The sequence below is a fragment of the Silene latifolia genome, chromosome 8, assembly GCF_048544455.1.
Source record: "Silene latifolia isolate original U9 population chromosome 8, ASM4854445v1, whole genome shotgun sequence".
Classification (NCBI taxonomy): Eukaryota; Viridiplantae; Streptophyta; class Magnoliopsida; order Caryophyllales; family Caryophyllaceae; genus Silene; species Silene latifolia.
This window is the reverse complement of record NC_133533.1, coordinates 2840666-2983078: the sequence shown is the minus strand read 5'-3', so window position 1 is coordinate 2983078 and position 142413 is coordinate 2840666. Positions and strand designations below refer to the sequence as shown.

Below are 142413 nucleotides of genomic sequence, written 5' to 3'. Positions count from 1 at the left end.
GGGGGCCCTAGGTCACCTTCTCCTGAAGTTGATCCTCGAATTTTGGAGGAATGGGAGGATGACGATGATGTTGATGATGACGCAGACGATTTTGGTGATGATGCTGAAGAGGCTCGTCTCAAAGAGGGGAGGCAGTACGTTATGGATCACGGTGACGCCTTTAAGGTACGTGTTGACCGAGCTTGGACCCATAAGTTAGCCAGTTGTTCCGGTGAGACATTTTTCGAGGGCCATTTCTTCTTTGGCAGGGGATACAAGATTGTTATCCCTGAGGAGGGTCAGGCCGTCTGTTGCCCTCCACCGGGCCATACCGGCGTATACATGCGACACTTGGAGTACGGGCTCCGGTTTCCGTTGAATGAGTACGTCATGGCCATCATCAAAGCTATGAACGTCGATGTGGCCCAACTGCATCCGTTGGCCATGAGGACGATAGTCGGCTTTGTGTGGCTTTGTCTCTTCAAGGGGGAGGCCCCGACGGTGAATTTATTCCGCCGGCTTCATTATCTCCAGCCGTCGATCTCGGCGCGTCGGTTGGTACAAAGTGTGCACATGGAGAAGGGTTATGTCTCTGTTGACAAACTTACTTCTTGCAAAGACGGAGAGATCGGTGGGTGTACGTTAAGGTGCCGGATGACTATCCACGCCCTTCCATTGCTTTCAAAGCACCAAGTTAACTTGCGGTGTGAGACTAAGGCGGAACATGACAGATGGGTCACCCGGAAAAAGCTCAAGATGGATGCCAGCAAGGTCCTTCTTAAAGAGGATGAGAAGCTGGCGATGAGGCTTTTTGAGGCGGACAAGAGTGGGGTGCCGAAAAGATGGATTCCCCCAACGCAGATCATTCTTCAGGATGAGCCGCTCTGCCATGTCGGCCTCATACCGGCCCTAGCACAGGGTGAGTGGGGTCGGTATGAGGCCCATCACCGCTCTCAATGTTCCTGTTTTTCGAACTTCGATTTATTTCTTCTACTTAATTCTTGCTTTATTTCCTTCGCAGACTACTTTGAACCGGATTTGTCTGAGGATATCCTCCGGAGAATGGGGCTGCACAAAGACAAAACCGTTGCTAACTTGCATCCCAAGGCTCTGACCTATGACCGTAGGACGTCGCCGAATGATCTTATGGACCAGCAGCTGAAAAGCTTGAATGTGGTGGAGGCCCAGGCGAAGGTTGTTAGTAACATGCCGCGCCATACGCGAAAAACAAAGCCTTCGGCGGTGATGGCGTCGACATCGGCTCCGCCTTCCATCCCCCCTGTTCAGAAGGAGACGGTGGAGATCGTTTATATCTCCAATGAGGATGACTCCGATGAGGAGGAGGGGTCGCCCCTTGTCCGTAAAAGAAAGCAGACAGCCTTTACCGCTGTCGTTGCTTCTGCTGCTGACGAGGAAATGCGCCCTTCGGCCAAGAAGGCCAAGCATGGTATTGATCTATCCGGTGGCTCAGATTTAGCCGGTTCATCAGGCGCTGCTGATGACAGGCTCTTCGGCATGCCTATGTATGTTGACACTGATGCTCTTTTTTTTTTTTTTTTTTTTTTTTTTAATTTTGTAGATCGGCCATTGCTGCCGGCCGCCGCTCTTGTTGAGCGCAAGTGGAGGAGAACCCGCGCAGGTGGTGATCATAACGTCGCCATTGACTCTTCATCCCGAAGGTTCCCCTTTCCCGACCGCAGTTGGTGATCGAAACGTCGCCACCGGCTCTTCATCCCTGAAGGCTTCCCCTCCCGCCTTGTAGCGGAAAGCGCGAGGTTGATCAAGAGACTGGCGAGGTGGAACGAGCTGACCGGTGCTCGTATCATGGAGCAGGAGAAGGCCGTGGCTCAATCCGCTTTTGAGCTTAATGCCACTAAGAAGGTGGCCGCGAAGGCGAAGCTGGATCTTCTCAATGAGCAGAGGCTTAGGGGGGAGGCTGAGAAGGCGCTCTTGGCCGAGAGAAGCTCGGGGAGGACGCCGAAAAGGAGGTCCTTGCTTTGAGAGAGCCAAGGCCGAGGCGCTGCGGCCGAAGTTGAAAAGCTGCTGGCGAAGTGTGACCTTGTTCAGAGGCACGCCGACCTTTATCTCCAGCAGAGGAATGAATTTAGGGAACGGTTTCAGATCCAGGGGAAGGTGATTCGGAGCAAAGAGGCCATCATTAGGCAAAAGGAGGACGACATTGAGATGCTCCAAACCGACATGCTCCCTAACATGTGCTCCGAATTCCGGGATCTGGCCGAAGCAGCTGCCAGGGAAGTAATTGAGGAGCTCTTTCCTCTTGATGGTTCCTTTCCGTGGGGCAAATTTAACGAGCTGTTTGACGACAAGCTCGAAGCTAAGGAGAAGGCCGTGGAGGAGAAGGCCAAGGAGGCGGTGAGGGTGAAGATAGAGAAAGAGGCGGCCGAGGAGGCAGCAGCTCTTGCTGAGAAGGCTAAGGCGGCCAAGGAGGAAGCCGAGAGAATGAGGGCAGCTGAGGAGGCCGAGGCTAAGGCCGAGGTCGTGAAGCCGAGGCCGCTAGGGAAAATTTTTGGGTTGCCCATCGAAGAAGATGCTGCTACCGCTGCTGATGGCGAGCAGCAACAGATAGGGAGATGATATTTGTAACCTTTTGCCTTTCCTTTCTTTGTATTTTGTACAACTTTGGTAGGTGGTCTTTTGGCTCAATCCTTATGGGGACGGCCGTCGTTTGCGTTTCTTGTAATTTGTTGAACATATTTAATAAGAGCTCGTTTCTTCTGCCTTCGGCTTGGCCGAGGTCTTTACCTCATTCCTTTTTCGTGCTAACAGTTGAGCGTCTCAATCTATACTTAACGTTTTCACTTTATCTCTGGCTCGGCCGAGGTCTTTTCTCGTCCTTGTCTGAGTTTTTCTCTTATGTTATTAATTGGGCGTCTCCTTTGTTTCCGCCTTGGCTTGGCCGAGGCAGTCTAGAGTGCGTTCCTCAACTGTGTTTAACGCTTCTAAGGCATTCTGATCGCTTTGCGAGCATCAACTGCGCTGGTCGTGACCGTCGAGGTGTCTTTTTCCTGAGGGTGATTGCCTGCCGTGGCGTCTACCACTTGGGGTGACTGCGACGGCGCCTACTTCTTGATGGAGACTGCCGTGGCGTCTACCACTTGGAGTGACTGCGGCGGCGTCAAACCTCTTGGGGTGACTGCCGTGGCGTCTACTACTTGGGGTGACTGCGACGGCGCCTACTTCTTGATGGAGACTGCCGTGGCGTCTACCACTTGGAGTGACTGCGGCGGCGTCAAACCTCTTGGGGTGACTGCCGTGGCGTCTACTACTTGGGGTGACTGCGACGGCGCCTACTTCTTGATGGAGACTGCCGTGGCGTCTACCACTTGGAGTGACTGCGACGGCGTCAAACCTCTTGGGGTGACTGCCGTGGCGTCTACTACTTGGGGTGATTGCGACGGTGCCTACTTCTTGATGGAGACTGCCGTGGCGTCTACCACTTGGAGTGACTGCGACGGCATCAAACCTCTTGGGGTGACTGCCGTGGCGTCTACTACTTGGGGTAACTGCGACGGTGCCTACTTCTTGATGGAGACTGCCGTGGCGTCTACCACTTGGAGTGACTGCGACGGCGTCAAACCTCTTGGGGTGACTGCCGTGGCGTCTACTACTTGGGGTGACTGCGACGGTGCCTACTCCTTGATGGAGACTGCCGCTCTTGTCGTTATGACAGTGTGAGCCGACATCTGCTTACTGATAAAGACTGCCGCTCTTGTCGGTATGACAGTGTGAGCCGGCGTCTGCTGCTTCTTAGTGACTATGGGGAAAATGAACATTTTGATGGAAGACTTGGACGATTTTTCATTAGATAAAAACATGCGTCGGGGTGCCCACAGCTGTTTCGGACACCTCCTCCGCTACACAGAGTTTTCCCGAGATTACCAGTGTCCTAATGGTTTATCAAAGGCACTCCTTCCCAGTCAGCCGCTAGTTATATCCATGAGGTCGCCCTCCTGTTGTAAGGATAGACTTTTCCCTTTCTCTGATTTCTTTGCCACTTTGAGGGATTGCATGTTGCATCCTCTGGCAGCTATCTGGACGTTGACCACCTCGTCTTTCTCGTCTTTGGAGACGAGCTTATGCGCTTCCCCCCGGTCCGAGACATACATCAGTGTTAGGGCCCGGATGGACATCACTGCGTCGGCCTCGCTCAGGGTGACTCGGCCTATGAGAACGTTGTAGGCGGACGAGCCGTCGATGACCACGAACTCAGCTAGGACATTCTTAGCCGCATTCCTTTCGCCGAACGTCACCGGGAGTCTGATTGATCCCAGTGGTACCAGGCCGGCCCCAGAGAAGCTGTATAGTGGGTTGGTGCAGGGGCTCAAGTCCTTGACTTTCGGCCGAGGCCGAGGAAGCACTCCCGAACATGATGTTCGTGTACGCGCCTGTGTCAATCGGCACCTCTTGACCAGGTGGTTGGATATGTCCAAATTGACTACAAGTGGGTATTTTGTGAGGAGCGATGACTCCTTCGTAGTCCTTCCTTCCAATGGTCATATCGGGGATGTTGGAAGCGGGGATCGCTGTGTTGGGCACAAAGTTGATGGCCTGATATAGCTCGTTCAGGTGTCGTTTGTGCCCATGAGCGGACCCTCCGTTCTCGTTGCCCCCGATGACAACATGGATCACTCCTATCCGTTCGAAGACGGATTTCTTGCCTGAACTGCCGGCGTCAGTCTTTTGGCCTTTGGCAACGTACTTGCCGAGGCTCCCCTTCCGGATCAGCTCTTCAATGGCATTCTTCAGATGCCGGCAGTCGTTGGTTAAATGGCCGGTGTGGCCGTGGTACTCACAGTACTGGCTCGTGTCACCGTCACTTTTTGGCTTGGGGGGTCTCTCCCACTTCGGCCCTCGTTTTGCTCGGGCGAAGACCTCGGCGGCCGATACGACGAGAGGGGTTTTATCATTATACCGCCTCCGGTGGTACGTTCTGAACTCCACCCGCGCCCGTCGAGTCCCGTTTTCCGGGCAGATTTGTCCGACCGTGACCCCTTATTGTCACGGCGTCTTTCATCGGACCGTGATCCATTGTTGTCACGGCGTCTTTCATCCGGGTTGTCCTCCCGGCGCTCTTCTTTTTCGAGTGCTCGGCCTCGCCGGGGCCTACCCAGGTCTTGTGATAGTCTTCTACCTTGATGGCTTGGTCACCATCTTCTGGCGGCGTCCAAGCCCAGGCCTCCGCACTTGATGAGCTCATTTTTTAAGTCTCCCCTTGGGAGGCCTTTCATCGCGCAAAGCCGCCAATTCGGGATTAATTTCTCGAATCTGCTGGACCTTTCCGTCGAACCTCTTCACATAGCTTCGTAGAGACTCGCCCCCCTCCTGTTTGATAGTTAGGAGGTCCGACGTCTCCACGGCCCTCCTCTTATTGCAAGAGTATTGGGCTAGAAAGGCGTCCCTTAGGTCGGCCTAATAGTATACCGAGCCGTCGGGAAGCCCCTTGTACCAACTTTGAGCCATCCCATGCAAAGTTGTTGGGAAAACTCGGCACCAGACCTCATCGGGCTGCTCCCATACCGACATGTAAGACTCGAAAGCCTCGGCGTGGTCGGCTGGATCACTATCTCCTTTGTATGATATGGGTGGCAACTTGAGTTTAGTTGGCACCTGGACTTCTAGGACGTAGGCGCTGAGGGGCTGTCTGACCACGTGTCGAACGATACGCGGCGATCGGCTCCTCGCATTCCTAATCCGGCTCCTCCCCTCGTAGCGAGAAGGACTCCTTCTCCGATTCGGACTTCTTCTCCAACTCTGCTGAGTCGGACTCCTCTGGCTCCTTTGGGGTAAGCCTCGTTCGTGCTGCGGGGACGTTGTCCTCCCATGAGTGCGGGAAGGACTTAGGTCTACCACGCCCACTTTGGGCTCCCCCGGCGACTTGACTGGGTCAGCTTCTTCTAGTGCTCCGTTCAAATTTCTCGGAGTCACGTTTTGGGCCCTGGTCTCCTGGACGGTTTCCGCCGCTCTTGTCGGCGTGACAGTGTGAGCAGGCGTATTACCAATTAGGTCCAGGAGCATTTTCAGTTTTGCTACGTCAACCACATGTCCCATGATGGTGACCTGGTTGGCGGGTAGCGGCGTGTCTGGTATTATTGGCATCCTGAACTCCGGTTGGATTACTCCGCCGGTGGAGGGCTGCACGACTCCAGAATTGTTGAAGGTATCATCTTGGTAGAGTGCGGTTTCGTCGGTCACGACTGCGTCTTGTTGCTTCGACATCCTCTTAGCTTTTTGGGTGGGTTTTTGTTGTTTTTTTTGTTTGGGAATGAATGTGACTAGCTTCTAGTAGCGATTTCCCACAGACGGCGCCAATTGTTCCGGGTGTAATTCCAGAGCAGATATTCGTTACCACTCGTAGCTTGTAGAATGTCGTCTTTGGTTGAATCCTTCTTTCCTTAATTGTTCCTCTCGGCCTCTCCTGCAACAATGAACGAACTGAGGGCTTGGCTTTGTGCCAAGCGTACTCACTCCGACGCTCAAGTCAGTAAACTTAAGGGATAAGTTGTTACTTGGCTGAATGTATATTGTAGAGAGATAAGGAAGATTATACCAGATGAATAGTGTCTTTTAGGTTAAGTTCTGGATCCTTTCCTCAATGAAGGTTGAGGAGTATTTATAGACCTTTCACCTTTTGTCACGTAGTGGCCAAGTGGCCAAGTGGCTAGCGGGTGGAAAGACTGATCTACCCCTCCGAGGGACCTATGGCAGGCCGGCGGGCCCCGTTGACTCACCGCCGAGGGGTCTTGGATATGAGTACGCGGGTATGTGCCCTACCGGCAAGTTGCCATGCCGAGACCAGCCGACAGCCGATGGGTCGATCGGCTAGGGTCTAAGCCGTTGACTTTCTTTGTGGATATCTTTGACCTTGCTCAATATGTTGACTTGGTGGTGGTGCGAGAATATGCCCCATCAATGACATATTATGATATGTCATATTCCTAAATTAGGATATCTCGATATCTCGACATATTCCAACAATTTGAACCAAGAATCTTTAACGCCATACTCTTTCATAACCCACGTACTGTCCACTATTGTAACACATAGTAACCCGTCAAGTACGCCTAACTTGATCGATTCATGGACATTTATTTCAGGCATTGGAACATCAGTAATCCATTTTTCAGCAAGTATGTCGAAACAACCGATTCTCTTTTTGGCATTCGTATTATAAATTTCGAAAATTATATGGAGTAAATGTTCGATTACAGTGGTGACACTGCACCATACGTAACATTTATCCAACGTTTGCTCAATTAATCTCCACTTGTTAGTTCTGAGACTATAAACCATAACTTCAATTTTAGTTTCGAGATACATATTGTGTGATTAAGTTGGATTATATTTGGTACAACGTTAGAGAAAAGAAAGCTACTACGGCTACACGCAATGGAGTAAATCCTAAAGCGACTTATGGCTATATTTGCAAAGGAAGTCTTGTCGATTTTCCCGGTGGCCGAAACATACATGAAACTACATCAGCCTAAACAAGCAAAGGACGTCTATGTCGATTGACATAATATAAATCAAATTTTCTATCGGTTATCCTAAATTTATTTTCGATATGAAGTTATTCTATTTAATGAATTCATTTTGTTAGAGATTCAGATTAAAGTGTACTTAAGATTACCATGATATATGTCCCAGTCATTTGTTTACTTTCGATTAACTCACAAAAAATAAAAGAGTAAACAACTGAATGGAACCGAGTGAATATTAGTTATCGATAATTGATTCCTCCAAGTACAGGCGACACGTTACCCAATCCAATACATATGTGACTGTCTCAGATGGTAATTCGTTAAGAGTAGTTAATTGGAGCTCGGGCCTATGTCACTCAGACTCAAGTTTGGTTGTCGAATAGAGAAACATACCCCAGTATCTTACTCGTCGAGATTCAATTTTTTGAGACAGGGAGAAAGGGAGTAATTAGAAATTAGAATACATAATTTTGTGAATAAGAGCGCAATATATTCTTAATATATAACAAGATGAATTTATCAATTTGTGATGGGCGCTGCTAGTCCGTCACAGAAATAAGGCGTCATTGACCTGGCTAGTTTCAGGCCAGGTCACATGCATATAAAACATAAGCAGGACAGAATGGTAGCTTTCAGACGATCTAGTAATTTCGTAATTCCTTTCGCTTGTTTAGGCGGATGTAGTTTCATGTTTTCACCACCAGGAAAATCGACAAGGCTTCCTTTGCAAATATAACCTTGATGAATACCTTCAATTGTAGGATTTATAACCATAATAGCATTCTTGTCTTTAACATTGTACCAAATACATTTCTTGCTAGAAAATTGTCTACATAATAATACCTCGTCTCGTGATCCTTTCTGGTAAGCAATCGGATAAAAATCCAAATACAAAATATCGTCAGAAGCGATACTCATTAACTTAAACCAAGAATCTTCAACACCATACTCTTTCATAACCCACACACACCAACAATTACCCGATCCCATCTCTTCCGTCTCCAACGCTGTAACACATAGTAACCCGTCAAGTACGGTTAACAGGATCCATTCAAGGTTATTTAAGTGAGGGAAGGGAACATCATTTGTCCACTTTTCAGTCACAATGTCGAAACAACCGATACTTTTTTTTGCATTGGCATTTTTGTGTTCTACGATAATTATATGGAGTAAATGACGGATTAAAGCCGCGTAATAACTCCAACTTCTATAACACTTATCGTCAAACCGTCGCTCAATTACTCTCCACATGTTAGTTTTGAGACTGTAAACCATAACTTCCATGTTAGTTTCTTTAGGGTTAGAACTTTGAGGTATTCGAATAATTTTACAATCATGGTTGGCCTCGTCGAGATACGTCCCATAACATTCAAACTTGTCATTGTAAGACGGAGGATACGGAATTTTATAGTATCTACCGGTAGATGGATTCAGCAAGACGATTCTAAAGTCGCGGTACGCTTTTACTAATAGGAAAAATTCGCAAGAGGCGAGAATGGTTAGGGCGTAAGGTGCGAGTTCAGGGTTATACCAATGTACAGTTGGGGCTAATAAGGGAGAGTCGAGTTCGTGAAGGTGGAAGATTTTTAAGCCAATATCCACGTATACAAAGAAGCGATTGTCGTTTGAGGAGACGGCGTGTTGGTGGTGGAGGTGGATGAATTCACGGGAAGAGATTATTGTTTTCCAGGTTTTGGAGACGGATTTGAACCGAGTTAGGGTTTTGACGAGTAATCGAGGGAGTATGCATGAGTGTATTACGTCTATGGGAATGGTTGCCATTATTGAAGATTGAAGGGATGTTGACCGAATTATTTAGGGTTTTGACAATAAAAATAATAATATATGAAGTTTTTATGTTCCTCCGAAATTCTTCAATTTTACGGAGTATATATATCTCAATGATAAATGGTCTGTAATATTGATAGATTAGGAAAGCAATGTATTTCGGTTAGTATTAGGGGATTGTAAATATGAATCCTAGTTACCTAATATCGCTATAGGAGGAACGATAGTCTTTCCCGGTTTCTGATTTTAATAAAATAAAATTAATTAAAGATGTTATTGGATAAGTAATACTGACTCCGTTCCATTCATCGTCACTATAATAAAATTAATCAAAAATGTTATGTTAATAATATAATACGTTGTCATTGCTACAAATATTAAACGGTTGCACGGCCGTCCCAAATTAAAAAATGCAACTGATTTTCGACTCCTCGCAAAAAAACGTGTCCTAGTAATGAATAACGTCGTATATAAAAAATAGTTAGGACAATCAAAGCAAAAACTAATTTAAAGTAAATCTATCGATAAAAGGGTAGTTTTCAGACTCGTAGTAGTTTCTTCCGCTTGTTTAGGCTAATGTATGTAGTTTCATGTTTCGGCCACCAGGAAAATCGACAAGGCTTCCTTTGCAAATATAGCCATAAGTCGCTTTAGGAAGAACTCCATTGAGTGTAGCCATAGTAGCTTTCTTTTCTCTAACGTTGTACCAAATATATTCCAACTTAGAATTACGATATAGTGAACATAATACCTCGTCTTGTGATCCTTTGCGGAAAGCAATTGGAGTAATATTAGGCCAACCCCAAATATCGTCATAACCGATGCTCATTAATTTGAACCAAGAATCTTTAACGCCATACTCTTTCATAACCCACGTACCGTCCACTGTTGTAACACATAGTAACCCGCCAAGTACGACTAAGTTGATCGATCTATTGACATTTATTTCAGGCATTGGAACATCAGTAGTCCACTTTTCAGCAAGTATGTCGAAACAACCGATTATCTTTTTGGTTTTGGGATAGCTAAGTGAGAAAACTATATGGAGTAAATGTCCGATTACGACACTACTGCACCATGCGTAACATTTCTCCACCGTTCGCTCAATTAATCTCCACTTGTTAGTTTTGAGACTATAAACCATAACTTCCATGTTCATTTCTTCGTTTTCTTCTGAACGTAGAAAACAACTTTCTTGAGTTATTCTAACAACTTTGTAGTCATTGTTGGCCTCGTCGAGATATATCCCATAGCGTTCATTGCCTTTATCGTAAGAAGGAGGGTAAGGAATTTTGTAATACCTACCTGTAGATGGGTTCAGCAAGACGAGGCCAGCGATGCCATACACAAAGTCTACCAATAGGAAAAATTCGCAAGAGGCGAGGATGTACATGGAAATAAATTCGGGTTTAGGGTTATACAAGTGTAAAGATGGGGACAAGGGAGAGTCGAGTTCGTGAATGTTGAATTCTTGTAAGGCGCAATTCACGAATACGATGAGGCGATTGGCGTCCGAGGATAGGGTGTTGTGGTGGTAGAGGTGGATGAATTCAGGAGAAGAGATTATTGTTTGCCAGCTTTTGGAGACGGATTTGAACCGAGTTAGGGTTTTGACCGGTAATCTAGGGAATATGCATGAGTATAGTATGTCGATGGGTATGGTAGCCATTGGAGACTTGGAGGTGTTAGTTTGATGAGACGATAAGAAAATTTAGGGTTTAGTGTTAGACGACGATGATCCGAGTTGTTGACTACGTTCCTGTTGCTAGCTAGGGTTTTGGTACTTACAGTTTCTTTGTAAACAAGGTATTATAAATACTCGTCATTCTACTGAGATTAGGAAATCTCAAAGACGGAGTATATCTCAATGATAAACTGTCGGTAATATTGTTTGATTAGGAAAGCAATGTATTTTGGTAAGTATAGGATTGTATCCTAGTTACCTAATATCGTTATAGAAACGATAGTCTTTTCCGGCAGTGGAGGAGACAGGATTTTAATTCAGCGTGGGCAAAAATTTTCATTGAGAGCGACAGGGTAATATTATAAGGGGACCTCGACGTCAGCGAGGGCGAGCAGTCGAGCACCCCTGCTAGCCCCCTCGCTCCACCATTGTTTCCCGATTCTAATAAATTAATCAAAGATGTAAAGTTAATGCGAGTAATATATTTCATTGACTCACTACTACCTTTATCCTAACCACTAGACCAACACCTCATCGCCTTCATCAGTAATAAATTGATATGATACACACTTACTCCGTATTAGTTGGTAAAATTACTACTAAACTAATTCCCATGACCTTAATTCGAAGTTCGTCCTTTTTCAATTTTGTTCTTGTCTCTCTCTTTCCCCCACAAAAAAAAATGAATTAAAAGGTTATGACTCGTCGAGATTTAATTTTTGAGACAGGAATCTCTGTCCTGAATGTTTGACTCAATGATTACATGATTATTTTCCAATTTGAATTCTCTCAATTACTTTTTCTCTCCATTACCGCTCAACGGTCTAGATATCATCTTGAAACGACCTAACAGTCACAACATTAAACAATAAATGATGATGGGTATGAGAAAATAATATATTAAAATAGACCTATTAGAGATAATGGACCATCCATTATTTTTGAGGTAATGGAAAATGGTTGCATTACATAATTTGCATCTGATTATTTATAGATGATTCTTTTTGGATATGAAACCTAACATTATTAGCTTTTGTTGTTACCATATGTCTGGATCGAAAGAGTTTGATATAAAGTATGTCAATCGACAGAAATGTAGTTTTCGAAGGACCTAGCTAGTAGTTTCATTCTAGTTTCTTCCTATTGTTTAGGCTGATATAGTTTCATGCATGTTTCGGCCACCAGGAAAATCGACAAGGCTTCCTTTGCAAATATACCCATAATTACCTTCAATTGAAGCCGTAGTGGCTTTCTTTTCTCTAACGTTGTACCAAATATATTCCAACTTAGAATTACCATATTTTATACATAATACCTCGTCTTGTGATCCTTTGCGGAAAGCAATTGGAGTAGTTCTAGGCCAATCCCAAATATCGTCAGAAGCGATGATGCTCATTAATTTGAACCAAGAATCTTTAACGCCATACTCTTTCATAACCCACACACTGTCCACTGTTGTAACACATAGTAACCCGTCAAGTACGGCTAACTTGATCAATCTATTGACATTTATTTCAGGCATTGGAACATCAGTAGTCCACTTTTCAGCAAGTATGTCGAAACAACCGATTCTCTTTTTGGACATAGTATAGCCAAGTCCGAAAACTATATGGAGTAAATGTCCGATTACGACACTGCACCATGCGTAACATTTCTCCACCGTTCGCTCAATTAATCTCCACTTGTTAGTTTTGAGACTATAAACCATAACTTCCATAACTTCTATGTTTATTTCTACGTATTGAGTTATTCTAACAACTTTATAGTCATTGTTGGCCTCGTCGAGATATATCCCATAACGTTCAATGCCACTATCGTAAGGAGGAGGGTAAGGAATTTTGTAATACCTACTGGTAGATGGGTTCAGCAAGACGAGGCCAACGATGCCATACATAAAGTCTACCAATAGGAAAAATTCGCAAGAGCCGCGGATGGACATTGATCTAGATGCGGGTTTAGGGTTATACAAGTGTAAAGATGGGGACAAGGGAGAGTCAAGTTCCTGAATTTGGAATTCATGTAAGGCACAATTCACGAATACGATGAGGCGATTGGCGTCCGAGGATAGGGTGTTGTGGTGGTGGAGGTGGATGAATTCACGGGAAGAGATTATTGTTTGCCAGCTTTTGGAGACGGATTTGAAACGAGTTAGGGTTTTGACCGGTAATCTAGGGAATATGCATGAGTATAGTACGTCGATGGGTATGGTAGCCATTGGAGACTTGGAGGTGTTAGTTTGATGAGACGATAAGAAAATTTAGGGTTTAGTGTTAGACGACGATGATCCGAGTTGTTGACTACGTTCCTATTATTGCTAGTTAGGGTTTTGGTACTTACAATTTCTTTGTAAACAAGGTATTATAAATACTCGTCACTCTATTGAGATTAGGAAATCTCAATCTCTATCGATTATACTCCGTATACATAGTGTGTGATTAAGAAAGCACCGTATTTTAGTAAGTATAGGATTGTATGAATCCTAGTTTGCTTATGTCGTTGTGATTAACAATTGGCAAGGCTAACCCGACCCAAACCCGACCCACCAGGACCAGAAAATATTGCAACCTGAAAGGGCTGAAACAAAGAGGGGCTTAACTAATTGGTTGAAATTAGTGTTTTTTTTTTTGTGTCGTCAAATGAGCTACATATGAAACCTATATCTATTTCTACCTATAACGAGCTCATTTGACGGAAAAAAAAAAAAAAAAATTGAGCTATAGATATGATACAATATTGGAGGAGCGGAATTCGAACCTTAAACACCATATTCCCTTTCATACAGAAATACATTAGTATGAAGTATATATGTTACGTTACTTGATTTTTAAGTGCCTTGCTGTTATTATTATTACATCATTTTTTAGAATATTGTTACCTACTTTAAAAATTTGGTAGAGTTGGTTTATTTACTTGTTGATTGCAACTAAACCATAACTATATGTCAAACTATTGATTATTGTCGATAAACATATACTTTTAAGAAAATATGTGCTCTTGAATTAGCCACAAATCCTATAGATAATGAGATAACGACATTTACCCTTTCCTATGTAGTGGTGGAGCAAGGGGGTTAGTAGGGCACTCGGTCCCTACAGACACATGAAAACTTCGAAGAATTTGGATTTATTTTCAAGGTCGCCTTATACCATTACCTGTTGTCCCTACTAAGAATTTTCAACCTCCATTGATTTCAAATTCTAGCTTCACCACTGCTCATATGTATTTTTCAATCGTTAATTCATGGGATTTAACATCAAACCATCTAATAACATCAGAAAGAATGGTACCGAAATTAAGTATTATCAAATTCATCGATCTATTATTTATTTATTATTATATTTAATTTTCATTACCTTTTCTACATTCTTCCAAGTGTCGTTCTATGCTTACGTGAAATACAACAAATGCATAAAAGTCTAATATATTCCCTCTACCATGCAATTTTTCTTATTATAATTCGTTGATCATGATACACTATTATTTATTTATTTCATTATTATTTATTGGAGTAGTAGATAGGTGACTACGTAGAAATAAATAATTTTGCATGGATATCTTACGTATATAGTGTTATAACGATTTTGCATGATTAATAAAAAAAAATTGGATGATTTTATGGTCAATATTCAAATGTTTGTTGCAGACATTGAGCAGCTTACATAACAAGAAACTAACGACAATTTCTAATCGTACCTAATTTTATACACATAAGCTCGTATTATAAGATGCCCTAAATATTGGACAAGTTACCCCAATCAACCATATTGTATATCAACCATGCTTTACATAAAATCTAATTAAATGTAAAAATTACTCCGTATTACTTATCTTCATTCATACTCGTCATACACTTACTTGTTTTGGGACGGTTTATGATAATTATCTTATCACGAGACCTTTTACATATCATGTACTTGCTTTTTTTCCTTAGTTTTTAGTGTGTTCTAGGTAAAACAGTCTCTCAGAAAACTTATATTGACCAAAAACGTGATGAACTCTTTTGATTATATTTCAATCTCAACTTCGTCACACCCTTAATCCACATTTTTAGCCAAGTTCAAGTATTGTATAGCCATGGTATACATATAATTCATTATCAATAATGCATATAAGATTTGGGCCATCTAGAGCAGGAACAAAGCTAGTTAGGTTCAAATTTTACCTGAAACCGAAACATTAATTTTATCTATATCTCTAATCACAGATATTTTTCGAACAGAAAAGTTATTGTGTAATTTTTTTCCCAAAAAGCTAGCCAGTAACAAAACCTGAACGGCTTGTGATTCGTTCCATCTTTGATCTGGATTATATATAATACAATACTCGGTGGCCATTTAATTGCTTAGTGCTTAATAAACGAACTAAAAAATCACTTCTTAATTAAAAGAATTAGGAAGTTAAAAAACGGACAACTAGGAGATCATATAGGAAGGTAGTTATCACTTTAAGGTAGATAGAGTACAAATATTACAAAGTACTCGTAATAATTAGTGATATAATTAGTTTAATTTCATATGTCAACATATAGAAGCTAGAGAAGAAGTTCAATATGGACAAGTTAAAGCATGGATGGACATAGTGTGGAGGTTGGGGTTGTTACAATAGTAGAAAATCAAGGTCACTTCAATAGACATAAATTAAAATATTATTTGACTTTGGAATTTTTGTCTTTGGAATGAAAAGCCTAAATAACATGGACCCTTCTTGCTAATTAGACTACTTTATGGTAATTAGTACTCCGTATATCTTAATTAATTAGTACATCCTTACCTTAGTCTCGACCTTATTAGTTAATCAATACTCTAATTAAATATAGTATTAACCTTGATCATAAATTTCCTCTAAATATTTATGGAATTTGAATGCTTCACCGGTCCAACTATGTTCAGATGATTCTTTCTAGAAGGTTGTGACAAATAATGTAAATTAGTTAGGGTAAAATATTGATAAAAGTCAACATTATTTGACGATTAAAATTATATTCAAACAATATAGAAGAAATATGGAGTAAGAACTTAACACTAAAGTTTTAAAAAAAAAAATTATATTTATTTATTATGAAAACTCGTTCACCAGAAAATTTCAACTTTTAGCATAAGTATATATTAGGGGTGGTAAAAGCTCAGGGCCAGCCCGATCCACCCACCTCGAGCCCGCCAATCATGTCGTTTTTTATCCGACCCAGCTGGCCTGGGCCAGGCCAGGCCCGACCCGTCCTCTACCACGGGTCGTGCCTGGGTCCAGCATATCATACCCCAGCTCGCCCCTATAACCTAGCTACTTCATGTTGATCGGTTCCGGGGCCACCTTCACCAGGCCCGACCCGACTCATCCCTACTCAGGCTGTGTCTGGGTCCAGCAACTCCTTCTTGGCCCGCCCTTTGACCCGCCCAGCCCGAGATACATAACTTGGATAATATTGTCCTTGTAATAGTTACCCTATAGAATGATTGTAAGAAAACAACAAAATAAGGGCATCTTTGACTGATGATTATTGGTTGATTGGTGAATAATTACTTGATACGAGCTGCACAGTTGCTTATTCTCCCGTTAACAAGTGTACCGAACTGATGTAATAAGTGTTTTTTTAAAGGGTGACAAATCATCGTTAAAATGTTAACGGTACGGACTACGCACACAATAGTCAAAATGTTATGTTAGATTACCAAATTGATTCTGGAAACTTGAAAACGTGTGTTAAACTCTCAAGGAAGTAGATTAATTAATTACAAAATATTCGTATTTTGTCCTTGTAATAACTAACTATACACCAACGTGTACTCTTCAATTAGATAATTTGAGAATATATATGCCAACCCTTAGTCAGTTTTGTATAAGTCGGTTTTACACAAATATAGAGAATACTCATATAATGTGGTATATCAGACCCTTTTAGTAACTGAGCTAATTTGTATTTTTTTCGAGCAAAGTTTGTAAGTTACATTTTCATTTTTTGACGTCAAAACTCAAAATTAACTGAATTTATATAGTTTTTGAGTTATATTGTAGCTTTTTTTAGCTGAATATTTAGTTTTTAAGTGAACGATATCAGAAAAATTATAGTGAACCTTATACTAATCTTTAAAATAAAATTTGAAAACTTTATTATAAAACTCAGAAACTACACAATTAGTTGCACTATAACTGGTTGTAGAATCTATGAAATTACACTAATCATATTAATTGATAAAATTAGATCCTAATAAATCTCATGAAATATTGGAATACGAACCGGGGCATGCATACGTTAGAAAAACAGTTTTTTCTAATTACAACATTTAATTGTTAATTTTGCATACAAAAATCCATTTTAAGCAAAATGAAGTATAAGAGTTCTTCCCTAGTCTAGTGAGACGTATATACGACTACTCTATACGTATATCATAAAATGGCATCAATACGTATAATTGAACATTATTGAAAAATCATACTTTAATTGGAATGGTATGTTTGAGATAGTTAAGAAAAGAATAGAATTATGCTGAGATAACACAGATGATTAACGTTAATTCTAACTTGATTATCAATATAATAAGTCACTTAATTCTTCGTATTAATTAAAACAATGGCTACGAGATAGGGAACAATAGATCGTCATATGGTGCTGTCTCAATATCTTAAGCTAAATTAGTTTAATTGTTTTATCATACGTGTCTCGGATTAGTGTCGATTTGTACCCTAATTAATTTGATTATCATATTATGCCCTTCTAAATAATTACATTATTCATGTTGAACATATATGCAATTAAGCTTACGGTACGTACATTATTTGTACTATGGAGTATTTTTTAAAAGTTTTAAGGATTTTGTAAGCAATTAAGTGTCGTGAGTAACTTGATAAATAATCGTTAAACACCATTTTTGTAGCGAACTTCGTTGCTTATCAATTGTTAGCATTGTAAAAATATAATTGTTAGGATCGCTTGTTAATATTATCGTTTTTACCTCAATAGCAAATCCTAAGTAATTAAGATTGTACGGAGTAGTAAGTTAGAGTTCAAATGTCACAGTTTTATAATAAAAGATGATTATGTAAAAAAAAAAGTTAATAACTAAAATTATTATTACTTTTTAACAGTCAACTGGTAGAAACTTTTTATCAGGAAAGATTAACATTCTATGGTAAAATGATTATATTTTATTCATTTCAATTTTAACCAAATACTACCTGTCTGAAATGAGAATTTGCTTGTGATGTCGATATTATATGCTCCATAGAATATAACTTTTGTGCTAAACATGATAAAATCACTTTTTACACTACTAGACTAATAACATTTATAACAATAACAATACCTTGTTTTGCAGTAAAAGTTGACCTTTAGTGTGAAAACTTTACTCTTGGAATATACTGACTTTATAACATAAAAAATTGTAAAGTGAAGTTTTAAACTTTATAGTAATTGCATGATTGGATTAAGTGTAACTCTCTAACTTGATAATCAAAAAAGTCAAAATCATAATTTCTGGTCTTTGAATTAGAAAAAAAATAAAAAGTCAAAATGATAAGAGGCAACTTTATGATCGAGTCATTGTTATGATTAATAAGTTAATCCTAATAATTGGGTTGGTCGGCTTTACAGGGCTTATTTTTCTTTACTTGCCACCATAAATTGATTTTAGAGTGCATAATTGTATGTGATCAAGACTTTTATATGCTTTACAAACTGGTTACACTATGGTATGGAAGACTAAAAAGCTTCTAAAAGAGCTTGCAAGTTGTGATTTTAACTAGATTGGATAAGTATGTGTGTACTATCTTTCATACATTTGGATTTAATTCCATATGTTGCTCAAACTCGGTTAGATGTATCTAGGGGCGGTGTACGTCTAAATATTAGATTCGAATATTTTTAATATAAGAAAAAAGTTCATATTTTGAGCCCTAAAATGAAAAATCTTAGTATCTCACCAGAAAACGCGAGGTAATATTGAAAAATCCGAACATTAGGTTAATACAGTGCAATAGGTGTATATATGTATCTACTTCAGTTTTAAGTGAAAAATGTAAGATGGATGATAATCGGACTTTTTCAGACCTATTAAGCAAGTTTAATTTGTTAGCGAGTCCTCCACCGGGTGGAGTCAAATGAGATAGAACTCTCCCGCGGGTTTACACCGTTTTCTATCCCAAATTCTTGTTTAACACGGAAATTTTATGGTAAAATTAAATGGATCTTGAGGTGTCAATCTCAAACTGGGTCGGGTTGCTAAAAATGAGGTGGTTATTAACTATCGATTTAACTGGGCTCAATTCGGACCGATTTCGATTTATCCTATTTTTTGGTGCAATCGAGTGGGTTTGGTTTCAAGTTATTCAGTTCGGGTCAATTTTTACCGTCTCTACCGCTAAGTGACATAGGCTCATTGGCCTCTCTTCCAACTTCTATTATTAAATAACACTTATATATGTGTAAGTGTAACAATGATATACACCTATGCCAAAATCTATTACATGATGCTGCATTATCATGCATTCATACAGAAAATAATGCTTCAAGTATAAAATTATAGATTCGCTTACGTAAATTTGGCTAAATAGTTGTTAGTATTTGCACTTAAAAATAAACTTAAGTAATCCATATAAAGGTACATACGTGGCTTAAAATCATGTCTCTACTTTGTGTAATATGAAATGAAGAATTGTTCTTGCATGAAACATGTACTCTTTATAGCAAGTGTGACATAATATATACAACCACCATTACCATATCACCATTTTACGCTACTTTTAGGGCTCTAAAGATGTTGGACGATTCTTAGTAGCTTAGATAAATTGTTATTGAATATCGAAAATGTCTTAACCTAAACGTTACATAAGGAATTAAGGAGGTATAGTTGACCATAATATGTTACAGGTTCGAATCTTTCATGCCCAATATTGCACCGCCCTTATAGTCCATTTGAAAAAAAAAATTGTATTGAGATTGAATAGAATGACAAATAATTCACGATAGAAAGAAGCGCAAACAATTCAATTGAATTAATACATAAAATCAAAGAATAAAAGGTCTTTTGGTTATTTCAAATAAAAATTAATACAGTATATATAATTACATTAATTTATTCACGCGGCACACACCAACAAAGTATTATTGTAAGTCTATCATCTACAAAATTCTCATCGTCGATAATTTATATTTTTTTTTTTAAACTCTCCCTTTTATGAACATTTATCGTAAAATATTCTCATCTACAAAATTCTCATCGTCGAGTTTTGTGTTAATTTTTCCTATAATATTATCATATTCAAAATGGAAGTTCTAGAAAACTAATTATTGTAAAATATTCGAGTTTTGTGTTAATATATATTTTCTATACTATTATTAAGTTTGATTACGCTAAAAATTCACCTTATGACGTCCCAATTTTCCCAAAGAAGAAGGACACGTAACGTGTGTGACAAATAGAGGACGGCAACAAATCTTGTTGACTTCTATCTACAAGTTTTCTCAAATTTTTCACGTATATATATATACATTTTCCCATGCATACGAAACTTACACCACAAACTTTGAGCTTTCTTCTCTTACCTTGCTAAGAAAACTTGGGACATACTTAAACCAAACTATAGTAAAAAAAAAACTCTCGGTTTTACGACGAAAAATGGGACGAGCACCGTGTTGTGATAAAGACGGGTTGAAGAAAGGTCCATGGTTACCTGAGGAAGATCAAAAACTCATTGATTTTATTCAAGAACATGGAGCCGGTAATTGGAGAGTTCTCCCTAAGAAAGCCGGTAAGTTTGTGCATTTTTTTCGATATATTAACAGGTTTCAAACTCAAGTCATGAATATTAGCGTTTATTGACTTTTCATTTAGCTAAAATAATGTCTAATATGTTCAATTTGCGTTTATTCCTGAACTATATCATTGACTGAGTCTCAACCATTTGATACTACTGATACTCGTCGATCATTGTCATACTTATTGATCAATGAATAATAATAATGATGTTTATGTTTTTACATAGGTCTTCAAAGGTGTGGAAAGAGTTGTAGACTTCGATGGACCAACTATCTCAGACCCGATATCAAGAGAGGTAGATTTACATTTGAAGAAGAAGAAGCAATAATTCAGCTACATAGTGTTTTAGGCAATAAGTAAGTTCAATCATACTCTTTATAAATTTTGTATCTAAAAAGTACAATATGACTCATTTTTCTTATGCTTAATTTTTTCTTTGGCTCTTTCTATAGGTGGTCAGCAATTGCGGCTAAATTACCTGGGCGAACAGATAATGAGATTAAAAATTACTGGAATACCCACATCAGGAAAAGATTGCTTCGGATGGGAATCGACCCTGTGACCCATACCCGTCGTATCGACTTACTAAACCTTCCTTCTATTTTCAACTCCCCTCTTCAGAACTCTTCTCAGTTCAACTTGCTAAATTTACTTAATTTACAGAGTCTGGTTAATCCCGACCTCCTAAGGTTAGCCGCGCTTCTATCACCGAACCAAACACAACACCAAAACCAAAACCAAAACCAAAACCCGAACTTTATTTTACAAAACCTTCTAGCAAATCAAAATATCAATAATCCCGCCTCAACCCAAACTCAATTCGACCCAATCATGCAAACTAGCAACCATATTGAAGCTCCACAAGCGATTCAACCCAATTTCGATCAATACAATACAACAATCCCTCACTTCGACACACAAAACTTTGGACCGGAAACAAGTCCTATGGAACAACATTGTGATAATAACGTCCAACAACAAAACAACGGTCGATATGATACAAATTGTCAAATGATTGCTGACTACTTATTGAACACGCCGGACTTCCAATTAGATGACAACAACAACAACAATAACAACAACAACCACCAAGGGCTTCCTTCGCTTTTATCGACACCTTGTACAAGCCAAGAGACCCCATTAAACTCAAACTCGGAAATTCACAACAACAGCAGTAGTAACAGTAGTAGCAGCGAGAATGAGATTGATAGTTATTGTCAAAATTTGATGAATTTTGATATTCCACTTGATTTTTTTGATGTATGTTAGTCATATTATAATTAAAATGTAGTGGAAAAAAGTGTTGTACGTTGAATATGATCATTTTTTAAGAGGATCACGTCAAATTATGTTTGGTGTGTGGTATTTTTGCTTGGTACGTATGTACATTTGTAAAGTAAACATAAATATTTGTTTATTATACGTACGATTGAGTGCTTTTATTTTCTTGGATAATATTTCAATGTTAAGACAATTACCGGTCTTTTTTTTAATTATTGAGCACATATTCGAGTAATTGTAGTGAATGAAATTATATTTTTAGCCTCAAAACTTCAAAATAATGTATGCAAAAAATTATCTATAACGAAAAAAAAAGCATAAAAATAGTCACTTATGATTAAGCACAAGAAAATTGTTTGGTTATTAACATTAATCTAGCATATCCCTTCCAAAAAAACATTAAATTCGCATTATGAGAGAATAAGTTCTTAACAAATTATTTAACGTGTCCAGGACGTTTTCTTGTGTGTCCCACTCGTATCAGTGTATGTGTCGGACACAATGTTCAACACGCGACCACTAGTAAAAAGGCGTGTCCATCCGTATTTCCCAGGTTCTTGCCCAGCAATGGTTTTCCTATCCAACTATAGTACAAATTACACTTGTATCATAGTCAGTGGCGGAGCCAGGATTTGAACTTAGGGGGGGCGAAAAAATTTAGGGGGGGCGAACGACTAATTTCATAAGGTACATTCGAAAAAAATTCGAAAATTTAACTAAAAAATTCGAAAATTTCATCCGTCAGGGGGGGCGACCGCCTCTGCTAGCCCCCCCCTAGCTCCACCACTGATCATAGTATACTATAATCATATGAGTAATTCGTACTTTGTACTCTCTTTTAGATATAATTATCTCCTTTTTATAATTTTTTACTCATCTGAAAAAATGAATTCTCATAAAAATTATTCTAAAATACGGATATTTAAATATGAAACAGTTTCTTATTAATTTATAATTTAGCTATTGTAAAAAGTACTTAGCGAACCAAACCGATCAGAGCTGACTCGAATCGAACCGAACTTTTTATGTCCCCACTAGGCCACTAGACGTCTAGACACTAGACAGTTCAATATTTCTACGTCTATGTGACTGTGTGTTTGAATGAAGAGATGGGACCAGAAAAAAGAATAACGAGTTCCCGCCAATTTCCCCGAATTTGTATCCCCAATTATACCTTCCGATTATCGGCGAAACCCTAATTTCTTCCCCAATTTTTCTCAAAACCACTCTTATTCTTAATTATTTTTCCGAGTTCTTTGCGCCTCTGGTATGATTTTCCTGTCTTTAACTTGTTTATTCATGTTGGTGTCCGGAAAAATTGCTGCGTTTGGTATTTTCAATTGATTTTGCCCAATTCGCCTAAATTTCTTGGTAATTCAAGTTTTCACTTCAATCTATATAATTCATAATCATATAGCAACTTTGTGTTGCAAATTTTCAGGTCCGATTTTGGCGTTTTCCAGTGATGTACGTAATGATGCTGCTATCAATGGTGTCGATTAATTTAATTAATTGGATTTATCGGAATGATTTCGGATTCTTTTCGATTACGAATGGCACGTAATTGAAGCTTTCTTAATCACAAATTTTGTTGATTAAGGTAATTTAAATATAGTTTTATTTGTTGTTTAGTTAATGTTGTTTTATTGTTGGTGGTATGTGATGTGATAGTTGATGCATAATTTAGTTATGTACCAAATTATTTTTGTATTGATGCTTTTGGTGTTGGTGATTTAGTTTTTAAAATATTTTATTTTTGGTTGGTTTTTGTATGATTAAGTTGTGTAGCTTGAATTTTGTATTGTGTGATGTGATAGTTGAATGGTATGATTAAGAGTTCCTTAATTTAGGATGTATGTCTATGGTATGTTTTGAAGTGGATTTGAGACTTCACCCCTATTCTTTTAGGATGAAACTAATTGAAGTATTGAACGGAACCAAACTGAACGGATAGGACCTGAATTGAACTGAATTAGTGAATGAACCTTAACGGAACTAAACTGAACTGAACTGAGTTGATATTAGGTAAAAGGGCATTTGCGACTTTAGTATAGGGGAAACGGAGTGCACAAACATTTTATGGAGTGTAGAGATTAACATTAACTCCATTTATAAAGTTTGTGCAACTCATATTGAAGTTTGATTTGATCACACATTCACACATATAGAACAACGGAAGGTAGTATCGTGAAAATGCAAGGACCTCGACAATAAGGGGCAAGATTGTTTCTTTGTTTTGTTACTCTCGGTGCACAATGTCGATATGGGACAACGAAAGAGGGAAGAGTCCAAATGAAATGAAGTGTAATTGACTAATTGGAAAATGAACAAGATGTACTCCTCCCAATTTATATGAAGGCTTCACTACCTTATGGTAAATTCTCACATAGGCCTTAATGTTGCTAAGAGCAAGTCAGTTGTGAAGGTAAACCTTTGTAAGTATATGCTGGATTTATAGCATGTATACAACTGTCATAGTGAACTCGGTGAAGGAGATATATGAATATTTTGTAAACTTGATTAGGTACAAAATTCGTGTAGTATGGTGGTTGGAAACATAAACAATTCCAAGGATTAAAGAGGATACTCAGAACAAACTAACAAAATGATAAATCCAAGAAGAAGCTTCTGGTTATATTGATGTAGATTTTGTTATATGTTTCTTTTTTATGACATGATTTTTTATGGCTCGTGCACCTTATTTGTCCTTTTGAAGATATTGGGTGTGTAGCTTTCTGATTCACCTTCTAGCTTTTTGCTCAGAAATTGTAACCCTTTAGAAAGTTGTAAGACCATGAAGATGCTACCTGACCTTACCACATAACTCTCGAGAAGTGAAATATTATTATGTTTATTTTTGGATCGGCTTAATGATCTGTCGAATTTGATCATTAATCATGACCTCCCTGTCACCCTCAACTTTATTTGTTTCTAAGTTAACACAGTCTTATTACCACCAGTCCACCACTTTATTTGCACATGCTTATTTTTGCTCATATTAGTAAGCTACTAAGCTTATATGTTCTTTTACCACCACTTTCGACATATTGTCCAAGGGTTTGCAGGTTTAATGTTTTAAGGCAGCTTGTAATGTTTGCAGAATTACAGTTGGATTTTGTTAAGATGTAGGAACCATTTGTTTCGTCAGGATAGATTAGAGTGTGAAACATGTCCGCAGAAAAGATGATGATGTTCTTGTCATGGAAGCATACAAACTGCTATTTGAGATGGTGGGTTGAAATCGCTGAGCAAACCCATTATCCTTTGAAATGAGAACCAAATTTGTCTGCAAAAAAACAATATAGGAGTCAATGGAGTATGAGTTAATGTTTCTTGCTTCCACTCAAAAGGTTGAAATTTAATACAAATGTCACTAGAATAACTGAGAGGACTGTGTAAAAGGATAGTTGTTAATTCGTTTCTAAATTACAATAATCAAAGATGTGGTGGCAAATATGTGTTGCCCGGATGGTTAAAACTTAAAACGTGGGTTATCATGTATGTCGAACACCTCAATGAATCCTGGCTTGGTTTGAATTTATACGACCATGGTGCTTGCTTATAATTTTTGCATTTCACACTCAATATAAGAATTGTGTATCGGATATCACCTAGGCTAAACCATGAAATAATAACTCGGGGATCTTAGATTATACCTCTGTGAGTCAGCGTGTGTTACCCTGATAACTGTTACTAAAAAAAAGATACAGTAGTTCATCCTTACTACGGAGTACATTTTAGTACCCTGTAATGTCCAGCCAGAAGCTCCAACTTACCAGGACCATTCCGTGATTGTGCATCTGCCATTTGTCCAAGGTACCAAAAAACTATTCAAGAAGTGAATTAAGCATGCCTTTTGACCTTGCAGGTTTTAAGCTGTTATTCGTTTTAATAAGGTTGATTGTCTGATAATCAATGGAAGCATTAGGAAGCCCCTATCTACTTAATTAACGTGTCTCGGCCGTGCTTAGGTGCACAAATGAGTGGCTTCTAAGTCTTCATTATCATGAAAGTTCTTCTCAAGGTCAGTAAATTTTGTCTTTCTCTGCAAAACTCTATTTTAATTGCAGGCTAAGCTTCTGTCATTGCTGATTCCCCATTTGACTATTAGTTCATTGGACTAGATTGCATTTCTGACTACTTAGCAATAAACAATGTGCATGGATTGCTTATAATAGTATGAACTTGTAGTCTTGTACATCATTCATTGGTTGTTCGGATCTCATATCCCAATACAGCTCTATAATATAACTATAATGATCTTCAATAATTCACCATCAAAAAACAATCAACATCCGAAAAAAATAATCGACGATTCTTGAACGACGCTACTGAAAGCATCACTTTGATAATTCCCCTACTCTATACACCTCAGCTAGTCACTCTATAAAATATTGATAGCTTATTTGGGGTAAACCATACATAAGCAAGGTGGAGAGTTAAGACAAAGCTATTGCCGAATCAAGTATGAGATGTAAGCTTTGAGCAATGTGTTATTCCTCTTTAATTAAACTGGTATTGTCTTTGGATTAGTTTAGTCCTTAATGTCTCCCAAATCTCCGGCATCAAGGCATAAGTTAATTAAGCCAATTTGTACAATTAATTATGCTTAAGCCTGTAATTATCTTATGGTCATTCCAGTTATGTGAGGTTACTTCTTAAACACTCCGAAAGACAACGAGCCTAAGGTAAATGGTTATGGCTATGTAACTCGGACTCAGCTGTAAGTATTGGACACGGGTCCATTTGCTGATTGTCTGACTCCACCATTCCTTTAAAACTTTCATGGTTTTGGCCTAAAATTAAAGGACTAATTATGTGTCGTGTCAACACGAACCTAAAGTGATGTGTCGAAGTAACCTATCTAAAAAATAATGTTAAGATAAACAAATAAGGACATGGAGTTGTGGAGGAAATAATAGGAAGTAGATCCACATAAATCTCAGTAGACATTAAATAATGTTTGACTAAGATTGTCTTATCTTGGGATAAATCTCAGTGAATATAATATTTCAAAATTTTCTCAAATAATTACAGAAATTTAGAGGCTGAAGCCATCTTGAGCTGTGATGTTAGCCCATTACCTTCTACTACTCTCTGTTTGCCACCTGTCAAATTAATGCAATAATGTAATTTGTAAGGTGGCAAATCATTGCTGGTAAATTGACAAAACTGCTGTTTGATCACCAGTTTTTCTTTTAAGACTTTGGAAACTTAATGGAAGTAGAAGACTATTTACTTGGCAGTTCTATCACCTATGAACTGAGTGATGTATTGATGAAAATGATGTGATATTATTCAAAGTTAGAAATGTGTTTATGGACAAGGATAGAAAGTGACTATCAATAGAAAGAAGAAAGTAACAAGTATAGCTGTAAGCCTATAACGCTATGTTGCTCGGACTCGGTTCAAAGTATTTGACACGGGTGCATGTCCAAGTGTCAAATCCGGCTATTTTAAGGAAAAATTTATGTTTTTGATCTAAAATGAAATGTTTGAGTGTTTAGTGTCCTACATGGATATGCGAGGTAATGTTCAAGAGTTTTTTTTTTTTTTTTTTTTTTTATGACAGTTGGATAAATACTACGATTACAAACTAATGGCTCGTTTAGCAACATAGGTTGTAAGTAATTACTGAGACAACTAACAGTAGGCTCTGAAAGACACCTATATTGTGGAAACATATAACTGGTGTTCGGTCTCTCTCAAGATTGTTAAGTTAAGACCTCTCACAAAAAATCCTTTCGTTAAATGTTATTTTTGAACTTATTTAAATAGGCTGTGAGCTATGTTCACCCGACTCTTCTTATTGCCTCGCATACCCATGTCAGACACTCTACCATGACACTTGGACATTTCGTTTTAAGCCGAAACAAACGAAATTTTCATTAAAATGGCCACTTGGAAACACAGTCGTGTCCGGATACTTCTAAACGAGTCTGAGTAACATAGGTTGTGAGTGTGGTCTTAACTTATAACGGTCTTAAATGAGAATTTATTTCTAATTGGATAAGTGTTACTTTCATTTACTTTCAAGTGTTGGGGGAAGTTCAAAACATTTGAATTGAGAGACTCTAATTGGTCTTGGTTCTTGTAATTATCCTGGATTGTCAACTGCACTGTTTTTCATTATACATTGTTTAATTTCCTTTCTTCTTTTATTCACTGCCCTCTAGCTAAACTGTTTCTTTGATAGAAAATGTGGACTGTGGAGGACTTGGTCATTCTTAAATGTTTTAGTTTGTAGTAATAGTGAGTGATAATGTAGAAAACGAAGTTGTTTTAACGTTAAAAATTATTCTCATTGTCCCCGTGAATTTGCTTTATTTGTGAGGGGAAAATTAAGCAAACTTAAACTAATGACTGGGACGGAGAGAGTATACAGATGATAGAGTGGACTGTGGAAAAACAGTTATGTGTGGACTGTGGATTCTGCATTATAACAAGCTTTTTCGTGATAGTATACAGATCATTGTTATCATTATATGAGGTGCGAATCATGATAAGGTGGTTGTACGCCATACAACCATCTTATTTGAGTTTTTTGTTATAATTTTTGTTTGGAAGAAAATGCATTCTAAATTTTCAATGGAACACAAAGTTTTGATCAATGTTAATTTTCCATCATATGGATTTTGAAGCACTGAATTTACTTTCAATTCTTTAATTTCATGCATTAAGGTTATTATCTTTGACATGCATTTGTTGTTGATTTTTACTGTCATGTTTTGTAGGTTTCTTGTATAAGAAAAGTGAATCACTTGGTATAATTTATAATAAAGAACTTATATATGTGTAATATTTCTAGCTCAATCATACTCAGTCCTTGCTGTTCTCATGTTATGCTACTACTTTGATAGGTTTGAAGGATATATTTAATTTTATAAATTTGGTTGGAGGAAGAAATTAAAGAACTTTTCATACCCACTCCATTATAGTTTTATAGTAATTATTCTAGTTTTTAAAATAAGAAACGCCAATATGAAAGCTTAACAAGTCGTTCTCCTTATAATAATGTCGTTTCGCAGTTGAATTTATGGATTTTCTTGCAAATCCTACCTCCCACTAAAGTGGAAAATAGCAAGAACTTTTAAATCATCAATAATCCATGTACGGTCCTTCCTTCTTGCAATGCGTTTGTTAGTTAAATTAAGCGAGTTTTATCGTATCCCACGGGACTTCTTATTTCTTCTTTGGGTTGCCTACGCCACTGCTCAATGTTTGCGGTAAGGAAGTCGGATGTAGGTGGATGTAAGACATGTAACTGGAAAAAAAATGTCAGAAGGCTGGAGACGAGTATTTTGGTTAGTGTTATGTTATCACTTGCTTTGGCGTTGTAATGTGTCTTTGTTGTGAGGTTTGGACAATGCTTGGGATAGAGCTCGATCATTAGAACATATGGTGCACTTTAACTTATGTTAAATTATGGTTTTATTGATTATAGTATCAAATCTCGGTTTGAGATTGATCAAGCAATCAGAGTCATCACAATTTAATCTCGATCATTGTGATATAAATGCAGCAACCAATACGGACTTATTGTAATGTCATGGCTGATATTTGATACGGAGTATGAACTATGAAGTACTGTACCATTTATAAATCATTTTTTCAACCATTGTTTATTTGTCTCATTGGTTCATGTTTTTTTTTTTTGACAGTGTCAATTTGTTTAGTACACTGGATGAAATCTGAGAAGACTTTCATTTACCTCGAGCTACTAATCAAAGTTTCTGTCTGAGGTAAGGCATTACGGCACAACCTTGTATATATTGTCAATCAACTTGCATATGGTCGGAGTACTATAACATTGTGTGCTGCCATGGTTGATTTTTTTTTTCTTTTAGGAGAACATCATGTCATAATTGAATGCTAAAATCATGAACAAATATGCTTTCACATCTCTGGCGAAATTGCAGGAGCATAATTTTTTAAGATTAGTAATTTAGAACTCAAAATTGCTCATTAAAGTGGCTATATTTCTTTTTATTGTAAAGTATAGTCATTTGATGCAGTTCTCGACATAATTTCTGTCTTGGGTCATTTATAAACAGTCCATTTGTGTTATTAACACAACGGTTAGGCTACGTACATCCGACACCGCCCCTACCCGCAATTTGCGGGAGTCATTGAGACACTGGGGTAATGTTATTGTTTAGAAGTCTAGTTGAAACATAAGAGTTGCCTAGACTCCTAGAGTTTTAAGTATACAACTGCCTCGTTCAGTTCAGTTGGTCTCTTTTAAAACGGTCATATAAGTGGATGGGACAAGAGTTTACCGTTCCCTAGGCATTCTGTTTTTTGTCTCATCTATTTATTTGACTGTTTTATTGTTTAAGACGAATATCTCCCTCTTAACCAAGGATAAGCTAATAATAACTAGCTAGTGCCTAGTTGTACACAATTGTCTCATCTAAATTAATTAACATGCAATATAATCAAGTAAATGCCAATGAAGAAAAGGACTTTTGGAAAAGGGTCAGCTAACAATAAAAGAGAAGGGGTGCGTGGTTTAGTTTAATTGGTGACAAGTAATGTAAAATGTGAATCCTAAAAGCAAAGCAGAGAGTTTCCGCCGGAAAATGATAGTCGTAACATCTTTTTGTATGCATATGATGAAATTGATGACCTCTGAGCTGTGACATATTGGTACCACTTTTTGTGCTTGCTAATCCCCTTATTTACGCTATAATTATCATTGTTATGTCTTTTTTAACTGGTTGCTCGTCTTTAAGACGGGTTATATCGGTTTTAAATTTAAAACGGATTAAATACTATTCGATGGAAATAGAAGGGACAAGAGTTGCCTAGACTCCCATTTGTCTATTTGACCCGTTTCATGTTTAAAATGTGTTATCTCCTTCTTAAACAAGAATTTACTTTTTTTTAAGTGTTTTGTTATCGTTTAATTTGAAAGTTTACTTATAAATTATTTATGTTAGGAATAACAAAAATCATTAGTTACGGCTTGTAAATGACTTGTATCAAAGTAAGTCGACTTAACGGTATTATTAATCGAAAATGACACCGATCCTATATGATCCTTGCTTGACTTGATCGACTCGGTGTTAGGTTTACGTGTATCAAAATGATATAATGTACAAGCCTGGAACTCGAGATGATCCGTTCAGAACAAAGTGTACAACACTTGAAATTATTAGACTTAGCCTTGTTCTTTTGGATTTAATTTCAGTTTAGTTTAGGCTTAAAGACTATAGTTCACTTTATTTTTAGTCTTTAATTCGTTTCGTTTCAATTCTGATAGTTTTACTCCAAAAGATCGGAGCCTTAAGCTAATCCGATTAAATCACCAATTAGGCCAAAGTCTACTTACTTACAGGAAGAGAGTACATAATTATGTGACTTTCTTATACTTTTGCTGCAATATTTAGTACGATAGTGATATATTAAATGGTCTAATATTTCTCCAAAGAATAGGGACACGTCGCCTATGTGATAAACAAGGACGGCACCAAATCGTGTTGACTTCCAACGTATGTCACCCTCTTTCCCTTTATATAACACACACACATACCATTGTACCCTCTATACGGACCTACAATCATTTTTCCTCATAATTTTCTCAAAAACTCTCTTTTTTCTCTCTTGAAAAGTTGTTATTTAACTCACTAATTAGTACATTAATCATGGGAAGATCACCTTGTTGTGACAAAAGTGGACTTAAAAAAGGTCCTTGGACTCCTGAAGAAGATCAAAAACTTACTGATTACATTCAAAAACATGGTTATGGCAACTGGAGAACTCTTCCTAAGAATGCTGGTAATTTTCCGTCTCCAAAATCTTATCGTGAGACTGATCCATATAATTAATGGGTAGTCGTTACTTTATTCTGTTTCGTCTATTAAGAGATATACTGGTTTCCGACTCCAAAATCTTATCATTAGATGGTAGTCATTACTTTCTTCTGTTTCATCTATTAAATGACATACTGGTTTCCGACTCCAAAATCTTATTGTCAGACTGACCCATATGCTGGGTAGTCATTACTTTATTCTGTTTCGTCTATTAAGAGACATACTGGTTTTCGAAGTATATAGTGTTTTTCTAATCTTATCGTGAGACTGACCCATATAACGGGGTAGTCATTACGGAGTACTTTATTTTGTTTCGTCTATTAAGAGACATACTGGTTTTCGGAGTATGTAGTGTTTTTCTTTGTAGTATTCGAGTTTATCATGCATAGATTTTTCGTGTATGTTAGTGGTACGAATCTAAATCATTGTTTTGGGTTGGTATGTAGGCCTTCAAAGATGTGGTAAGAGCTGTCGTCTTCGTTGGACGAACTATCTCCGGCCAGATATCAAGAGAGGAAGATTTTCATTTGAAGAGGAAGAGTCTATTATTCAGCTTCACAGTATTTTGGGCAATAAGTAAGTTGTGTTACTTAAAAACATACACGAGTCATAGATAGTTTTACATATGAAACCAACTCGTTAAATAACAATCTTTAATGTTTTCGACATGGAGATAATATAATACGGAGTATATAAATATGTAAAACCCTGAACTTATCTTGCCACAATCAGAAGACCTTAAGTATCCGTCCGAATAGTCCTGTTTTCGCAATAGAGGGTTCATGCACTAAAATATACAGCAAATCTCATTTCAGACGGGTGGTATCCATTTAAGTCTCATTTGCAAAAAAAATCCGTCTGAAATGAGAATTTGCGAAAAATATATGCAGTCATAAACTCATAATCAATTTTTCAGCATCACAATGATATCTTAATTTTGCTGTGCCTAATTTCAATTTATTTTTTGACTGATGTAGATGGTCAGCTATTGCTGCTCGATTACCAGGAAGGACAGACAACGAAATCAAGAACTATTGGAACACTCATATCCGAAAGAGATTGCTTCGTATGGGAATCGATCCTGTAACCCACAGCCCTCGCCTTGACCTTCTTGACCTCTCTACCATCTTTGCTAACTCATCCCTTTACAATACTTCATCAACTTCTTCTCAAATGAACATGTCAAGCTTCCTTGGCTTGCAACAACCCATGGTGGACCCACAACTCCTAAAACTAGCCACCTCCCTTCTTTCTTCCCAACGACAAAACCTGAACTCTTCCCTAATGCAACATTTTCAAGGAAACGGATTCTCTAACAATCCTCAAATCCAAAATAGCTTCAATAACCCGATTATCACAAGTACTCAAATTCAAACCCCAATTCAAAATCCTATCCCTAATTGTACCACAATGACGACTTCTGCAACTATTGCTGCTACTACTCCCGCTGCTACTATTGTTACAAGTGGTACAGGTACTACGTTTGTACCACTTTTCGATGAATCTCAATTGATGGACCCTCATTTCGAACAATACCCAACAAATATTCCCAACCTTGATACACAAAACTTTAACCAATGGCAAAATAATGGGTATGTTGATATGTACCCTACAAATTTGGACTACTATGGTTCAAACCAAACTTTCCTTGATGACCCTTCTTTATCTGATAATTCAATGTTACACAACAATCTCATGAGCTATCCATCATCAGTTATGTCTACTCCGTCTCAATCTTCGTGCCCGACACCATTGAATTCAAGCTCGAATTCAACGACTTACGTCCAATCAAGTGAAGATGAAAAAGAGAGTTATTGTAGTGATCAAATGATTAAGTTTGAAATCCCTGATATTCTTGATGTTAATCAGTTTATTTTAGCCCATGCAAATTGTTAATTTTTTTTTTTTTTTGTATTTTCTTTTATTTAATTTTTTGGTGGATATACCGTGTATAACTGTAAGAAATTAATAGTATTTATGTAATTTTCAGCTGATGTATAAAAATGAGGATTTTAGGATATCATCAAATCTCAGTTTGTTTTTGCCTTCATTGGAATTTACTTCTCATTATTTGATTATTATTGATAGTGAAGGTTTCCTTCTGTTTCCGTAGTTGTTACTCTTCGTCATAGTAAAGAAATTACTCATCGGTCTCAATCATTCATTTACCTCTTCAACTTTTATGCGGTATTTCTTTCACCAAAGATAAATATGGTGTAGTCATGTAGATAATTGGGACAGAAAAAGTATCCCGGTTGATTAAGGTTCAATTGTCAACTTGGACTTTTAATTCGGTTGAGATGATTTTCGATAATGAGTTTTTATTATTTCTCATTTAATTTCGATGATGAGTTTTTATTATTTCTCATTTAATTTAATTGTACGATTAATGAATTATGGATCTATCTCAACCGAAAAACTATTGTATAAACCGTTTTTTGTCTTGTAGAGTGTACTAGCACGACTCATGTATGCTGTTATCGATTGAGGGTGACTCATAAGGTCTACTACATATTGAAAACAAAATGGGTTTCTACATAATTGTATGAGGTGAGTTATCACGTCAAAGTAAGACTTCTTTAATCACTCATATACGTTAATAATAGAATTAAAAAAATAATTCATGCTTAATAATAATAATAATAATAATAATAATAATAATAATAATAATAATAGGATATAACTATATTATCCGTAACAATAGAATAATAATAACATGCAAAAAATGAAAGAAAAGACTAGATTCCGCAAATCATTGTTGTCTTTTACGTAGCAAACCTAATATGGTATTTCTTTAATGGGAAACAACCTATAAAAAGCAAGAACATATCTGAGAGTCTAAGACACTAATTAAAAACATTTTATTAACTTTCGTAATTGGGTATGCTTTTTGCTGTTATTTTAGCTATCAATTAGTTAGTCTCTCATAAAACGGACATATCTGTGTTAAGATTAAAACGGATCAAGTAACATCTACTTTTATAAATAGAATATTCTAGACTCCCGTCTTATTAAACAAGAATTTGTGTTTAATTATTTACACTTAATTTAATTCTTTTGCTTCATTTTCATCGTTGTTCTTTTATTTCAACTACTCCATAAAAACATTTGTAATGAATTAACTCAATTATTTCTCACTAGTACTTTATATATGACTTAAACAACATTCATCTAAAACACAGCACATGTCATAAGATAAACCATCGTCTCTCAGCCCCTCGAGAAGCTAATCCGCCCTTTAAGAAAAAAATAGTTATCCCAAAATCAATTTTACTATATACGGAATATTTATTTGTCCGAAAAATGAAATTAACCGAAAATGTTTAAAAAAAGACTTATTTTAAGATTTTTCTTGGAAGCTTTGCATAATCACATCACAAAGTAAGCAAAAGAAGTAAGTTTAAAGTAAGAAAGGTTTCACGGATGCCAAAATCAAGTTTCGGCAACCTTGCCGGAGATCATGTGATATTGCATGTGACCTGGACACGTGTCCCGTCTTTCAAATGATTACTGTTTTTCCGTTTTTCACGTAAGTGTTAATCTACCCAATAAACAAAGAATGGGATCACTTTTGTCTTATTTTCGACTTTTGTCTTACTTTCGAAGATACTTCATGCTAGACTGAATATACAATGCAAAAGCTATTGATAAACACAAATTCTCATTATAGACGGATACCACTTCCCCTCACAAAATACCCGTTTGCCATAAAGTGGGAAACACATGGGGGGTGTCCCACCTTGTCCCCCCTACCCATTTTATTAGAGGTCTTTACCCGTCTGTTCGCCCCACCCGTCTATACCAAGACCTATTGATTAATAAAACCGTCTTATAATAAATTATAGGGAATTAAATTAAATTACTTCTCAAAATGGAATTAAATTAGGAATTTATGACACAATTACGCGTAAATTGATGTTATTAATGCTTGATTTAAGTTTTTTTTTTCCTTTTTTGGTACCTTAAATACAGCCTAAGGGCTGTATTTATCATTTTTCTAAATTATATATAAAGTGCTAATTTTCACAAAAACCGGTCTTCTCAATAAACATATGGTAATAAAATAATAATTTTGTTTTCCTACACATGAACACGCATATAAGAAACTTACATGCAATGGCACAAGGTTATACTTTTTAAATTTTGAGTCTTTCACCTCGTAGAAATGATAACTAACTTGATGATACGAGTAAGGGGTTTAGCCAATATGCACACCTCATATAGCAGCTGTGGAGTTTCTCGTCATAAAAAAAGATGATAATTTGACCTTATGATCTGACCAATTGCTTGATTAGTAATCAATCTCTTCAAAATTAGCTGGTATTACAAATTAAAATTTACTATTACTATTAGTTATTATTATTATTATTATTATTATTTTATTATTATTATTCAAATCGAGTTGACTAAAAATACAACGATACGTGTCAATGTCCATAGGCAAAATTTTATTATGGACCACCTTGTTTTAAAAGCTATGACGGGTCTCTTGTGTCTATCTTTTCCTTCATTTTTATTTTTTTTTAATATTTAGAATGCAATTACGTATGTTAGACGGTTTTACACGAATTTATCGTAAAATAGGTTTTTTTAGCAATTACTATAACCATTAATAGCCTTTTATTTAGCTCTATTTCACAGTTATATTGGTGTAAAAACGTCTTACACATTACTAAACTTTTTTTTTTTGAAGGAAGTTACACATTACTAAACTTGTAAATACATAAATTAATTAATTAACTAATTAAAATTAAAATAATATTAATTAACTAAAAATAAAAATAAAAAATCGGCTATTAAATGAAGTCAAAAGAAGAGGATAATTGGCTCATTATTTAAGACACGTGTGAGTTTGAAGTTACCGGTTTCACCGGTTTGCGACTCAATTGTCTAAGTTTTGAGATGAGTCCAAAAGCAACAAGACTTTTGACCTTAGATTCGTACGGACGGTGACAATGAGACTCGCTAATTTATTAATCCTCACTAAATTAAGGATCCGTTAATCTCCCTTAAAACGATGAGTGCATAGAAAAGATAATACGTATATTTGTCTTTTATATACAAGTGGTATGATACTTAACTCGTCTTAAACTTAACACGAATAATGCTGTCTTAAATGAGAATTTGTGTTAAAGATTGTTTAGTTTTACTCTAGCTATTTGATAAATTAGTAGAAAATTTCAATAGGAAATGAGAAAAGGAATGAAATGTATAAAATCGTTGATGAAGTGATTGACAAAATTAATCGTGCGTGTTAGGTAAAATTAGTTGAAATAATAATTCATACTTATAAGTTACAATCACTATGTTAGTTATAATCAAGGATAAAACTGAAACTAAAATATATACAATAGTAAGTTATCATAGATTTACGGAAAAAATAGTTGTATCTAGATTTAGTCAAAAATAATTTAAATAATATATGCGGTCAATAGAACCTATTACGGAGTATTAATCACCAATGAATCTAATTATCTAACTTAATATAAAGTTTAGTGAGTGTTTTCATGCTAAAATACTCACATAAATTATCGCTTTATTTGATGTGAAATTCGATCTTATAATCAAGCTATGAAGTTAAGGCTAAACTTAAGAATTACTATGACAATGATAAGACATTGATTAAAATTCGTGAATTCTGTAATAGTAACTTTCATTTCTCAATCAAAATTTTCATTTTTTGGCTTTTACGATAGTTTTAAACCGTACTTTTTGACCAATCGGATACAAAAGCTACTTTTTTTTTTTGAGTCGATACATTCAATCAATCATGGCAAATAAAAGTTAAGTGGGTCGAAATGTTAGGTTGCGGGTCCAAATTTCGTAAATTTGTATGATCGATCATGGGTTTACGTGGGCCCATTTTTCCTCCATGCAAGTCTCTTACACGTACGTGATTGTAGTGCATTTTGAAACGTTGCATCTCGCAAAGTCATTGACTCAAATTTTGACTTTTTTAAGCATTAATTATGGTGAACTTAGAGTGAAAAAACAGGCTGGGTAGCTTACAGCTAGACTTGGCAAATTTGACTCGACTCAAACCTAATCCAACACTCGAACACCCGAACTTGAATTGACCCGACCGAATGTTTATAGTTACAAACTGATTACTATCCTCAAATAACTTGATAATAGCTGACCTGAAAATGACCCGAGTTCGAAAAGAACCGACCCGACCCGATCCGACTCAAAGTCTATAGACCCGAAATAACCCGACCTATTTGACCCGTTTGCCATGTCTACTTACAGACCTTTTTCTTTTCGACCGAAAAAAAAGTTAAACTGAACTGAATAGAATTTAATGGAGCTAAATTGAACTAAATTTATTAGTTGAACTGAACTAAAAAAAATAAGCTGTACTGAACTGAAGTGAAATGAATTGAATGAAAATGAATTGAACTGAACTGAACTGAACTGAATAGAGCTGGACTGAACTGATAATAAGCTGAAATTTATTCCAAAAGAACAGAGCCCGCCCAAGTCTCCCTTAAGACGACATTAACCATCATAAGCTTAAGACGGATTAAGTATATATCACTTGCATATATAAAACTACATGGAGAAAACCAATATACCTATCTTATATACATAAATAGTATGATATCTGACATCTCTTAAGCTTAAGATAGATATTATCGTCTTAAATGAGAATTTGGGTTAACATTGTTTAAGGTTATTATCGACAAAAAATACGAGTAAATGAGTAATATACGTAAGGCATATGCATGATGGACGTCATGAATAATTAAAGTTTCGGTTGACATGCAACACAAATCACAATCATCCAATTTTTTTTCATGTGATTACTACTTATTGAGGACTATCTAATCTAAATCATTTTCTCAAAATGGAGAATTAACCCTACTTCTACTTTGACTATCAACCGACCATTTCATCCTTTCAAGTACTCTCTTAAGTCTTAATCTCTTTTGCTTTTATCCATTTCCACTTTGATCCTATCTTTTCTAGAACTAGTCCAAATTGTATAACATAAAGTTAATATTTGAATTATTTTATAAACCATGGATGGTTAACACACATACATATAATTCCATTTATTGTTCACCTTCTTTTTGTGATATGTTTATACGTATTCTGGTCAAAGGTAGAAAAAATGATTGAAACTGAGTTACGGGGTACTTATATAGTCGTATCTAGTTTTAATGTATACAGATTACATTATCGATATATAATAGTTACTCCATGTCAATGACTTTTCGACTTTTGAGAGCTTTTCGGTACATAAAAGATTGCAAACCGCCACATACAAGTATTTTATTTTTTTGGTTTTGTGTATATATACCATCCGATTGAGTCCTAATTCAAGTCAGGTAGAGTCAGGTAGGATCACTACGACACTAAAACTTTCACTCATGAGCTTTTAACGCTATTGTATTCTCGGACTAGAACCCGAGACTTCTAGTTAAGTTTGAACTACCTCTCATCAGCTGATTTAAATGCGATTATTTATTAAAAGAGAAATTATGTGGTCGTGATGAGAGTACTCAAATGTGAAAGCATAACAAAAAAGACAAGTGATGTTGAGTGAAATTGAGCAAAAACAAAACGTTAGAAAGTCATGAAAAGGATAACAATTTGACTATAAATTCATTAATGCGCGTAGTAATTGCAATATTACATATATATGGGTCAATTATTTGCATGCAATAGTAATCGAGTCCCTATCTCTAAAACCCACAATTTTTTGTCTTTGGACCGCCCAACGTTGAATTGTGCATTTGTGCCCCAAAAGTATGTACTTGTCGTGGCCTTAATATGCACTTATTGTTTCCCCATTGATCAATATTTTAATTTCCCAAAAAAAAAATATTATATCAATAACATATTTCTAAATTGAAAACAAAACTAAGTTATTAGATACGAAGTTGAATTGAATTTTGATGCTAATCTCTTTCACATGTGTGTATTTTCCGTCAAATGCATAGGAGCAGGGTTATATTGTGTGTGAGAGAGTGATATAGAAACTTGGTATCAGATTACTACCGGTCAATGTCACCTTATTAATCACTTTCCTTTCTAATTTACCTCAACCATATTAATAATGTATTGAATTTCGATAATACGCTCTTACATATGATTAATTTTATATTTTTTTGTGAAGAATAGCCCAAATTACATCTAAAGTTGAAAATAAAATCGGAGAAACAAATAAACGAATACAAAGCTAAATAAACTACGTAAAAAGGAACGATGCGTGGCTAAGTCACTTAAATATTAAGGAACGTTTAAATATGAGAAGACGATACAAAAACTCAGTAACGATACTCATATTTGTATCCATTTTCTATTTCCCTCGTGTTATTTGTTTGCTTCTAAACTTTTGTGAGTTTTTGTTGTCGATGATACACTTATGCTTGTGGCTATAAAAGCACCAAATGTACATGGATGTTGTTGTTTCTCTAAATATACTTCGTTGGCTAGTAAAGTGACGGTTCATCATTTTGATGTTATTTTGACCAAGTTTTGGCATCAAATAATCATAAGTTATGAGTTGTGATCACCTTTTTGAAGATTTTGGACTCAGTCTTTTTCTTTGCCTTGGCTTTTTATTTCAAAGGACGGCATAAAAAAAAGATCAATTATTGTTTTCTTAGCTTTATTCCAAAGACTCTAAAAAGATGAAACATAACTTTTATTTACGTCTCTAAGAAAGACTCGATAGGACAAGTTATTACTTATTACGTTTGAATTTACTTTTGTTATGTATGTTTAGAATTTTAGAATATGTTTTAAAATATAAAATTATGTATTGAACAACAGTATTTATGTAACACAGACCTATCTAATTTAATCATGCTTAAAAGGTGAGTAACCATTATTCTCAACACATGGATTGTTGTAATTGTAATTTTGTGTAGATAACCTAGTTTTTTTAAATGATAATAGTGTGTCATCGATATAATATAACAGGTTATTAAAAATATTATATACTCGTTATCAAGTAATCTAATTGAAGATTATTGTTATTGTGCTTGTTTTATGTAAAATATAGTCTTACACAACATATATATTTAGAGCTAGCATCTTGAAATATTATATGAATCCAATCCCCTATTTACTAAATGAATAGGCGAAACTATAAATTTTCCCGCCTAAACATATTTCCTAAAATAAAGTTTGTTATTTTTAGCATATTCTATAAGTATGGTGGGTTATAATACACATAATCTTTCAAACTTATATATTTATGTCATTTAGTATTTTACATCATACACAAAATTATCTCCAATCTTTTTGTGATATAAAAAGGAATTCTATTTTTTTTGTTTAAAGAATCATACGAAAAAAATTCATTAATTTTCTATGATAAAAAGTTGCGGCTAAAGATATATTATCAGTAAAATTTTATAAAATAACATCATTAATCTCTCGATAATAGGAAAAACTTTCATTGAAATACTCATTTCATGATTAATACGATTTTGACTTTGATTTTTCAAATCAAAATATAACGATGTGAAATGTAAAAAAAAAAGATTAGTTAATTTAAATTTCATAAATATAATACACTTAAAAAATTAAAACTCCATAAATTGCACGGGAGCTAAACTAGTTCTAATTAAGTTAATGGTTGTACTGTTGTACATATATAGGAACCTAGTTAAGTAACTGGGTTGATAGTCTTGACATAAATATTAACACAACTTTTTAGGTTTGTTTAGGGTTGAGATTTATCATGGATATAACTCAGAGTTTTACTTCATAATAAATTTTTTTTTTTTTTTTTTTTTTTTGAATAATTTTTTGGTAATTTTGAATCAAGTTAGGACCTTTTCTTTGAAACTTAAAACTACGAGACCTAAATTAAATTTGTAAACCCAAACCGAACCGAACTGAAACGAAAAACAAAAACAAACTTAATTGAATTTAAATTGAATTTATAAAGCTCATAAATCGAGTTTATCAAGCTAGGTCAATGGGATTAACAACCATTTATACGAACTAAATAGTTGTAATTCAACATCTTACATTAAACGAAATAAAGAAGTCATTTTATCTTACGGTAAAAACAAATAGATTTCATTTTGATTAAGATACATAATAATCAATCAATTTAAATAATTAAGACATTTCATAATCGAGTGTGTAAATTCATTCAAAATACCAATCTGATAATAATTCACGAACTGAAACGAAAAACAAAAACAAACTTAATTGAATTTAAATTGAATTTATAAAGCTCATAAATCGAGTTTATCAAGCTAGGTCAATGGGATTAACAACCATTTATTTTTTTTGGTGTAAACAATCCGGTTTAATCCGGATTCGAGCCGGGTAGGACCACTAGGACGGTAAAGCCCTCCCTCGTGAGTTTTAACACTGCTGCATTCCCAGGGGTCGAACACGAGACCTCTGGTTAAGCTAGAACAACCCCTTGCCAGTTGATCTAAGTGCTCATGGGTATTAACAACCATTTATACGAACTAAATAGTCGTAATTCAACATCTTACATTAAACGAAATAAAGAAGTCAATTTATCTTACGGTAAAAACAAATAGATTTCATTTTGATTAAGATACATAATTATCAATCAATTTAAATAATTAAGACATTTCATAATCGAGTCTGTAAATTCATTCAAAATATAAATCTGATAATAATCCGACTCGTTTACCAACTCTAATTTTTCCAAAAAAAAAAAATTTATCCTCTAAATAATTGGTTGATTTTGATGGGCTATGATTCTAGGTCCAAAAAAAAACTTGGCCAACAATCCAATTTAATTTCTAACCCAATTTTATGGGCCAATCCAAAAAAAACAAAATAAAAATTGGGCTTATTCTTCAAGAAATTTCCCCAATAATTCCTAATTTCTTATAGCTTGCCTAATGCAAAAGAAAACAATTCATTTTCTCTCCTATTCTTGTGTTTTCATGGTAATTCGTACGGAGTATGTCAATTGAAGCTCCAAAGCTTGAGCTCTGTCGTTTTGATGCTCCAAAACACATTATATTACTTCCCTTAGTGTTCATCTTCCATTGAAATCATTCCTTCAATGTCAAGGTTTGTTCTTTAATCATCATACCCAATAATTAATTTCTGTTTTTTTTTTTTTTTTTTTAATGTTTTTTTTTTGTTCGTATTTTGCGTTTTTATGATGTGGGTATTGATAAAGTTTGAATCTTTTTGGTGGGATTTGTTGTTTGAGATTAATTGGAGATATTGAATTTAAATTGGGGTTCAAAAAATTGAGGGATTTTGTTAGGGTGATGTACATTGTTTAGATTTTACAATGTTTTTGGTTGTATTTTGTATATAAAGTGGCGGAACCAGGATTTGAACTTAGCGAGTTAGCGCAATACATTTCCGGAGGAGTGAATGGTTAATAGTATAAAAGTTAAAACTCGGAAAAAAAATCGAAACTTTTAACTAAAAACTTCGAAATTTTCATCTTCTAGCGAGGGCGAGCGCTCCTGCTAGCTCCCTAGCTCCACATTTGACTATATGGGTGGTTTTGTGTTTCTATAGATAGCTCTGAGGTGATAACTTTTGTGATACAAGTTTTAAGAGGGCTTTTAGGATTTTAGGTTAATTTGAATGCTGAAAGTTTGAATTTATCATGTTTTTCAATGTTTTGAGCTGATTAAGACATGAAGTATGTGATTACGCTTTCGAAAAAGTTTAGGTTTAAGTGTAAGGAATAAGTTGATGTACATTGTTTATATTGTACTCCCTCCGTCCCGATCAATTGTTGTCCTTTGGTTTTGGCACAAAGACCAAGGAAAGAGGAGGGGGCCAATTATAAGATGACAAGTGGACCAAATTTAGTGTGAAAGATCAAATTGCTCATCAAAGGCAATCCTAAATTAGAAAGGACAATAATTGAATGTGACGCCTAAAATGGAATAGGACAATAAATGACCGGGACGGAGAGTACAATGTTTGTGGTTGTATTTTGTTTATGACATAAATTGTTTCTCAAGTTTTAAGATTGTCTTCCGGTTCATTTGAATGCTTAAAGTTTGAATTTTTATCATACTTTTCAATATTTTGAGGCTTTGAGCTGATTAAGACATTGTGTGTGTGATTATGCTTTCGAGAAATTTTAGGTTTGAGTGTATGGAATAAGTTGGGTTATATCATATGTTTGCGGGTTTTGAGCTGATAAAATTGTGATGCATATCTTGGACTGTTGGACATGATTGTTGTGGACTGTGGTAATACTCATGGAAGAGAACATTTGTGAATTGCAGTCTGTTCTTGCTTGGCAATCTAAGAAAAGCTGCTAATTTGATATTAAAAGGCCGGGATAGCAGCTGTATAGGATTAAGAACTTATACGACATATCCGGTTGTCAGGCAACCTGTACCTAAATACAGACTATATATACAATTCAGGCTAAATAATGGGGGAAGCACTCGAGTTGGTCTCTTTAAACATCTTGAATGTCGTTACAAAAGTGTCTTTGCGAGGAACTATTCAATTATGCATAGAAGTAACACTATGTCTATGACACATCATGCTCGAAAAGCTTGGGAAAGGCTTGTGAAGATCCGATCTTCCCATAAATTAGCATTACCGTTGATAAGTATTGCTCGAGCATTCAGCATTGCCTCCACGAAATCTCACATTTTGTTACCGGGCATTTGTGCTTTGGTTTATGGGGAAGTAGCTCGACCCAAAAAAGCATTTGCTGAGTCAGACTATGTGCCCCCAAGGAATGCTGTTTATAACCACGCACAAGATGGGCGTGCCTTTGTAAGCAGGTTGCTTTCCGATGTAGTTGAGGCTCTTATTTTGTTGAAAAGAGCGGTTTGTCTGGCAGTTTTATTCTCACCTTGCGTAGCCATGGCTCCATTTGCAGATAGTTTTGGACCTCAGTATAGGACTCTTTGGCTTCGGGTTTTACGTGGTACCCTTGAAAAAGCAGGCCCAGCATTTATTAAGTGGGGTCAGTGGGCAGCGACTCGACCTGATCTATTTCCAACGGATTTGTGTACTGAACTTTCTAAGCTTCACTCTAAAGCTCCAGAGCACAGTTTCGCTTACACAAAACGCACTGTGGAGCAAGCCTTTGGTCGTAAGCTGACTGACATTTTTGAGAGATTTGAGGAAAACCCTGTTGCTTCAGGGAGTATTGCACAGGTTCATCGAGCAGTTGTGCGACATCGATATCCCCGTGAAACTATTAAACCCATTGAAGTTGCAGTAAAGGTTAGACATCCAGGAGTTGGTGAATCAATCAGGAGGGACTTTGCTATAATAAATGCAATTGCAAAAGTTTCAACATTTATTCCTGCATTGAAATGGTTGAGACTAGATGAAAGTGTCCAGCAATTTTCCGTTTTCATGTTGTCTCAAGTTGACCTAGCCAGGGAAGCGGCTCATTTGAATCGTTTTATACATAATTTTCGGAGATGGAGGGATGTTTCTTTCCCAAAGCCTCTTTACCCGCTTGTGCATCCTGCAGTTTTGGTTGAAACTTTTGAGGAAGGGGACAGTGTAACACACTATGTCGATGGTCTTGATGTGAATGAACGCTTTAAAACTGCACTTGCGCACCTTGGCACTCATGCTCTTCTCAAGATGCTCCTTGTAAGTAATTTATGCTTCATTACTGTTCTTTTTTTATACTCGTTCTTTCTTAGTTTTTATGCTGTCAGTGGTTTCATTAAGGTCGCCTAATAGGATTTCTAGGGCTGGCACCGGTCCAAAACCGGACAGGTCCAGACTGGAACCGGAATCGTCAAAAATCTCGGACCGGAACCGGACCGGATTATAAAAATTCCGGACCGAGACCGGACCTGAAAAATTCCGGTCCAAGACCGGACCGGTTGGAACGGAATTAATTTTACATACCCACCATTTCAAATTCCGGTCCATAAATTCGGACCGGTTGGACCGGATTAAGTAGGCCTTCAATATAATTTAATTAATATATTAAGGAAACAAATAAACTAAAAATAATTCCGGTCTTTTCGGTCCGAACCGAAAAATTCCGGTCCAAGACCGGACCGGAAACCGGAATCTTAAAAAATGGTGGATCAGGACCGGACCAGAATTTTTAATTCCGGTCCGGGTCCGGTAGATTCCGGTCCGAACCAGTCCATTTTTCCGGTACGGACCGAATGTTGCCCACCCCTAAATAGTAAATAGAATATGAATTCGTAAAATCTACAGTAATTCACAATACACACTTACCAGAGTTCTGATTACGCTTGACACCACCACCTGTTTTCAGTTATCCATGATTCCATGGAAGGTCTGAAATCCTGTCTTTTACGGTTTTCAGGTAGATAACTTTATCCATGCAGACATGCATCCCGGGAATATTCTTGTCCGAATGAAACACGGCAAAAGGAAATTAAGCTCGAAATCAAAGCCACATGTCATCTTCATTGATGTAGGAATGACTGCTGAGCTGGCAAAGACTGATCGTGTAACCTTGCTGGATTTCTTCAAGGCTGTTGCTCGCCGTGATGGACATACTGTAGCTGAGTGCACTCTCCAAATGTCTAAGAAACAGAATTGCCCTAATCCACAGGCCTTCATTCAGGTTTGGTGAATGTAATTGCTGGAGCCCTTGGGGCACTAGGGTAATGTTGTATCGCAGTGCGTTGTATTGAACTTAAGTTTGTAAGTAACGTGCAGGAGGTTAAAAAATCTTTCGATTTCTGGGCAACTCAAGAAGGGGACTTGGTTCATCCTGCAGATGCTATGCAACAGTTATTGGAGCAAGTTAGACGTCACAAGGTGAACATTGACGGCAATGTATGCACTGTAATCGTTACAACCCTCGTCCTTGAGGTAACTCCTTGAAAACATCGTCCATTCGTTTACTTTTAACTAAAATATACAAGAAATAAGTATGAAAACGTAATTTTAAATTTAATTTTTTGCTTATACGTCAGAAACATGTTTTCTTTCTTGTTTCGGGATGTGAAAAAAAAATAGTCTTATATAAGACGATCTTATACATGAAGCCAACCCAAATATTTATGTATTATTTCATTCAATCATATGATTCATATGTTGGTTTCACCGAGGTTTTATGAAATTGCAGGGTTGGCAGCGGAAGCTTGATCCAGACTACAATGTGATGAAAACGCTACAAACAATGTTACTCAAAGCCGATTTGGCTCAATCGCTTTCATATACAATCGAACATCTAATGGCACCATAGAAATCTACTCAAATTTTGCTGAAAAATACTAATCTTTAGGTTAACTTCCTCACTTTTAACCCTAGAATCGCTAATTTACGTAATTTTGGTGTGTATAGTCTCGTATTCTTTGTATACATCGATATTCCTTCTAGTTTTTTTTTTATTCTCATCGCCTCATTTATTTATTTACCTTTTTCATCTTGAAGATGCAATACATTTTGCTACCGACATTTTAACCATCCTCGAGTATTATTTATTAATCGCCGAGTTATGGATTTCGTTAATTCTTGTTCTTGAAACAATTTTTCATAGAACTATCTACAACAGGTTGGTAGCTATTCTACGAGCAAAATATTATTGAACTTGAGTTCGTTATACAATTTCTTAACCATAAAACTAATAGTAGCGCCTTTAAATCTCTCGTGATTCAAACAAGAAAACACGGTCATAGTCATACAAGTCGTAACCATAATCGACACACAAATTTGTAGTTCTCTAGCAATCGAATGATAAACTTAATTTCTTCTCAACACCGATTTTCAAATCCTTAATGAAATCATCAAAATTTTGCTCGGACGATCCATCAATTGTTACGGCTTTCTCCAATATTTGCTTGGCATCCTTAATATTTTTCTTAAGCCTAGCACCCATCGACTCTCGCATTAGGAGTTCGATCTTTTGTGATACTTCCTCCTTTTTAACCGGTTTCTCGTCACATAAATAGTACCCGACCTTCCAATCATCGACAATTAGTTTCCGATTTGTAAATTGATCGGTTAATAACGGAAAACAAAGTAACGGTACTCCGTGCCATACACTTTCAATAGTCGAGTTCCAACCACAATGCGTCAGAAACCCTCCTATAGCCGGATGAGACAAGACCGTAAGTTGATTAGTCCACATAACTATAATCGCTCGATCACGAACCTCGTTCTTGAACTCAAGTGGTAATGGATCCGGGTCATCGGAGCTCACCATATCGGGTCGGATCACCCAAAGAAAATTCACACCACTTAATTTAATCCCATTAGCAATTTCCACAAGCTCATCTTTGCTAATATGAGCATAACTTCCAAAGGAAACATACAAAACTGACCCATTGGGCTTAGTGTCTAGCCATTGGGTACAATCCGATTCGGCCCATAAGCTCGTGGCCACGGGCCGTTTAGTGACCCCACGTGGAAATAACGGCCCAATTGTGTAAAATGGGATTTTAGCCTGGATGGCTTTAGTCGTGTCAGGTTCGAGTTCCTGGACTGTATTGCTTAGTATAAAATCAGCTTGACTAAAATCATCAATTGCACCAAATATAGATTGGTGAGATATACTTGTCATATCGTCTTCTTGTAAATACGACATTAGATCCGTCGTTTTCAACGATTTTACTCCCGGTATGTAATCGATTATGTCCCTTCGTGTACCTGTGTTATACATTGTAAGACGGTGTTTTAATCTATAAAAATATGTATATTAAAGGATTGTTTTATACTGTAAGACGATTTTATTCTATAATCTGTATTGTCAAAAATAATTATTGACCCACTGAGACAACAATTAGTAGATTATACAACCAGTTGTATACGGTTGTATGGTGTAGAATCCGAGCTGTGTACTAAAGTTTTCGAGTTTTATTAAAAAGAATCTGAGCTATACTTTAAAGTTTTTGAATTCACACACTTAAACATAAAAAAATAAACTCTTACAAAACTCGATAAAATTGCATATAAGCTCGGATTAATGTATATGGTTGTACAATGCTTATTATACAACCAGTTGTATAGTAATATTTGTGCTGAGACAATGTATTGAGACATTGTGCATTTATGCGCATCTTGCTTTTGGATCAACTATCAAGAATCGTTTTTTAAAATAATGTTGAAAAATAAAATATTTATCATTTTGGGTCGGAAATAAAAATATTTATCAATTTGGGGTCCAACTAGGATTGGACAATCCCAAACCAAACCCAATTTGTACTCCTCATTTCACACCCCAATTCATATTCCGTCACCAGTCACCACAACTCCTCTCATCACACCACGTCACCCACAACTGCTCACCCAGTCACCCCACCACGTCACCCACAACTTCTCACCCTCCGCTGGTCCGACGGGTCCGACCTTTGTACCCTCTCCTCCCACGTCACCTTCTTCACCTTCTCTTTATCTCCAATTCATCTCTTTGCCTCCTTCCAAACCCGCCACGGCAAAACGTCGTCGTCCTCTGAAGCTCGGTCACGTGTGGCGCGTGTGGGTCCTGCGGTTAGATGGTAAAGGTGGGGTCAATAAGTGGGGGTGTAGGTGGCGGATTGGAGGAGGTCAGGTCGTGTGGAGTGGACTCGTGGTTGTGGTGGTTCAAACTCGGTTGCGGCGTGCGAAGGAGATGGAGATGAAAAACCGTGCGGTGGTCGCCACGGTGGTTGATTTATGACTTGCCTAGTGTCGGGCAAATGGTGTGACAGAGCAGGTGGCGCTGCTCATGGTGGGAGGAAAAGTGACCAGAAAGTTATGAATAGGGTTGGGCTTAAAATGAGAAATAGGTTTGTCTTTTGGTTTGGGATTGTCCAAACCTAGTTGGACCTCAATTTGACAAATATTTTTGTTTCCGACCCAAAATGATAAATATTTTATTTTTCAATATTATTTTAAAAAACGATTCATAATGCAATAGTTATTGTACTCGGTAAGAGTCTCTCATATTATGAGACGGTTAATTCCATAAAAACCACTCCTTTAATAATAGAAGTAGATGAGTTGTTTGTTATACAAAAGGATTTTTTACATGAATCGTCTTATTTTATAAGTTGTGTATAAGTGTATAACCTATTGACTATTATTTATAGGATCACAAAATCTCATTGAAGACGGACAATATCCGTCACAAGCTTGTGACGGATACCGTTTCCTCTCACAAAATACCCATTGAGAGGTGAGTGGGAAGCACATGGGGGTGCCCCACCTTATCCTCTCTCCCTTTTTGTGAGAGGTCTTCAGCTTGTGACGGGATTAGCCCGTCACAAGCAAGACGCTTTGTTATAGGATATACTCCTCCGTCTCAGTCAATTTTTATTACTTTTAGTACTTACCAATGTTCTCCGGCGTAAAAGAAAAACGTTAAATAACTATCAATTGGAACAGAAGAAGTATATACAAGTATTAACCACTAAGCTAAGAACTATACTTATTCAATTGGAAACCATCTAAACAATCACTCTTTTATATTTTTCTCTTTTTTCTATAAATGTGTAATGTACCCTTTCCAATCCACACCAATTGTTACATAGATCTACATTTTGTGAGGAGAAACGTAGGTTCAAGTTACCATTGGTGTAAATTGGAGGGAGTACATTACCATTGTTGTGGATCCATGTTACCGTTAGTGTGGATCGGAAGAAGTAGTTATTAATTGTATTTTCAATTTGATTGCTCTCAAAACAAGATTTATTTTAATCAATTCTTGCAAAATGCCAAGACTAGTTTTACTCCATATAATGTTTGCATAAAGATCTCTTATAAAGCAGTTTTATACATTATTGATCACCACCATATATTGTGAAACCGCCTTTTAATCAAGTCTTACAAACCTCCCTTTTAAAAAAATTCCGTCTCCCTAACTACAAATCCTAATTCCGCCACGGTATTCACACGCATTACTCGATACTCGATACAAAACAAATCAAAAATATAAATTATCAATTCAAATTATTGTAAAACCGCTTTTCAATCAAGTCTTATAAGACATTAAGACGCCCTTATAAAAAAATCCGTCTGTTTAACTTCAAATCCTAATTCCGCCACTGTATTTACCACACATTACTCGATACTCAATAAAAAACAAACCGAAAATATAAATTATCAATTCTAATTATTGTAAAACCGCTTTTCAATCAAGTCTTATAAGACATTAAGACGCCCTTATAAAAAATCCGTTTGTTTAATTTCAAATCCTAATTCAGCCACTGTATTTACACACATTACTCGATACTCATACAAAACAAACCGAAAATATAAATTATTAATTCGAATTATTGTAAAACCGCTTTTCAATCAAGTCTTATAAGACACCCTTTATAATTTTCCGTCTTCCTAAGTACAAATCCTGATTCCGCCACTGTATTTACACACATTACTCGATACTCGATACAAAACAAACCGAAAATATAAACTATCAATTCAAATTAATATAAAACCGCTTTTCAATCAAGTCTTATAAGACACCCTTTATAATTTCTCGTCTTCCTAACTACAAATCCTAATTCCGCCACTGTATTTACACACATTACTCGATACTCGATAAAAAACAAACCGAATATATAAACTATAAATTCGAATTAATACCTGGAGCAACATGAGCATTCTCCTTAAGCAAATGATAATGAAGATAAATATCAAGCACCAAAGCCGCCTCGGTCCATAACGACACGTAAAAAATCCCGTATTTTTTAGCAACATTCGAAGCCCAAACCGAATAACTATCCGCAACCAAACAACACGTAAACGGTTTCAATTTAACGACCTTAGCGACCGCGGCCTCAACATGGGCCGGGTACGTATGCATCATAGCCCCGATCCAATGATCCAAATTAAGAGACCTATCATATTCCAAAGGTAACCCATCCGACACGGTTACGTATTCAAAATCAGAAATTGACCCGTTGACCGCCCCCGAGAAAATGTGGGACGTGTCACGGGTCGGGTTAGACGAGATTATTTGTTTGTGAATCGATTCGGTATTTATAAAGGTTAATGAGAAGCCTTTTGAGGCTAGTTTTATGGCTAATTGGACCATTGGATTTACGTGCCCTTGTGTTGGGTATGCAACTAGAATTGCATGTGGTTTGTTCATCATTTTTTTTTTTGATTTTTAATTGATTTTTAAAATTTTTTGATTTTTTTGATGAAGAATGTTATTGGGGATTTTGTAACGTTATTTAGATGATTAATAGTATTGAAAGGATGGTGGGACAAATTTGAAATAAATGAAATTGCAAGTTGGTAGGTGTATATGGTATAAAGTCTCAAATCTTTATTTAAGACGGGTCTTGTCTGTCCTAAATATAAAACGGGTTTTATTGATAAACGGGGTAAAAAAATGTCTACAAAATGACAATAAACTCGTTTCATCTATGTATGAGGCTAGGTAGCACCAAAACGGACACTGACACGAACATGTGACACGACATCCCATAAAATTTAGGACACGGGACACGTAAATTTAATAAAATATATATTTTATAATTATAAACGTTCGATTTTGTTTTTATAAAATTATTTGATATTAAATTTAAATAAGTGAAGGTAAAACTTGCCCTTAATTATCACTCATTTTCATTTACCATCCAAACGCATCTTCTAATCTATCTCTTTTGACAACTCATTTCTCATTTAAAGAACATCATTCACTCCAAATGATGTCCAAATATAATGGACACGCGTCGGACACGTGCCCGAATAAATGTAGAAAGTTAGACACGGCTTTATAGGTGTCTGACACGTTTTGCCGTGTGTCCGAGGAGTGTCGGTGTCCGACACGGTGTCGGACACGGGACGGCTGATTAAGAGAAGTGTCCATGCTACCTAGGTATGAGGTAGCAGTACTTACCGTTAACCTCTTTTAAAGTTAAGATGAATATGACCGTTAGAGATCGACTCATATAAAGATAGTTTTGACATAATTGGAATAAAATATTTTAATGATAATATCGAATCGTGGAATGGTTTGTAGGGTCCTAGGTTTGTTGAATTTAATTGTTTAATGTATTTTACCTGGTTTATCTCAATCTCTATTTTAGTGGATTCTAAATTTAAGGGAGGTTAGATGTTCTACAATGAAGATTGTGAGGAAGATTTCGTATCCAATTTCAAAGGTCTATTTCGAATTTACTATTTAGATTATCTTTTTTTCGGAAAAAACACTAAATTTCATCTTCGCAAAGGTTATACCAATTACCATCAACCAATTTTGGTGATAATAGTCCCACATGCCACAACCCCTATCATTATATTCAATGTCTTTTATACTTTAGTTTGAAGTTATTTGTTTTCTAATCGTCTTGAAAGTTTTCATTAGTATACATCTAAAATAAATTTTAGAAGGTTCTCGACTCTGTAAGACGAGCTCAAAAGTTTTCACTTGAATTTTGATTTAACTTTTGTTCTTATTTATTAATCTTTAATTGTTGGATTAGAGTTAAGATCCAGGTACCGAGTATTAGATAAGTAGTAAAAATTAAGATCAATTACGGAGTAAATTAATTTAACTCTTTATCAACGCAGCATTAACACTTTTTAATAGGGGTGTTCATTCGTGGTTCGGTTCACCGAACCTCTAATTTAATTCGGTTCGCACACGGTTCGGTTCGGCAAAACTACGAACCTAAACCGCACCGTTAGAAACGGTTATAAACGGTTCGGTTAACCACTTTAAACGGTTATTAGCGGTTCGGTTACCGGTTAACCGATAGTCGTTCTATATTACTTTTTTGTTCAGTTTTCGTTATTTTTTTCTAATAGTTTAATTAAAATTTCATTATATATTATACCCAACAATAAAGTTAATAAGCTAAACTTTAGCATTAATCAATTTAAGAAATTTTAAATTTGGATACACTAAGAAAATTAAACGAAAGAACAGTTTTTTATATAATATTTTAGTTTTTTGCTTACTTTTTTGTGAAACGGTTCGGTTCGTGGTTAACCGGTTATCTAAAATTGCGAACCTTAACCAAACTTTTTCCATAATAAAGTTAACGGTTCGGTTCAACGAACCGCTTTGTCGAAACGGTTCGATTAATCGAACCTTAAAAATGGACGGTTTTTCGGTTTTACGGTTCGGTTATTGCGGTTCGGTTTATTCTGAACACCCCTACTTTTTAACTAGCTCTTCCTCGTTTCACTACTGTTTACGGCGGCACGTGTGAAATAAATGGACTTCATGCAAGAGAGTAGATTGGCCAAGTTGGTAAAGCAGAAAAACAGGTGGGGGTGGAAGTATTGAAGATAATATCAGACAGCATTGGTGTTTCTGGCATGAAGAATGGCTCCACCGCTACCATACATCAAAATCAATGTATCATCATGTTGTTAATAAGTACTCTAAACAAAAGGACAAGGTACAATACTCCAGGATATATGTACATGCAGTGCACTTGTACAAACAACTACTACGACTTGAATTAATCCGACCCAATACAACAATAATAACATTACCTCAATCAGTAGCGAAAATTTTTAAAGGGGCGAATGGATAATTTTATAAGATATACTTAAAAAAATTTCAAAAAATTTAATTAAAAACTATGAAAGTCCTGTCTACCAGGGGACTGATGGCCCCTGCCAGCCCCTCCTAGATCCACCACAAATTACAGGGTAAAAAAGGTCAAATTATATTAATTAAAGTCAGCAACTTTACTGCCCTAACAAGTTAGCCGAACTAAGATTTGAAGCCGATGGGTTAGCGGACCTCTAACCCATCAGCGGTAAACTGAAACGTTAGGAGCTGAGATGAATAAAAATAGTTTAGGAATGGACTTGGGCCGTTGTAACAAAAGTTGTCTGAGTTTGGGTCATAAGCTTATGGGCTGGACCAAATTGTCAATTTGGTAATTCATAAATTGTTGTATAGAACGATCTCTTACCATAAGACTAACCCAATAAAAAGCCCAAAAAAATTCTCATTTTTTTTTAAATCTCATTTCACGAGTATTCCCTATATTACAAGATTACTGAGTGTAAATAATTCGGAACTTTTGTCAAAAGAAATCAATATTCTTTTGGAGCGTTGAGCTATACAATTTCATTACGCAGATGTCAAGTAGCTTGATCTGTCATGAGAGGAGAGGTGATAGTCATGATCTGAGTTCAAATCATGTCAACATCAAAATCGTTCGCTCCCTCCAGAGCTATTCAACGGTGCGGGCCAGCTCGGCCCAACCCGCATCAGTGGACCGGTTTTTTCTAGCCCAGCCCTCCCCTCTACCCGGGCCGGGCCAATGCCTCAAATTCCCGACTTGGCCCGCAAAAAACACTGAGCCCGGGCCAAACATTATAGAGCCCAGCCCGACCCCTTTTTAGTGTTGGACCTGGGCCACAAAGTGACAACCCAACCCAGCCCAGTCCAGCCCGGCCCAACCTAGTGTACACCTCTAGCTCTTTCAACACCCAAAAAAAAAAAAAAAAAGAACTAAAAGGGAGTATTATTTCATTTAGTACCAAGCAAGCTTGTGATACACCCAAGTACCCTACAATCCTACGAGTCGATTACACCCCAAACCGTAACCAAACAACTCATTTAGATCAGATCGACTCGACTACACCCCTAATCACTATCAAACATACCCATCTTGCCGAGTTGCTTTTCAAGTGAGTTACCCAAAATACGGGCAACAATATTCATAATGCATGCAGTGTAAAACCCTCCTTTACAAGAAGCACATGGAGAAACAAAGAGGATTAAGCTAAAAACCATTATAACAACAATGCCTACGATAACCCAATTACTTTTTACGTCGTTGGCAAATCCCGCCTTACATGATTGACAATCGAAGCACCGTATGTTAGGATCTTCGTTCCAGTCGTCACAATAATCCACGGTGGTCTTGTTAGTTCCATCGGTAGGGTTTGTCCACTTTGCTGGACTTGTGTAGTTGAAATTACAAGTTGTTGGTGGCTTGCAGCATCCCGACTGTTAATAAATTTAGTCGAAAGATAGTAAGTAACAGATCGATTTGTAGTTAGGGTTCCGGAATTTATAAAACATGCATATTGTTAAATGTTAACAATTCATGGATTATACAAACAGTTGTATATGTTGTACGGTGTAGAATATGAGCTTTGTGATAAAGTATCCGAGCTTTATGTTAAATAATATGAGCTTTATTAGAAAGTATTGAACTCATCCATTTACAAATCAAAAACATGAACTTTGAATTAGCTCTGAAAAAATACATATAAGCTCGGATTCTTATATACCTTGGTTTTATAATGATTATGGTACAACTGGATGTATAATCCTATTTATGCATTATTAATGGTATAAGCTAAGCTTGAAACATATCGATTAATTTCTAATATCGATTAATGGTCGTACCTGACTCGAATCCTGACGATTTACAACAAACCAAAAATGTGGATTTTTTTAATTATCCTGAGTTCGATTTGTTTCATCGTATATAGATAAAGAAAAGCGCTCTACGAGTATAAATTATGGAGTACGTTTGTTAAAGAAAAAAAAAAAGCCAACGTTATAATTCATTAATTAAATAAAAATATAGATTAATTTGTATGTTCTGTAAATAATCTAATTTAAAAATCCTAATAAACATCGAAAAATTTATTTAAAAATCCTAATAGACATGGACGAAATACAAATCGGTCCCGGTTACTATTTTACCCTACCTTCATCCCTGCATGAAATATGTTCAACGTATACATACAAGGGTCAACTTTAGTTAGGTTTATAAGGCTTAAAAGGACATGTTAGTCATGTGTAAGGCCGTTTTCTACAATATAATGTAAAACATATCTAAAAGTAATTATTAAAAGAATTTGTTCTATAATAAATTTGTGCAAGACCGCGCTACATAAGTATTTGTGTAAAAAGAATGAAGGTTACCTCAATAGAAGACAAATGCCGAGCAAAGAACTGATATTGCGAATCATTGACATACTCGTTAAAAAACTTATGGCAAACGTTCTTTTTCACAAGGCATCTTTTAAGGTGGTCCCAATGCGGGGTGTTATTAACCCGTTTTTGTAACCAATGGGAGTAGTCTTCCAGGACATAGTCCTGGAAACCTACTCCAGGCGGTGGTAAACGACCGCCGCCTGAGCTACTGACTGCAAGGATGAAAATCCCGTAGCCTAAAAAAGCACAAAACAGTATGAAAGCCATACTTTCGCGACAACAACAATTTGTTGACGAAGGTTCCTGAGCACAACAGCCGCAGATGGAGAAGACGAGAATTAGAATTCCGAAGACGAGGATGGGTTTGTTAATGTAAGTTTCGCAACCGGGACCGGTACTAAGCCGTGTCCATAGCCATATGCATACCAAAGGGATCGGTATACCTATGAGGAACCCCATGAGGCTGTGACCCCTGTATGCGGGTTTGTTTTCGACTATTTCCCCGAACATTGTCCACATTTTGTCAATGCCGGATCAAAGAGTTAGGAATTATGGAGTAATTAGAGATTAGTGAATAATACGTGCGTTGATTAATATGATTATACTCAACAATTGGGATTATAACTTAAGTTGAGTTGTTAGTAGTCTTGTGAATTTATGGTTCGTCGAGTCGTGTTGGTCAACTATAATTAACACTACTCACTTGTTTTTTTATTCACAAATAATCTAAGAGTAAGTTCAATGGTAGTAAGTTTGGCAATAGATCGGATTGGATCGAATTTTGCAAGACTCAAACTTGATCCATTTATTTATTGGATTACTAATTTATATCCAAACCCATCCATATTCAAAACTTTAAAATTCATATCCGATTTATTATATTTTTTTGTAAGTCCATAATACTCTTTTCAAATACATACCTGATCCATCAAAAACTTTATAATAAAACTCAAATTTTTTAAATTAAAACTCAAAAACTTTATTTTAATGCTCAAAAATTATACTAATCTGATGTAGTTCTACATCAGATGCAGGGGGGAACCTACATAGTAGCAAAGGGTAGCACTCGCTACCCCAAATTCCCAGAAAATGATTCAGATTATCGACTTTTATTACTCCAATTTTTTTTAAATATGCAAACAACATCAGAAAAATTCGCTACCCCTAAATTTTATTTCTGGGTTCGCCCCTGATCAGATGTATAATCCACTTACTCTTTTTTTATTCGCGTCATAAAAATAGGTGAATAGAAAAATCTCATGATTTGAAAATTTTGGGATGTTTTGTTACCCTAAATTATGGGATTTTCTTTTTTTCCCATGAATTTCCAACTCCTCTTTGATGTAGGAGTTTAATTACCTAGCCTCTCCTATGTAATTGGAAACTCCTGTGTTAATTCGATGTCAGCCAAACGAGTTTTAGACAATTCACATGAATTGGCCAATTAATGTATATTGTAAAATCATGTGAAATTAATTTCCGTGTGGCAACCAAATGAGGCTTAAGAGTAAGTTCAATGGTAAGTTTGGCAATAGATCGGGTTGGAACGGGTTTTACGAGATCTAAATCTGATCCATTTACTTATTGGATCATCAATTTATATCCAAACCCATCCATATCCAAAACTTTAACATTCATATCCGGTTCATTATACTTTTTTTGTAGGTCCATACCTTTTTCAAATACATACCTGATCCATCATATAATCCAAAACTCAATCTGAAGCTTGATTTGACTATATAAAAAATTTGATTAGATCGAGTTTGGATATGACTCAGATTTTTCAATAGTGGATTGGATATGGGTATTTTAAGCTATTAGCTTAACTTTGTCACGTTCTATTTTAAGGTACAATAATTTTGAGCTATCAAAGTACTCCACTAGTTTAATTTACATTTATACGGAGTACTAACTAGAAAAGTAGAAAGGTAAAAAATAAATCAAAACTTGAATAATACACACTGGACCACTATTTTCCTACACAAATTCTCATTTATTACAGGCATATTTGTCGCAAGTTTATAATGGGTCAAATATTGTCTATATAGGGTAAATAAGATAAAAGCAGAGTGTTTAGGAAGTAGCAATCTGTTTTGTCTTATCTACCCACATGGGTAATACTTGACCCGTCACAAACTTGTGACGGATATACTTGTCGCAAGGTAGACTTGCTGATTTTCCTATTGGTTGTTTCATAGTAGTGGGTCATTTAAGCTAGTAACTTAATGGAGCTAAAGCTCAAAATAGAGATGATCAATAGCGAGTTTGGGTCGAATATGGACGGACCTACACTTTAAAAATTGTCCAATTAGGCTAATTTTACTACCTGTGTCAACTATAACGAATATTTTCATCTTAAATAAGACTGTTTTTTATATTCAATTGAACAGATTTATGTCGCCGGTGAGAACGGAATTCCTAATTTCATAGTTGAAATAAGAGGGCTCCTTACCGCTTGAACTCTCGTCCTTATCTTGAAGAAGACCGTGAATATATTAACGGATTACCACAAAAGTCAAAATATTATCCATTAATCGATGAGTACAGATATCAAACTACGCAGTATGCGCCGTTGTGATTACAGAAATCGTAGTCAACATATGATTAATAAACACGACCTATATAATACTTAAGTCAAGATATAATTAACAAACACGACTCGTAAGACTTAGATTTTTTAAACCATGGTTACCAAAACTCTGAAGATGAAGATATATTAACCACTATGAGACAAAACATGTACATATAACTAAAAAAAGACTTTTTAAATGACACTCTACGTCTCTACTTACATAAGTAACATAACACTACAAGTCTAGTGATAATAGTAAACTTCAAGGTATTTTTCAATTATTGTTTGTCTACTACGTGATTCCTACGTTTCTTCGGGTCAATAATTATTGTTATTTAAAACGGATAATTCACGTGGTACCCTTAAAGTTTGCCATTTTGCACGAAATACCCAAATTTTTGATCCGGAAAACATAAAGAGGCCATAACTCGTGTTTACGAACTCAGAAAGTGAAATTTTTTGTTTTCAAATCGATCATCTTTCCAAGAACTATGATTTGATAAAAAAATTTGACGTGATTGGAACTCGTGACCAAGAGATATGATCACTCAAAGTTTGTTCGGTCGGAAAAACTTTGACGCACAATAACTCTTAGCAACGGATCCAAATGCGACAATTTTTTTTTTCCAAATTGTAGTTCTCGGAAAGATAAGCGTTTTGGAAAAAAAAAATCGTTACTTTCTGAACTCGTAAACACGATTTATGACCTTTTAAGTTTTTCGGATAAAAAATTTGGGTATTTCGTGCAAAAGTGGCAAACTTCAGGGGTACCGCGTGAATTATCCGTATTTAAAATACTCTTTACAAATTTCAAACAATAATACCCCCTCCTATTCCGAATAAGTGCTCATTTGGACAATGGCACGAAAATCAAGTAATATAGTTAAAATAATGAAAATTATTGTATAGAAGTAAGAATATAGGAGTTAAATAATGAAAAGTATTGAATATAATGGGTTAGGGGTGGTTGGGGTGGTAAATAAAGAAAAGAGTCCATGATAGGAAAGTAAAAAACCATGTTCAAATATGGCAAATGGGACAGTTATGTGAATAGACGGAAATAGCAAATGGAACAGTTATTCAGAATAGGAGAAAGTAATATATTTTCATAAATTTTTGCCAAATATTATGCTCCCGTACTTGGTAAAAAGAGTTTACTTTCCTTATAGATAGAGCTGGACACTCGGCCAGACAAGTGTAGGGTGGGGCGGGTTGGGTTGCCGGTTACTGGCATGGGCATGACTGGGCTCCCTATTATCTTACCCGGGTCCAACCCATATACATATGGTTAATTTATTTATTTTTTTAAAACAAAATTATCGGATCACGGGCATTGGCCCTGGGTATAGGACGGACTGGGCAAGCACGTGAGCTGGACAGGCGGGATTTTTTTCTCTTTTTACTTAAATCGATTGGTTAACTAATTGTGCAGATATACTTCCTTTTATTGTTGGTATTTTTAGTTTTATTACATTCGTTATTACTATGGTTGCTTTCACTACTCACGCCGTAATTATTGTTACGTAATTATTGTTACTTTCACTACTGCCGCATTAATATTGATAATTTCACTACTCTCGTTGTTACTTTTATTACTTTCACTACTCGCGCTTGCTGCTAATATTGTCGTTTTGATTATTCAAATAAGTGATTACTATCATATTACTATATCCAATGTTATTATACTTTTTTTTCAATACTAACAGAATTACTTTTACTATTTAGACATATAATTTTAGGAGACTTATATATTTATATAAATATATTACAAACACTTCTACAATTTAGTATGTTGATATCCAACACACGAAAATACATGTCAGACACTAAACAAACCTTGTCAAAATGTTTATTAATATTTTTAAAGTTTGGACATTCCTTAGTCATTCAACTCTCAAGAACACTTCAACATAATACAAATATTGTATGATATATTAAAAACATTTCATGATTATTAATCCATAATTATTCTTTTGCATACATAACATATTTTCCATATATGTGTTCGAATATGGGATATTATTAATCCAATATTTAGGTTTTAATTAATTATTACTCCCTAGCATATACCCCGTCCTATATAAGGAGTAACTTGAACCTTTATTTAAAATTTAATATAAAATATATTTATAAAATTGAAACTATAATTTTAGGACACATGATAATAAATTAAGTATGAAAAAATTTCAACATTATATAACTAATTATAGTAAATATGAGTTTTATCTCTAATTTGTCATGATATATTCTCAACAAACGTATCAACTATCATGTGCCCTAAGGGCACATGTTATTATCAACTATCATGTGCCCTAAGGGTACATAATTCTCAACAAATATTACCTAATTAGCTTATTATCATGTGCACTAAGGGTACATTTTAGAAAATCCGTTTTATAATTAACTATAAAAATGCTCATATAACGAGTATATATATTTTATTAAATGTTAAAACCATGTCCCATGTCCAAAATTTCACGGAATTCCGTCTCACGTTTCCATTTCGTACCCGTGTCCTGTATTTGTGTCCGTATTCGTTTCGATCCTACCAGAGTAGCTATGCGATCAAATCTATTCGTTCCCTCTCAAGGTCTCCTTTAATTTCATTCATTATTAATCGAAGTCTTTTTATATTAAAAAAATACGACCATGCTTATCCTGTTATCAACCATCTCAAAATGCGGCATCTTCTCTTAATAATAACTAAAACTCAAATAAATTTAACTTCTCCATGCATGTTCACTTTTTGTTTTGAGAGCGTATAACAGTGTTTAACGAGGAACTCAAGTTCAGAAGAGAAATCACACAAATCGTTGAGCTAGAAGAAGGTATGTACGTCTTCCTAACCTACTTGAGTATTTGGCATCATAAATTCAATTTATCTTCGAATCCCTTACGTCGTCCCGACTCGTCGGCGTTTTAGTTCATGTCGTCCGTCTTTTGCACCGGCCAACTTTCTCATACATTGCCTTTTCTTTTAATTTGCACCAACTTTCATACATTCCGTTTAAAGTTAAGAGTAAAAATTAAACGGCAAACCAACTGTTGTTAGTTCAGTGGTAGCCGGGTTAAACCTTGAAGCTTGCAGAAATACAGAAGTTAAGAGGTCCCGGGTTTGACTACCAGCTGGACCGATGATCACTTGGTCACTACAGCTCCCGAAAGGGGTGGCTTACATGGTCCATGTGGTGGTGCGGAAATACATGGGCCAGGGGGATTCAACCCCCTCGTCATAAAATTAGGGTCCTGATTTTCGCAGTACACATTTTACTCAACACAGTACACTATTGACAATTTTACCCTTCTCATTTCCCCTCCCCTTTTCTCTCTCTAACCTCTCCCTCTCATGTTTTCTCTGTCAAAACATAAATTCATGTCAAAATTTACAAGTCAATTATTTACGCGGTTGTCGACATCGGGATAGGGGATCGATTTACGTACAACCTTTAATTTTTTAAAAAAAATGAAAAACCCATTACACTGTACTACACTCAAAAAAAGAGCAAAAGAAAAGTAAAACAAAAAATAAAGTTAGAAAACCTACTGCGTAACTACACTGAGAAAAAAACAAAAAAACAAGCAAACTAACTGACGGAATCGATGCATATAACTGACGGAATCGATGCATATAACTGACGTCCAACCCTACCCGGCTTCCGACCATCACCGGCAGCATCCCACCCTCGCCGGCAACGTCCCACCATCCCACCATCGTCGGCGTCCCAAAATAACTACATAAATCAATGCATATAACTGACGGAATAATACCGACGCCATATCAACGGTCTAACGCCGACGAACTTCAGGCGAAGCGCCGGCAGCAGTAACGAACCCAATAAACCCACCACACTACACCTTAATTAATTTAGACCATAAACCCTAATTAGAAAGAAAATTAAAAAAAAGAAGTAATCAAATTAATAAATAATAAGATTAACGGATGAATTATCTGTTCGTCACTTGAATAATCGTTCATAATTGAAGAGTTTTAATTTGGTTGAAGATGGTAAGGTTTCAATACTAGAGAGAATGATAGAGAATTAGGTTTACTGTTTTTTTTGTGAAGGGCAAACAAATGGAAATTGCGGTGTAAAAAGTACTGTAATGAGTAAAAAACGTACTGCGAAAATAAATTACGTAAAATTAAAGAAAAAAAAAAAAAAAAAATTTAAACGGCAGATGAGACAAAATCAAAATGCATCGAGACTAACAACAAGTTTATCTTATCTCATCTATGCAAATAGGGTAATATTTAATCCGTTTAATCATAAAACAATATGTCTGTCTTAAGAAGGATCTACTTTCGACTACGTATATAGTCGGTAGAAAGAGACTTTGGTCTAACACGACTTAAAAGAAAAATCGTTCTCCTACACATGTCCCATCATTTTTCGAGATTCCAGACTTCCAGTGTCTAAACTTCTGATTGAGTTAGTCTCTCAACTTGATATTCTTTATTAACTCCCGCCATATTTATTGTCACATTTTTGCCCATGTGGTTTACTCACGTGTGAGTGTTATTGCACGCACATTGACAAAACGCGATGATAGTTCACTATTTCGTAAGCTAACGCGTTATTCTTCTATCACCATTGTTTTTAAGATGAAATGTATCAACTAAACTCTATATATTCCATATAAGTATGACTTAAACTCGTGTTTAGGAATCTAACCCTTGCTTATATTGAACTTATCTCCAGTTGACAGAAATCGATGGGAAAGATCTTGAAATTCATTGTTCTTAAATTAATCCTGACCAAAAGTGTCTGGAATTTCTTGAAGAATCTTTTTATAAGAATTATTGCGGACTCAAGGATAACAGGTATTGTGGGCACAGCTTTTATTACTGCGTAATTATGGATTTTATAAATTCTTATTTAAGACCGATATATTAGTATTCAATAATAAATCGCTCAAATAGATAAATGAGATTAAAAAAAAACATACGTAATACCTAGAGAATAACAATTTTTTTGTCTCCTCATTTATATGAGGGAATATTTCACCCGTTTTATCCTTAAAACGGAGATGGAGTCTTTTTATGGAACAATAACGGTATGAATATTAATTAGACGTTGGGGTCATAAATAACGAGGTCATCTTCTATTTACTAGAAAAAAAAATACTCCGGTGATCTATATCATTTTTCCGTCAAAATACATATTCCCAAAAAAGGAAAGTAATGAAAATTATGTTTGTCCATGGATAAGAGACTTAGCGGGTTTGGAACGAATGAGTGAGTTGCGCTTTTGTATTTTTCTCAAAATGCCTTGTCCGTACCATGAACAGCTCTAGTTTATACGGGCATATCCGTCGCAAGCTTGCGACGGGTCGAGTATTACCCATGTGGGGTAGATAAGACAAAAGCAGAATGATTAGGGAATATCAATCAATTTTGTCTTATCTACCCACATGGGTATTATATGACCCGTCACAAATTTGTGACGAATATATCCGTCACAAAAGAGACTTGCCGTTTATACACATTGTCGCTTTGGGTATTTGTTTTTAATTTTTAATTTTAATGGGGATTTGCAGCACTGAGGATAGTATGCATGATGACGTCGACAATACTGTGGATGATGATGTCATTCTTAACGGACACGTGGAAGTTTAACTATACATATGCAGCAGGGATCCGTAATGTATGGTCAGGGTTGACTATAGCACTGCCACTTATACTCATACACGTGTCTGACACTATTACCGGTGACTTCTACATGAGCTCCCTTGGCTCCCTCCTCTATTCAACTGTATGTCCTATACTCCTATCTCATGCATGTTTCGCCCTTATTTATTTAAGACCGTCTTAATTCAATACGGTTTTTAAACTCGACTAAAATACAGGTAGAAAAAAAAAAGTTACAAAACATCATATGTTAAATAATTTTTCTTTTTTTTTTCACGAGAAAGTTAAAATGGTCTTAAGCAAGATCAACAATATTTCTTTCTTTATTTATACCACACATATTTTAGTTCCTTACAACGTATAGAGTTAATTTATTAAATTTCGTTCTATATAGACGTATAGTAAATGATCAATGAATTTACTAATTTTATGTATTTCATAAATAACATATTCATGTAACATATTGGTCATAATATATAATTTTTGAGTAACAATATATTATAACATCATATTCAATTTGTCTATGAAATAAATATAACTTTCATATAATATGCTAATAATTATGATTTTTTTTAATTATGCTAATTTAATTTGATAAACAAAAGTGCTAACAATATTCTACTTGAATGATAAGAGCATCGTCATTAAATGACAAGTTACTTTGCTTGGACTCGGTTAGAAATATTTGTCATCTCACTTGTTGTTTGTTATGTTATGAAAATGGTGTGACATTTGACCTGTCTACAACTTTATACGTATAGTGTCCATCTAAAGTGAGAATTTGTGACAAACAAGACGGTCTTACATGTGTAGGGCCTAGGTTTTCTATCAGCATCAACTCCACCAAGTAGTTGCATCGGTTTGGAAGGTCCATTGCATTGCGCAAGAAAGACAAGCTCATACCTTTATGCAGGATTAACACTTACAGTATGTGGGTTGGCTTGTATCGAAACTTCTTTGTCTAATTTAGAGCTAAAAGACGGTTCGTCTTCAGGAGATCGACTTAACGATCAAATAAACGATCTGCTTGAGAACGGTTTTAAGCAGCGTACAAAACCGATTCCTATTTCATGTACAACCTCAACCAGTTCTATAATCACAGTGGCATTCCTAAGCATGCTAATATTGATCTATGTCAATGTTATAAAATCGTGGCACGCTCGACTTCTTATAGCAACCATATTCGTTAGCCTTCAGACTCTTAATTTCGTACTTGCGAAGCAAACCTACACCGCTCCCACGGGTGTACCAAACGCGCCTGAAAAGAGTTTAATTGTTTTGATTCTCAGAGTCCTTGTTGCTTCATTGTTAAAGATGTGTCATCCACGCGTGGAACGTGGCCAACTTTACAAGGGCGATAATAATGATCAAATTATTAATGCCAGTGACAGTGATAGTGATAGTGATAACGGTAATGATGATGATAGGAGATGGGAATCGACCACAGGTATGAAAGGGTTAGATAAGGCCGCGATCATGTTGCCAGGTGTAGAACCAGAGAAGCAAAAGAAAAACCGATGGAGGTTGTGCACGGTTGGAGAAGTAGAGCTAACCAAGATGGTTCTTCGAATGTTTCCATTATGGACGACTTGCATACTACTTGGAGTAATTTCTTCGATTGGAGATACGTACTTCCTCGAGCAAGCAAGCCACTTAGAGAGCGGATTAGGGAAATACAAAATCCCTATAATCGCGCTCTTAGGAGTGCAGAAGGTAGCCGGCTTTGCAATTGCATTTATTTTCAACAAAGCCACATAGAGGTTTAAGATACGCAAGATTATACTCGCGTCCTTAGAGATTGCTTTGGCTATGGTCTTCTCGATCTTATGCTGTGTCGTAGCTGCTCTTATCGAAAAGAAAAGACTCAACGTGGTTCGGGAGAATCACTTGGTTGATCAACAAGAACATGACATCCCAATGTCTCTTTTTTGGTTGATTCCTCAGTTTGTTCTTCTTGGTGGACTCAATACTATGTTCGAACAAGGCAATACTGGTCTTAGCAACAGATTTCCCAAGCGTGTCGTCAGGTAATCCTTTATTTGTCATCCCCTATTTACTAAATGAATAGGCGAAACTTTAATTTTTCCCGCCTAAAACATACGTATTTCCTAGAACAGGGTTTGATATTTTTAGCATATATAGTATAGGTGTGGACATGATAAGTTATAAATGGATATAATCTTTTGTATTTAAATATTAATAACATTATTTAATATTTCAGATTCTGCATAAATTTATCTCCGATTTTTTTAGGATAAGGAAATTCTTTTTTTAAAGGACTTTGATAAAAATTTATTGATCTGACTTTTTATGATAAGAAGTTGCGGTTAAAAAAAATATGGTATTAATAATATTTGTTAAAATTCATTGATTTTTTATGATAAAAATTTGTAGTTAAAATATATTATTAGTAAATATTTGTAAATTAACGTCATTAATTTTCTCGGTAAAAAAACCAAAAAAAAATTCAAAAAAAAAAATACTCATTTTATTATTTCCTACGATTTAATTTTTTATTTATTTATCTAATCAAAATACATTAAGGGAACACATACAAAATAAGTGAATTGTCAATTTAAATTTTATAAATAATACACTAAAAAGTAAAAGTAACTTTATAAATACCGCGCACTCATTGCACGGGATCTAAACTAGTTGTTTTATGAGAGTATAGGACGCTTCAAGTGTCCCGACACCAAATCAATCTAATATGAAAGTTTGACGATTGTGATCAGGTACATGGCTCTCTCGACGACAGGGATCAATGGGCTAGGCCGCATTGGTGGAGTTGTGTCTGTCTATCTTGCAGGAAGGATAACTCGAGGAGAAAACCAGGAAAGTTGGTTCCAAAGTAGCTTGAACAAAAGTCGATTAGATCAATACTACTGGCTTCTAGCCGCCATGAGTGGCGTTGCACTAGGAGCTTATGTGATTGTCGCTTGTTGGCATTTCTATAGAGAATCCACTCGAGCTGTCAAAGAAAACGAAGAAGGTCATACCGCGTTGATTGAAAAATGTCACTGGTTTTGCTGTGGTTAGCTTGCTTGTGTTCGATTAGTTGTCGAACTATCGTTTTAGAAACCCCTTCACGGAATTTTTCCTCTGAACCTGTGTTTTTTCGTGTTCTAATATGTACTTCTGTATTTTTAAAATTATCTAATTCATCCGTCTCAGTCAATAATTTACATTTGCTCTACTTCTCCCTTACAAAATAAGGTAAATGTAAACTATTCACTGAAATAGAGTTAGTAATATGCTTAGTAGTACAATGAAATAATTTTCAATAATCTAACTTCTCAAAATCGTCTCTTGAATAATGTTGTGCTTCGGAACTTTAGGGATAGATTATTCATACATAATTCGTGGAGCCATCAACATAATCATCGTCTACTCATCAATAAGCAACTCATCAACATAGAAATTCCAATCTTATTATCGATGATTTCGACTTTTTTTTTTCCCAAGAACATTAGGAAGCTAGTCTAGCATCCCAAGCAACTTTCAAATTATCGACGAAGGTATCGACATTTCGTTGTGAAGACCCTCCCTTCGCCATTGCATTATCTACAACTTCCTTCACTTGCTTCATCTTACTCTTGAGCTTACATCCCATCGATCCACCCATCAGATCTTGGACCTTTCGCGACACTTCCTTCTCTGTCACGGGCCTCTCATCACAAAGATTACATCCGACTCCCCAGTCTTCAACTATAAGTTTACGATTAGTAAATTGATCCGTCAACAACGGAAAACATAACAAAGGAACTTCACAATGTATACTCTCCAGTGTCGAGTTCCAACCACAATGAGTCAAAAACCCTCCTACAGCACGATGACTCAACACCTCAGTTTGACGAGTCCAACTAACAATCATCCCCCTTTCCCCAACCTCATCTCTAAACCCAACGGGTAACGGGTCCGGCTCATCGGAGCTAACCATATCCGGTCGAATAACCCACAAGAAGTTAACTCCACTAAGCTTAATCCCATTTGCTATAGCAACCAACTCCTCCTTACCAATATGTGCATAACTACCGAAAGAAACATACAAAACCGACCCCAAAGGCTTAGTATCTAGCCAATCTAAGCAACTCGACTCGGCCCATAAACTTGTCGCAACCGGCCCTTTCGAGAAACCGGGTCCGGTTTGAAATAATGGGCCAATTGCATAAAATGGGATTTGGGCTTGAAGTGCTGAAATGGGCTGGGCCTCAAGTTCTTGGATATTGTTACTTAAAATGAAATCAGCCTTTTTTGCATCATCAATTTGTGCAAATATTGATTGATGACATATTGTTGTCAAATCTTCTTCTTGAAGATATGATGTTAGGTCTGTTGGTTTGATTGATTTTATTCCTGGAATGTAATCAATCTCGTCTTTTCGTGCACCTGTTTCATGCAATTGAATTTGGACCACACAAAACATACAAATCAGGAAATAAGGAAGATAACGTGATTAATCCAAAGAAGGAAATAGGAAAGTAGTAATTATTATTGTCGGTTGATAAGTGGACAAAAATGAAGTGAGTCGGTTTATTCATTAAAAACATTTTTAAGTAGATGTCAGCTAAGGTAACTGGTAAAGTCATGAGTAAGCGAATTAGTTTATTCAAACCCGTTAGCAGCATATTCACCCTTGTTAAAATACTCGGGTTCAAAACAAATGAAATGCGGTAAGTGGATTATACATCTGATGTAGTACATCAGATGGTATAGTTTTTGAGAATTGATATAAAGTTTTTGAGTTTTAATCTAAATTTTTTGAGTTTTATTATAAAAAATTTGAGTTTATTTACTTAAACTTTAATCTCAAAAAGTTATATTATAACTCAAAATAATTACTATATATAAGCTCAAAAAAATTTGACTTTTGACATCCTAAAACTAAAATGTCATTTATAACCTCTATAGTACTCGAAAAAAAATACACAAAAACTCAAAAAGTCATTAAATATGATATAGTAAATCTGATGTACAATTCTTTTTCTCAATGAAATGTAAATAGGTAAACAATTAATCAGGACGAAATGAGTAAATTACCAGGACCAAGATGACCATTCTCCCTAAGCAAGTGAAGATGAAAGTAAACATCAAGAACAACAGCAGCCTCAGTCCAAAGCCCCACATGCAACAACCCATACTTCCTAGCCAACTTGGAAGCCCATGGCGAATAACAATCAGCAATCAAGCACGTAACCGACGGCCTCGATTTCACGATCTTAGCCACAGCCATCTCAACATGAGCTGGAAAACAGTACATAGTGGCACCAACCCACATATCATGGTTCAATGACCGGTCCCACTCGATGGGCAACCCATCTGAGACAGTAAGGTACTCAATGTCAAGCTCCAGACTCTGTCGCGCATGGGCGAAGATGCTGTTGTCAGCATCTTCGCCCATGCTGACATTGCTAGGGCTCGACGATTGGGTGATTTGGTGGTGGATGTTTTCAGTGTTGATGAATGTTATGGAGAAGCCCTTTGATGCAAGGGTTAAGGCTAGTTGGACTGATGGGATTATATGGCCTTGTAGTGGAAGTGCTATTAGTATGGCATGAGGTTTGCATTTGTTTGGTGTGTGTTGGTTTTCCATGTTATTTGTAGTGGTTTGTAGTTTTGAGGTGAAGGGAGATGGGAATGGTTAGGATGAGAAAACAATGAAGGTTGTAGAGTTGTAATACTTGCATAAAAAAATTAAAAATAGATGACTCTTGATGAGTGCAACACCGTTTAATAGCACGTTCAAAAGGTTTTCAGAACCGAGTCTAAAAGGGAATCATCTGAGTACTATTTGCTATAAAAACTAAGTTTTCCTATTATATAAGGGCCTCAAATTGTCTTTTAGAACCAGGCCTCTCAAATTCATTTGACGGACCTATACGAGTGAGGTATTAGGGGAATGACTAGGAATGAAAAGGGCATATATGTACAATTTCGGTTCATTTACTATATTGATATCGATTTTCGCGACCTAGTCTCACTAAATATAGTCAATATTATCTTCTCAAAATATTGCAAAGTATAGCTTAATAAACTCGAAAACCTTGATACCTCGGTCTCGGATACAAATTAATTACACATGTACTTAAAAAGAATTATATTAGTGGTTAATTAGTCTAATGGTGAGTGTGTAAAGCATGAATCTTGGGAAAAGTTGGATCTTAAAATTTTAATGCTCAAGTGGACCACATGAACACAAAGAACAATATAGTGCCCCATTAGACCATCCCCAAGCAAAGGTCACGCTAACTAGGTCACGACCCGATTTTACTCTTAATCCTACCTTATTAACCTTGACCCATTTTCACCCTCCCAAGCAGAAGGTCGCGACCTAGGTCATCAACTCAATCATTATCCACTTTACAACATCCCCAATCATTTTTCACATTCTCTACCCCACTTTTCTCTCTCTTACTTTTTATATTATTATTTACTAACAAATTATAAATATGTTAATTTTGTAATTTTCTAAATATTTTAATTAATTAATAACTATTCCAGTATGATAAATATTTTAATTATATTTCATATACTAGGGAAAAAAATGCTTGAAACCTGTTTGATCCCAGGTCCAATAACGATAAGAATTAAAATAATAAAAAATATATATAATAAAGACGAAGCAAGTTATCAAGTAACAGTTAGTCTTGTTGAAGACGGGTCGTAGCAAGTGACGGGTAATGTCACTCACAAAACGGATAGGGGGACAAGGTGGGGACACACCCATGTGCTTCCCTCTCTCCTCTATTTGGGTCATTCGTGAGAGGAAATGGTATCCGTCACTCCAAAGTGACGGATACGTGCCGTCTTCAATGAAATTTTGTGATCAAGTAATTACATAGGAGTGAGTAGTTAATACCTCCCCCAAAAACAACTCCCCCAAACCATCAGTATTCATTATCCTCTTAATTCACATTTCCCAGTTCCCACCCCAAAACCGTATACCATTCAGAATCCCTTCCTTCCCCTCATCATCCATCATCATCATCCCTAATAAATCAACCTCCCCTAATCAATATTCCCAAATCAGCATCATCAAAACAATTCCTACCCAGATCACCATATTCAATCTTTATTTCTTCATCATCACCATCTCATCAATGAATCACCAAGTGGGTCAAAATATATTAATTACCAGATCGACCTCTTCAATCTCCCAAATCTCATCATCGACACCTTATTTACTACTATTAATTATCATCACATTCCATCTACGAAGTATTAATTACCAGATCCATCTATTAATTATCATCATCATCGACACCTTCCATCATCATCATCACATTCCATCTATTAATTACCAGATCCCAAATCAATCCCAACCCAAATCATCGATCTTCATCATCACCACCATCATCTTCCCCAAATTAATTGTAGTAATTGAAGAAATTGAAGGAGAAGCCTTGTGAATTGTAGAGGGAGCAGTGTAGCACAATTAAAATGAGTTGTTGAGCACAGTAGACTGAAGAGTAGTGTAGAGTACTTTTTTTTATTGTTTATAATTCTTCAACCAATAAGAAATGGACACATACAAGGTCAATTTGACATCTTTTTTGATCAACCTTGGTCACAAATTGACCATTTCTTGTTTCAAGTCACAAATTGACCACCTTTGGTCACACATTAAGACTCCTAATCACTTGATTAACCATGACCAAGCAAGGTCATGACCAAGCAATTGACCTTGCTTGGGGATGGTCTTATGAAATGAAAAATAATTTGTGCTCAGATAGTTTCCTTTATTCCTTTATGACGGTTTCAATTTAAGATGAGAAAAAAATCAAAACATTAAAAAAAGGATGGCGATATGGCGCCACCCGGTGGCACCGAATTTCGGCGCCACCATAATTAAAGAAAAACGAAAAATAAAAAATAAAATGTTTGTTTTCGTTTTTACTCCAAAATTCTAGGGGTAGGTATGTAATTATACATCTATTTAATAAAAATAAATTAATCTCTAACCAAACTAAAAAATTATCTATACGGAGTATTATTTTACACCAAAAATTTGTTTAATATTAGAATCTTCATTAATGATTGTTTCTTCATCGTTGTTGCGTCTTCTTCATCTACTATGTTTTTTATCGATTGGGTTCATCATTTACAAGCCAACAAAAGAGAAAAATCAATACAATTCCGTCATACACTTGTAGCAATAATAACTAGTACTCCGTAGCATTTATGTACAATCAATAGTTACAAGTTAATTCTCAGGTTTACATAATAGCTATGTCGCTATGATTTCATCCGTTGATTAAGCCTTCATGCGAAATAACAATATTGAATTACTCGTAAGTGTTAACGTCAATTGATCTTATCAAATGGAGTAAATGGAAATCATTGAGCTAGAAACACAAACCCAGTATAGACTTGTTTCATTGTTTGTTGTGACATTTTATTCCACCCTCAAAAAGAGGCAATAAGCAAGGGAAATCTTACGGTTTTATTTTTAATCATGTTTGTTACAACTATAATTATGTAACTTTAAGTTCCTAAAATACCCTTCTTTACTAATTAGATTGAAATTCAAATTTGATGGGAGGGAACTGAAAATACATAAGTAATTTACTATATTAACCTCGGTGGCGCCCAAATTAAGTACCACCCGGTGGCGCCATCTCATTTTCCTTAAAAAAAAAGGTGATATTTAATGATAAAAATTACAAGTATATGTTGTTTTTTAACAATAAACTTATAATAACCTTTTGTCAAAAAATTTCACATTTTATCGGTCTTAATTTCAGATAAATAGTGCCGCGCGCCACTAGGCCACTACTCATTGATTTAAAGTGATAAAGCTTAGGGCATCCACAATAGATGAACCTCTAAAGAGGTTTGTCACATGACACATCATCAATTTAACAAACTTCTTCAATAACAAACCCATATACAACAATAGACAAACCTTTTCAAGGTTCATATCATAGGACCCACATAAAATTACCCATTTTTTTTCCCTCATATATATGTTGTTGGAGAATAAAAATATACTAACTTTTAGGGGACCACTTGTCATGTCAATCAACAAACCCGTATACAAATGTGTAACCATTCCTATGATGAACCTCAAACCCCATCTCCAACAATAGAGAGGTTTGTCAACAAACCTCTAAAAAGTACACAAACCTTTGTTGACAAACCTCTATTGTTGATGCCCTTAGCTCTTGATTATCTTCATCTAGCGGTCCTTATCTCTCGATTCTAGTGCATACATTTATCACTTTTTTTAAGGTAAGAAAACTAGATTGATCATTTAAGATATGAGATATCTCATCCTTTCAAATTGGGTATGTTAAAGCCAGTGGCGTTTTCAATGGGGGGTTCATGGGGTTCAATTAGAACAGAGAAATGACAGTAAAAGGAAGTGGTTTTAGTGGTAAAGATGGTAGTATTGTTCTCTTAAGGGTAAGATTATTGGTAGTCTTGAGACAAGACTTTGGTAAGTCTTGAGACAAGACTCACTCAAAACTACCAATAATCTACCCTAGTCTTTACAAAGTTTTAACAAAGTCTTAAGTTGAGTCTTAGAAATCCAAGACTCAACTTAAGACTTTGGGTGAGTCTTGACCCCATCTTAAAGAAAAATTATCCAATGGGTGAACAACATGTGTCCTTTCTTTTTGTTAAAAAAATAAAGTGGAGTGAAAAAATAGAGTTTGAGGTGAGTCTGACGGATAATGTATAAAGTCTGAGGTGAGTCTGAACAATAAAGAAATAATAAAAGTTAGTGGAAAACTGATGTGGCAGAGTCTTAAGACTTGGGAGGATCTGACTGATAATCTCACCCTAGGGTTGGGGGGTTCGAATCTCCGTAAGTCAACTTATTAAATTTCGAAACTCCATTATAGACATCCTAGAAATGCCACTAGTTGAAGCTATCGAGTTTCAAACCACCTCATAAGTGTCAGCAACTTTGTTGGTTTACTAAAGCAACTTTGTTGGTTTACTAAAGCAACCTTCCTATTCCACCAGTCAAAATTAAGTCATATAAACGGAATTGATCTTATGCAACATAAATGCAATGTAATGCTACTATAATCAAATACAGGGTAGCAAACTGTATAGTTGCATCGACCTTAATTCGAGGCAAACGGATAGACATTCCGGCTAAGACAATAATAAGCATCAAAAACTGACGTTAAATGGCCTAGAATTCTAGTTATGATATTAAGAACAATAAAGCGGTATGTATGACAATAATTTGTAAAGAATTGCTGTTAGCTTGTTACATTAACGTGACTCCATATGCAAAGGACGTGAATTATCTCTGTAATTCCTCAAAAGCTTCCGTTGCCTATAATCCACAACCAATCTAGGCAAACACCGGAAAATATCCCGCCAAGAAGGAACAGCACCAACAAGTTCCCTACCGCGTTCTGCTCCGGTCCCTACATGAAATAAAATACTCGTATTAACAATAAAATATTCATTTATCAATTAAATTAATCGACGATTAATCAAATTAAACCAAAAAAAAAAAAATACCTTGAAACCCTTGGGTGCTTCAGTCATGACACAAACAGTAAGATGACCATTAGTCAATCCTAGTAATCCAACCAACATAATCATCCATCCTTCACTTGCATACTTGGCAGTAAAGTAAAATGCAGGGACGAAGACGAAACGAGCGAGAATGGCTGTTGCGAGTCCCTTTCGTGATTCCAGCCTCAATACGTCGATAAGTGGTGTGTATCTTCCAATTAAGTCCAAGACATTGTACATTGCAATCAACACAAGAGCATACCTACAAAAACAATGATGATCAAAACTCGGAAATTAACTAAATTGCGACGAATTTAACTACAATTGTATGTGACAAGTATTCAGTTTTAGGAATGTACCATTCTCCTAGGCTATGTTTTCCCGTGTTTTCGTATAGAAAACCCGGAAAAATTGACAATGTCAACACATATATTAGAAATAGATCCAAGAAGAAATCCCACTTTTTGTAGAACAATTGTTTGGTAGACAAACGGTCTTCAATTTTCGCAGTAGCATCAACCTGCATAGATTAAAGCACATGTATTATTCAACACTTCACTTCGGATGCATGTTGCAGATATCTTGACACTCTTATACTATCCCAAAAAAAATAATAGTTTTTTCTATTAACTGTCGAGACTAAGTAACATAGAGATCAATGTAACTTACGTTGTGAATACCGGCAGCAGCAAGATCAGCGGTGACAGTTTTAGACCCTTCCGTAGCTGCCTTTGCACGGAAGTACTTGACAATTGGCAATTTGGGAAAATATAGCGCGTAAAGAAGGACGCATAGAAATTCAATTGCTGTCGAAATAGCTAGAAACAAAACTGCAAACACAACACGCGGAAATTTAGTTCCAGAGTCGAGAAACAGGATATACATATTTTTTTTTTTCAGGAATATGACACTACAAAAACTTACTAGCGCCCTTGCGTAAACCATTGGGAGACTTGTCAAATGCCACCTTTGTGATTAGTCTTAAGCCAGAGGTTAATGCACCGGACGCAGCCACACCAGCAAAGAATGACTGAATGCAAACATTTTAAGATCAACATGTTAACCACACACAAAAAACTTAAATGAGACAGTTTTACAAGTGAGACAACATAATAACCGCGTTATTAAATGAAGAGTACATGAGCATACGTACTTGCATAAACTCCGGCAACATGAAGGACAAGTCGCCGACCATTCCACCTTGGACATGAGCATCAGCAACTCCAAAAGCACCAACTAGGAGACATATGCCAACATAAGGACCAACACCGCCTTTTCCTGATGTTGCTAGATCTAACTGTCAATCGCCGAAAAGTTACGAAAGGTATTATTACAATTTGGCATGAAAAAATTATTGAAGGGGATTACAATCAAAGATACAGAGATTCAAAGGTGACTTACGATTATACAACCAAGAGTACTAACGGCAAAGAGAGTGTATCCAAAGATGTTTCGCTTTCTAGTATCAACACGCGCTTCATAGTAGGCCAGGAATGACATACATCCCAGAGCAAATGGTTGATATACAAGAGTTAACACTCTTGAAGGATGGTAATCCTTCATAAAACAAAATCTTTGGTCAATAAAAACACAAATTCTCATTTTTGACGTGTCATAAGCTTGCAGTATGTCACAAGTACATTTTTATCACAAGCAAGAATCGCGGTAATGTAAATCTCATAATTTATATTCACCCCAATGCAACTAAAATCCTTTTGATAATGACATTAAACCAATATCAATTCGTCCTACTTAGAGTAGGCTTAAGGAGGTCAAATATACACAATCTTACAATTATATTATAAGATAAAAATCGTTTGAACACGACCCAATCGACTGATGGCTACTTCACGATATAACAAACGCAAACAATTCTTCATTATATTTCCACTAATCAAACTAAAATTAAAATAATTAAAATTATGATATTAATAGCATTGTTACTCCGACTTCTCTGATTTCCCACGTACCCGTGTACGACACTCAACACTCGGACACGGATATGGCACGTAGACACTTTATTTTAAGTCAAAATATGCATAGTTTTATAAAAATGGTCGAGTCTACATTTGGCCAAGCACCTAGGTCGGATATTTCCAAACGAGTGTGAGCAACATAGATTTAGAGAAAGGTAGTTAACATACAGGGAAAACTTTGTAGTAGTAATCTCCAATGGTTAACATACTATTCCAAGACATGAGTGAACCCATACCAAGCAACCAACACACAAAATTTGCAATTCTTTTTCCCTGAAATAACAAAATCAAAATAATTAATCAAATAAAATACCGGTAACAAATAATAAAAAAAACGTAAGCAAAGCAAATGACCGAGACAAAAGGAGTAATCATTATAGACAACATTACCTCCATTCTAGCAGGAATCCCATTTTCTTCCGATGGTGTATTCATGGTAAACTTCCTAATATGAAATTAATTACGTAATTAATAATTTAATATCACTTCTTATACAAGATGAACAATATAAAACAAAACATAAAGAACTTGTTAATTGTTGCTTTAAAAAAAGTCAATAATAAAGTAATGTTTTAGAGTTTATATGATTAAATTTATGTTTTTCTAACTTGTGCTCCTGGACAGATTTACAAGATTATTTCATCAACTATGGTTAAATACGACAAAATCTTGTGAAATTGGATTTTGGAGTATACGTGCCCTAAAGGCTTTAAGGCACACATTAAAAACCTAATTAATCGAACGAAAAATTCATGAGATTATTTCATCGAAGATGGTGAAAAGAGTCAACACACTTCAATTTTTTACGAGAGAATCTTGTGAATCTTTCTCATACACATTAGAAAAATCGATTTAAAGACTAGTAAATAAAGCCAACTTTATTGACAACAACAACCACAATTAAACAAACAAAAAGAACATAACTTTGAAAGCTACTAAACATTCATATTATAAATTTACATACCTTAGATCGAGTAGAAGAAGAAAACCAAGAAAAAAAAAGAAAAAAAAATTAAGGATTTAAATCAGAAATTATTGTGTTTTAATGCAATGTGAAAGAGATAATTATTGAGATTAAGTAGGTGATATATTACTAGAAGAATTATAAGACGTCTAGGAGTAAAAAAGTCTCTATAACGTTGACTATTTTATTAAGGAAATAAAGATTCTGTAACATATTATATAATTTTACCAAGAAATATAAAGATTCCGTGTATCTTATTATTTGAAAAAATATGAGTCAATGAGTTGTAAATTTGAGGGATATATATCTCGTCGGGTATGGATCAGGTGTAACTTTACATGAGTACAATTTAGGTCGATGGATCAATCAGGTCGAGTGTGGATCGTGTGTAACTTAATAGAGGTTTAGACCCTGTTCTTTTGGACTGAAATTGTCTGAACTGAACTGAACTCAATAAAGCTGAACTGAACTGAACTGAACTGAACAGAAATAAAAATAAAAGATTATAATAATAAAAAAATTAATACCAGTAGTAATAATAAATATTTATTATTATTATTAATATATTAATATAATATAATAATATATATATATAAATAGTAATATAATAATAAATATAGTAGTAATAATAATAATATATTAGTAATATAAATGATAACATTATTAATAATAATATAATATTAAATAATATAATATTAAATAATACAATATATTAATTATAATAACTAAAAAATAAATACGATAAGTATAATATAATATAATATAATATAATATAAATATTATAAATAATTTTAACTACTACTACTACTGCTAATAATAATAATAATAATTAATACGGAGTACTTTATACTACTAATATTGCTACTAATCATAATAATATAATAATAAATAAATATATTAAATATAAATAAAATAATAATATAATAATAAAAACAATAATAATATAATAAAAAATATTAATATAATAATAAAAATATTAAATAGATTAATATAATAATAATGATAACACTAAGAATATTAAATAAGAATAGTATTATTAATGTTGAAATAACCTGAACTGAACTGAACTGAATGAAACTGAACTTAACTTAATAAAGCTGAACTGAACTGAACTTATAAGAACTGAAATTAAGTCCAAAAGAACAGGACCTTAGTTCAGGTTGATGCAAAAAGATTTTGTCATGTTTAGGTGATTCTATTTAGTAACAAGTGGATCTAAACGAGTCGGGCTAGATTTGTCAGGTCTCAATGTCTAATATTATGCTTTGGACTGATCGAGTTTATTTCTAATACAATACTCTTTCCGTCTCGTCATTTATTTACCTTTTATATTCATTATGAAGGGTATTTTAATCAAAAGTAAAGAAATGATCAGGACGAAAGGAGTATACTATACTAAAGCGTTTTTCGAAAGGACACTTCATAGAAGTAGAAAATGGTAATAAATCATCAATGAGCACAAATGCATTTAACTTGGCTTGGTACTACCGTACTACTAATCATTGTTATTTACAAATCCTTGTAAACATGGTATTAAATATTATCTAATCAATTGTGGATAGATAATCAATCTTCGAGGCCTAATCAATCGAAACTCTTTAGGACGGTCGACGATGACTCAAAATGCGGTTGAGGGACTTTCGGAACCTCCAAAAATCAGAAGTGGTACAGCATACGAACCCAAGTTTAATACCATGAATATAGGCGTATACAAGAGAAATGGTTGGAGCGACATTGGAGCTCAACAATTGCTATGAGTTTCATTTTCCGGCATTAGTTTGGGCTCGTGAAACTGAACTATAACTGGAGGCGGTGGATGTAGTTCGACAAATGATTTGGCGCTTTCACCAAAAGTACCTACACATATTGTATCACCACGCCCGTGCCATGTGCCTCCTTGAACATTGTTCATCTCTAGTGTTCTCGACTCCTGTATCGAAAAATTCAGTTACATTAACCAAAGTACGAAACTAGGCGTGTTCTAAACATATATCCACAATTGAGCGCGCAATTTCTACACAATGTCAGAAGACCCAGAAAAAAAAAAACGGGAATTGTAGAAGCATACCTGAGAAATACTACAGCACGGACAAATTAAATGGTAAACACAGTCGTCTACAGCACTATCAGTACCCTGTAGTTGAGAAAAGTTTTAACAATCAATTAGTGGCGTACGATGATAACGTATAAAGTACACAGTTCACAATAACTCCGTATTTTACTTGGACTCGGGCAAGGATGGGTACATACCCAAGCTTCGGAGTCTGGACGTGGTGATTCAAATTTTTTGGACAGGAATTTTGGCTTAAAATAAGGATACAGGATCCCATCTTTAAAACACAGCTTTTATAAATAAAAAATAAATAAAGAATGGACTTATGACAATAAAGTCGGATTGCCCGTCTTTATACTTTTGCCCGTCTTTGTCAGGACAAGAGTTGGATTGGTAACGTTGGTTACATACCATTCCCAAATTTTTGAAAGTCGGATTGGTAATGGCAGTTACAGACCACAGTCATATCCTTGACTGTCGTATTGGACACAGACACACAGGTACGCCTTTAAGAGTGATGAGGGCCTTTTTTTTCCTTTCTTCTTCAAAGGTCTATATGGAAATAAATTTCCGATGGTGTAATGGTAAATGAGCCCTTTGTTATATTTGACCCCAATTTACTCCTGAAGTTTGTCTTGTCCAAGACAGTTAATCGCCTTCTAGGATAGATCGGTTAGGGCATTGGTCACGGCATTATCCAAGGTTCAACAGAAAACAAAGTTAACTCCTAGGGAAATATTAGTATGATCTATATGGTAAAACATATCGGTTTCAATCTCGATCTAAGAATTAGTAATTAGTAATTAGTAATTAGTTGCCATGGCCTAATCATGGACTCAAATGTGGTAGAGGTAATCATCAGAACCTTTACTCTTTACCTAACGGTCGTTATATGATCTTGCCACCTAGATTTAATACCAGAATGATCATCAATCATAGCGTCATTATGGTTCCAACTAATTCCGCAACGACACATTGAAATATAGCATCCCTCGGTCATGAGTTTTAGGATGTCAAATATTTTGATAAATAAAACTCACTTAATAAGAGGATGCCACCAAAGAGGATTGGGTGATCTTCCTTCATCTTTAGTTCACAGCACCACATTTGACAACTTATGGTTGAAATTAAAAGCTGTCTAACTAAATTTGACGCAAGTCATCAGCGTGATGAACTTGAACGAGTTTCACGTGTACTAGGATCCTAGTAACACACGGTTTTAAGCAATTGCAATTGTTCCCACCAATCAACAACTTCACATAAGTGCAAAAAAAAATGCGATAATAAAGGATATAGCACATAGTAAATACAAACCTTAATATTGAACTTCTTTCTCATTTGAGTTCGGAAGAAGCCCAAATATGTTCCGACGGAGATTGTAAATGCTATGGCCAGATAAAGGAAACAGTGTTTTCTGGTGACTATAAAGGCAACGCAGTTGACAAATGCTGAAATCGCCAAAAGCAAATACACAGTTCCCTGCAGCACCACAAGCAATTTTTTACTTCAGAAAGGAATTTGGAACAAGACCATAACAGATAAAACAATCAGATAACTCATCTATAACGTATACGAGACACCTAATGAAGTATGAATACGAGTTTGACATTCATGAAAAAGAGAAGCACTAAAGGAGTATAGAGCTAAATAATTACTACACTTATCTAAAGAAGTTGTAGAGGAAATTGTTAAAAACTTAATAATGCAACTTTGCCGAAAGCTTTGTCCATGGTGGATAAGTGGCCATCAACAGCGACCCATAACGAGCATATTGACAGCATTATACAGCTTGAATTGCCTCATACACAGCTCTCAACGCAAGTTTGTCTAGCGATTGGTAAGGGAAATGGACAACTAGCTACATCAGAGATCAAATGTGTTTCTGTCATCCTTTGCCCATTGTTTGACTAGAGGTATTTGGAGGGAAAGGGAGGGATGCGATTTCTCTCGTATAGATAACAAATTGGGTTGGAAGGAAACGATGAGGAGGATGGAGGGATCAATTTTCCTTCCTAGAAGTCAAATCAAAATTCTTTTGACCATAAAAACATTGGAGAAAACACTTGTTCACTTCCCTCTCCCTCCCCTCCTTTTCCTTCTTTTTGTATTCAAACAAAGGGTCAATCGACTCAATCTGATATCGGTCTGCCAAAGATGCATCAGGACTCACAGTTTCGCATTGCAAACCGACATATCCAGGCGGTCAGGCACTAAGAGGCGGTGATAATACACATGTTGCCATAATAATGCCACATAAATGCTTAGAAGGAACCTGTCACCCCTTAATGAAATCACAGACATTCCAAACGACAAAAACACCTATACCTCAAATTTCAACAAAAATCTCATTTATATTGAGATTTTCAACAAAATCTCACGCTTTTTTAGCATGGTAGCTTTGGTAAGACGCACGCCTCATTCATTTTTATAGATAACGCAAGAACCCCTATACAAGTCTCGCACCAAGTTGAAGGCTACTTGTGCCATTCTCCTCATTCACCCACCAAAGGGGTGGTATACTGAAAATAAGCCCTGTCCCATTTTCCCCATCACCTACCAAAGTAAAAGGCGCCATTTCTACCATCCTAAACTTAAGGCTATAATATTCAATAAGCAGTAAAAATATATCACCGTGGAGAACCTCCGAGACAGAGATACTAAACATTGAAACTGAAGGAAAGCTTGTAGCAACTACACCGATTCTAAACAAAAAGGAACCGCCTTTGTTCTTCTACGACATTTAATACGAAGAAGCATATCCCCCTAACTTTCAATCATATTACCTGAATGTAACAAGAACCTTGACCAGCTCTCTTCATGTTCTTCCCAAATCTGTAGCATGGACAGCTGCACCACCAAAACATATGGTAAGCATGAATTCAACATAAAAGCCAGAAAATTTACTAGCTAAAAGGAAAAAAGGACATACATAAAATTGAAATGCAATTAGAAACAACGACGACAACAACATTACCCCAATGCCTCAATGGTTCCTGTAAATTGCGGGGTAGGGGGTCTAATGTACGCAGCCTTACCCACTATTCGCAACACAAAGATGTTGTTTCAACTAAAAGTACAGAAAATTCAACACTTTTATCAAAGACTAGCATACAAAGACTTCAACCCATCATTAAATTTCAAGTCAATCAACAAACATGCTTTGCCCTTAATCATTAGATACTTTGACTAATCTGAATAGCACAATTCCTATCCTTCAAAAGAACACTTGAAAACACTTTAAAAACCGAGTTAATTAGAATAGAGAGCGAAAACTCACAAGAAAGATTGAACAGCAATACGACGATCATCGAAACAATCAAGAACTTCACCTTCCCACATCCTTAAAACACCACCACCACCAGATTCTTCTTGTTCTTCTTCTTCATCATTCTCAAATAACCTCCATTTCCCTTGACTTTGCATAACAACAGTTGAACACAAAACATCAAAATCCAACACTGAAGTTCCTTCTATCAACTTTTCTTCTTCCTCTTTCTCACACCCAACACCCATTTTCACTTCCTTACTCAATTCTGCCATTAAACCACAAAAAATCCCTCTATTTCACAAATTCACCCCAAGTTTGCACCTTTTAGCAAATTTCCAATGCAAGATGCAAACTTTTGCAAGAATTCCCCCTTTTTCTAGGGTTTATACCAAAGAATTTTGCAAATTCACACCCCAAGTTTGCAACTTTTAGCAAATTTTCAATGCAAGATGCAAACTTTTGCAAAATTCACCTTTTTCTAGGGTTTATACCAATGAATTTCACAAATTTACACCCCAAGTTTGCCCCTTTTAGCAATTTCTCAATGCAAGATTCAAAATTTTGCAAGAATTCACCCTTTTTCTAGGGTTTTTACCAAAGAATTTAACAAATTCACACCCCAAGTTTGCAACTTTTAGCAATTTCTCAATGCAAGATGCAAATTTTTGTAAGTTTTTACCAAACAAACTACCTTAAGCAAACAAAAAATCACCTTTTTTACCAATAAATTCTACAAATTGGTGAACAAAGTTTGCAACTTTTCACAATTTTGAATGCAAACTTTTGCAAGTTTCTACCAAACCAACAACCTTAGTAACAAAAATCACCTTTTCTTAAGGTTGTTTACCAATAAATTCTACAAATTGATGAACAAGTTTGCACTTTTAGCAAATTCTCAATGCAAAATACAAAATTTAACAATAAATTCAACAAATTGTTAAACAAAGTTTGCACTTTTAGCAATTTTGAATGCAAAATGCAAACTTTTGAACCAAGAATCACCTTTTCTTAATGGTGATTACCAATAAATTCAACAAATTGATGAACAAAGTTTGCAACTTTTCACAATTTTGAATGCAAATTGCAAACTTTTTCCAATAAAAATCCCTCAATTGAAGAATTTATACTAAAATTTCAACAAATTCAAATTTTTTCAAATACCCACAAAACCAAAACCCTCAAACAACCAAAAAATCACCTCTTTTTGATGAATTATACCAGAAATTCCCACAATTAAAGCATAAAAATTGCAGCTTTATACAATTTTAAAACGCAAGTTGCAAACTTTTTGAGGTACCCAGAAAGTTTAAACGCATAAAAAGCTTAAATATTCAATGATATCTGTGAATTGATGCTGTATTGGATAAACCCAATTGTATAATGCGTCTCAGCATCTAGTTGTATTTTTGCTGTCAATAAATAATTAATTATTGATTAAATTTTTAAATTAAATTAATTGTGTTTTTTGTTATAAAAGTAGTGGTTTGAGAGGTCCAATAATGGAGATGTTTGATGTGGTCCAATTAGTTTGGTGGCTTAATTTGTGAATTGTGGAAGTTTGGTTAGATTAACTGGTAAATTTGGTGATTTTTTTGGCATGTGACTATGTGAGAATTGAGATGCATAATATATATACGTAAATTCTCATTTGTGATTGGTATATTCGTCGTAAATTTGCAACGGGTCAAATAATATTTATATGAGGAGATAAGACAAAAGTAAAGTGTCTAGAGAATAACATTTTGTTTTATCTTATTTACCCATATGGGTAATATTTAACCCATCGTAAGCTTGTGACGGATATACCTGTCACATGGGAGACTTGCTGTAATATATAGGACACAAATGGTTGTCTTAAGTCGGATATCATTGCATACAATGTATGGATAAAATAAAAAGTAATGTGCCTAGAACTTTAGATCGTGTTAAAATAACAATTGTGGGTGAAAATATTTGTATTTTTTCTTAAAGGAAAAATAATATTTGTTTGCTTTTTTGGGTGGGACTTTTGTAGATAAGCATGAGAATATGTTGGTGACAAGTTGATAAAGTAGTGAAGATAATCTTACAATTAATGCTTTGTATATAAGTAGGAATTTTTTAAATTTACTTCATTGTATTGGTAATTTGTTTTCAATCATTTTTTGTCCTTAATTATAAATTTTGGTTCCGTTACTAATTGTTATAGAAACGATAGGAATAACATATGATTAAGATCAGCTAAACGTTTCGAATTATCTGAAAAGATAAGAGTTCAATTGTCCTTAACAATGACTTTTTTTCTGCGAAAGAGAGAGGGATCAACCGAGGACACAAAACCAAAAGCAAACAACAAAAGCTAGAAGAAGGAATGTCTTTTAACGACCACGGACAATCTTTATCATTATCCGTAAAAGTAGTGAAAAACATTATTCATAAAGATTATATATAACGTTAGGAAAATAGTACGTCTGGACTCTACTTCCTTAACTTTGATATATTAAGTCCATTAATTCACATGGATTGATATCAATCTTCTCTCCGAAATTATCTCTTGGTGACGGCTATCATTTTAGTTTCATTTTCATTTAGTTTAGACAATAACATAATATATGTAATTGATAAGATTGGTCAACTAAAAAGAACAATTAAAAACCTAAATGAATTAATTATATTTCTCCTAGTTAGACTTCATCAAGAAGATACGGAGAATCAAATAAATATTTGGCTCTTGTGATACTTCAAATAGCATGAATAAAATACACACATCGGTTTTTCTAAGGATGCTTTTCGACGATTATATATTTAACTTTGACTAGGAAAATGTCGTTTTCAATAAATATATTATTCCAAATCGATTATCTACTTGGAATTGAGATAATTGGCGTTGTTTGGTAAACGGCATATTGACCAATTTTTAGCATATTCAAGGGTTTTAGCATGTTTGACCAATCAATATGCTAATTTTAGTGTTTGGTAACAAAGATATTGAAACAAAGATATTTGGGGTCAATATGTTGTTTTACAATATCTTTACCCCAAAGATATTGGTTAGATATTGTAAAATAGGAAATTTTTCTCCATTTTACAAAGAAAACTAACAATCTACTAATCGTAATCTGCCAATTACCAAACACTCAAATTAATTCTGCTAATTATAATACGCTAGTCAAACCTTCTGATAAAATCTGCTATTTATAATCTGCTTTTACAATCTGCTTATGCTGAAATTAATCTGCTGTTTACCAAACAGAGCCAATGTAATATGCAAATGATGTAATTGGAAAGAAGAATCAGACAGATAATCCGATTTGTCAATTAGTTAAACGTACGTAATCACTATAATAATCAAACTAACATTTTAAGGAATTTTAAGTTGGCATATAATTGTTGACAACTTTGTCTAAGGAATCAAACGAAATAATTTAAAAGTCTAACGAGTAATAAGGCAAGCAAAGGACACTTAAACGTTGAGATTGGTATGACAATAACTTGGCTTTGGGAGTTTGGCACAAGAAAACCAAACTAAAAGTTACTTCATCCCGGTCATTTGTTTAACTTTAATTGACATAAAGATCACGAAAAAAGAAAGAGACCATTATTGATGACAAGTAAACCAAACTGAGTGAGGATGATCAAATTATTCATCAAAAAATATTCCCAAAATAGATAAAGTCTGAGTAGGGTCCTATAAAATCCATATTACTAGATCCGACTCATATTTGTTGGGTTCAAAAGTTGAAACCGAGATCCAGACTTATCGGGCCTGGTTCACAAATGGGTTCAAATGGAGAAAAAAAATTGTACATCAGATGTACTACATCACATTTAATGACTTTTTGAGTTTTTGTGTATTTTTTCGAGTACTATGAAGTTTATAAATTACATTTTAGTTTTATGATTTCAAAAATCAAATTTTTTTTTAGCTTATATGTAATTTGTTTGAGTTATATGTAACTTTTCGAGATTAAAGTTTAAGTAAATAAACTCAAAAACTTTATAATAAAACTCAAAAAAATTAGATTAAAACTCTGTGTTCCGCTTTGTTTCCTTTATGTTTTTGTTTAATTTCCGCTTTCGTTTTTGTTTCGTCTCTCTTTCTGAGGGCTCTGTCCCCGTCTATCGGTGGTGTCCTTCTCTCAGTTTGAGAGCTTTCGTTTTCTGGTTCGTTTGCAGTTTTCTAATAAGTCAGAAGAAGATCAGCGTTGTTATAGATCGTTATATGGTTTTACATATTTTGTCCGATTCATGGCTACAATCAATCACGTCAGAAGAAATGGATACTCGTCAAGGAAGATTCAGAGACCCTCTTATGGATGAAAGCCTTTTGCGGCGAATCGATGATAGAGACTCAGTTGCAGTGTTTCATTCTTTGAACAAGAATTTATTTCCTATGGTTGTAATCGATTTGTATCCGATTGAGCTTGGCATATGTTGTAGATGTCGTATGACTTTTTATTAATGATAATGATCTTTTCTCAAAAAAAAAAAAACTTTATCTTAATGCTAAAAAATTATACCATCTGATGTACTACATCAGATGTATAATCCACTTACTGGTTCAAATGTAAGTTTACTATAAATTGTTTAATATATATAAAATATATCGACATTTACCATGGTAAATTAATAAACTGCCACATGAGTTATTATTTAGATGATGAAAAAAATATTTATTGTTTCTCGAATATTAAAATTATATTATAAATATTTTAATGATCTATAAAATAAGTAAAATCATCAATACATATATATAAAGCAGAAACTTTTCGAGCGATATTAAAGAGTCCAACTTTTTTAGAAATCCTAACAAGAGTAAATTTCGAAAAAAGCTAAATAAATAAAATTATCCTAATAAAATTATCCTAATATAAGTAGATCAAATATATTTTGATAAAATTATCCTAATATAAGTAGATTAAAATTATCAAATAGATAATAGAAATTCATAATAGTTCAAGTTCTCACATTTACTTTCCCCACTTATGGTCTCATACATTTTTAGTTTGTATTCTCGCATTAAAATTCAAGAAGTTGGCGAATAAAAGATGAATTTATTTATTAAAGTGTTATGCTAAGATGATGTAGTGTAATCTTATGTAATTACATGAAGTATAAATTACGATTTCATCAAAATGTAATCACTAAATAATCATTGAAGTGTGTGTATAGAAATCATAAACATAAATGCCTTCATATACATTCAAGTTATCAATACATAAAATATTTCACTAATCTATATATGTTACTATTTTTGTTTAACTAATTTACTTTCTATAAGAATGTGGAGATCATTAGATGGAGGAATGAAACCGAGAAAAACAGAAGTAGAATTTGGGGGTTTAAACAACTCAAAGCTTTTGTGTAATAATGAAACAATAACTCAAGTGTTATTCATATGATGAATTGATGGTCGGTTCTAGACTCACGCATTATTAGTAGTATTACTTAATTTCATCTACTACAAAATTTCGTATATACCACCAGCATATATCCAAGTAATCTAACCATTACGAAATAGTAGGTACTACATACTCAAAATACACTATGTAACTAATTATATGGTATATTAATGTCAATACACCTTATTCATATACGTACTATATCTCAGATTTCATTATAAAAATTAACTGAAACCTAAAAAATGAGCTTAAAAGATAACTGAAAATTCGGAACCGATCAGTTAACCGATTAGATAAAAACTCCTTTTTAAACTAACCGAAAGATAGCTTTTTTTGATAATATGACATAAAAGGACATAGTAAGTACTCCGTATTTAATATTATAATTGAAGTATTAAAAAAAATAGGTAGCTTATTTCTCACATCTTCGCTTATTATGGTAAATAATTTATCCACAAAATACTTACAACAAAAAAGAAAAATGAAATTTTGTTCAGATAAATTTAAGCTTATTTTTTTTCGAAACAGAGCCTAAATATGATATTTTTAATTTCATGATCTCTTGACCTTCATAATACCAAATTAATTTCTTTTTGATATTTTTTTGGCCCTTGTTTACTTACTTTTGAACCTATTGTTAGGAGTTAATCTCATGTTCCGTTTTTAATTTTATAAACTTGATTAATAAAATAAATAGCTATTGGTTCAGAATAAATATTAGCAATGAGACACTGTACCACAAAGTACGTATATATCATAATTATGAGAAATAGAATAAATAAGCAATTGGTTCAAAATAAATAGCGTTCCATATAAGAAAATTGTTAACCCTACAATAAGAAAAAAACAACAACTTTGATCAAAAGGAAAATCTATCACAATTGTCCAATTATATCTCTTTTGTCTTAGATGCAGCGAATATAAATAAAGTTTCAGACTCAAATTGAATTTTAAATCATGTCCATCATGGGTGTTAGCTAGACATGGGTAAATAAAATATCAGAAATATTTGAAAACTATAGAATAAGCGAGAATATAACATTTATATAGAATGAACTATTTTAAGATCTACACAAGTTGATCTATGGTTTTGAAATTTTTTACTTGTAACAACTAAGGGCATGTAATTTTTCTAATTAATATGGGTATGAGAAAGCCTACATTCGTCCTGACCCTTCGCCCGTATAACATCCTTGCTTTTAGGAGTCGTTTTTTTCCTATTATTCGAGACTTGGTAGAGTATTTTAGTCCCATTAGACTTTGGAGCAAAATTCATTATCTTTTAGTAATTTCACTCTAAGTGTACGTCATCCTCTTCGCAATGATCTTATGGATTGCTTTTGCAGAGTCGTCAATAAATTAGTTTGACCATGATTTTTGACATATTAATAATCAAAGTTATCAACGACGTTTGACCCTTGAGAAGCAATTGATGGAAAGATGTTTATTAAGAAGGGAAGGGAGTATACATGATGAAGTTTTTAACATAACTCATAATGGTATGTTCTACCAAGTGTGGTATGTCGGTTATGTTGTTGAGGAACATCAACTCCGTAAGAGGACGATCCAAAGATATATTGTCTTATTATCAATCGCCTTGGGAAATTCGAAATAGAAAGGAAGATAATTACGGATGCCAAAGTTGGCAAAAGGTAATGAATCGAGCATAGGAATGACTTCCTCGGATATAAAGATTCCTTTCATTCTTAAGCGAAGACAATATACATTGAGGCTATGCTACGCTAGACAATAAACAAGAGTCAGGGACAATCACTTAATCATGTTGGAATTTATGTGCTGAAACTCATTAGTAATGACCACCCTTACGTAGAAGCGTCAAGAACAACGTCATCCAAGGGATTAAGGTTCTTATCGTGATAGAGACCAAATGTATCAAGGCCAAACGAAGGACATTCTTTACAAAGAAGTTTTCACAAATTTATCAAGTTATGTGTCGTATTATATATTTTGCATGAAACTTTTAAGGACAAGTAGGCTTCATTGTAAATAGTCAAAGACTATTTCTGTTAAAAACCGATGACGCGCGAGATTATAAGAATAATAACTCTACAATCCAATTATATCTGTGGATAGTATACAACTGATATAGTCAATACCAAATGCCAACATTTTTGTTGCGTTTTTGTGAGGGAAACTGATGATTAACCACTCTTCATCTAAATCAACTCTCGAAATTTTGTTTGCTCTCATTTTCAACATGGTTTGACTTTTTGTTAAATTTAATAGTTTTCTACTACCAGACCATGGTAAGGTAAACCAACGTTTCAGCGTTGCCATAAAATACTAACTTGGTAACTCAACGGTTTTAAATGATGTCATAAAACTAATAAATGATGTTGCCCCGTGCATTCTATGCAATAGAATCATATATATTTTTTATTGTTGTTTAGAGACTAATAATTCTATTGGAATTCAGTTTGGATTTGAGGTTGTGAGAAGTTTATAAGGAGCAAATACTCTTAATTGTAAATATATATAATCATGGTAAAATTATGTTTAAGAGATTTAACATTTTCTTTGAACACACTATATATAATTATGATAATTGTTGTTTTACGTAACATCATTCAGTTTTACATAGTTGTTGTAGGTTAAATAATTTACAAGACTCATAAAGGCCTGTCTCCGTTATTAAGGATTCATTTTGGTGAACTCCACCATGTTGACATAGAGAGAGTTTTTTATTGAATTAAAAACCAGCTGTGCTTGCGACAATGAAAAAGCAAAGTACATATTATAACTAAATCACTTGATCTTATAAGTACTATTGAATGCAAAAATTTTACGGTAAAAACACTAATAATTCATCAATCAACTATACCAACCATGAATTTTTTTTCATCAATGATTCAACATAGTTAAACTTTTTTGTTAACTTAAGAATATATTTTTACAGCTAATCCTAATATGAACCCCGTGCATCGCACGGGCTTTCCAACTAGTTACATATGATAGTCGAATAAAAGATGAGAAATATGACATTTTATAAACTTTGGTTATTCTTATATATTTAAAATAAAATAAAAAAAATAAAAAATATGGGCCATGAGTGGGTTTGGGTCTTAACGACAAAATCCAGATTCAGATTCGCGTAAATTTTTCTAGACCCATATTCACCCCTGATATATTAGGTCTATAAAAATGAGATTCATTTATATCCGCCTCATCAAGATCCAATCCAGCAAATCTGAACAGGGTTCCGGAGCCATGAGTCATGACGGTCCCAACCACCGTCCCAGGTCCCAACGGTCCAGAAGCTACTTTTGGGCTGATAAATCCTGGACTCGTACAACTCAACCCACTTAATCCCGATACATAACCGACCCGAGTGAACCGATTCCCGAACCAGGCTCAACCCCAAACAGAACCCCCATTCCAATCTTGATCGTGTTTTTTCTGTCTTCATCAATCAATCAATCAATCATCATTCATCTCCAAGGTAAGACCCCTTTTCACATTTTCACCCTATTCTTAATGCTTTTTAATTAATCATGTAAATTGATTTGAATGCCTTGATATATTGGGTTTTCATACTTGTTAATCATGGAGTGAATGTTATAAATCATCCAATTTTTTTTGTAATTATGCTTAAATTACCATTGTCATGCTTGTTACTCCCCTCCGATTCTTTGGAATTGTCGCTTTGTCGAATTTTTAAGGGCGATTTTGAACAAATGGGGCAATTCCTAAGAATCGGAGGGAATGCTGGAAACCTAGAAACCATGCATTTTGTTTCCTGGCAAATGGAGTTAGAAATGACATAATTAAGCTTAGATTACCATTTTCATACTTGTTAGTTGTTACTCCCTCGGATTCTTTGGAATTACATATTTTTCAAATTTTGTAAGGGGGGTTTCGAACACATGGGGCAATTCATAAGAATTGAAGGGAGTAATAGACAATTGAATGCTAGAAACCTTTATTTTTTTTGGCAAATGGAGTTATAATTGACATAATTAAGTTTACTCTACCATTTTCATACTTGTTACTCCCTCCGATTCTTTGAAATTGCCCCTTTTCAAATTTTGAAAGGGGGATTTTGAACAAATATGGGCAATCCTAAGAATCGGAGTATTATAATCAAAAGGCAAACAAATGATTGAGATCGAGGGAGTATTAATCAACAAGTGAATGCTAGAAATCATGCATTTCTTAGGCTAATGGACTTAGAAATGACATAATTATGCTTAAAAGTATCATTTTCATACATGTTAGTAAACAAATGAATGCTACAAATATCTATTTTCAAAGAAGAAAATAATAATACTCCGTAATTTTTTAGTTACCCGAGTCATAGCTTGTAGTTTTGTAGTAGTCAATTATAGGAGGATAGTAATTTCAAACTTTGCCTTTTCATGGGCCATCACAATTGATTGGTCACAAACGAAACGTTGAGTAGAATTTTTAAAGTCTTAGTATAAACAAACCAAATGTCAAGGCACAATTTGAGCTTACTAATCCACCACAGACTATTATTCATATGGAATTTAGTTAAGGAAAGATTGAATCTTTTAATAGCATTTAATGAGATAATTTGATGGTATTTAGACTTTATAAGAATGAAATTGATCATTTTTCTCAAAAGAGAGAAAAACCAAGTAAATGTTATGGCATTCTTGCACATTCATGTCATTTTACTATGTTTGTTGTTGTTGGGACTCTTGGGAGTTGTTTCAGGACAAGTAAACCTTAATACAACCGAATCTTTGACGGATTCCGACACGTTAGTATCCAGTAATGGAATTTTCAAGCTCGGGTTTTTTAGTCCGGGTAATTCGACTAATCGCTATGTTGGAGTTTGGTACACTCAAGGTGATTCTGATGGGAAAAAGGAAGTTGTGTGGGTGGCCAATAGGGATAATCCATTGACTGACTCTTCCGGTGTGCTCAAGATTTCGGAGGATGGAAATATTCGAATCTTGAATGGAGAAAACAAGAGCTTTTGGTCTTCAAATTTATCGGCTTCTGATTCTAGAAACATGGTTGTTCATTTTATGGATGATGGTAATCTTATTTTGTTATCAAATGGTAGTGGAAATGCCATTTGGCAGAGTTTTAATCATCCCACTGATGTGTTTTTGCCGGATATGACGTTCAGTATTAATAGTACAGTAAAGGAGATACAAGCGTTGTTTCGGTCTTGGAAGAGCCCTGTAGACCCTGCTGGTGGAAACTTTACGGTTGGTATTGATACTCGCACTCCACCTCAGGTTTTTCTATGGGATAATGATCGTCCTTATTGGAGAAATGGACCATGGAATGGTAATATTTATGTTGGTACCAAATCAGTTCTTAGTATTACGACAAACAATCCGGGAGTAGTGGACTTCGAGTTTACCCTCGCAGATGTATCAGCACACCTGCTGCAATTTGTGCACTTTGTGGTGAATTATAATGGAAGTTTGGTCCAAAGAGATTGGAACAGTAGCAGCGGAAAATGGGAAACAGTATGGTACTCGCAACAAAATGAGTGCGATTTTTACGGCAAATGTGGACCATTTGGGAGTTGTAATGCGACAAATTCACCTATATGTGGTTGCTTGAGAGGGTTTGTGCCCAAAAACAGTACTGAGTGGAACAAAAGAAATTGGACTGGTGGGTGTGTTCGGAAAACATTGCTACAGTGTGACACTGTAGGAGAACAAACGGATAGGTTTTTGAATTTAACGAATGTGAAAGTACCAGATAACGCACAGTGGGTATCAGCAGCCAGTGAGGATGAATGTAGCAGTCAGTGCACAGGGGATTGTTCTTGTTTAGCTTTTGGCTATTATCCGAGTATTGGCTGTCTGACTTGGAATGATAGCCTAATTGACATTGAAGAATACTCTGATGATAGAGGACTTGCTCTTTCCGTTCGATTGGCTTCTTCAGACCTAGGTAATTACCTAATAATTCTCGACCTTTTTCTCGTTGACAGGTGCGGCTGTGTACATCCGCCTCCGGTCCCCATCCGCGAGAGCCTTTCAGGCTCTGGGACATACAGTGTGTCAGTACTTGATGTGCGTATGATGGATTGAATAATATGATCATGTAACGAATTGTTGTTGAATTTGCAGGTGTATCTACCCAACAACAAAAACACCACTCATCTCTTTCATGGAGATCTGGAAGATGGATAGTTATTGCCGTTGTACTAGTTGTAGTTAGCATTACAGTTATACTTAAAATCAAATGGTTGCGCCGAAATTATGGTGAAAACTCTCTCCTTTTCTTTTATTACTTGTATTTTTGTGTTAATTTGCAGAAATACCATATAGCTGTATTTAACAGAACTGTGTTGTTATTGAAGGGACGAGAATTACGCAATTGGCTAAGATCATGCTCAAGGGAGACAAAACCAACATTCAAATTGGCGACTTACCTATGTTTGAACTGGGAAAAATGGCGACCGCTACAAATGACTTCCAAGAAAGCAACAAGCTCGGACGAGGTGGTTTTGGTACTGTGTATAAGGTAATGGCTAACTCGCCACTGCACTGCAATAAGCATGCTTAATTGGTTCTGTATATTTAGTATCAGCAGAAACTGAAGATGTTGCATTTGTTTGAAGGGTAAATTGGAAGACGGAGAGGAAGTAGCAGTAAAAAGGCTCTCGAAACTATCTGGCCAAGGTCTTGAAGAGTTTATGACTGAAGTGTTAGTGATCTCAAAACTTCAGCATCGGAATCTTGTCCGGTTGTTGGGGTGTTGTGTTAAAGGAGAAGAAAAGCTGTTAGTGTACGAGTATATGCCTAACAAGAGCTTGGACGCGCTTCTCTTTGGTTTGTTCTTACGAGTCTTTAGTCTTCCGGCACTAATCATGTAGCTAAGAAAGCATGCATCTTGATACAATGAGCTAACATTCCTGTATACTTTCGGTTGTTAATATCCAGATCGACTTTATCAAGAGCTTTTAGGGTGGAAAACGCGATTCAATATCATCCAAGGGATAAGTCGAGGACTTCTTTACCTTCATAGGGATTCTAGATTAAAGATCATACACAGAGACCTTAAAGCAAGCAATATTTTGTTGGATGATAAACTCAATCCAAAGATATCTGATTTCGGAATGGCAAGGATTTTTGGAGGCAGTGAGGATCAAGCTGATACCAACAGGGTTGTTGGCACCTAGTATGTACCCCTGCTTTTACAGTTTTAACAATAGTGTTACACTAGTGCCTTAAAAATTTTCTGTCAATGGCGGGCAGGGGCGAACCTAAGGAGTAGCACGGGGTAGCACCTGCAACCCCAATCCGAAAAATATCAATGGAGAAGACGATGTAATGCTACCCCAAAAGGCACCTGACTGTTAGTTAAGAATAAATAAAAACAAGACCATAGAAAATATATTAGCGTTTCTTTGATGTAGTGGTAATGTTTTCCACCTACCAACCAGGGGACGGGGGTTCGAAACCAATAGCCAGCGGTTTTGTTATTCCTATTTATTCTTTTTTTTTTCCTTGTTTCGGCTTATCCTCCCAGGCTCTCTTTCCTATTTATTTATTTCACTTTTATTTTATTGTTTCCATTTTCAAGTTTGATGTAATATACTCTTATTCATTTTTCATTTCTTTTTTCCATCCCCACTAAACTAAAAGAATAAGAAATCTCTAATATTTTCCCGCCTAAATGAATATTCTATATTTGGGCTTCATTATATCTTATCTACAATTGGGCCAAACTGCTTAATTCCATATAATTTTATTCTATTTACACATTTATATGTCTACAACTGTACAACTGGGCCAATACTGATTATTTACATACAATAACTAACCTACTACAAGATAAGAGCATTATATTGTTTTTACTTCTAAAACGAAAAAAAATTGCGAATAATTTTTTTTTTTTACACTCTAATTTAATACTATCTATTTCTACTGTATACAACGTGAACATTTAAATTTTGGTTATTTTTTTAATTTTTTTGATTTAATATATACATAAGTATATTTATTACAACACAGATACACACAAAATAGTTTCAGCAATTGTATATACGATAACAGTGTTGAACCTTCTTTTTTCTATCTCTTAATATAAAACATTACTAATATTAAGTTTTATTCTATACTAAAATTTCAAATGGAGTTAAAATAAGTTAAATATAATTAGATAATTGTTAAATGCTCTAATGTCCCTATCTAAAAAACCGCGTGTGCGCGGGATTTATACTAGTTATTATAATAATTCATTGTTTTTCTTGAACTTTTAAAGTGAAATTTGACAAAAAAAAATTTAAATTTTTAAATGATTGTGAAAACATATAAAATTTGATAATGATATAATACAATCATATTAAATGAAATCTCACATGTTAGTTACACTTGGTGGTCAGTCTGGTCACACGAATTTTCAGACTAAATATTTAGTTGGTAGTTGTAACCTCTTAAGATGTGAGAAATAATCAACATCGTATCCTCAAAATGAAAGGTATGATTAATATGGATAATAAAAAAACAAGTCATTTGTTAAAAAAACAACTATTTTCTTAAATTTCTACGTCTTTTAAAACGATTTTTTTTTACAATGATTTCGCTACCCCATATTTAAATTCTGGGTTCACCCCTGATGGCGGGGTTAGAGCAGTCCAATGTACGCAACCTTACTCTTTTGTTGCAAACACCAAAAAAGTCTATTTTTTCAGACGACCATCGCTGCATGAGCAGCCGGTGTTTCATAGTATAAGAGGCAAATTTACACCAAAAAGATAGCGAGTCTTTGGCTATGTTGAATATGCCAGTCCTGCCTTGGGTTCCACACCTGTCACCATTAATACTGGCCTTACGGCTCCTTTTTTCCGTAAGCAAAAGAATTGCAAAGTTTTGTTTGAGTTTGCAGTTTTCAGAGAATGACCTTAAGCTCTGCAAATTGCCGTGTTTTGTTTTATATTGCAGTGGTTATATGTCTCCAGAGTATGCAATGGAAGGACGATTTTCTGAAAAATCAGATATCTACAGCTTCGGGGTGCTGCTACTGGAGATCGTAAGTGGCAGAAGAAACAACAGCTTTAGGAATGAAGAGAGTTTAAGCCTCTTAGCACATGTAAATAACATCCTAGTAACACAAAATAGAATCTTTCTTACTTTTGTTCAAATTTTTCTGTACTATATTTAAAATTTTACGTATGACAGGCATGGAAATTATGGAACGAGGATGATATACTGTCGCTAATTGATCCGGTTGTTTTAGAATCGGGTTTTCAAGATGAGATATTGAGGTGCATACAAGTAGCTCTTTTGTGTGTGCAAGAATTACCTGAAGACAGACCGAACATTTCAATGGTTATCTCTATGATTGATAGTGAAGTTTCGAATCTGCCACACCCTACGCAACCGGGTTTCACTCAGAGGAGATACACTCAAAATCAAAGTGAAAACGTGACTTCTTCGGTTAACCGTGTATCGCTCAGCTATATAACCGGCCGGTAAGAGTTATTGCAAGGACTTTCTGTAACATATTTCGGTTCCGAAAATTTTATGGAGTTTCTTTGTTCGAATTAGTCATATTCTTGAATGAAGAATATAGTTTTGTTATGGGTTGAATCCTCTAATTTCTGAGCTTCATAGTTGAGAAAAGAGATCAAAAGTTAAACTTAGATGCTGTCTTTATTCTACTAGTTCATTGAAAAATTGTATATTCTGATTAATAAATAACCACAGTTGATGAAGAAAATTGCACATCTGTGTGTACGGTTTTAAGTATCGTGTGTTACACCAATTTGTAATCGAGTTATCAAGTTTTCAGTAGGTACATGACGTACATCTTTCATATTTCGAGGCAATATTAGCCACATTTAGTGTAAGAAAAAAAGTCGAGAACTAATTTTTTTTAAAATGAATTAATTTCCGAGGGGTTGTCTCGCTAACCCCCTCGTTTCGTCAATGATAGCACCCATTACGCCGGAGTACGATGAAGAATTTTTGAAGTCTTTGGTTCACATTACTACAATGATTGTAGCCGTACAAATGCGTTAAACTAAGCTAGCTGGCATATGCACGAGTATGAAATTTCATAACTTAAGATTCCATGTTCCTTGTTTTTAGATTGTGTAATGCATACAAATGAGTAATGCTTTACCTATCAACATGTACATTTTTCCTGTAATCATCTTGTATGTGTATATGTGTATTTGGGTCTAACCGATCCCAAATCATGAACTTCCAATTATTATACCTTCAGAATCGGGATTTTCAGCCCAGTCGAGTCGACCAGTCGCTATGTCGGAATTTGGTATAACATTGATCTAGAGTCTAGTATGTTAGAAGTCATATGGGTAGCTAATAGAGATAACCCATCAAATGATTCTTCCGGCGTGCTTAAGATATCTGAAAATGGAGACCTTCAAGTTATAGACGGAAACAACACGACTTTTTGGTCGTCAAATACTACTACTGCTACTGCTGCTGTAGTTGCTCAACTCATGGATACAGGAAATCTAGTTTTGATCTCAAATCCCAGTGGACTGATGATATGGCAAGAGTTTTGAGCACCCGGCAGACTCATGGCTGCCATCGGTGAAATTAACAGTAAAGCAGGACACAAAGGAAAACCCGATGCTTTGCTCATGGAAGAGTGATTCAGATCCTTCACGTGGAACTTTCAGGTTTGGTATCCTTCCTCCGACCCTCCCTGAATTTTTCACTTTGAAAGGTGATAGACCTTACTGGACGTCAGGTCCATGGAATGGGTATCTTTATATTGGAAACTCAATATGAATTCAAAAATTTCAACTGGAATTAAAATCATAGATGATCATGAGGGCTCACTCTATGTAGCCTATTCGGTATTAAACCGATCCATATAGGAGCGGTATATGGTGAACTATGACGGGCTGGTGCTTCAAAACTCAAAAGTTCTGGGATTCTGCAGAAAAGAGGTGGGTAGGTAAGTGGCAATCTATAGGATCCGAGTGTGATGTTGATGGAAAATTTGGCGTGTTTGGATTTGTGATCCAACAGGTTCGCCGATCTGTAACTGCTTGACTGGATTTCTGCGTAATAAGGTCGAGGAACGGAGGCAAGGGAATTGGACTAGCGGGTGTGCTCGAACTGCTGAGTTGCATTGTGACAGTACAGAGAAGAAAGAAGATGTGTTTTTAAGGTTAGAGCTTATGAAGGTTCTTGATTATTCCGAGTGGATATTAGCAAATGATCAAGGTGATTATGGAAACAAATGCTTGGGAGATTGTTCATGTTTAGCTTATGCACATATTATTCAGGTATTGGGTGCATGATTTGGAATCGAAGCCTGATTGACATTCAACAATTCTCTGGTGACGGAACTGATCTTTTCATTCGCTTGGCTCATCACCGCTCCTGCTGAGTTATCGGGTAAAGCTATTTCAGAACTCTTATTGTTTATGTTGCAGTTGCTGTGCTCTGGTAGAATTGATTAGCACATACCATCCATATAATGGTCTCTCTTGTGACGGTTACAAATTGTGACGGCCCCAAATGTGACCACTTTATGATAAAAAGTAACCACTCATAAAATGTTACCCGTCAAATAATGGTCACATTTTCTCATAGAAATGGTCACATTTGGGTCCGTCACAACTTGTGACGGATGAGATTTTGTGACTGATTTGAATGCCTTGATATATTGGGTTTTCATACTTTTTAGTCATTGAGTGAATGTCAAAAAGTGCATTTTTTTTGGCAAAAGGGGTTACAAAATGGCAAAAATATTTGGTGTTAATCAACAATTGAATGCTATAAACCATGTTTTTTTTTTTTTTTTTTTTTTTTTTTTTTTTTTTTTTTGGCAAATGGACTTAGAAATGACATAATTATGCTTACAAATACCATTTTTCATACTTGTTACTCCCTCCGTCCCAATGATTTGTTTACCTTTGATTAAAATATCTCTCACAAAGAATATAAAAGGTAAATAAACGACTGAGACGGAAAAAGTAACAAACAAGTGAATGCTAGAAACATTTATTTTGCAAATAAGAAAATAATAGTTTCAATGTTGCCCAAGTCATAGTTTGTAGTTTTGTAGAGTAGTAGTCAATTATAGGACTTGAATTGATTGGTAACAACTGAAAAGTTTAGTATAAAAGTCTTAGTCTGAACAAACCAAATGCCAAGGCACAATTTGAGCCACTAATCCACCATAGACTATTATTCATATGGAATTTAGTTAAGGAAAGATTGAATCTTTTTGTTGCATTCAATGAGATAATTTGACGGTATTTGGACTTTATAAGAATGAAATTGTTTCTCTCAAGAGACAGCATATCCAAGTGAATGTTATGGCATTCTTTCACATTCATGTCATTTTACTATGTTTGTTATGGTTAGGGGTTGTTTCAGCTCAAGTATATCTTGACCCAAGCCAATCCCTGACGGATTCCGACACGTTAGTGTCAAGTAATGCAGTATTCAAGCTTGGGTTTTTCAGTCCGGGTAATTCGACAAATCGCTATGTTGGAGTTTGGTACACTCAAGGTGGTTCTGATGGGAAACAGGAAGTTGTGTGGGTGGCCAATAGGGATAATCCATTGACCGACTCTTCTGGCGTGCTCAAGATTTCGGAAGATGGAAATCTTCGAGTCTTGAATGGAGAAAACACGAGCATTTGGTCATCAAATGTACCGGGTTCTGATTATAGAAACTTGGTTGTTCATTTTATGGATAATGGTAATCTTATTTTGTTATCAAATGATAGTGGACAAGTCATTTGGCAGAGTTTTGATCATCCCACTGATGTGTTTTTGCCGGGGATGACGTTCAGTATTGATGGTACAGTAAAGGAGAAACAAGCGTTGTTGCGGTCTTGGAAGAGCCCTGTAGACCCTTCTAGTGGAAACTTCACGGTTGGTATTGATACTCATAGTCCACCTCAGGTTTTTCTATGGGATGATGATCGCCCTTATTGGAGAAATGGACCATGGATTGGAAATTTATTTGTTGGTGTTAAATCAGCTCTTAGTATAACTACAGACAATGCAGGAGAAGTATACTTCGGGTTTACCCTCTCAAACCAATCAGCACAATGGCTGCAACATGTGCACTTTGTGGTGAATTGTAATGGAAGTTTGGTCCAAAGAGATTGGGACAATAGCAGCGGAAAATGGGAAACAGTATGGTACTCACAACAAAGTGAGTGCGACTTTTATGGCAAATGTGGACCATTTGGGAGTTGTAATGCGACAAATTCACCTATATGTGGTTGCTTGAGAGGGTTTGTGCCCAAAAATAGTACAGAGTGGAACAAAGGAAATTGGACTGGTGGGTGTGTTCGGAAAACATTGCTACAGTGTGACACTGTAGGAGTAAAAACGGATGGGTTTTGGAAGTTAGCGAATTTGAAAGTACCAGATAACGCACAGTGGGTATCGGCAGCCAGTGAGGATGAATGTAGCAGTCAGTGTATAGGGGATTGTTCGTGTTTAGCTTTTGGCTATTATCCGAGTATTGGCTGTATGACTTGGAATGATAGCCTAATTGACATTGAAGAATACTCTGATAATAGAGGGCATGATCTTTCTATTCGATTGGCTTCTTCCGACCAAGGTAATTACCTAACAATTCTCAAACTATTTCTCGCTGCTGACACAAGATTGTGTACATCCGCCTAGACTTGGCAAAACGGGTCAATGGGTCGGGTTCATGTCATGGCAATTCGGGTCGGGTCAGTTTGGGTCTCTCATATTTTCGAGTTATTTCGGGTCGGGTCATTTTCGAGTCAAAGCGGGTCGGATGATTTTGGGTTCAGGTCAATGATTGAGACAGAAAAAAGTACGTTTAGTATTATTCAGTTTTGATAATTGATTCTTTATTTTTAACCTTATCAATATTAAGTGTGCTTTTAAATTACTCATTTTAATTTTTTTTTATTCAATTAGAGTTGTGTTTTGTCGGGTCATTTTTGGGTCGGGTGGTTTCTGATCGGGTCATTTTGGGCCGGGTCAGTTCCGGGTCAACAAAGTTCGGGTCGGGTTGGGTCAATTCCGATTTTGGGTCAAAGCCGAGAGTTGTAGTTCGGGTCAATTTCGGATCTCGGGTCAGCCTTTTTGGGTTGGGTCAATCGGGTCGGGTTGGTTTTGCCAGGTCTACATCCGCCTCCCCTAGTTCTCCATCCACGAGAGCCTTTGAGGCACTGGACATACAGTACGTCAGTACTTGATGTGCGTATGATAGATTGAATAATATGATCATGGAGTAACAAACCCTTGTTCACTTTGCAGGTGTATCTACCCAACAACAAAAACACCACCCATCTGTTTCTTGGAAATCTGGAAGATGGATAGTAATTGCTGTTGTACTACTAGTCGTAGTTAGCATTACATTTATACTGAGAATCAAATGGTTTCGCCGAAAATATGGTGAAAACTCTCTCCTTCTCTTTCACTACTTCTATTTCTGTGTTAGTTTAATTTGCAGCATGGCCATATAGCTGTATGTAACAGAACTCTGTTGTTATTGAAGGGACGAGAATTACACAGCAGGCTAAGATCATGTTCAAAAGAGACAAAACCTACATTCAAATTGGCGACTTACCTATGTTTGATCTGGAAAAACTGGTGACCGCAACAAATGACTTCCACGAAAGCAACAAGCTCGGACGAGGTGGTTTTGGTACTGTATATAAGGTAATGGCTAACTCGCCACTGCACTGCAATAAGCATGCTTAATTGGTACTGTATATTTAGCATCAGCAGAAACTGAAGATGTTGCATTTGTTTGAAGGGTAAATTGGAAAATGGAGAGGATGTAGCAGTAAAAAGGCTCTCCAAACTCTCTGGCCAAGGCCTTGAAGAGTTTATGACTGAAGTGTTAGTGATCTCAAAACTTCAGCATCGGAATCTTGTCCGGCTGTTGGGGTGTTGTGTTAAAGGAGAAGAAAAGCTGTTAGTGTACGAGTATATGCCTAACAAGAGCTTGGATGCTCTTCTCTTTGGTTTGTTCTTACGAGTCTTTAGTCTTACGGTACTAATCTTGTAGGCTAAGAAAGCATATTCATGATACAATGAGCTAACATTGCTGTACACTTTCGGTTGTTAATATCCAGATCGACTTTATCAAGAGCTTTTAGGGTGGAAAACGCGATTCAGTATCATCCAAGGGATAAGTCGAGGACTTCTTTACCTTCATAGGGATTCTAGATTAAAGATCATACACAGAGACCTTAAAGCAAGCAATATTTTGTTGGATGATAAACTCAATCCAAAGATTTCTGATTTCGGAATGGCAAAGATATTTGGAGGCAGTGAGGACCAAGTTGATACCAACAGGGTTGTTGGCACCTTGTATGTACCGCTGCTTTTAGAGTTTAAACAATTGTGTTACATTAGTATCTTAAACTTTTTCGATCAACAGGGTTGTTGGCACCTTGTACCGCTGCTTTGGCTATGTTGAATATGCCAGTCCTTTCCATAACTCTGAAAATTGCCATGTTTTGTTTGATATTGCAGTGGTTATATGTCTCCAGAGTATGCAACAAAAGGACGATTTTCTGAGAAATCGGATATTTACAGCTACGGAGTGCTGCTCCTGGAGATCGTAAGTGGCAGAAGAAACACTAGCTTTAGGAATGAAGAAAGTTTAAGCCTCTTAGCACATGTAAGTAACATCCTAGAAACACAAAATTAGCACTATTTCTTACATTTGTACAGATTTTTCTGTTCTATTCCTAAAATTACTGTATTACAGGCGTGGAAATTATGGAACGAGGACGATATACTGTCCCTAATTGATCCGCTCGTTTTGGAATCTGGTTTTCAAGATGAGATATTGAGGTGCATACAGGTAGCTCTCTTGTGTGTGCAAGAATTACCCGAAGACAGACCGAACATTTCTATGGTTATTTCAATGATTGATACTGACTTTTGCATTTCGGTTCTCCCACGCCCTACGCAACCTGGTTTCAGTCAGAGGAGATACACTCACAATCAAAGTGAAAACGTGACTTCCTCGGTTAACCGTGTATCGCTCAGCTATATAACCGGCCGGTAAGAGTTATTGCAAGAATTTCTGCAACATATTTTCGATCTGAAAATTTTATGGAATTTCTTTTTTTCAAATTAGTCATATTCTTGAATGAAGAATATAGTTTTGTTAGGGGTTGAATCTTCTGATTTCTGAGCTGCCTTTATTTTACTAGTTCATTGACATTGTATATTCTGATAAATAATTTCCTCATGGAATGGCATTTTTCTTTTACTGGCGGGGCGTTTGACTCTAATCTCATCGGTCCTATCCAATCTCTCAAATTACTTTCTATCGGTTTTTAGAATTCCGGTAAGTGTGGTGAAAAAGATTAATTCTCTTTTGGCACAATTTTGGTGGACGGGTTGTAAGTTAGGGAAGAATGTTCACTGGTGTAGTAAAAATTTCCTGAGTCTCCAAAAAAGTGCGGGAGGTCTAGGGATCTGCAATATTGAATGTTTGAATCAGGCATTGTTGGCAAAGCATGGGTGGAGATTAGTTTCGGGAGATACGTCTCTTTTCAGCAGGGTTTTTCGGCAAAAACTGTTTGGGACTCAGGTCATTGCTACTGGGACACTGCCTTGTAAAGGAACCAGTTGCTCGTGGGAAACTCGTAGCATCCTTTATGGTTTTCAAAAGATCAATGATTTTTTGGGTTGGAAGCCTGGTTGCAATTCGAGTTTAAATGTCTGGACCTCAAGGTGGGTGAGGGGAGAGTACCCGAAACATAAGGATAGCTGGCTGGGACACGAGGACGTGCACTTGGCTGACTTATAGGTGAGGCATTTATTGTTATCTAGTGGGCATTGGAATGAACTGTTCATACGGGCTTTGTTCCGAGAGGAACATGCGGAGAGGATTCTGGCGACCCGGGTAAGGGCTTCGAAGCTGATTGATGAGGTTTATTGGCCATTCACTAAGCATGGGGTTTTTACGGTTAAGAGTGGCTATGGATTGATTTTTGAGGAGTATATGACTAGGAAGGGTACTCTAAAGGATAGCACTAGACTTGGTACTCGTGGTAGGGCCTTCTGTCGCAAGCAGTTATGGACTCTTCCGGTCCCTAACACATGGAAAATTCTTATTTGGAGAATTATTACGAACACGCTCTCCGTAGGGAAGGAACTACAACAACGAAATATGGTGACATATGTGTTCTGTGGATTGTGTGGAGATAACCATACCAATTTGGAGACAGTAGAGCACTTGTTTAGGGACTGTGAGCTATCTGCTAGGATCTGGGCGGGGTCTGGCCTAGGTATTAAGGTTGAAGGTGCAAAGTGCTTAAATATGACTGATTGGATTATTGATTGGATTCGGTACCTGAGGAAACAGGAAGGAAGGGTGAAAATGGTTATTCTCTTCATTGCCATTTTCTGGGGTTTATGAATTATTCGTAATAAGGTTAAGTTTGATGGGCTGACTAGGAACCTTCAGGTATTGTCTGGATTTTTGTTTGACTCAATCAGTGAGAGGGTTCGTATCTTATATGATCAGGTGGATGGCAAGGGGTTAATGAAAGGGTCAAGAGTGAGTGTTGGGGATCTGCTTGAGCAGCATAAAACTGAGTAACGAGATGGGCACCCCTTTCATATGATTGGTAAACCGGATCTTTGTTCTGTTATCCGGGTTAAGGTGGATGCTAGTTGGGAACGATCTTTTAAGGCGGTCGTTGGATGGGTGGCTTATGATGAGCTGGGAAGAGAGTGTATGCGCCGACAGGTAAGTACTAAAGCGGAATCAGCTTTACAGGCGGAAGTTCTCGGTATTTGTGATGTCCTTGTTTGGGCGAGCTCCGGAGGTGAAGCCTTCACCTGGACGTCTCATCGGATTGTCTTCAACCTCTCAACGAACTCGCGGGCATGGCGAAGGCAAATATCATTTGGTTACTGGCATCCTGGAGGAGTTGCGTGGTCTTGCAAGTTTATTTCATTGCTTATGTTTTAACTTTATTCCGAGACATCTAAATAGTGTGGCTCATGGTCTGGCTCGGCAGGCCATAAAAATGTAAAACCTTTCTTTACAGCAGTAAAAATAAAAAAAAAAAAAAAAAAAAAAAAAAAAAAAAAAAAAAAAACTACACTTGGATGAAGAAAATTGCACATATGTGTATACGTTTTTAAGTATGGTGTTGAGGATAAACTCCAACCCATATGAGTTTCACATGTAAGGATTTCATTTGGAGAACTAGAAAAGAACATTTTATTCTATAAGGCAAGATGCTATTCCTTTTATTGCCAATTGGTTTTAGAGTAGAGCCATATGAAAAACCTTCTGTAAAATGGACATTTTTATTCCGGGATCCTAAATCTCGAAAACTGTGTATGATACACTCCATTTTGAGCGGTTTGGGAAATTGTAACGGGTCGTGTTTCTATTTTTTCTGATTTTTCTACCACCTGTTTAATAGAAATCAATATAATTGTTGGACTTCAACCATCATCTTAAGGTTTTGTTTGATATGGTTATCTATCATGGTATCACCAAAGGTCACGAGTTCAAATCTCATGGAAGTCTCCAAAGACTCTCGAAGTGAAATTTCAGCAAATGGTATGGTAGAACCTGTGCACTAATTACTATTCGAGGTAATGGACATTCGAGTGAGGGCGTAATAGGAATAAATATAATTGTTGGACCTCAACTATCACCTTAAGGTTTTGGTTGAGATGGTTCATCTATTAATGTCAAGGGTCGCTTCAGGAGTTAATCTAATCAACTTCAGCACCAAATAACAAGTATTATAGAAAGTTAAACGATTATCCGATTATCGTCCGAGACTGGTTTATCGCACTTCGACACCCTCAAATGTCTTTCGTTGTTTCTCAAAATTTGTGAGGTTTCTTTGTTTTACTTGAGAAACCGCCCGTGTCATTTATGGACATTTTTATTCCAGAATCGTGATATACCGAAAATCGTGTATCACCGTTCAGGAGGCGGTACCGGATCACGTTTCTATTTCTCAAGATTTTTCTACCACTTGCCCAAGGTTGCTTCAGGAGTTACCCTATTCAATGTCAGCACCAAATAACAAGTATTAAACAAATTTCAACGATTATCCAATTTTCGTCTCAGACTGGTTTATCGCACACTGACATCGTAAAATGTCGTCCGCGGCTCCTTCAAATTTGTGAGGTTTATTTGTCTAACGTGAGAAACCGTCCGTATGATTTACGGGCATTTTTGTTGCGGGACCCTGATATCCCGAAAACCGTGTATTAATATATATACTCCACTTTGAACCGTTCGGGAGGCGGTACCGGATTGTGTTTATATTTCTCCAGATTTTTCTACCTCTTGTACATGGCCGCTTTAGGAGTTACCTTATCCAATGCCAGCAGCAAATAACAAGTATTAAACAAATTTCAACGATTATTCGATTTTCGTTCGAAAATGATTATCGCACATCGCCAGCCATTGCTACTCAAAATTAATGAGGTTTCTTTTTCTGATTTGAGAAACCGCCCGCGTGAATTACGGACATTTTTGTTTTGGGACCCTGACGAAAACCGTGTATTATACACTCCACTTTGAACCGTTCGGGAGGCAGTACTGGGTCGTGTTTCTATTTCTCCAGATTTTTCTACCACTTGTCCAAGGTCGCTTCAGAAGTTAATCTTATTCAATGTCAGCATCAAATTACAAGTATTAAACAAATTTCAACGATTATCCGATTTTCGTCTAAGACTAGATTATCGCACACCAACAGCCTCAAATGTCGTCCGTTGCTCCTTAAAATTTGTGAGGTTACTTTGTCTAACTTTAGAAGCATATCGTGTGATTTACGAACATTTTTGTTCCAGGACCCTGATATTCCGAAAACCATGTATTATACACTCCACTTTGAGCCGTTCGGAAGGAGGTGCCTAATCGTGGTTCTATTTTTTCAGTTATTTCTACCACTTGTCCAGGGTCCCTTTAGGAGTTACCTTATTCAATGCCAGTACCAAATAACAAGTACTATTAAACAAATTTCAACGATTATCCGATTTTCGTCCAAGACAGTTTTATCGCACATTGACAGCCTCAAATGTTGTCTGTCGCTCCTCCAAATTTGTGAGTCTGCTTTGTCTGAATTGAGAAGTCGCCCGTGTGATTTACGGACATTTTTGTTCCGGGACCCAGAAATCCCGAAAACCGTGTATTATATACATTCCATTTTGAGTCGTTCGTTTCAGGAGTTACCCTATTTAATTTAAGCACCAAATAACAAATATTAAATAAATTCAACCGATTTCCGTCTAAAAATGGTTTATCGCTCACCGGCAGCCTCAAATGTCGTCTATTACTCCGCAATATTTGTGAGGTTGCTTTTCCTGACCTGATAAAGCTTCCGTGTGATTTACGGACTTTTTTGTTCCGGCACCCTCAAATCCCGAAAACAGTGTATTATATACACTCCATTTTGAGTCGTTCGGGAGGCTGTACCGGGTTGGTTTCTATTTCGCCATATTTTTCTATCGGGTGTCGAGGGTCGTTTTAGGAGTTATCATAATCAATTTCAGCACAAAATAACAAGTATTAAACAATTTCAAAGAGTATCCGATTTTCATCAGATACTGGTTTTATCGCACACCGAAAGCCTCAAATGCATCCGTTTCTCCGCATAATTTGTGAAGTTTCTTTGTCTGATGTGAGAAACCCTCCGTGTGATTTACGGACATTTTTGTTACGGGACCTTGAAATCTCGAAAGCCGTGTATTATGTAATTTATACACTCCATTTTGAGCCGTTCCGAAGGCTGTACCGGACCGTGTTTCTATTTCTTCTGATTTTTTTACCACGTGTCCAGGATCGCTTCAGGATTTACTCTATTCAATTTCAGCACCAAATAACAATTAATAAATAAATTTTAATGATTATTTTATCTCTTTTCCTTCTCAGAACAAACTCACTTAATTTATTTACTTGTTGTATAAGGACATCTTTTCCCACCTCTTCATTTAACCTTCAAATCAGACCCATTCATGGCAAAGACCATACCTCTCACCCTCAAATTTTTACATCATTAATCCCCCATTATTACCCAGACCACCTACCACAACCACCTACCTAGGTAGCACGGACACTTCTCTTAATCAGCAGTCCCGTGTGCGACACCGTGTCGGACAACAACACTCCTCGGACACACACCGAAACGTATCGGACGCCTATAAAGCCGTGTCTAACTTTCAACATTTATTTGGGCACGTGTCCGACGCGTGTCCATGGTATTTGGGCCGTATCCGACGCGTGTCCATAACATTTGGACATCATTTGAGGTGAATGATGTTCTTTAGACGGAAAATGAGTTGTTGAAATAGCTTGATTAGAAGATGGGTTTTGATGGGAAGTGAAAATGAGTTATAATTATGGACAAGTTTTACCTTTACATATTTAAATTTAATATCAAATAATTTTATAAAAATAAAATCGAATGTTTATAACTATAAAATATATATTTTTATTAAATTTATATAACGTGTCCCGTGTCCTAAATTTCATGATATACCGTGTCACGTGTCCGTGTCGTGTCCGTGTCCGTTTTGGTGCTATCTAGTCACCTACTATACTCGCCCGCGAGTATACTCGTCGGTCATTGTCTCCCTATCTCTCTTTATACGTTGCACTCCTGCCCATAAGCTCCTCACGCCGTGTGCGCGTCGCCCTCATTCCTTAGATGTAAAGGTGGTGATTTTCGGGTTTCAAAGGAAGTTGTCGTGGTGGTTGCTTGCCTGATGGTGGTTGCTGCTGCCGGTGGATGACGGTGGTCGCTGTTTTATGGTGACGAAGAAGATAAGGGGCGAAGTTGGTGAAGTTTAATGGTGGTTCAATAGGTTTATTGTGAATTGACGCCGCTGGTAGCCAGCCTCAAGGAGTGATCGCAAGAGGAGTGGTGGTCGGAGGGAGCGACAGAGGAGTAATGAACGGAGGGTGAAGAGATGAATTCGGGCTTTTTTGGAATTAGGGTAAAAATTAAGGGGTCTTAATTTTTAAAAACAGAAGCGTGACTCTTGTTCAGGTTGCTCGTCGCCTTATAGTGTTATTGGAAGGTAAGTTGTATATGATGAATTAACTCGGAATTACTGATAGAATGGGGTAATTTAAGCAGGTCACCCCATAGGATGAGTTATAGGATGAGTTATTTATATGAAATAACCCTAACATTTAAAACTCCATAAATCATAAATTTAAAGATACTTTATCAATCCTTTAAAATTCAAACTTTTTATAAATATACTTCGAAAAAAGTAAAGAATATAAATTTCAAGAAATCAAATGTCTACTAATTACATTAACCTAAAAGGATTTTTTCAATATACATTAAAAATCTGAAAGGGAACATTAGAGTCTAAGATATTTTCAAAAATTAAATTAATATGCCACCAAATCAAATCTTATCTTTATTAATACAATAACATTTCAAGCAAATCTGTGCACCCACATCATCATATCAATTTTTTTTTTTTAAAAGTAAATGTGGTCCCTAAAAATCAGGGATTGAACAAAATTTAATTTCATAAAGAGCCCCAAGTTTTTCTCACTTAATTAATTACCCTCTCTCATATTATGAATGAACTAAAGATTACAAATTATAATCCCCCAAATTACAAATTGTAGTACAAATAAATCTCTGAAATTAAAAATTACACTCTAAAATTTACAAAATTTTGAAAACTAATGACATGCTTAAATTTTCATTAAAAATTAAAACAATAATAATAATAAAAAATAATAATAATAATAATAATAAATCTACATTATAATAGATTTTTATGAATCCAAAAATAATGAAATTAGAAATTATAATCCAAAAATTATAAAACTTTGAAAAATGAGGGCTTAGATTTTCATAAAAAAATTAAAACAAAATACTCTAATAATAGCTGAAAAATAATATTATTAAAAAAACAAAAAAAAATGACAGATCTACCTTACAAGTAAAAAACAATAATGATAAGATAATAATAACCATCATATTTTTAAAAACATAACGACAGATCAATTTCGAAAAAATGACAAGTTTAGATTTTAATAAATTTTTTTTTTTTTAAAAATATATAAAATAAAATCGTCAATTGCATGTAATATTCAATGAAATTAATAAATGTTGAAAAAATTGTAAAATCAGTTGTGAATTTTGGGGTTAATATTTAATCAAATAATATACAAAATAGAAAATGAAAATAAGAACTCACCCTTCATTCAATAAGCCTTTATGGATGAAGGTGTAAAGTTAAAGAAGAAGAAATATTTGGACTAAATTTTATAAAGAAATATTTACATGCATAGTTTGAAGTCAGGTTCAAGAGGGTTGCACCAAGCCATCAACCGTCGTTGTCTGTAAGGATGGTAATTAGTGATGATATTAGATTTAACGGGATGTAGGGGCGTTGATCAACAGCAGAGATATGGGTGTGAATAAGATGGATTAAATTGATTTAAGAAGATAATCATTAAGAAGAAGGTGAGTGAGTATACTGGATGTATAAAAGAAAGTAAAAAAAGGAGCCAAGAGGCGGACTAGACAAATATTTAGGGTATGACATTTTAGGATTTTAATGGGTTTATGTAAACGGATGGGTTGGGATGGGCTGCTTAACATTCCAATTTGGTTTTCAAGCAAAGATACGGCCCAAAAACTTATTGACCTATTCATAGACTCATTTCATTTTTTGTTATCTCACTACTTCATTCGAGACAATAATTTACGTTTACTTTATTAATAAAGAAAATCTAAACTATTCACGGGAGAAAGAAATATGTTAGCAATTACGTACTCCCTCTGTCTTTTTTTCCCTTCTTATTTCTTAAGACACAGATTCATATTTAAGACGGATAGATTCGTCTTACTCTTAAGACGGGTCATATATAAATAAGAAAAAAGCATAATGTATAGGAAAAAAAAGCAATAAATTTGTTTTATAAGTACAAGTGGATGATACTTGAACGTTTTTAATGTGAAGACTGATATATCCGTCTTGAGGGAAACTAATTGATTTCTTAAAGAGTTAGTCTCCCATAAGACAGAGATATCCCTCTTAACATTAAAACATGTCAAATATCATCTTATTTGAGCATATAAGACAAATCTATTTTCTTTTCCTATATATTATGCTTCTTTGTCTTATTCACATTATTTGACCCGTCTTATACTCAAGACAGAGATATATTGTTTTAAATAATAATTTGTGTTTCTTAAATTATCTAAGCAGGAAAACATTATACATTATAAAGTGTAGCATTCTGATAATAATTTTTCGTTTGTTTTGTATTTTATATGATATACTTTTGTTAGATATATTTCAAATATAAAATCTACAGTTGTATGCATTAGGTTATTCATTTAGACATTCTTAATTGTCATGTAATTTATAAACAAAACTTTTAAATATAACATGATAAGTACAAAACTCCAAAAGAAATTTACATTTACATATAACAATGTTACTAGTGTTCAAGCCGGCGTTGCGTTGTCGGTCGTTTCACTACATAGGCTTTTGAGAATCAACATGACATAATAGTTAAACACTCTCATGTACACACATCTTATCTATATTAATACAAAAGACAATACTCAATCCCCGGCCCGCGCCACGTCATTAATGCAGTTTTTTGTTTTGTTTTGGAAATTCATGTTATGGTGGGACCCGTGAGTGTGCAATAAATGTATTTATTTCTTCAGATTTCCGTCTTTTCAAACATGGGATAAATTCCGTCTTACAACAAATTCTATGAAATAATATTAAAAAATTCTATGAATTAATATTATGAAATAATTTTATACATTCCGTGTAAATACAATTAATAACATATACGCAGAATGAATTACAAATGTGAGTAAAGGAAATTGAATTACATAATTTTTTAAACAAAATTACATAATAATAAAATTACATAATTTCAAGAAGGAATAACATTTATATACGGGATCAAACATAAAACTCAAATGAATTACATACATATGTTAAAGTTGATTATATTAGATTATATTTCTTTTATCCGGATGTAAAGTTTTTTATGTATGCAATTTTTATTTACAAGAGTAAATTACGTTATTTCCTTATAAACCCGTGTATGTGAACACGCGTTTGTAACAAATTTAAACATAAATTATGTAGATCGTAGATTTAGACCAACTAGATAAGTATAATAGAAATGCAAAAACAAATATACATCCAAAAACATTAATACTGACCAAAATACATACCCGTGTAATTTTGCACGGGTTTAAAACTAGTATATATATCAAATTAAGTGCAATAAGAGTAAACTCACTAAAATAAATTGTATACTACAGTAATATATTTTTAGATAAAGCAGCAAAAATAAGAATTTCGAGTATTTATAACGTTTTAGATTATTTATACTTTTTAACCACCTTACATATGATGGTAGTGATTAGTAACTTAAATTACGAAAATACGCCTCTAATTACGAACTTATTTATATTGTCACGACATTAAACTTTTAATCACGCTTATTTAAAAGCTAATGTATCCACTGGTAACGCATATTATTATGATTCGTGATTTTTTTTTTTTGTTTGCACGGGTTTAACCAGTAAGATGTAGTAGAAGCTAATAAGCAATTACTGACCCAGGCACCCGGCAGTGGCCTAACCCGACCTCTTAAAGCTACTGTATTATTGAGCTGATAAATCCAGGACTAGTACGACTAGACCCACTTAAACTCGATACATAACCAACCCGAGTGATCCGATTGCCATACCAGGCTCGACTCCAAACAGCACCCCTATTCCAGCACCTCCGCCCCAACCAGTCTTGATCAAGTTTCTTCGTTCTTCATCATTCATCTACAAGGTAAGACCCCATTTCAACCCATGCTTAATGCTTTTTAATTAATCATAAATTGATTTGAATGCCTTGATATTATTGGGTTTTCATACTTGTTAAAATCATGGAGTGAATGTTATAAATCATCCATTTTTTTTGGCAAATCACCATTTTCATGCTTGTTACTCCCTCCGATTCTTTGGAATTGTCGCTTTTCGAATTTCGGAAGGGCGATTTTGAACAAATGGGGCAATTCTTAAGAATCGGAGCGAATGCTACAAGCCTAGAAATGACATAATTAAGGTTAAACTACCATTTTCATACTTGTTAGTTGTTACTCCTTTAAATTATTCGGAATTGCCCCTTTTCAAATTTTGTATCGGGGATTTTGAATCGGATGTAATAATAAACAAGTAAAACCTTGCATTTTTTTAGCAAATGGATGTAGAAATGACATAATTAAGCTTAAACCACTCCCTACGATTCTTTAGAATTGTCCCTTTTCAAATTTTGTAAGGGGGGTTTCGAACAAATGGGGCAATTCATAAGAATCGGAGGGAATAATAGAAAAGTGAATGCTAGAAACAATGCATTTTTGTGTGGCAAATGGAGTTACAAATGACATAACTAAGCTTAAACTACCATATTGACACTTATAAGTTGTAACTCCCTCAGGTTCTAGAAACAAAATTTTTGCAAAGAAGAAAATTAAAGTTTCAAAGTTGACAAAATCATATTTTGTAGTTTGTACAACTAGTCAATTATAGGAGGAATGTAACAAACAAGTGAATGCTAGAAACATTTATTTTGCAAAGAAGAAAATAATAGTTTCAATGTTGCCCAAGTCATAGTTTGTAGTTTTGTAGAGTAGTAGTCAATTATAGGACTTGAATTGATTGGTAACAAATGAAAAGTTTAGTATAAAAGTCTTAGTCTGAACAAACCAAATGCCAAGGCACAATTTGAGCCACTAATCCACCATAGACTATTATTCATATGGAATTTAGTTAAGAAAAGATTGAATCTTTTAGTAGCATTTAAAGAGATAATTTGATGGTATTTAGTAATTTACATTTTACAAGAATGAATTAATTGGCCATTTTTTCTTCAAAAGAGAGAAAGCCCGAGTAAATGTAATGGAATTTTTGTACATTCATGTCATTTTACTATGTTTGTTATGGTTAGGGGTTGTTTCAGCTCAAGTAAACCTTGACCCAAGCCAATCCCTGACGGATTCCGACACGTTAGTGTCAAGTAATGCAGTATTCAAGCTCGGGTTTTTCAGTCCGGGTAATTCGACACATCGCTATGTTGGAGTTTGGTACACTCAAGGTGATTCTAATGGGAAACAGGAAGTTGTGTGGGTAGCTAATAGGGATAATCCGGTGACTGACTCTTCCGGTGTGTTCAAGATTTCGGAGGATGGAAATCTTCGAGTCTTGAATGGGGAAAACAAGAGCTTTTGGTCATCAAATGTATCGGCTTCTGATTCTAGAAACTTGGTTGTTCATTTTATGGATACTGGCAACCTTTTGCTATCAGATGGTGGTGGAAATATGATTTGGCAGAGTTTTGACCATCCTACTGATGTGTTTTTGCCGAAGATGGCGTTCATAATTAATGGTACAGTAAAGGAGAAACAAGCGTTGTTTCGGTCTTGGAAGAGCCCTGTAGACCCGTCTGGTGGAAAGTTCACGGTTGGTATTGATACTCGCAATCCACCTCAGGTTTTTCTATGGGATGATGATCGCCCCTATTGGAGAAATGGACCATGGAATGGTAATCTATTTGTTGGTGTCGAATCAGTTCTTAGTATTACAACAGACAAGATAGGAGAAGTATACTTCGTGTTTACCCTCGCAAACCAATCAGCACAATTGCTACAATTTATTCACTTTGTGGTGAATTATAATGGAAGTTTGGTCCAAAGACTCTGGGACAAGAGCAGCGGAAAATGGGAAACAGTATGGTACTCACAACAAAGTGAGTGCGACTTTTATGGCAAATGTGGACCATTTGGGAGTTGTAAGGCGACAAATTCACCTATATGTAGTTGCTTGAGAGGGTTTGTGCCCAAAAATAGTACCGAGTGGAACAAAGGAAACTGGACTGGTGGGTGTGTTCGGAAAACATTGCTACAGTGTGACACTGTAGGAGTTAAAGCAGATGGGGTTTTAAAAATGGAGAATGTGAAAGTACCAGATAACGCACAGTGGGTATCGGTAGCCAGTGAGGATGAATGTAGCAGTCAGTGTACAGGGGATTGTTCCTGTGTAGCTTTTGGCTATTATCCGAGCATTGGCTGTATGACTTGGAATGGTAGCCTAATTGACATTGAAGAATATTCTGATAATAGAGGGCTTGATCTTTCCATTCGATTGGCTTCTTCAGACCTAGGTAAATTACTTAACAATTCTCGACAATTTCTTGCTGGCAGGTAAAGCTGTGTACATCCGCCTCCATAAGCTCACCATCCGTGAGAGCTTTTGAGGCACTGAGACATACATACAGTACTGGATGTGCGTATGATATATTGAATAATATGATCATGGAGTAACGAACCTTTCTTGACTTTGCAGGTGCTTCTACCCAACAACAAAAACACCACTCATCTCTTTCATGGAGATCGGGAAGATGGATCGTAATTGCTGTTGTGCTAGTTTTAGTTAGCATTACAGTTGTTTTATTTAGAATCAAATGGTTGCGCCGAAAATATGGTGAAAACTCCTTTTCTTTCATTACTTGACCACTTGTATTTCTGTGTTAGTTTGCAGCATTGCCATATAGGTGTATTTAACAGAACTCTGTGTTGATATTGAAGGGACGAGAATTAAACAGCAGGCTAAGATCATGCTCAAAGGAGACAAAACCGACATTCAAATTGGCGATTTACCTATGTTTGAACTGGAAAAATTGGTAACCGCAACAAATGACTTCCATGAAAGCAACAAGCTCGGACGAGGTGGTTTTGGTACTGTATATAAGGTAATAGCTAACTCACCACTGCACCACAATAAGCATGCTTAATTGGTACTGTATATTTAGCATCAGCAGAAACTGAAGATGTGGCGTTTGTTTGAAGGGTAAATTGGAAGACGGAGAGGAAGTGGCAGTAAAAAGGCTCTCCAAACTATCTGGCCAAGGCCTTGAAGAGTTTATGACTGAAGTGTTAGTGATCTCAAAACTCCAGCACCGAAATCTTGTCCGGCTGTTGGGGTGTTGTGTTGAAGGAGAAGAAAAGCTGTTAGTGTACGAGTATATGCCTAACAAGAGCTTGGATGCGCTTCTCTTTGGTATGTTCTTATGTGTCTTTAGTCTTGCAGCACTAGTATTGTAGGCTAAGAAAGAATGCATCTTGATACAATGAGCTAACATTGCTGTATGCTTTCGGTGGGTAATATCCAGATCGACTTTATCAAGAGCTTCTAGGGTGGAAGACGCGATTCAATATCATCCAAGGGATAAGTCGAGGACTTCTTTATCTTCATAGGGATTCTAGATTAAAAATCATACACAGAGACCTTAAAGCTAGCAATATTTTGTTGGATGATAAACTCAATCCAAAGATATCTGATTTCGGAATGGCAAAGATTTTTGGAGGCAGCGAGGATCAAGCTGATACCAATAGGGTTGTTGGCACCTAGTATGTACCCCTGCTTTTACATTTTAAATAATTGTGTTACACTAGTGCCTTAAAAATTTTCTATAAATGGTGAGGTAAGAGCAGTCTAATGTACGCAGCCTTACTCTTTTGTTTCGAACACAAAAAGGCTATTTTTCAGACCACCATCTAAACTGCATGAACAGTCTGTGTTTCTTAGTATAAGAGGCAATTAGGCAAATACAGTTTAACGAGTCAATTCTTTATTTAATCCCGTCATATTCGAAAACTAAAAATAGTGAGTCTTTAGCTATGCTGAATATGCCAGTCCTGCCCTTGGGTTCCACACCTGTCAGCATTAACACTGCCTTTATGGCTCCTTTTTGAGTTTTTTCCGCATGCAAAAAAATTGCAAAGCTTTGTTTGAGTATGCAGTTTCCAGATAATGAACTTAACTCTGCGAATTGCCGTGTTGTTTGATATTGCAGTGGTTATATGTCTCCAGAGTATGCAATGGAAGGACGATTTTCTGAGAAATCGGATATTTACAGCTTTGGGGTGCTGCTACTGGAGATCGTAAGTGGCAGAAGGAACAATAGCTTTAGGAATCAAGAGAGTTTAAGCCTCTTAGGACATGTAAGTAACATCCTACAAACACAAAATTAACAATCTTTCTTTCTTTATTACAAGTTTTTTCTGTACTATTCCTAAAATTACTGTATTACAGGCATGGAAATTATGGAACGAGGACGACATACTGTCCCTAATTGATCCGTTTGTTTTGGAATCGGGTTTTCAAGCTGAGATATTGAGGTGCATTCAAGTAGCTCTCTTGTGTGTGCAAGAATTACCCGAAGACAGACCGAACATTTCTATGGTTATCTCAATGATTGATAGTGACATTTCCGTTCTCCCACACCCTACGCAACCTGGTTTCATTCAGAGGAGATACACTCAAAATCAAAGTGAAAATGGGACTTCCTCGGTTAATCGTGTATCGCTCAGCTATTTAATCGGTCGGTAAGAGTCATATTTTGGTTCTGAAAATTGTATGGAGTTTCTTTGTTCAAATTAGTCACATTCTTGATTGAAGAATATAGTTTTTTTAGGGGTTGAATCTTCTGATTTCTGAGCTCCATAGTCGAGAAGAGAGATCAAAAGTCAAAACTTATTTGCTGTCTTTATTTGATTATTTCATTGATAAATTGTACTAATATTCTGATTAATAAATAATAACTACAGTTGATGAAGAAAATTGCACATCTGTGTGTTGGTTTTATTCTGATTAATAAATAATAGTGACATTTTTTTTAAAAAAAAAATATTTTCCGTGGGGTTGCCTCGCTAGCCCCCTCGTTCCGTCATGATATCACCCATTACATCAGAGTCCTATGAAGGATTTTAAAAGTCTTTGGTTCATATTACTACATTAGAAAAGAAATATAAAAGGTCATACTCAATGCTGTTATGCTGTCATAATTTCTCACTGCATTAAACAAATTACTTCACATGAAACAGGTTGATACATATTTATTAGACATGTTAGAAGATTGCTTGAGTTAAGGTTTCGTGTAGACGTCTAAATGCGTTAAACTAAGCTAGCTGACATATACACGACTGTACGAGGAGTCAAGATTCCATGTTCCTTGTTTTTAAATTGCCAAGGATATAATGTATTGTAATGCATACAACTGACTAATGCTTCACCAATCAACATGTACATTCTTCCTGTAATCATCTTGTATTTGTATGTGTATTTGGGTTTTGTGGTAGGAACAACCAATATCACGACGACTCAATTTCTAACCGATCCTGAATCACTAACTTCTAATGATTCTACCTTCAGAATCGGGTTTTTTAGCCCTTTTGAGTCGACCAGTCGCTATGTCGGGATTTGGTATAACATTGATCCACAGTCTAGTACGTTAGAAGTCATATGGGTAGCTAATAGAGATAATCCATTAAATGATTCTTCTGGTATGCTTAAGATCTCTGAAAATGGAGACCTTCAAGTTATAGATGGAAAAAACACGACTTTTTGGTCGTCAAATACTACTGCTACTGGTACTGTGGTTGCTCAACTCTTGGATACAGGGAATCTTGTTTTGATCTCAAATCCCAGTGGACTGATGATATGGCAGAGTTTCGAGCACCCGACAGACTCATGGCTGCCATCGGTGAAGTTCACAGTAAATCAGGAAACAAAAGAAAACCCGATGCTTCGCTCATGGAAAAGTGATTCAGATCCATCAAGTGGATCCTTCAGGTTCGGAATCGTTCCTCGGACCCTCCCTGAATTTTTCACTTTGAAAGGTGATAAACCGTACTGGAGGTCAGGGCCGTGGAATGGGTATCTTTATATTGGAATACCCAATATGAATTCTGAGGTTTCCACTGGATTTAACATCATAGATGATCATGAGGGCTCACTGTATGTAGCCTATTCGGTATTAAACCGGTCCATATTGGAGCGGTATATGATGAATTATGACGGTCTGGTGCTTCAAAAGGACTGGGATTTTGCAGCAAAGAGGTGGGTAGTTAAGTGGCAATCTATAGGATCCGAGTGTGATGTTTATGGAAATTGTGGCGCATTTGGAATTTGTAATCCAACAGGTTCGCCGATCTGTAATTGCTTGACTGGGTTTCGGCCTAGAAAGGTTGACGAATGGAGGCAAGGGAATTGGAGCAGCGGGTGTGCTCGAACTGCTGAGTTGCATTGTGACAGTACAGAAAAGAAAGAAGATGTGTTTTTAAGGTTAGAGCATATGAAGGTTCCTGATTATTCCGAGTGGATATCAGCAAATGATCACGGTGATTGTGGAAACAAATGCTTGGGAGATTGTTCATGTTTAGCTTATGCATATTATTCAGGTATTGGTTGCATGATTTGGAACCGAACCCTGATTGACATTCAACAATTCTCTGGTGACGGAACTGATCTTTTCATTCGTTTGGCTCATTCGGCCTTATCAGGTAAGGCTACTTCAGAACTCTTAATTTTTTTATATTGCAGTTGCTGTGTTCTGGTAGAACTGACTCAATCTGAAAAGCATGACACGAGACCCGAATTTTACCTAGACAGAACAAGCTGAATGCGACCAACCTGAACCGGATTCCAGTGCATAATATACTCGATTTGGCCAAATGACCCGTTTGCCAGGTCTAACCTGAATGTGATTCTTTTTAGACCTTGATTCTGTCAGATGAATCTCTGATTATCTGTATTATTGATCACGAGTTATGTTTGTTTTTCTTTGGTTGCTTGTGATCAGAACAAAGCAGCAAATGGAGAGTCATTGTAGGAGTATTGGTTATCACGAGTTCAGCTGTGTTTGTTGCTCTCATGTACTTCATCTGCAGACGGATGAAGCAACGACGTGGTGACTATTCTCTTTTAACCCTCCACCCATATTCGTAAGATCAGTAATCTGCGAGCTACGTATAATTTTTATACTGCAATTTATCGCTTGTGCCAGGGTTAAAATCTACAGCAAAAGAAAAACCAAACATTTGGCATGATAATATGAAGATTGCTGCTGGAGGGAGGAACGGCGAGTTTGGAGACTTGCCCCTTTTTAACCTTGAAAAGTTATTAACTGCAACAAACGACTTTTCCGAAGGTAACAAGCTTGGACAGGGTGGCTTTGGCCCTGTGTATAAGGTAATGCTTATAACATGAACCATAATTACTGGTAACAACTGCTCCTGTAAATATTGGTCTGAAATCTCGGTCAGAACATTGCATCAAGACAGCTATTATGAATGTTTTGACGGCTATCTATGACAGTATATCGCGCTGTATCGGCTGTATTTATCCGAAGACCAACGAAATCAAGCTGTGTCGTGTCAACCAATTCCGAGATAAAGCCTAAAAATTGAAATGTCTTTTGACAGGGAGAACTGGAAGATGGACAACAAATAGCTGTAAAACGACTTTCAAAGGCGTCCGGACAAGGCATAGAGGAATTCATGAATGAAGTAGTTGTGATATCAAAACTTCAGCACAAAAATCTTGTCAAGCTGTTAGGTTGCTGTGTCGACGGAGAGGAAAAATTATTAGTATACGAGTACATGCCGAATAAGAGCTTGGACTCATTTCTCTTTGGTGAGAATATTAATTCGCGTATTTTTGGTCTATTTTCAGTATATCTTGAATCTATGGAGTTGTGTTACGTTTTACACTGATGCGCAGATTCACGTCACAAGGAACAGTTGGACTGGGAGAAGCGTCTCAACATTATCAAAGGGATATGCCGAGGCCTTTTGTACCTTCATAGAGATTCTAGATTGCGGATTATTCACAGAGATCTCAAAGCAAGCAACATTTTGCTAGATGAAGGACTTGATCCAAAGATATCAGATTTCGGAATGGCAAGAATTTTTGATCCCAAACAAGATCAAGCGAGAACCTTAAGGATCGCTAGCACCTAGTATGTACACTCAAAATACTTACTTTGGCATTGATGATATTTCTTGTGATTCTTCGACTTCTGTTAACAGAGCTAATGCTCGCATGCAGCGGGTATATGTCTCCGGAGTATGCAATGGAAGGCCGATTCTCAGAAAAATCAGACGTGTACAGCTTGGGAGTCTTGCTTCTGGAGATTGTTAGTGGCAAAAAAAATCACTTTCTGTATGATGAGACTTTGAACCTCTTAGCATATGTATGTCAGATTGTCATTCTGTGACATTAAATTGTTTACCTTGCCATCATTTTCGTGTCTGACTACCCCTGCTTCGTGACATTTACAGGCATGGAAACTGTGGAACGAGAATGAAATGCTTTTGTTCATCGACCAAAAGATTTCAGATCCGTCCTGTCAAGAGGAAATTCTAAGGTGCATACAATTGGGGTTACTATGTGTGCAGGAGTTGCCTCATGATCGGCCAAACGTTTCAACGTTGCTTTACCTGCTTGATAATAATGCTATGGTTGTTCCTGATCCGAAACAGCCTGGCTTTACTCAAACCAAACCTTGTTCCGAAGATGGTCAAGAATGTTCTGTAAACGATCTTACTGTCACTGCTGTAAGTAGTCGATAGCAAGTTCGCATATATATCTTCAAATTGACTGAATGGTCGGTCATATGTTATGCTAGGAACCAATTATGATCTGAATACTTGAATATTTTGATAATTAAACGTCGAGATTTATGCCAAAACTGTCATAATCTGCTTCAGACGTAGTTATTTTACGAAGACTTATTCTATTACCTAACCAGACGTGACATGAGCAGTGGCGTAACCAGGAAATTTGAGGAGCGAGGTCATAACTCGTATGGTAAAACTCAAGAATCATTAAAAAGAAATAATGGAATCTTACGTAGAAAAATCACGAAAAATTTACACAACCGCGACATGATCATATCGTCTGCAAGAAAACAACATAATGATTTTAAAAAATACAAATTGTTTTTGAAATATTCAATATTTTTCAAAGTAAACGAGGGAAGCTTTCAAACAAGAATACTTAAGAACAAGTTTGATTATTATATCATTGTTTACCAAGTATAGATTTCAATGTTGGCCATGATCATAATAAGCAAATGACTCTTGGAGTCTTGGCTCATGTAATTGGATTTCCCAACTTTCCGATGAATCTAAAAACCGGAATTTACACATTTCTGTTAATTTCTTTGTTTGATTTCTCGTCTGCAGCCGATTCTATTACCATCCCTCAGCTTATAAGAGACCCTGAAACATTAATCTCGAGTAATGGGAATTTCGAGCTTGGGTTCTTTAGTCCAAGTACTTCGATGAATCGATATCTTGGCATATGGTTTAATAAAAGGGAGAATTCTGAAAGTTCTTTGGAGGTTATATGGGTAGCCAACAGAGATAATCCAATACTAGGCTCATCGTCTATGTTCAAACTTTCAGAAGACGGGAATATTCAAGTAACAGATGAAAAAAACAACATTTTCTGGTCATCAAATGTGTCATATAGGGGACAAGGTTCAGTAGCTAAGCTTCTAGATACCGGTAACCTTGTTTTGCGTCCGAATGGTAGTAATTCTATCATTTGGCAGAGTTTCGATCACCCAACAGATTCAATGTTGCCTGGAGCGAAGATAACGTTACAGAAAAGTTTGAACGACACAGAAACGAAGATTCTTTCTTGGAAAAGTAGTACAGATCCATCAAGTGGTCAGTTTCGTATTGTTAGTCTACCTCAAGATCTACCGGAATTCTTCATCGTAGAAGGCGATAGACCCTGCTGGCGTTCAGGACCTTGGAACGGGTATTTGTTTCTTGGAGTGCCTCAGGTTCATTCTGATGTCTCTTCAGGGTTTAATGTTGATAACCACAATGATACGCTCGATTTATCATATGATGTTGCAAAATATGATAATGCACCTCTTCTGGAAAGGTATTTTCTCGACGGTTTACAGTTATTTATGTTTTATCGATTATTGTACACTACAAGAATTCCTGTTTCGGGTGACTTTAATTGGCGATTGCAAACAGAAACAGTCGCCAAATTAAAATTGGTGACTGAAAATGGTCGCCCAAACCCAGTCGCAGGCATTAGTCGCCAAATGGAATTCGGGCGACTGATTTCAGTCGCCAAGTTTGGCGACTGACTAAACATGTATGAGGTGATCTCTTATGAGTCTCTTCTGGAAAGGTATTTGCTCGACGGTTTACAGTTATTTATGTTTATCAATTATTGTATACTACAAGAATTCCTGTTTCGGGCGACTGCAAACAGTCGCCAAATCAAAATTGACTACTGAAAATGGTCGCACAAACCGAGTCGCAGGCATTAGTTGCCAATTAAAAAATTGGCGACTGACTAAACATGTATGAGGTGATCTCTTATGAGTCTCTCACGTAAGTCCTGTATGAGACGATCTCACTATATAATATATAGTGAGACTGCCCTTATAAAGTTATTGTGATAAATATGTTATAGACGATAATGTTGTTTGAGACGGTTTCACAGGAGTTTTTTCGTATGCAAATCTCAGGTTCTTTCTGACATATGACGGGGTTTTGACACGAAAGTTTTGGCACGACAATAAATGGGGAATCAGCTGGCAGTCTTTACAATCTGAGTGTGATGTGTATGGCAAATGTGGCAAATTTGCAGTCTGTAATCCTAAGAATAAACCGATCTGTGAATGTTTGAAAGGATTTAACCCAGAAAATATCAACGAATGGAAGAAAGGAAATTGGACTAACGGGTGTGTTAGGAAAACGGAGCTGCAATGCCGCGCTCCAGGAAGCAAAGAAGACAAGTTTCTGCAAATGAAGAATATCAAAGTACCGGATTATGCTAATTGGATTTTTGCAGATCAAAATAATTGTATGCGAAATTGTTTGGCAAATTGTTCGTGTTTAGCTTATTCATATTATTCCGGCATTGGATGTATGTTTTGGACTGCAAATTTGATTGATCTACAACAGTTCTCTGCTGATGGTGCTGATCTTTTCGTTCGTCTGGTGCATTCAGAAGTACCAGGTCAGTTAATTTAAAGTTCAGGATATTCTCTCGTATAACCCCTCAATTTTTTCATTTTCTTGCAAAAAAAAAAACTTAAACCGTTAATAACTCTTGGCTACAAGTTCAAAATACGATAAACTTTTTTTTTTTTTTTTTTCAAATTGACTGTCTTTTTTTTTTTGGTGACGAGGAGGTTGGATCCTCCCCGGATACAGGACCCCACCCTGCTAGGCGCCTGTACCATGTGAGTTCATTTCCGCGGGGATTATTCCCTCTCCGGCGTCAGTCTCGGGAAAGTGTTCATCTAGGGAATCGAACCCAGGACCTCGCAATTCCTCCTTAGGAGGCTTTGAGGTCACCCTGGAATTCCACTAGACTCACACATCTTGGGTAAATTGACTGTCTTTAAAAGGTCTTCAGTTTGAAAAAGAATTCACCGAGTTAGTCCGAAATTATGGTCGGTCAAAGTTTATTCGTTAAAAACCTTTGACCTGCCATTACTACCGGCTACAAGTTCAAAACTCGGTGAATTTTATTTTTTCCAAATTCAAGGCCTTGACGAAATAATTGGTTTAAAAAAAATTACCGTTTTCTGAACTCGATAATTATTGTCGGTCAAAGTTTAGAAAACGAAAAAGTTCAGGGCACACGAGAGAATATCCCGACCCAAACTAATCAGAACCAAACCCGAAAAACCAATATGACTGGATCAGAACTAATCAGAACCAAACCCCGAATAACCAATATGACTGGTCTGCAGTTAGCTCATGTACTGCATACTTTTCTCCTCTACTGTGCAGATGAAGATCGCAATCGAAAAATAATTCTAGCAGCCATACTTATTTTGAGTGCATTGGTGTCGGTTATCTCAACGTTCTACCTGTGGACGTGGATGCGTAGCAGAAATGGTAACATTGTCTATTCTTATTAGTTAATACCAGTATTGCAGGTATTGCAGAATGCAGAGTCTATAAGATGTGTTCCGCTTAGAGCGAATCATATACGGTCCAGTCTGCTACGCCCTGTCTTCTAGTTACGCAATGTTTACTCACTGTTTATTGATTTGGCAGGAAAGAGAACGACACCGATATCTAAAGAGGAACATTGGCATAAGATTTTTGGTGACACAGGTACTGATTTGCGATTTTTTGATTTCACAAAGTTGGTCGAAGCAACAGACAACTTTTCGGACATCAATAAACTTGGCGAAGGGGGTTTTGGTCCCGTGTATAAGGTATTCCATCCATCTGACACTACAAGAATTCCTGTTTCGGGCGACTTAAAATGGCGACTGATTAAAATAGTCGCCAAATTGGCAACCCTGTTTGGGCGACCATTTTCAGTCGCCAATCTTGATTTGGCGAAGGTTTTCAGTCGCTTCCATCCATCCCGACACTACAAGAATTCCTGTTTTGGGCAACTTAAAATGACGACTGATGAAAATAGTCGCCAAATTGGTGACTGTGTTTGGGCGACCATTTTCAGTCGCCAATCTTGATTTGGCGACTGTTTTCAGCCGCCAATTGTAGTAGCCCGAAACAAGAATTCTTGTAGTGCGATTTTACTGTCTCCTTTAACCAAAGGCTAGATTTAAGAAATAATGCCTATATAATAAATACCCATTGATTTAGTTAAAACTATGTGTCACTATCGTCTCTAGGGAAAATGGGAAGACGGAGAAGATATTGCAGTAAAGAGGCTTTCAAATATGACTGGACAAGGGGCCGACGAGTTTATGAATGAAGTAATGGTGATCTCGAAACTTCAGCACAAAAATCTTGTAAGATTGTTGGGATGTTGCGTCGAAGGAGACGAAAAACTATTGGTGTATGAACTTTTGCCAAATAGAAGTTTGGATGCATACATAGATCCAAAGCAAGAGAAAGTGTTGGATTGGCCAACACGATTTAGCATCATCCAAGGAATATGTCGAGGTCTTCTTTATCTTCATAGGGATTCTCGATTGAAGATTATTCACCGAGATCTGAAGCCAAGCAACATTTTGTTAGATGAAGAACTCAATCCAAAGATTTCAGATTTTGGGATGGCAAGGATCTTTGGTAGCAAACAAGATCAAGCTAGCACACTACGAGTTGTCGGAACCTAGTAACTACTTGATCACCACTTCACCCTTATTTTGTTTTAAACATTGACAGGATATTAAATCTTATGGTCTTCACTCATGTGCAGCGGCTACATGTCTCCGGAATATGCAATGCAAGGCACATTTTCAGAGAAATCGGATGTATTCAGTCTCGGAGTTTTGCTACTAGAAATGATTAGTGGCAAAAAGAATCATGGGTTTCTGGATAAGGAGTCGCTGAACCTCCTAACATATGTAAGATTTCGCGAATCCTTCTCGATCATTTGCTTTTATATAAGGCAAAACTATTAGGCTCTGTTTGGTAAAACAACCTGAAAAGTTAGCTGAAACCTGAAAAGGTAATTGAAAACTGAAAAGGTAGCTGAAAACTAAAAAGGTAACTGATAAGGTAGCTGAAAATTAGGAGTTGATAAGGTAACTGATTATATAAAAATGTGTTTGGCAAACTAGCTGAAAAGGTAACTGATTTTGGTAAAATGACGTAAAAGGATATGAAAACTATTTAATATTATAGAATAAAGGGGTACAAAATGGAAAATAAGTCATTTCAGGTACCTGATTTCTCAAATGCTACCTGATGTAGCATTTCATTTCAGGTACCTTATTTGACCAAATAAGCTACTTGCCAAACACTTGCAAAAAAATCATGTAGCTGAAATTTTGGTCAAATAAGCTACTTTGGTCAAATAAGCTACCTGAAGTGTCGTGCCAAACGGAGCCTAAGACGGTTTTACACAAAAAAAATTGTTGCTAGAATGATGTTAACCGGTAAGTGGATTATAACATTAATCTCAAAAAGTTACATTATAACTCAAAAAGATTACATATAAACTCAAAAAAATTGATTTTTGACGTCATAAAACTAAAATGTAATTTATAAACTCTATAAAACTAAAAAAAAAAAAATACAAAAACTCATTAAGTGTGAGGTACAGTACAATCCTTTTTCTCGATGTTAACTATGACAATGGCTAAAATGTTTTCAGGCATGGATATTGTGGAACGAAAATGACATCGTCTCATTGATCAATCCCGACATTCTTAACCAAAGCTTCCAAGGGCAGATTTTGAAGTGCGTACATGTAGCGTTACTATGTGTTCAAGAATTTCCTGAAGATAGGCCGGATGTTTCTGCATTGATTGCCATGCTTGATGTTGACGATGTAAAAACTCTTCCTATTCCGCAGTCACCAGGGTTTACGCGAAGCAAAGGGTTTTCCAGTGACGAATTTCTCCAGCAAGTGTATGACTATAGCTTGACAAACAGTGTTTCGAGGTCTACTGCTAGCGGTCCTAGTGTGTAATTATTTGCCTGTAAGACTGTAAGTTTTGAAAATTGACAGACTACTTTACCTAAGTAAATGGTTCGGTTTCTTCTAAAATGTAAATATAATTTGAACAAAAATAATTTTCAGATAAATTTTTTGAATGACTTTTATATTCTTTACCTCCGGTTCTTGTGCACAAATAGGATCCTACAACCTGTTGTACAGTAGCATTGTACAACAGGCCCATATATTACATATTAAACTATATAAGCCCAATAAAAAAAAAATTCTACACATCTCCATTTTTCCCTAATTTTGATTTCTCTTCAGTCGACAAACCCTACCTCATCTTTCTCTTCACTAAATTTCTCTTAAACGACGATAAACCTCCTTTCTCCGTAATTCTGATTCTAATATGGTGAAAGAGAAGCAATTGATATCATAATTAAGAAGGAAAAACGCATCTAACAATATTTTGGTGAACGAGAATCAATTTACATCATCATCAAGAAGGAAAAATGGATCTAATAATACTTTGAGGTAAATTTCTACACCAATCATACGAACTATTATTAGAAGAATACAAGCTAAAAAATTCGAGCACATAAGAATACGAGCTATTAAGATAAGAATATGAGCTACTGTACAAAGAATACGAGCTTAAAAGAATCACAAACTTAAAAATACGAGCACATAAGAATATGAGCTATTTAGATAATAATACGAGCCAATGTAAAAAGAATACGAGTTTAAAGGATCACGAACTTAAAAATACGAGCACATAAGAATATGAGCTATTAAGATAAGAATACGAGCTAATGTAAAAAGAATACGAGCTTAAAAGATCAAAAACTTTAAAATACGAGCTATAAAGATAAGAATACGAGCTAATGTAAAAAGAATACGAGCTTCAACTATTTTCATGCATTAGAAATTTTGGATAAAAAAATTCCTTCCTCACGAGTCACGTCATATTGATTTGTTCCATGTAGTCAATTAATTATAATAATTTAAAGGAGAATATGATTCATTAGCTGGATGATGGATGAAGATGGAGAGGAGTTAGAAAAATATGGAAGCAGTCAGAGAGAGAAGGAGGATTTGATTCAAAATTGGATTACGTTATTTTTTTTTGTAAAAGTATTTGGAAAAAGACTAAAATAACCTTGGATGTACAATGCTCATTGTACATCCAGTTGTATAGTCTTGGAACTGGTTCTTGTGTACTTGTACTTGTAACATGAACATAGTACGAGACAGAGTTATTAAGGTTTTGAAGGTTGTCATGATCGCATTTTCAGGGCATCAGCACTGATGCCTGCATTCATACTATGACAAATGAGATTAGACTGTGGCGACCAATATTCGAGATAAAACCTGAAATTGAATTATAGTACCGCATCTATACAATACAAGTCAAAATCGACTTTAGTGTAGAATTTATGCGAAGGCTGTATTCAGGACAGACGGATACTGGGTAGTGACCTTTATCGCGCCTTGATCATCTCCGTCCTATTAAAGTCGTTCCTTAATACTTATTCATGATGTGAAACAAGACATAAGAAGTGGCATTCATGATGTCCAACAATAGACCTAGTATTACAAAATTGATGTTGCGAAACAATGTGTACGCGACATGATCATATAACTTGACAACAACAACAACAACAACAACAACAACATCAACATCAACATCAACATCAGAGCCTTAATCCCAAAATGATTTGGGGTCGACTGACATGAATAATCCTTTAGAACCGTCCATGGGTGAACGCACACCTCAAAAATGCGAAAAAAAAAGAAAAGAAAAAGTGAAAAACAAAAGGGGTGTGAAACATAATACGAAAACCAAGTAAGCTTATAGGTTTTAAAATCGAAGTCTGGATTTCTTTTATAAAAACTTAAACGATTTTGAAAACCGAAATAAAATTTAAGGGTCCGGAATACCTTAAAAGTGAACATGATCATGTCACTTGACCCTTAAAAAAAACACAAGTCGCTCGTTGATAGATTCAGTGTTCAGCATAGTTAGAAGGAGGGGGGGTGTTTAACTTGACAATAACATCAACATATAAAATTTCGGTGTCTACACCATGTACAAAATGACAAAGTTCGAGGTTACCACGTGAATTTTCCGTAAGGGATGTTTAACTTGACAATAACATCAACATGCTCTTTGAAGACCCAACCAAACTTATGGTTGTACATTTGATTCAGTAGATCAGAACATTGCTTTTAAGAGAAAATAAGATGTACGAATACTTAGTCTTTGAAGTAGAACCGTTAGACGATGACACGACTTTGTTACTCATGATTTGGAGCCGTTATTTGACAATGGGGATGAATTATAGTAGAAATTAGTGAGAGATTTGGGAAAAATTTGGGCAAGGTTATAGGCAAGGGTATATTCGGTTAGTTTTGGGGTGAATGAGAGAGGTAGGTAAGTGATAGGTAAAGTGAAAAGATCTCGGTAAGTAAGCCAACAAATAGGCAAGGATATATCGGTCAATTTTTGTAAAAATTCACCGAAAACGTCATCGTGGTGCAATTTTAAAGAAAAGTAATATTATGGATATAATTTTAAAAAAAAATTATAAAGCTCTAATTTTCACAAAAGTGGGGCCACTAATTGTGTCAATATCATCATCTAAAAAGCTCTTAGGATAAAACTCATTACAATTATTAGACCATATAGTAGGATCTCTACCAATTGCCCATAAATTTAAAAATATTTGGGAACCTTTAGGAATTTTGTAACCATCGAATAAAATACAATCGGGTATAACTTAAATGTTTCCTCGATAACCATGTCCAAGTATCGTAGTTTAGGTATATGTTTCTCCTCAATAATAATGTTCATACCAACAACACTTTTAATCTCATCTTGTAATTTCTTCATTTTTTATGGGTTTTTTAATGAGGGAAGCAAGTGACCATTTTACTAGGTTTGTAGCACTGTCTATTGCTGGTACGACGAGATCGAATAAGACAACGGTTCTTGCATAACCGTTGTCTTTTGTCACACTTTTAACAACAGTTATGGCAACAACCGCTGTCTTTTGTCACAGTTTTTACAACGGTTTCGTGTTTTTCAAAACCTTTGTCAATATTTAACAACGGTAGGTTGTATATCGAGTCCGCTTTTTTATTTATAACAGTATTGACCATATTTAACCGTTGTTAGAGTGCTTAAATGGTGTAGTGATGCGAAACGTTTATCGCATGTCGTATTGGGAAACGTTCATTCCGAGAGTCTGGCCAGGTTTAGACTAGGACCGTATTATATTCGTTCTACCGGGAGGAATTGAGTCGTAGAGAGTAAAAATCTTGCGTAGTTATGATGCTTTACATATGCCATTCCCGTGAGAGTGATACTACCTCGATTGTTTGGATGATGTGTCTCTCTTTTAGAGTCTCTTGATTGTATCGGCACTAGAAGGTGAGATGCAAGCCTCTTAGTATCAATACGATTGACAAATGATGAATGTTACTCTTTCTTTCCTTTGTACTCACATGTTTCGAATATGTCGGTTTATATTGCATGTTGTTGCTTATAGTTTCCCAACCACATGATGTTTGGTGTGATTGTTGTTTTTGTCATGCGTGTTCATCATTCATCCTTGTTTCTTATATCGAGCTATTCATATTGTCATGTATGTTCACCGTTCATTGTTGTTTTCTTAGATCAAGCTACTCATGTTGAAACGTATGATTATCGTTCATTCTTACCTTACCTATCGAGTTATCCATGTTAACATGTATGATCTATGTTTATCCTTATTTTCTCTTGTCATGTTAATTATATCTTTGTACTCAGTATGCTTTAGCTGGGAGAACCTTGAGTTGCTCCCCACTGACTGTGGTGGCGTTCATGTTTACATGAATGACCATTATTAGTCGGTGCTACTTGGGGCGAAAACGTGTGAGCTAGCGAGCGTTGTCCTTACAACGAATGACCTTCCTCGTTGTAGTTTAGGATCGTACTTAATTTTATAATTGTGTTTCATTAGGGATTAAGATCCCGCTCATCTAGTCAAGTTGTATTTTGTATAAAAGCTTCATTAAACCCAACTTTTTGGTTTATATGGTGACTCCACGGTTTTTAAATATCAAAGTTTTTAAAATCTCTCTTTATTCGCTACAAAGTTTACATTTACTCTATCGTAAGATCGCGGGGGTTCACAATTTTATCATAAATATATTATAATATATAACAATATAAAAGGAAAATTACACAAGTTTTTCATTACAAACATTAAGAACACGTTTGTAGAACAATCTGATAACAATAGCATGAGAAGGATAACACAATACAGATGGATAATTATTTAATTAATACAGATGGACTAAAACATAATGGAAATGTGCGAGAATATTTTTTGGTTCAAGTGAACGCATTATATCACAGCAGATATTCGAACCCTCAACTTCATGAGATAAAAGTACCCTTGTCACTTGAGCTCAATCTTGTTCTCATGATTAAAACGATATTTAGGGATGAGCACCAAATCATTAACCATAGACATAACAAGCCCAAACTTCTCGGTCATGTCGAAATCTTGAGGAGAGTTACCATGAGGCATTTCCCAATCAAAGGAATGAACCAATTGAGATAACAATACTTTGACATTGAGCAAACCAAGCATACTTCCAGGGCACCTCCTCCGGCCAAAGCCAAACGGTGCGAGACGGAAATCTTGGCCACTAATTGTGTCAATATCATCATTTAAGAACCTCTCAGGATAAAACTCATTACAATTATCAGACCATATAGTAGGGTCTCTACCAATTGCCCATAAATTTAAAAATATTTGGGAACCTTTAGGAATTTTGTAACCATCGAATGAAATATCTTGTCGAGCTTCATGTGGTGCAAATACAATGGGGTATAACCTAAATGTTTCCTTGATAACCATGTCCAAGTATCGTAATTTAGGTATATGTTTCTCCTCAATAATTGTGTTCATACCAACAACACTTTTAATCTCATCTTGTAATTTCTTCATTTTTTGTGGGTTTTTTATGAGGGAAGCAAGTGACCATTTTACTAGGTTTGTAGCACTATCTATTGCTGGTACAACCAGATCGAATAAGATGGCTTTGATATTTTCCTTTTTAATTTCATTTAACGGTCCATTACTAGGGTGGTGCTCATTATTGTTCTTCATTATTGACAATAGAACATCTACTATATCCCTGTGAGTTCGTTCTTCGCTCTTCGATTCATCTTCATGCATGCTGATAATCTTCTCTAGTACATCGTCTATAATTACCATAAGCTTTTTAATGCGCCGTTTCAGTCCCTATAATTAAAATGTAAACCAAATATTTAAGTCAAATAAAATAGGTAATAAGAATTGCAAATTTTATATACAGCAATATTTTTATGAAAAATGAAAGGGCGTCACCGAGTGACACCCAATTTGGGCGTCACCCTCTCACATGGGGTAAGTGAGACCCTTTCAATTAAGGATGGCGATAGGGCGCCACCGGGTGGCGCACAATCTCGGCACCACCCAACTTAAATTATTAAAATAATTCAAAAAATAAAGGCAGGTTAGATTTTTCCCGCACAACACTGAGGGGCATAAAAGTCATTTTTTTAATTTCTATACTAGCAAGATTGAATTTTTTGGCAAATTGGTGTTTATTAGCAAAATAATTAGGGAAATGGGGTTGGTTTGAAAATATTTAGACTTATGGTGTCCACGTCATCAGTTTTTATTTTTTTTTCAATTTTTAGGCAAAGCCGCTAAGTTTCTTAGCGGCTTACTATTTTTTTTTTTTTTTTTTTAAATTTTTTTTTTTTTTTGAAAAAAAAAAAAAAAAAGTGAATAGTAAAGCCGCTAAGAATCTTAGCGGCTTTACTATTCTTTTTTTTTTTCAAAAACCGTCACCTTCTAACACTGATGACAGCCTATTTTAAAAATGAATAACCACCAAAGCCGCTAAGAAAGTTGAAAGTTAGCGGCTTCCTTATTTATCTATTTTTCATAAGCTTATGACATTTATTATCAAAAAAATGACAAAGAGACAAAGCCGCTAAGAAACTTAGCGGCTTTGGCCTTTGCCTAAAAATTGAAAAAAAAAATGAAACTGATGACGTGGACACCATAAGTCTAAATATTTTCAAACCAACCCCATTTCCCTAATTATTTTGCTAATAAACACCAATTTGCCAAAAAATTCAGCAAGATTAGTGTTATGATTTGCCTATTTCTTCATTCATGAAATCTTCTCCTTCATTCATGAAGTGCTCTGGAAATTTATACAAAAATCATCCTAACTAGCTAGGATTCAATGAGGTTCAAGTTTAATTGCCCAAGGAACTTCAACTTGCTAACAAAAGTCGAGAATTCTTCGGTCATGAATTTCTGTAAATCGATTTCGCCGACCACCATTAGCGCATTAAATAACTTTATAATACCCATTTCAATTCGTATTGCGGTTTGATTACAATGAGATGTTCAATTGTTAATATCCATGTTAGTTGAAACTAAAGAGTACTATAAAATTTACATCAGTGTGGCTAAAATATGAAAGCAAAATGCATTTAAAACGACAAAAGCCAGTAGCACATCGGAGATGAACATGGCAATTGGTGTCGGGCTGTCGACGAGCGATACTTCTTTAAACATTCCTAGTCCCAGTGGCGGACCCAGGAATTTAGTGTCGGGGGGGCACTAAATTTTTTTGGACGCGTTATTTACGCGTGTTTAAGACAAATTTTTTATATTTTGAATTTTTTTTCCTAAATTAGCTACTCCCTCCGTCCCGGTCATTTGTTGCCCTATTCCATTTTGGGGTTCTCAGTTAATGGCTGTCCTTTTTATTTTAAGAATGAACTTAATGAGCAATTTGATATTCCATCCTCAATTTGGTCAACTTGTTATCTTATAATTAGCCCCTTTCTGTTTGTTTGATCTTTGTGCCAAAATTAAAGGACAACAATTGACCGAGACGACGGATGAAGTATTATATAATTAAAAGAATGAAAAAAATAATTGATCCTATAGATATGTTTTTTCAAAAAATAATGTTTTCTCTAAAATACTTAAAATTCTAAATATATGTTAAAATAATCTCTATTTTTATAGAATATAATAGAATTTAATACTAAATTTAATAACAAATGTAGGTGGTTCAGTGGTTTAAGATTTGATGGGTCATCTAAAGGTCAGTGGTTCGAATCCTACATCAAACAATTTTTTCAATAGCAAATAAATTACATGGGCTAAGGCCCAATAAAAACAGAAACTTGTGTGTTGATAACAGGGTTCGAACCGCATATCCCCTGGATAATAGTCCACAATACTACCAGCTATGCCATGACAACTTCCTGTCTAGTTTAGATACTTAAAAGTATTAATTTCTAAAATTTCATGGGGTGCACCTGCCCCCCCGGGACCCCCCCTGGGTCCGCCCCTGATTCCTACGTCATTTAAAACTTGACCTATTCTTCCCATTTTGCCCTTTATGAGGTGATTTGACTAAATATTCTAAAATGTTGAAAACATCATCTAATTTACAAAAATGTCCCCGGTGGTACCGAAATTGGGTACCACCGGGTGGCGCTATATAAAAATGCATGTGAGAGGGTGACACCCAATTTGGACGTCACCCGGTGGCGCCCTATTGACCACTGATGAATGTTGATGAAACTCTGCTGGTGATCTCAAGTGCAAGTAACTTTTAAGACATGCCCCTTTGTCTCATTCATTTGTTTAGGTTTTATATTTTTTTGTGGGAGATATTTAATCCACCAAAATAAACAAATGATTAGCACAAATGGAGTACTTACATCAGATAAATGAAAGAGTGTTAGCTAGTGTATGTCAACATACATATAAGCAAGCTAAGAATATATAATACGGTAAATGTAATGTAATTCTTTCTATATTCGTATTAATTTGTACGGAGTATATGTAAAAAGGGGGTCTGAAACGAACCTGTGGATCAAAGGGTGCAAGGAAAGTTAAATAGTCGGAAATATTTAGGGTTCCGGAAAGTCTCAAAGTCTCGAGAATAACCGGCCTAAGGGCCAAGTCACGTTTAGGGCTTCCATACAACATTCGATAAATCAACTCCTCTAAAACACCACCAACACTCTCTCCGATATCAACAGCTTCACTAATATTTGAAGAATCCCTCAGAGAACTCACTAGTTTCCCAATTTCCTCCTTCCTCAACCACTCAAATGTCCTTATTTTTGTGGCACTTAAAACCTCCATCACACACAATTTTCTCACATTTTGCCAATATGCGCCATATGGGGTAAATGTGAACCCCTTTAAGCCATACGAAAGATCATGAGATACGTCGGAAACAGAATTTTTTGGTTTATTGGTGTTGATTAGCAAAATAATTAGGGAAGTAGTGTTCGTTTGAAAGTATTTGGGCTTATGGTGTCCACGTCATCACTTTTTTATTTTTTTCCAATTTTTATATGAAACCGCTAGGAATCTTAGCGGTTTCACTTAAGATTTTTTTTTTATATAAATGGCAAAACCGCTAAGAATCTTAGCGGCTTACCTACTGTCATATTGTAGTGTACCCATGTAAAATTGTTGGAAATTTGTGAAAATTTGTGGAAAACGCTAAGGACCTTAGCGGCTTTCCTAGATTTTTTTTTTTTTTTTTTTTTTTTTTTAAACAGATACAAATATTTGGACGATGACATTTTGTAAAGCCGCTAAGGTTCTTAGCGGCTTTACCTAAAACACGAAAAAAAAATACAAGTGATGACGTGGACACCATAAGTCCAAATACTATCAAACGAACACTACTTCCCTAATTATTTTGCTAAATAACACCAATAAACCAAAAAATTCTCGGAAACAGGCCTCGATGCAGAAAGCACATCATGGTTTCGAAGAAGGCGTTCCCCCATTTCGGGTGATGATACCACAATAACTGGCCTGGAACCTAACTCTAGGTACATAATAGGACCATATTTTTTTGCCAAGGTTTGGAAGCTTCTATGTGGGAAAGTTCCTACCATGTGTAGATGGCCTATGATGGGTAGTTTTGGAGGGCTTGGAGGTAAATGTGAAGTATTATTATCAACTTTCTTCATTGATTTTGAGGAAATGGTAATTCTTGGATTTTTGATTATTTTTATTAGCAAGCTGCATGAAGCTAAAATCATGCCAACCAAGACTACTATAATTGGAATGCCTAGAGAAAACATATTTTGTTGTAATAGATATTGCCCTAAGAAATAAAGAGGGAAGAGAGTGTGAGTGTGTGTTTGATATGAATAATGGTTCCACACATGAAGGTATTTATAGTAATTCATGTGACTAAAGTAGTGTGAATTGCATGATTTTATAACCAGTTCAATTACACTTGCTTATTCATTAAAGTAAAGTTGTGGTTATGATTAAACTGATGATTACCTTGTAAACTATAGTATATGGAACATGATCTGTGCACATGTATATTTAAAATTAGGTAGTATGCATAAATTGGTATGTAGAGATTAATTAGTTTAATTGGTAAAGTTATGAGCCGCGACTATTTTGTGAACACCAAACTAAAATACAGTTATACTTATAAACGTTCTCTATCTTATATAATATAAAGTAGTACTTATTGTGGGTAACAGGTGTATGGGAGGTATATGGCAGAGAAAAAATCATTAGCTTATGTTAAATAATGACCATTTTACCAATAAGAATAAGTGGTCTTTTTATAAAAAAATTAAGTGGCTTGGTTATTTTTTCACATAAAATAGTCACTTTTCATCTTAAAATGGTTAAATTTTTAAGGAAAGTGCTATGGCGACACCGGGTGTTACCGAGTTCAGTAACACCCTAATTAAAAAATAAAGAAAAATATTAAAATATAAAATTGATTTTCAGTTTTACGCCAAGTATTAGGGCATGTTTGTCATTTAATATGAGAATTAAAATAGAATTCCATCAAATCTATCTAATATTAAAAAAAAAACATCAATCTAAAATTGACATAGCATACAAAACTTGATATTCATCACTGTTAATGGTTTTGTATGATTATCCTAATAAGTTCAATTATGGAATAATATTTTAATTCAATTCTAATAATTTAATTTGCTGCTTTTCAAATTCTAACTTATATTGATTTTGATATTTGTACGTGAATGTATTAGTTGATGATTTCCGTTGGCAAATTAAATTAGATCTTTGAATATTGAATACCCATTAAACTGTACATGGTTGAAAAGAGGCATACTCCTTGTGAAAGTTGTGTCCTGCACAAACGCTAAATGAATTAGCTACCTTGCAGTAATTATTCTGTGAGAAGGTCTTAAAATGTAAAACGGTCTATTTGTATGAAAATAACTCTTGTATTAATAGCAATAAATAAATGATTTTTTTTAGTAAAGGACCGTCTCATGGGTGTAAGACCGTCTCATTCTAAAAATTTTGGCTTCCTTGTTATTAACTATTATGAATATTAATGGCGTCTTAGGTATTAAATGCCAATAAAATGCATTTTCACTTTGCCAAGACTCGACGGCCGAAAATCTTTCATTTATATTTTGTTGAAACAACTTTTTATTTTGTTACAACTAATTTATAATATGTGAAATGCCTAACTCACCCTTTACCATTATTTCTTTTAAAATTTAAAAGGTAAGGAAGGGAATTGAAAATACACAAGTAATTTACAAATTTACCCCGGGTGTTACCGAAAGTGAGTAACACCCGGTGTCGCTATCTCATTTTCCAATTTTTAAATGATCGCACCTGTACGACACACTTATAATAATGCAAAGATAATATAGACTATCAATTTATTAGGTGTGAGGAATCTAATCTATTATACAATGCGTATGATCGCCTAATAAATACAATGTGTCTTAATAATGACAAAACAACGAAGCATCTGATCAGTATAATACACTAAAGACCTTCATTATTTCATACAATTATGTGCTCTACCAAGTATTTCATACAATTATGTGTATCTGATCAATATATTACTCATTTTCTTATATTTAATCGAGCAATTGTTGGGGTAATAAAAAAACGTTTGGCATTTGGGAAAGTATTAGTTGCAAGTTGCATATTTCTGAATGAATCAATCGGTGTACAACCGAGTACATAAATACAAGTGACTCGTCAAAACCCTAAGACGTGACTTGCCTAATACTTTACCTATAATTAAGGTAGTCCTATATCTTATACGGAGTAGAATATATGACAACTATACAATATAATCACATATTATTATTTCCAAACTCTCCCTTAAGTTGGAGCTCCAGGTTTGCCGATGCCCAACTTAGATTGTAAGTAGGTGTATGGTACTTCTCCCAGCGCCTTGGTAAAAAGGTCCGCTATTTTTTCTTTGCTCCGCACATGTGAAGTAGCAATGGTTCCATCCAAGAGATGCTTACAAATAAAGTTACAATCAATTTCTATATGTTAGGTACGGTCATGAAAGACCGGAATTTTTTGCAATGTGCAATGCTGCACGATTGCCACAGAACATTTACAGCACACTTGTATAATTCCAAGCGAATTGAGAAAATTATTTAACCAAATTAATTCGCTGGTCAAGGCTGCCATTGCTCTATACTGGACTTCGGTTGACGATTTTGCCATAGTACTCTGTTTTTTAGACTTCCACGATACGGGCATATTTCCCAAACACACAAAATACCCGGTCAAAGACCGTCTAGTTAACGGACATGCTGCCCAGTTCTAGTCTGAGTAACCTCTTAATTCCAATCGTGAATTACTGTCAATAATTATCCCTTTACCAAGACTTCCCTTCACATAACGGACAACGCGCGAGGCTGCTTCTAAATGCTCCTTCCGTGGTGCGTGAACGAATTGAGACAAAATGTGCACCACAAAAACCAAATCCGGTCTAGCAATTGTTAAGTACACTAGACGACCAACTATCCTCCGGTACTTCATTGGGTCTATCAGCAAATAACCGTTTGCCAATGATATCTTATGATTTTGTTAAATCGGTAACTCTACGGGTTTCGTGCTAGTCATTTCTGCTTCTTTAACGATTTCTAAGGCATATTTGCACTGGCTTAAAAACAACCCTTTTGAACCTGAAGCAACTTCTATACCCAAGAAGTATTTGAGCTTTTCTAGATGATTAATGCCAAATTTGGTGTCGAGAAAAAGCTTAAGTCTCGTTCCAGCTTCAATGCTTAACCCGACGTCAATCATGTCGTCCACATATACTAAAACAGCAAGAAAGACGCCTACTTTGTTGTAAACGAATAGGGAGTAGTCGGCCATAGATTGAGTAAACCATAGCTTTTCAAAGAATTAGCCAATTTCGCAAACTAATTCCTTGATGCTTGTTTCAAACCATACAACGACTTTGTCAGCCTGCAAACTCTGTTTGTACCTTCTACTTGGAACCCGAGAGGTAATTTCATGTATACTTCTTCATCCAAGTCACCATGTAGGAAGGCGTTATTGACGTCCAACTGAGTTATGTTCCATTGTTTAGCAACGGAAACCACTAAAAGGCAATAGACACTAGTCATCTCCGCAACTGGTGCAAATATTTCGTGGTAGTCAATACCCTCGCCTTGCATGGAGCCTTGTGCCACTAGCCTCGCCTTGTATCGCTCTAGGGTGCCATATGCATTGTACTTACCTTGTACACCCACTTACATCCAGTTAGATGCTTTCCTTATGGTAAATCAACTACTCGCCAAGTTCCATTTGCCTCGAGTGCCTCGATTTCTTTTTGCATAGCTCCTCTCCATTCTGCTATGTTGGCTGCCTCGTAATAGTTTTGGGGCACGTGAATTGCATCAATACTTACCAGAGAGTTCCTGTGAGAACAAGAAAAACAAGTAGTAGTGATAGTCCATTTTATATATACTTTTCTACCCTTATTTAGCTATGTGATGTGAGATTCGGATTATACACGGGTTTGAAAATCGTTTGGAGTCGCCACAAAATTTAAGGAAATTTGGGAACAATAAATTAGATTTGAGTTCGTTGTCGAAAGTACGTGATGAGAAGTTCGTTAATAAAACACTCACCCCCGCCCGTTGCAATAACGACCTCTACTAAGGACTACGATGGCTAATTGGACAAGACTACGATTCGTTGTAAGAGTATGCAAAACACCATTTTAAACCTATCATGCGAGCTTGGTTTCTAATCGTTTAATGCATCTAATCTACTTTGTCCAAGTGATTTAGCATGTGAGATTGATTTGAAGTATACTGACAAGCATTCACAAGCATGGCTTAGATGGGAATGGGGGAGCTGTTGGGGAACTAGCTATTACAACCCAGACGATTCTCGTCGACTCGATTTGCAAACAATTGAATTAAAGATACAACTCGATCTAAATACAATTACTAGAACACGACACTTGACTTACTTTTGGCACGCCTACCTAGGTGCCTCAAAAACCGTGCCAATGATAAGGC

General features: G+C 35.8%; 16 protein-coding genes across 19 annotated transcripts; 11 read left to right on the top strand and 5 right to left on the bottom strand.

Moving 5' to 3' along the window:
- The first annotated feature begins 20558 nt into the window (after positions 1-20558).
- Positions 20559-22011, top strand: LOC141597530 (transcription factor MYB41-like). The gene is made up of 3 exons (XM_074417997.1): positions 20559-20691; positions 20926-21055; positions 21152-22011. The coding sequence occupies exons 1-3, from the start codon at positions 20559-20561 to the stop codon at positions 21966-21968; spliced, it is 1080 nt and encodes a 359-aa protein (XP_074274098.1). The 3' UTR covers positions 21969-22011.
- Positions 22012-29743: 7732 nt separating this feature from the next.
- On the top strand, positions 29744-33845 carry LOC141596024 (transcription factor MYB102-like). The gene is made up of 3 exons (XM_074416020.1): positions 29744-31760; positions 32242-32371; positions 32773-33845. The coding sequence occupies exons 1-3, from the start codon at positions 31628-31630 to the stop codon at positions 33689-33691; spliced, it is 1182 nt and encodes a 393-aa protein (XP_074272121.1). The 5' UTR covers positions 29744-31627; the 3' UTR covers positions 33692-33845.
- Positions 33846-42632: 8787 nt separating this feature from the next.
- Positions 42633-47161, top strand: LOC141596022 (uncharacterized). Its single transcript, XM_074416018.1, has 5 exons — positions 42633-42820; positions 44011-45352; positions 46050-46313; positions 46409-46564; positions 46821-47161. The coding sequence occupies exons 1-5, from the start codon at positions 42813-42815 to the stop codon at positions 46938-46940; spliced, it is 1890 nt and encodes a 629-aa protein (XP_074272119.1). The 5' UTR covers positions 42633-42812; the 3' UTR covers positions 46941-47161.
- Positions 47162-47250: 89 nt separating this feature from the next.
- Positions 47251-51895, bottom strand: LOC141596023 (UDP-glycosyltransferase 86A1-like). The gene is made up of 2 exons (XM_074416019.1): positions 51260-51895; positions 47251-48343 (listed from the first exon to the last, which is right to left on the bottom strand). The coding sequence occupies exons 1-2, from the start codon at positions 51768-51770 to the stop codon at positions 47418-47420; spliced, it is 1437 nt and encodes a 478-aa protein (XP_074272120.1). The 5' UTR covers positions 51771-51895; the 3' UTR covers positions 47251-47417.
- A 14166-nt stretch (positions 51896-66061) lies between these two features.
- Positions 66062-67786, top strand: LOC141597529 (protein NRT1/ PTR FAMILY 5.5-like). Its single transcript, XM_074417996.1, has 3 exons — positions 66062-66460; positions 66692-66774; positions 67483-67786. Exons 1-3 carry the CDS (start codon positions 66062-66064, stop codon positions 67784-67786), a joined length of 786 nt encoding a protein of 261 aa, XP_074274097.1.
- A 225-nt stretch (positions 67787-68011) lies between these two features.
- LOC141596030 (UDP-glycosyltransferase 86A1-like) lies at positions 68012-70433 on the bottom strand. The gene is made up of 2 exons (XM_074416029.1): positions 69788-70433; positions 68012-69136 (listed from the first exon to the last, which is right to left on the bottom strand). The coding sequence occupies exons 1-2, from the start codon at positions 70338-70340 to the stop codon at positions 68217-68219; spliced, it is 1473 nt and encodes a 490-aa protein (XP_074272130.1). The 5' UTR covers positions 70341-70433; the 3' UTR covers positions 68012-68216.
- Positions 70434-74891: 4458 nt separating this feature from the next.
- LOC141596031 (equilibrative nucleotide transporter 3-like) lies at positions 74892-78252 on the bottom strand. Its single transcript, XM_074416030.1, has 10 exons — positions 78170-78252; positions 77596-77650; positions 77374-77478; positions 76631-76786; positions 76383-76526; positions 76154-76259; positions 75899-76059; positions 75589-75749; positions 75233-75491; positions 74892-75135 (listed from the first exon to the last, which is right to left on the bottom strand). Exons 2-10 carry the CDS (start codon positions 77638-77640, stop codon positions 75025-75027), a joined length of 1248 nt encoding a protein of 415 aa, XP_074272131.1. The 5' UTR covers positions 77641-77650; positions 78170-78252; the 3' UTR covers positions 74892-75024.
- A 1320-nt stretch (positions 78253-79572) lies between these two features.
- LOC141596032 (protein MID1-COMPLEMENTING ACTIVITY 2) lies at positions 79573-84944 on the bottom strand. The gene is made up of 5 exons (XM_074416031.1): positions 83500-84944; positions 83006-83069; positions 81537-81701; positions 80238-80303; positions 79573-80099 (listed from the first exon to the last, which is right to left on the bottom strand). Exons 1-5 carry the CDS (start codon positions 83760-83762, stop codon positions 79911-79913), a joined length of 747 nt encoding a protein of 248 aa, XP_074272132.1. The 5' UTR covers positions 83763-84944; the 3' UTR covers positions 79573-79910.
- A 7135-nt stretch (positions 84945-92079) lies between these two features.
- Positions 92080-98588, top strand: LOC141596026 (G-type lectin S-receptor-like serine/threonine-protein kinase At1g11330). 2 transcript variants are annotated; one of them, XM_074416022.1, is made up of 8 exons: positions 92080-92331; positions 93570-94772; positions 94952-95086; positions 95185-95348; positions 95446-95656; positions 95768-96005; positions 97772-97919; positions 98009-98588. In XM_074416022.1, exons 2-8 carry the CDS (start codon positions 93872-93874, stop codon positions 98303-98305), a joined length of 2094 nt encoding a protein of 697 aa, XP_074272123.1. In that variant the 5' UTR covers positions 92080-92331; positions 93570-93871; the 3' UTR covers positions 98306-98588. The 2 variants fall into 2 exon arrangements, with proteins under 2 accessions (XP_074272123.1, XP_074272122.1); XM_074416021.1 differs by lacking the exon at positions 92080-92331 and having other exon boundaries at positions 93340-94772.
- A 719-nt stretch (positions 98589-99307) lies between these two features.
- LOC141596027 (G-type lectin S-receptor-like serine/threonine-protein kinase At1g11330) lies at positions 99308-105046 on the top strand. Of its 2 annotated transcripts, XM_074416024.1 has the most exons (10): positions 99308-99480; positions 99836-99977; positions 100096-100207; positions 101183-102397; positions 103072-103209; positions 103313-103476; positions 103574-103784; positions 103896-104133; positions 104299-104446; positions 104537-105046. In XM_074416024.1, exons 4-10 carry the CDS (start codon positions 101512-101514, stop codon positions 104837-104839), a joined length of 2088 nt encoding a protein of 695 aa, XP_074272125.1. In that variant the 5' UTR covers positions 99308-99480; positions 99836-99977; positions 100096-100207; positions 101183-101511; the 3' UTR covers positions 104840-105046. The 2 variants fall into 2 exon arrangements, with proteins under 2 accessions (XP_074272125.1, XP_074272124.1); XM_074416023.1 differs by lacking the exons at positions 99308-99480; positions 99836-99977; positions 100096-100207 and having other exon boundaries at positions 100603-102397.
- A 221-nt stretch (positions 105047-105267) lies between these two features.
- LOC141597528 (uncharacterized) lies at positions 105268-106759 on the top strand. The gene is made up of 4 exons (XM_074417995.1): positions 105268-105395; positions 105613-106131; positions 106240-106342; positions 106448-106759. The coding sequence occupies exons 1-4, from the start codon at positions 105268-105270 to the stop codon at positions 106757-106759; spliced, it is 1062 nt and encodes a 353-aa protein (XP_074274096.1).
- A 7705-nt stretch (positions 106760-114464) lies between these two features.
- Positions 114465-119446, top strand: LOC141596029 (G-type lectin S-receptor-like serine/threonine-protein kinase At1g11330). The gene is made up of 8 exons (XM_074416028.1): positions 114465-114612; positions 115771-116982; positions 117165-117302; positions 117407-117570; positions 117668-117878; positions 117991-118228; positions 118675-118822; positions 118914-119446. The coding sequence occupies exons 2-8, from the start codon at positions 116100-116102 to the stop codon at positions 119208-119210; spliced, it is 2079 nt and encodes a 692-aa protein (XP_074272129.1). The 5' UTR covers positions 114465-114612; positions 115771-116099; the 3' UTR covers positions 119211-119446.
- A 358-nt stretch (positions 119447-119804) lies between these two features.
- On the top strand, positions 119805-123351 carry LOC141596028 (G-type lectin S-receptor-like serine/threonine-protein kinase At1g11300). 2 transcript variants are annotated; one of them, XM_074416027.1, is made up of 7 exons: positions 119805-121162; positions 121462-121569; positions 121681-121850; positions 122084-122294; positions 122382-122619; positions 122709-122853; positions 122942-123351. In XM_074416027.1, exons 1-7 carry the CDS (start codon positions 119902-119904, stop codon positions 123230-123232), a joined length of 2424 nt encoding a protein of 807 aa, XP_074272128.1. In that variant the 5' UTR covers positions 119805-119901; the 3' UTR covers positions 123233-123351. The 2 variants fall into 2 exon arrangements, with proteins under 2 accessions (XP_074272128.1, XP_074272127.1); XM_074416026.1 differs by having other exon boundaries at positions 121666-121850.
- A 384-nt stretch (positions 123352-123735) lies between these two features.
- On the top strand, positions 123736-127743 carry LOC141597527 (G-type lectin S-receptor-like serine/threonine-protein kinase At1g11300). The gene is made up of 5 exons (XM_074417993.1): positions 123736-124559; positions 125161-125654; positions 126437-126544; positions 126707-126870; positions 127297-127743. The coding sequence occupies exons 1-5, from the start codon at positions 123736-123738 to the stop codon at positions 127741-127743; spliced, it is 2037 nt and encodes a 678-aa protein (XP_074274094.1).
- An 89-nt stretch (positions 127744-127832) lies between these two features.
- Positions 127833-129053, top strand: LOC141593992 (G-type lectin S-receptor-like serine/threonine-protein kinase At1g11330). Its single transcript, XM_074414209.1, has 2 exons — positions 127833-127974; positions 128727-129053. Exons 1-2 carry the CDS (start codon positions 127834-127836, stop codon positions 129042-129044), a joined length of 459 nt encoding a protein of 152 aa, XP_074270310.1. The 5' UTR covers position 127833; the 3' UTR covers positions 129045-129053.
- Positions 129054-133459: 4406 nt separating this feature from the next.
- LOC141597526 (cytochrome P450 CYP736A12-like) lies at positions 133460-141561 on the bottom strand. The gene is made up of 5 exons (XM_074417992.1): positions 141369-141561; positions 141064-141198; positions 138407-138435; positions 136958-137296; positions 133460-134311 (listed from the first exon to the last, which is right to left on the bottom strand). The coding sequence occupies exons 1-5, from the start codon at positions 141559-141561 to the stop codon at positions 133460-133462; spliced, it is 1548 nt and encodes a 515-aa protein (XP_074274093.1).
- Positions 141562-142413: the final 852 nt, after the last annotated feature.

Excerpts from the sequence above, each read along its gene's own strand:
- LOC141597530 (XM_074417997.1), top strand. The coding sequence starts at position 20,559 with ATGGGACGAGCACCGTGTTGTGATAAAGACGGGTTGAAGAAAGGTCCA. Across the intron at positions 20,692-20,925 it reads AGTTCTCCCTAAGAAAGCCG|GTCTTCAAAGGTGTGGAAAG; the intron begins GTAAGTTTGTGC and ends GTTTTTACATAG. Across the intron at positions 21,056-21,151 it reads CATAGTGTTTTAGGCAATAA|GTGGTCAGCAATTGCGGCTA; the intron begins GTAAGTTCAATC and ends CTCTTTCTATAG.
- LOC141596024 (XM_074416020.1), top strand. The coding sequence starts at position 31,628 with ATGGGAAGATCACCTTGTTGTGACAAAAGTGGACTTAAAAAAGGTCCT. Across the intron at positions 31,761-32,241 it reads AACTCTTCCTAAGAATGCTG|GCCTTCAAAGATGTGGTAAG; the intron begins GTAATTTTCCGT and ends GTTGGTATGTAG. Across the intron at positions 32,372-32,772 it reads CACAGTATTTTGGGCAATAA|ATGGTCAGCTATTGCTGCTC; the intron begins GTAAGTTGTGTT and ends TGACTGATGTAG.
- LOC141596022 (XM_074416018.1), top strand. Across the intron at positions 45,353-46,049 it reads CTCTTCTCAAGATGCTCCTT|GTAGATAACTTTATCCATGC; the intron begins GTAAGTAATTTA and ends TACGGTTTTCAG. Across the intron at positions 46,565-46,820 it reads TTACAACCCTCGTCCTTGAG|GGTTGGCAGCGGAAGCTTGA; the intron begins GTAACTCCTTGA and ends ATGAAATTGCAG.
- LOC141596023 (XM_074416019.1), bottom strand. The coding sequence starts at position 51,770 with ATGATGAACAAACCACATGCAATTCTAGTTGCATACCCAACACAAGGG. Across the intron at positions 48,344-51,259 it reads GAATGCTCATGTTGCTCCAG|GTACACGAAGGGACATAATC; the intron begins GTATTAATTCGA and ends TGTATAACACAG.
- LOC141597529 (XM_074417996.1), top strand. The coding sequence starts at position 66,062 with ATGTGTCATCCACGCGTGGAACGTGGCCAACTTTACAAGGGCGATAAT. Across the intron at positions 66,461-66,691 it reads CGCTCTTAGGAGTGCAGAAG|TTTGTTCTTCTTGGTGGACT; the intron begins GTAGCCGGCTTT and ends TTGATTCCTCAG. Across the intron at positions 66,775-67,482 it reads TTTCCCAAGCGTGTCGTCAG|GTACATGGCTCTCTCGACGA; the intron begins GTAATCCTTTAT and ends GATTGTGATCAG.
- LOC141596030 (XM_074416029.1), bottom strand. The coding sequence starts at position 70,340 with ATGGAAAACCAACACACACCAAACAAATGCAAACCTCATGCCATACTA. Across the intron at positions 69,137-69,787 it reads GAATGGTCATCTTGGTCCTG|GTGCACGAAAAGACGAGATT; the intron begins GTAATTTACTCA and ends TGCATGAAACAG.
- LOC141596031 (XM_074416030.1), bottom strand. The coding sequence starts at position 77,640 with ATGAATACACCATCGGAAGAAAATGGGATTCCTGCTAGAATGGAG. Across the intron at positions 77,479-77,595 it reads GGATTCCTGCTAGAATGGAG|GGAAAAAGAATTGCAAATTT; the intron begins GTAATGTTGTCT and ends TTGTTATTTCAG. Across the intron at positions 76,260-76,382 it reads TGTTGCCGGAGTTTATGCAA|TCATTCTTTGCTGGTGTGGC; the intron begins GTACGTATGCTC and ends GTTTGCATTCAG.
- LOC141596032 (XM_074416031.1), bottom strand. The coding sequence starts at position 83,762 with ATGGCAGAATTGAGTAAGGAAGTGAAAATGGGTGTTGGGTGTGAGAAA. Across the intron at positions 83,070-83,499 it reads ATTGCTGTTCAATCTTTCTT|CTGTCCATGCTACAGATTTG; the intron begins GTGAGTTTTCGC and ends TTGGTGGTGCAG. Across the intron at positions 80,100-80,237 it reads CGTGCTGTAGTATTTCTCAG|GAGTCGAGAACACTAGAGAT; the intron begins GTATGCTTCTAC and ends TTTTCGATACAG.
- LOC141596026 (XM_074416021.1), top strand. The coding sequence starts at position 93,452 with ATGAAATTGATCATTTTTCTCAAAAGAGAGAAAAACCAAGTAAATGTT. Across the intron at positions 95,087-95,184 it reads ATGGTTGCGCCGAAATTATG|GGACGAGAATTACGCAATTG; the intron begins GTGAAAACTCTC and ends TTGTTATTGAAG. Across the intron at positions 96,006-97,771 it reads AACAGGGTTGTTGGCACCTA|TGGTTATATGTCTCCAGAGT; the intron begins GTATGTACCCCT and ends TTTATATTGCAG.
- LOC141596027 (XM_074416023.1), top strand. The coding sequence starts at position 101,134 with ATGGCATTCTTTCACATTCATGTCATTTTACTATGTTTGTTATGGTTA. Across the intron at positions 103,785-103,895 it reads CTTGGATGCTCTTCTCTTTG|ATCGACTTTATCAAGAGCTT; the intron begins GTTTGTTCTTAC and ends GTTAATATCCAG. Across the intron at positions 104,134-104,298 it reads AACAGGGTTGTTGGCACCTT|TGGTTATATGTCTCCAGAGT; the intron begins GTATGTACCGCT and ends TTGATATTGCAG.
- LOC141597528 (XM_074417995.1), top strand. The coding sequence starts at position 105,268 with ATGTTTGAATCAGGCATTGTTGGCAAAGCATGGGTGGAGATTAGTTTC. Across the intron at positions 105,396-105,612 it reads TGCTACTGGGACACTGCCTT|TGGGCATTGGAATGAACTGT; the intron begins GTAAAGGAACCA and ends ATTGTTATCTAG. Across the intron at positions 106,132-106,239 it reads TGGATTATTGATTGGATTCG|GAACCTTCAGGTATTGTCTG; the intron begins GTACCTGAGGAA and ends TGGGCTGACTAG.
- LOC141596029 (XM_074416028.1), top strand. The coding sequence starts at position 116,100 with ATGGATACTGGCAACCTTTTGCTATCAGATGGTGGTGGAAATATGATT. Across the intron at positions 116,983-117,164 it reads ATTGGCTTCTTCAGACCTAG|GTGCTTCTACCCAACAACAA; the intron begins GTAAATTACTTA and ends TTGACTTTGCAG. Across the intron at positions 117,571-117,667 it reads GTTTTGGTACTGTATATAAG|GGTAAATTGGAAGACGGAGA; the intron begins GTAATAGCTAAC and ends GTTTGTTTGAAG.
- LOC141596028 (XM_074416026.1), top strand. The coding sequence starts at position 119,902 with ATGTACATTCTTCCTGTAATCATCTTGTATTTGTATGTGTATTTGGGT. Across the intron at positions 122,620-122,708 it reads TTAAGGATCGCTAGCACCTA|CGGGTATATGTCTCCGGAGT; the intron begins GTATGTACACTC and ends GCTCGCATGCAG. Across the intron at positions 122,854-122,941 it reads CTTTGAACCTCTTAGCATAT|GCATGGAAACTGTGGAACGA; the intron begins GTATGTCAGATT and ends TGACATTTACAG.
- LOC141597527 (XM_074417993.1), top strand. The coding sequence starts at position 123,736 with ATGACTCTTGGAGTCTTGGCTCATGTAATTGGATTTCCCAACTTTCCG. Across the intron at positions 124,560-125,160 it reads AATGCACCTCTTCTGGAAAG|GTTCTTTCTGACATATGACG; the intron begins GTATTTTCTCGA and ends TGCAAATCTCAG. Across the intron at positions 125,655-126,436 it reads GGTGCATTCAGAAGTACCAG|ATGAAGATCGCAATCGAAAA; the intron begins GTCAGTTAATTT and ends TCTACTGTGCAG.
- LOC141593992 (XM_074414209.1), top strand. The coding sequence starts at position 127,834 with ATGTCTCCGGAATATGCAATGCAAGGCACATTTTCAGAGAAATCGGAT. Across the intron at positions 127,975-128,726 it reads CGCTGAACCTCCTAACATAT|GCATGGATATTGTGGAACGA; the intron begins GTAAGATTTCGC and ends AAATGTTTTCAG.
- LOC141597526 (XM_074417992.1), bottom strand. The coding sequence starts at position 141,561 with ATGCAAGGCGAGGGTATTGACTACCACGAAATATTTGCACCAGTTGCG. Across the intron at positions 138,436-141,063 it reads GGGTATAGAAGTTGCTTCAG|ATCATGTTCCATATACTATA; the intron begins GTTCAAAAGGGT and ends ACATGTGCACAG. Across the intron at positions 134,312-136,957 it reads TTGCACCCTTTGATCCACAG|GGACTGAAACGGCGCATTAA; the intron begins GTTCGTTTCAGA and ends TTTTAATTATAG.